The sequence below is a fragment of the Quercus robur genome, chromosome 2 (genome assembly GCF_932294415.1).
Source record: "Quercus robur chromosome 2, dhQueRobu3.1, whole genome shotgun sequence".
NCBI lineage: Eukaryota > Viridiplantae > Streptophyta > Magnoliopsida > Fagales > Fagaceae > Quercus > Quercus robur.
The window spans coordinates 30,536,669-30,669,247 of NC_065535.1; the positions used below are offsets into that span (position 1 = coordinate 30,536,669).

General features: G+C 37.1%; 10 protein-coding genes, 1 long non-coding RNA gene and 1 other non-coding gene across 18 annotated transcripts; 2 read left to right on the forward strand and 10 right to left on the reverse strand.

The window, feature by feature from the left end:
* Positions 1–34,364: 34,364 nt before the first annotated feature.
* Positions 34,365–35,926, reverse strand: LOC126697410 (protein ALP1-like). Its single transcript, XM_050394408.1, has 4 exons — positions 35,575–35,926; positions 35,233–35,378; positions 34,910–35,141; positions 34,365–34,813 (listed from the first exon to the last, which is right to left on the reverse strand). Exons 1-4 carry the CDS (start codon positions 35,924–35,926, stop codon positions 34,365–34,367), a joined length of 1,179 nt encoding a protein of 392 aa, XP_050250365.1.
* A 7,030-nt stretch (positions 35,927–42,956) lies between these two features.
* Positions 42,957–44,084, reverse strand: LOC126697421 (uncharacterized). The gene is made up of 2 exons (XM_050394418.1): positions 44,015–44,084; positions 42,957–43,621 (listed from the first exon to the last, which is right to left on the reverse strand). Exons 1-2 carry the CDS (start codon positions 44,082–44,084, stop codon positions 42,957–42,959), a joined length of 735 nt encoding a protein of 244 aa, XP_050250375.1.
* Positions 44,085–49,947: 5,863 nt separating this feature from the next.
* Positions 49,948–51,795, forward strand: LOC126713288 (uncharacterized). The gene has a single exon (XM_050413007.1). The coding sequence runs from the start codon at positions 50,186–50,188 to the stop codon at positions 51,266–51,268; it is 1,083 nt and encodes a 360-aa protein (XP_050268964.1). The 5' UTR covers positions 49,948–50,185; the 3' UTR covers positions 51,269–51,795.
* Positions 51,796–57,939: 6,144 nt separating this feature from the next.
* Positions 57,940–61,008, reverse strand: LOC126713289 (RNA polymerase II transcriptional coactivator KELP). The gene is made up of 3 exons (XM_050413008.1): positions 60,582–61,008; positions 60,138–60,243; positions 57,940–58,285 (listed from the first exon to the last, which is right to left on the reverse strand). The coding sequence occupies exons 1-3, from the start codon at positions 60,858–60,860 to the stop codon at positions 58,194–58,196; spliced, it is 477 nt and encodes a 158-aa protein (XP_050268965.1). The 5' UTR covers positions 60,861–61,008; the 3' UTR covers positions 57,940–58,193.
* Positions 61,009–78,130: 17,122 nt separating this feature from the next.
* LOC126697429 (uncharacterized) lies at positions 78,131–79,096 on the reverse strand. Its single transcript, XM_050394430.1, has one exon. It carries the CDS (start codon positions 79,094–79,096, stop codon positions 78,131–78,133), a length of 966 nt encoding a protein of 321 aa, XP_050250387.1.
* A 6,148-nt stretch (positions 79,097–85,244) lies between these two features.
* On the reverse strand, positions 85,245–88,217 carry LOC126713290 (uncharacterized). Its single transcript, XM_050413010.1, has 3 exons — positions 87,877–88,217; positions 86,237–86,479; positions 85,245–85,591 (listed from the first exon to the last, which is right to left on the reverse strand). Exons 1-3 carry the CDS (start codon positions 88,128–88,130, stop codon positions 85,555–85,557), a joined length of 534 nt encoding a protein of 177 aa, XP_050268967.1. The 5' UTR covers positions 88,131–88,217; the 3' UTR covers positions 85,245–85,554.
* A 1,510-nt stretch (positions 88,218–89,727) lies between these two features.
* On the reverse strand, positions 89,728–89,799 carry TRNAQ-CUG (transfer RNA glutamine (anticodon CUG)). Its single transcript has one exon. It is a non-coding gene; the product is annotated as a tRNA-Gln (tRNA).
* A 540-nt stretch (positions 89,800–90,339) lies between these two features.
* LOC126713291 (F-box protein SKIP8) lies at positions 90,340–95,178 on the reverse strand. Its single transcript, XM_050413011.1, has 3 exons — positions 94,488–95,178; positions 92,207–92,403; positions 90,340–90,794 (listed from the first exon to the last, which is right to left on the reverse strand). The coding sequence occupies exons 1-3, from the start codon at positions 94,926–94,928 to the stop codon at positions 90,536–90,538; spliced, it is 897 nt and encodes a 298-aa protein (XP_050268968.1). The 5' UTR covers positions 94,929–95,178; the 3' UTR covers positions 90,340–90,535.
* A 9,768-nt stretch (positions 95,179–104,946) lies between these two features.
* LOC126713292 (SUN domain-containing protein 5) lies at positions 104,947–108,506 on the reverse strand. 2 transcript variants are annotated; one of them, XM_050413012.1, is made up of 4 exons: positions 107,991–108,506; positions 105,807–107,158; positions 105,623–105,708; positions 104,947–105,407 (listed from the first exon to the last, which is right to left on the reverse strand). In XM_050413012.1, the coding sequence occupies exons 1-4, from the start codon at positions 108,226–108,228 to the stop codon at positions 105,173–105,175; spliced, it is 1,911 nt and encodes a 636-aa protein (XP_050268969.1). In that variant the 5' UTR covers positions 108,229–108,506; the 3' UTR covers positions 104,947–105,172. The 2 variants fall into 2 exon arrangements, with proteins under 2 accessions (XP_050268969.1, XP_050268970.1); XM_050413013.1 differs by lacking the exon at positions 107,991–108,506 and adding an exon at positions 107,603–107,743.
* Positions 108,507–110,656: 2,150 nt separating this feature from the next.
* Positions 110,657–118,067, reverse strand: LOC126713293 (probable inactive ATP-dependent zinc metalloprotease FTSHI 1, chloroplastic). Of its 5 annotated transcripts, none has more exons than XM_050413014.1 (16): positions 117,104–118,065; positions 116,932–117,016; positions 115,988–116,422; positions 115,812–115,865; positions 115,646–115,711; positions 115,083–115,178; positions 114,874–115,002; positions 114,530–114,582; positions 113,566–113,761; positions 113,078–113,192; positions 112,737–113,006; positions 112,471–112,505; positions 112,282–112,365; positions 112,106–112,202; positions 111,758–112,029; positions 110,657–111,198 (listed from the first exon to the last, which is right to left on the reverse strand). In XM_050413014.1, exons 1-16 carry the CDS (start codon positions 117,817–117,819, stop codon positions 111,013–111,015), a joined length of 2,889 nt encoding a protein of 962 aa, XP_050268971.1. In that variant the 5' UTR covers positions 117,820–118,065; the 3' UTR covers positions 110,657–111,012. The 5 variants fall into 5 exon arrangements, with proteins under 5 accessions (XP_050268971.1, XP_050268972.1, XP_050268973.1 ...); XM_050413015.1 differs by having other exon boundaries at positions 111,758–112,007; positions 112,090–112,202; positions 117,104–118,063; XM_050413016.1 differs by lacking the exon at positions 112,471–112,505 and having other exon boundaries at positions 112,732–113,006; positions 117,104–118,063.
* A 4,527-nt stretch (positions 118,068–122,594) lies between these two features.
* LOC126713295 (E3 ubiquitin-protein ligase SINAT5-like) lies at positions 122,595–125,788 on the forward strand. The gene is made up of 3 exons (XM_050413019.1): positions 122,595–123,031; positions 124,226–124,612; positions 125,249–125,788. The coding sequence occupies exons 1-3, from the start codon at positions 122,846–122,848 to the stop codon at positions 125,609–125,611; spliced, it is 936 nt and encodes a 311-aa protein (XP_050268976.1). The 5' UTR covers positions 122,595–122,845; the 3' UTR covers positions 125,612–125,788.
* Positions 125,789–126,871: 1,083 nt separating this feature from the next.
* Positions 126,872–131,454, reverse strand: LOC126713296 (uncharacterized). Of its 2 annotated transcripts, none has more exons than XR_007651319.1 (3): positions 131,224–131,454; positions 131,055–131,125; positions 126,872–127,569 (listed from the first exon to the last, which is right to left on the reverse strand). It is a non-coding gene; the product is annotated as an uncharacterized LOC126713296 (long non-coding RNA). The 2 variants fall into 2 exon arrangements; XR_007651318.1 differs by having other exon boundaries at positions 126,872–127,586; positions 131,224–131,453.
* Between the last annotated feature and the right edge of the window lie 1,125 nt (positions 131,455–132,579).

A 132,579-nucleotide genomic window follows, 5' to 3' on the forward strand; every position in this document is an offset into this window, starting at 1 on the left:
TGGGCAAGTCGAGGCCGTAAACAAAGTCATAGTGAACGGATTGAAGAAAAGATTGGATGAGTCAAAGGGGAGATGGGTAGAAGAACTACCGCACGTCTTATGGACCTATCGGACAACGCCGCGGCGTTCAACCGGTGAGACCCCTTCTCAATGACTTACGGGGCCGAGGCTGTGCTTCCGATCGAGAACAATTTCCCCACGTTGAGGTCTAGCTCGTTTACCCCAAGTGATAACGATGAGTTGCTAGGAAGAAGTCTGGACCTAGCCGAGGAAAGAAGGGAAAAGGCCACGATTCACATGGCCTATTATCACCAGAAGTTAAGACAAGGGTATGATGCTAACGTCAAATTGCGGCCTCTGGGTCCAAGTGATCTCGTGATGAGGAAGATTCTCGGCAGCGCAAAGAACCCCTCTTGGGGCAAGTTGGGGCCCAATTGGGAGGGACCATACCGTGTCACATCCGTGGCCGGAATAGGCGCCTACTACCTAGAAGATTTGGATGAAAAAGCTGTACCTCGACCATGGAATGTAAATAACCTCAGGAGGTATTATTATTAATAAGAATGGCTTAGCATAAGTTTTCTTTTATGACTATTTGCCGCTTGCCAGTCTACGTTACAATTATTTATAAGTTTTAAACAGAACCCAAGTCCTGCATGGCTCCTCGGGCCACAGACTTGGGGGAAATTAATACTTAAGCCGATTATTTATAAGTTTTAAACAGAACCCAAGTTCTGCATGGCTCCTCGGACCATAGACTTGGGGGAAATTATTATTTAAGCCAACTATTTATAAGTTTTAAACAAAACCAAAGTCCTGCATGGCTCCTCGGACCACAGACTTTTGGGGAAGTTATTACTCATGACAGCTCATAGTTTTAAACAGAACCTAAGTCCTGCATGGCTCCTCGGACCACAGACTTTAGGGGAAATTATTACTCATGACAATTCATAGTTTTAAGCAGAACCTAAGTCCTGCCTAGCTCCTCGGACCACAGACTTTTGGGGAGATTATTACTTGTGATAGATTGGGAGATTATTACTTAAAGGAAATCACTTTTAATACATGCGCACAGTCTAGCACCATCGCGACCCTCAAACGCGTAACCCAAAAACCCATTTTCATTTTGACCGTTTGCCTGTATCTACCTCGTTGCAAATGTTTAAAAAAGAGCGCTATTGACATACATTCATAGTAAGCAAGACGAACGTTTTATATTAATATTCCGAGTACATTAAAAAGAGAGGTCCTTATAAAAGAATGAAAAAACAAGACAACTCTCATTTAAAAAAAAAAAAAAAAAAAAAAAAAAAAAAAAAAAAAAGGGGCTAAGCCTTAGCGGGAGAATCTTCTTTCTGTTCGGGCTGAGGAGGAGGAACCTCAATGGTAGAGTCTGTGGCAGGATCCTTAGCCACATCAGACACAAGTACGGCATCAGGCACCGCCAGGTCTTGCTCCGAAGCGACTTGGGCTTCATCAGGGTTAGCTCGGATCTCCGGAGGATAGAAGATGCTCTCGGGCAGTCTTAGGGCCGAATCCGCAGGAACTCCTGCAGCGTCGAGAGCATGAGCCCATGAAATGTCGCAGTACTCTCTGCACACCTCAGGGATCTCCTCAGACAGCCTGGCCTCCGTCTCTTCGGCCCCGAGCTGGCGAGCAGCATTCTTCTCAGCCTCTGTGGCCTCTCGGATCAGCTGGGCCTCCTCCTTTACTAGCCTCAGCTCATCCTCTACCTTTTGCAGGGCAGTCCTGAGATCCCGCACTACCTGCCTCTCGGTGGTGAGATCGAGCTGCGTCGTGTACAGCTCTTTGCGCTGGTCCTCCGCCTGGGTCTCAGCACTCTTTAAACCAGCCTCTGCACTCTTGCGCCGGTTCTCCGACACCTTAAAGTCGTCCGTGAGTTTAAGGTGCTCGTGCTTGAGAGACCCCAAGGCTTTCTCCATCTCTGCCCGAGCCTGGGTCTCAGCCTCAGCCCTACTTCGGCTATCGCGGCAAAACTCATCAGCCACGAACACCTGTTGGGTAATCTGCGAACGAAACAAGAGTGTTACAGAAATCTAACAAAATAGGAAAATCAATAGAACAGTAAAAGGATTACTTACCAACGCGAGATCCCTTTTTAGGGATAGGAAGAGCTCGGGCTGAGTGCATCGCCTATAGGCCTCCATGTCCCGAGGAAGGAGTAAGGGTTGCTCTAAGGCATCCGCCACGTACCCTGCCTGTCCTCGGTTGTACTCTCGAACCGAAGCATTGTAGGAGATGGCAACCCCATCCAGCTCCAGCTTGGGGTTCCATACACGGGGGGAGGCGCGAACGTCAGCAAGGTTCTCCTCATCCCGGCTCTCCGAGGAGTTGCCCCTTCTGCTCCTCGGCGCCCGCGTAGTCTTTTGCTGTTTAGTCGGCTGGACAGCCATCTCACCCTCCTCAGGGGTGTCAACCGGTCTCTTCTTCTTCAGGTCCGGGTTAACCTTAAGGCCAGGGTCTGAGACGCCCTGGGGGACCAAAGGGGGAAGGGTTTTGACCTTTGATGGACTTGGTCCCTTCGATGGCTGAACCTTTGATGACTAACCTTTCCCCCGAGAGGACATCAGCTCCTTTAGAGACTTTCCCTTTCCTGCCATGGGCTCTACCTCTTCGTCTGAAGTATCGTCCGAGCAGATAACGATTGAGGGAACACCAACTGCGGAATGTTGGTCCTGCTCTACTTCGGGATTAGAAGACTCCACCAAGGGGTTTTGCTGAATTTCCTCCTCGAAGTAAAACTTATCTATCTCCTCTTCAAGGGAAAGACGAGATGATTCAGCCTCTTCTTCAACCAAAACAGCAGCACCAGGCTCGTTTACCGGAGGTAACTGCTCCGCTAAGTAGGGATTTCTGACACCTGGCAACACAACTGGTGGCAAATCGTGGTCAGCTAGGAATCCGTCCCGGGACACGTCAATTCTGGCCAGCCTCGGGCTGCCAGCCCTTATAGCGTGACCGATTGCCTGGAAAGCGCTGCTCAGAGGTTGATAGCCCAAAACCAGATGGGCCGCACGCAACTGTCCGTCCCCGGTAACGTAAATCTCCGACCTGAGAAGATAGTTCAGCGCTGGCACGTTCACAAGTCTTATCCGAGGAGCAACGTGATTTTTGTCTGCAAACAAACCAAGAAAAGTGAGGTCAGATCATGAAATTTTCCAATTACAAAGAAAGCAAGAAAAAATAACCCCTCAACACTAAATCCTTTCCCCAAAAAGGATCAATCCTAAAAGCGCCGCACCTGGGTTTCCTGCCCGAGTTGGACAGTGAATACCGTCGAACCACTCCCCAGAAGCAATGAGGAAGTCATTCTTCACGGTCTTATTGGAAACTGGAAGACAAGAGATCAACCTAACGTCCTTGTTCCGGGATTTAAGATAATACCCATCATCCCCGAGGCGGTGACATTCGTACAAATAAGCCACATCGTGCCAAGTGAGGCCTAGATTCATCCGCTCGTTTAAGACATCTACACAGCGTAGTATCTTGAACATATTTGGGGCACACTGATACGGCGTCAACCTATGGTTGAACAGGTATTCCCTTGTGATCCTGCGCATGGGAAGTGTCATCCCTCCCTCTATGAAAGCAATCATGGGGATAACGACTTCTCCCTCAACTCTATCGGTCAATATTTCTTCAAGAGGACAGTGCCGCAGCCCAACCCTCGGGGGAATGTGGTATTTAGCCCTAAAGGCTTCCATAGCGGCAGGGGTTTTTACTAATTTTTCGAATCTACCCATCTGAACTGAACTGAGGAAATGAAAGTAAAGACTGAAAAGAAAAGTAGAGTCCGAGGAGGGAATTGAAACGGAGAGAAAGGCGAAATGTACTGGTACCTTCACAAAACACTCAAGGGGACGCCTGGGAATCTCTCTTGGACGAAGCGCTTCACAAGAACGGCTACGGCGGCGTAACGGACGCAAGTGTTCGTATATCTCTGGGATTCGATGGAGTTCTCTGGAGTCTTTTGAGGTTTGCGAAATGCAGATGAAAGAAGGAACTGAACCCCTCTGGCGTCTTATTTAGCCGGGAGGAGAGAGAAAAGATCATCCCCGCCTAGAAATACGGGAAGAAACGATGGCCGTTCGATCCACGCCAAGCCGTTGGATGAAGGGAACATAACGCCTCCAGAAGTTAATGGCCACGTCTCGTAAATTGTAGCGCGTCAAAAGTAACGGTCCGCACGCGCGCCCCACGATCTCCTTATTTCCCTCCACTCACAAACATCAAAACCCCGCCTTTCCCCTCGGAGGGAGGTAAAAACCGGAGTTTTGAGGGGCTATTGTGGGGCCCGGCCCAAAAATGATGGGCTATTCCAAGCTCAGGCCCGTCCGAGGAGCGTCCTGTCCAACGAAAAGCCTCATATGAAGCGCTATTCAACCCCAATAGCGTCAAGGAAACCTGTCTGAGGAGTAACTCCTCCTCGGACATCGCGAAGCCCAGACGAGAAACTTGCCCCAGCCATTTCAGCTCGTCTTCCCAACATATAAAACGAATTAAATTCAAAATATCTCACGGAAGGCTACCACCACATTAATTGCGCCCCAACCACCCTCTTGGCCGCATTAATGAGGAAAAGACTCCTGAACAATACCGCCTTGGCCTCTGCAACTCACAAAGGGTCTGATGAGGGCGTCTGATGGGACAGGTGCTCGAGTGGATGCTTGGATGGTTAACAGGTGTAAGGCTGGGATGAAAGAAGAAAAATATATAATGTAGTGGAGTCCCTCAAAGAAGGGGACGAGAGAACTGTATCAGAAACAAAAAAGAAATAAAATCAGACTTGAGAAAGATCCATTCTGGTGTTTTTCTATTTTCCTTTTGCAAACCATACTGCCCATGCATAAGACCGAACAAGTTCACTGAGGCCAAGTTCTTTGACCCATCCTCTACAAATAATTATTGTGGGTTGCGCTTTGGGCCAGGGCCTAATCAACACGAGTTGGGCCAGGAAAATCGTGTAACCACACATATATATATATATATATATTTATATAAATTGTTAACTTATATATATTGGAAGAGGTTTTTCGCAAGAATCCATTACTCTTCCACGTATGAGACCAAAAAGGGAAGACACCTCTACATTTAGCCGCATCCAATAATTACATTGAGGGCATTCAGTTCATTTCAACAAAATTCAAACAACATGCCCTTGTAAAGAGCCTAAAGGGTGACCTTCCTATCCATATATATATCAAGCAAGAAGGGACACATTAAGCTGTTGAAATATTTCTTTAACAGCGATGGCACAATCCATCTAAATTATTGACTAGTTTAGGTCAAAATATATTGCACGTTGTGGCAAAGCATGGGCAAGACATGTTGGTGAAGAACATGTTGTCAAACCCAAGGTTTGAGAAGCTTTTAAATGAAAGGGACAAGAATGGACACACAGCCTTGCATTTGGCCTCTATGAATTTTCATTCAAATGTTGTGTGTACTCTCACGTGGGATAGGAGAGTTAACTTGAATCAGCTAAATAGAAAAGGTTTGACAGCTTCGGATATTGTTAGACAAAATGAACGGACAACGAGACAGGTATGACCTTATCATTGAATATTTATCTTATTTTATTTTAGGAGTTTGTCTCATAATCAAATGCATAACACACCCTTTAATAAATAAATACATGTGATTAAAAGTAGCGTATTAATGTAATTGTCTCTTACATTCTACTATCAATATGTGCTCTTCTAGTTCAATATCAACTTCCTTTAAATTTTAACAATCTTTCAAAAAGCTTAATAAAACATTCCTCGGAAATTTTCCATTTTGAGAAGCCTAAGGATTTTGATCTAGATGAAATACAAAATCAATTTTGAAGTTGGTGTACCAGTAGAGAGAGAGAGACACGTTGTTTTTCCAAAAATGATTTTTTAAGAAGTTCCAAAACTGTTTTTAATTACTTTTCTTAATTATAAAAATTAATACCATAATTGGGACTTTATTAATAGTAATTCTAAGTTTTAATTAAATAAATTTGAAATTTATTAAAAAACTCAGTTGTACAAGGTAGTTAGAGGCATAAAATAAATTGTAGTAAAAAATTTTGAGGTCGTGTTTTACATTTTTGCCATATTAATATTACTATTGCATGTCGGGCCATATTAATATTACTATTGCCATATAGGTGGGTACCGTACACCAAGGATGTCAATACCGTACCGGAGGCCGTACCGGTTTGGCCACCAGTACGATATATTTCGGATACCGGTCAATACCGATGTACCGTTTCGGGTTTACCGCTATTTTTTATATTTATAAATATAAATATATATATATATATATATATATATATGTATATATATATATATATATATATATATATATATGTATATATATATATATATATATGTATATATATATATATATATATGTATGTGTCTGTATATATATATTATAATAAATATAAAAGTTTACCATAAAACATTTCCTTAATTCAGAACTAATTATTCATAGTTTTAGACTTTAGTATCAATTAAAAGGGAAAAAAAATAAAAAAATAAAATAGAAAGCTTAAAAGTTACCATTGCATACTAAGAAAACAAATAATACTAATAAATTAATACAAATAAGTTACCATTCTGTCCTAACAAAAATTCAAAAATTACAAAACTTAAAAAAAAAAAAAAAAAAAAAAAACTATTTTCTTTACCGGCCGGTATTGCCTGAAATTGGCCGGTATGGCCGATACGAGGCCGGTACGGCCGGTATTTTTTCCGGTACGAAACAGGGGGGTCGAGTGTACCGGATTGCTAGCCGGTACGGTATATTCCGGCCGGTACGGTATGGAATTGATAACCTTACCGTACACCCCCCCCCCCCCCAAAAAAGGGGGGTACGGTACCCACCTATATCTGAGCCGTTAATTTCCTATGGTTTTGATCTTGTCCGTTGATATAATTTTAAAGGTTGCCAGTTAAACAGGTTTTAAATATAAACAAAAAATTAAAACATTCATCACGCTTTTCAGCCTTTCTCCTGTTTCACGTTTGCTTCTCTACCTCTCTACTTGGTTTGTTCATTGCTCTGTTTGACTCTCTAAACAAAACCCTCAAATTGTTGATACCACATCTGCGGTGCAACCCACAAAACCCTCAGAGCCTAGCGCACCCATAAACACTCAGAGCCCGGCGCACCCACAACCTCAAATCGGAGGCGCTTCTTCTCATCCAATCCACTTGTTGGCACCGCTCTCTAGCTTATTCTCTTCCAATCCATATTCAAGTCAACGGCGCACTCATATCCAATCCAACTCGGCAGCGCTTCATCTCTTCCCGGACGACTAGGCGGCGCTTCTTCTCTTCCATTCTAAATCAGCGGCGCCACCCACAATCTTCAGGTTCTCTCTTTACATATGATTAACACTGATATGGGTTTATATTATTTCTCTAAACTTTGTGCGTTTATGATATTATTGTTTTGTTTGAGTTTCGGTTCTTATATATTTGACAAAATAATCTTTACACCGAAGGGCTTGTCAGTCCACCATTGATTGCCTGGATCACTACTGCCATGTGAAACGAAATTGTAATAAGGTTGCCGATACTTTGGCAAAGAAATCCCTAGTTGGGCTAGAATTAGAATGTCAGGTTTGGGTTGAAGACTTACCTGGGGACATTATCCCCCTTGCTCTGTTTGATTAGTTTTCTTATGTTTTAATAAAAGCATCGGTCTGTCTCACAGACTAGTTTCTCAAAAAAAAAGAAAAAAAAAATCTTTACACTTTTGAGTTTGGGATGTGAGACGTGGGAACCCTTATCCATAAGTTGGGATAAGATTAGATTTGGTTGGGAGTGTGGGGAGGACACGATACTATGAACCTACGGACTTAGGAGATTTTTTTTTTCAAATAACTTTTTGGTTTTTCTTCAATTAGTGAGTTACATATATTTATATATTGTCTAACTTTCCTTGCAAATATTGACCGATTGGGCTTTAACGACAGCTGGCACACCCATGAGCATTAAGGGATCTAAAATTCTGTCAAGAAAACCAAGAACGCGATCAAGATATCGCATGATTAAGTACTGGTTTGATATTCTTTTAATGATATCAATTTTACCACCGGGCCTTCTGGCCAGGTGGTACCCGGCCTCCTTGTGACCTAACAAGTCAGGGGTTCTATCCCCTTCATAAACACTTACCCAGCAAAAAAAATAAAATAAAAAATAAAAAAGAAAATAAAATGATATCAATTTTACTTTCATGTGCTTTTCGCGATATACTAATTATTTGTCTTATTTAATGTTTTTTTTTTGGTACAGAACGAGGGCGAGATCGATGCAGACAGAGACAGTCAATACTCAACCAAATAAAAACATTATGTATCTAATAGATCATTATATCAATTTGATTTTTTCTTTTCTTTTTTTAGAAACTTATTAAATTATTAGTATTGGACTTAGGACTCTGGACTGGACCAAGTATTTCTTGTAATTTTTAATTTGTGTGGCAATGTAATATTTCTTAATTTCTTGTATTGTTAATCTGTGTCACAATTTAATATTTCCTATGAGTGTTGTACAAAGTCGAGTCCAAATTTAGTAACTACTAGTGTTGGCAGCATGTGCTTGGTTAATTGGAGGATTTTATTCTACTAATATATAAGCAAATCACATAGTTATATATTGTAAAATCTTTTACAGTTTCCTAAACCTATTTAAGATTCACAAAAATGCAATTTTTTTTATAGTTCTTATAAGTGAAACGTTACATGATTCTATCAAAGTAGGTAGTAGATTGATGGCTGTTTATTGCTAGTCGCTATTGTTAAAGTTAAAGAAGTCGTCTGAAAAATTTATATATATTTTTTAAAATAAAATAGTGTTGATGTGAAAAATTGTGGAGCTTCCAAAACTTAGATGACACAATATAATAATTAAGATGAACAACAAGTTAAAGGATTTGATTATATAATATTTATAAATCAGTAAATCAGGCATGATCTATTTTTAAATGTCGCATGCAAGTCATTAGTACTTGGCCAAAAAAAAAAAAAAAAATTGCTAGTCATTTGATTAGTTTTGATATTGGAGGATCTTAGCAGCATGCCTGAAAGCAATTAATGTCTTTATTTTATTATTTTGAAAGTTAGCAACTGTGTTATCCAAAATGGATCTGTAAAATCTAGTGCCTAAGGTAAAGGCCCCCAAACTACATGTCACGTCTCCCACATACGTTATAAAAACCCCAAACCTTTACTACCTGCCTTTCTGTCTCTCTCACCCTAGCTTTCCCAGTGAATTGAACATGAGTTCTAATTATCAAAAGTCGCCTTCAGGTAAAATATTTAGTGTGTTTGTTTAACCTTTTTTTTTTTTGGGAAAAATGCTATGTATATAATATTTTCAAAACAATTTTATAATAAATCTTAAGTGGTAAGTTGTTATTGGTTGTTATGAGTGAGTAAAAAGGTAATTTAAGTTGTGAATTCAATTTAGAACCAATAATAACTCTTTTTGGTAATAGAGATAAAAATAAAAAAAAATAAAAAAATAAAAACTTTATTTTTTGAAAATAAAACTAATAACAACTTACCATTTATAATTTACTATAAAAGTATTAAGAAAATATTGTGTACAAGGTTAGTCGACCGTACAATTGTGACTAAGATTGAAAATTTAAAAAGTTCCTCATTGACCATTATATGTGTATTACATTATTGCAAATGTTTTGAGTTTGTGCAGAGGCAAAGCCACGTCAAACGAAGAAACTGAGCCCTTCAAACAGTTCAAAGAAGGTTACGAAAAACCCTCCTGTGGCTGTAGATCGCGATACCTCTTCTGCTTCATTGATATTTGTTCCTGGTGAAACTAGTTTCTACAAAATATGGCTAAAGAGCCTTAGATCCTAAACAATGTAGTCAAATGTTTATCGAAAAGAGAAAAAAAGAAAAACTATATAGTCATTTCGTCTACTTTTAAACTATTTATTAAAATGCCACTCTTTATGATAAATGAATAAAGTAACACTAATTACAAGTTCAATTGTTTCTAAAAAAATGAAAATAATAAAAAAGAAGTTCTTATTAAATTTCTGTAACAAGCGTACGTTAATAAGATAAGTCCTGCATGTATTAGAAAGCTAGCAAATGTAAATTTTAAATCATTCGTTATCCCATTGCAAATTGTCTTTCATATCCAAGGAATTTCTTTTTCTTTTTTTTTTGGTTTGATGTTGATTTTGTTCTTAGAGTATTGGCATCGGTGTGTGTGTCAACATATTAAGATTTTAGCACTTTGGCACAGTAATAACCAAATACTAAAAAACCACCTACATCACTTGTTCCAAGTGCTAAAAAATTTGGTATTAATCTGCAATTCCGTTCTATTAATTCTCCTATAAAAAAATATAACATTGAGCCAGCTAAAATGTTACTTTTCTTAATTTAAGATATCATCTATACTACTATTTAAAGAGCTTCCTCTATTTGGAATGAATTTTTCGTGATTCAAAAATACCCATACATTCCTATGTTTAAGTAGAGACAATCTAAAAGAAAATCCAATAAAAATACATTTCAAACTTCCATGTAAAACATTACCTACAAAATAGGACTATTTTCCGTTGGTTTTTAAATTCAATCTAAATTTCAAATTTATTTAGTCAACAATTTTAAAATCTTTATTTTTATTTTTATTTTTATTATTTTACAATTTGTTTAGCAGAGGATTCTAATAGTCCACTACCCACTATCCACAACTTCTCCTAAACTCTAATTACGGTTTTTATTTTCTTATTTTATAAAAAAATCCACTTTTTTTATACAATTTGTTTTGTATAGGATTTTAATAGACCACTAACCAAGTTTCAAAACGAAATAATATACCACTAACCACAAGTTCTCCTAAACTCACTATCTCCAATTCTTATATATCTCACACAATTTTTAAAACGAAAAATATATCTCATATACATTTGACACATTTTTTTTTCTAAATATTAGCATGCATTTTACTATTTAAAAATATCTTTCACGTTAGTTTCTACTAGCATTTAAGCATGCACGAAACTCTTTTATTTTTTAAGGGAATTATTGATACCACTAGAAAAATTACTTCTACTAAGGGGAAATAGAATGTAAAAATAATTAATTAGAAGAGAAAAAACTTGTGCTAATTTTATTTCATTTTATTTCTAAGAAGCAAACTTGATAACCAAAAAGGAAATATATTTCAAAATTAAATGAAATATGTGTGAGAAATTAACAATTAATATACAAAAGGGCAACTTAATTATGCAAAAAGAAATACGTAGTATCAAAGAAATTTAAAGCAAAACTTATTGCAAACCAAAACTAATTTTTAAAATTTTCCCACTAAATACAAAACAAAATAAAAATATGAAAAATAGATTAATAAACAAAGGTAAAATGAAACCAGTGGCACCTGCTAGTTGGTAGGAGTAGGACGTGTTTAAGATGATCACTTGCTCGCTTAAATGGACTGCAAAAGTAAGGCAAAATAAAAATTATTCGAGAGTTAAATGTGATGAGTAATAGACGGATAGTAGCAAAAGTAGCAATGGTTGAAGTAATTAATTAAAATTAAAAATAATATGTGTGGGGCCCCATAATTTATGGGTCAGGTCCACTTGCTCGTGGGAAGTCCAAAGGCCTAAGCCAAAGAAGACTACGGCCCAAGCTCAATAACATAAAGCCCAAATGGCCCGGAGATGTTGCCGAGGACAATTCAGTCCTCGGCAGACCCGAAATTCCACCGAGAAGAGGGGCAAAAACGGTATAGGACCAGACTGGAAAGGGGACCTAAAATATCTCGGGAAAGCTGCCCTCATTACCCTTCCCAGATAAGACTCTGCATCCAACAGAACCGTATTCTTCAGCTTTATCAACCATCCCCAATAATTCTGGGATTAGACTGACGGAACAAATATCAGTCTTGTAAAGGTTGACCCTACACGTGGACGAAGGACAGCAAACTCAGGCTAGTATAAAAGAGAAAGTAAGTAATCTGGATAGGGGGCTGGGGGAAAAAAGGAGAAAAGGAACCAGGAGCTCCCATCCCACCTCCAGGAAAAGAAACTCCAGGGAGGAAAACACCTAAACTGTGTATGCCACCACAAAAAAACTCACCGCCGGGTAACCGGGGGAAGACCTTAACGCTCCTCGGAATAAGTCTGAGGAGCCCAATCCTTCAAACTACAAAGCTGTAGGGTTTGGGTGCCCAAGCTTAACCCCCTCCCTTATGTTAGTTCCCCTAAAAGCAGGACCGGATCATTGCCCCGTGATCAATGGCTAGCCTTTTAAGCCCACTCTCTACAAATCATATTGTGAGGGATCTTTCATGTGCGAGCCCAACATCATTATTGGGCCGTTAAGAAATCGTGTCCCTACAATTGGCGCCGTCTGTGGGGAGGTTTGCACGTTGGCACCGGTGGCGTTCGAGATAAACCTCTAGCAAGTAGAGATTCGTGGGTTTTCCCCCATTTCCGGCGACATGCAGTTGTTGTTCCAACATAAACTTGTGCCAGGGCTTACGCCCTGTAGCGCCAACGGCACGGGCAACCCTAGGGGCTTCCGACCTCAAGTCAACTCTCCCTACCCTGGTCAAGGGGCTGACCTGCGAAAAAGAAAATAAGTACTCAAAAAGTTTTGGACAAAACCAAGGCCTTGCATGGTCCTCGGACTCAAGCCTATGGGGAAACCAAGTACTCAAAAAGTTTTGGACAGAACCAAGGCCTTGCATGGTCCTCGGACTCAAGCCTATGGGGAAACCAAGTACTCAAAAAGTTTTGGACAGAACCAAGGCCTTGCATGGTCCTCGGACTCAAGCCTATGGGGAAACCAAGTACTCAAAAGAAAAACTATAAGTTTTGGACAGAACCAAGGCCTTGCATGGTCCTCGGACTCAAGCCTATGGGGAAACCAAGTACTCAAAAATTTTTGGACAGAACCAAGGCCTTGCATGGTCCTCGGACTCAAGCCTATGGGGAAACCAAGTACTTAAAAGGAAAAACTACGTTACGTGGACCTTAGAATCTCCCCGAGGAAAACTCTCCATTAACAATTGGGTTAATTCCTGAACTACATGGATTCTCTAGTTTGCCCTCGGATCCTCAACACCAAAGGGACCAATACGGAATGGAGCAACATGTTTCTAAAAGCATAACCGAAATCATTCAATGCTCGGTCACCCCCTCGGATGAATTATTTAGAATTTATCGTTCCCGGACAGTATTCTCGCACTTATTACAGAACGTCCAACCGTTATCTCGGTTAGTTTCCTAAGTCTAACTTACTATGAATTGTTATTATTATTATGCCTGGTAGGGTCGGTAAATTAGAATTAGTTGGATTGTGTTTCAAGGGTTCTTGCTCTAAATATCGCTGAGGAGAAACACACACATGGAGCACACCCATTCACAAAGTGGTGTTGCCAAAAGAACGGTGTTCAAAACAAGTAAATAAATTTCCATTTTTACTGAAACAAAGAAATAGTACAACGTACAATGAAAAGCTGGAATCAGCTTATGTCAAAGCTCACTACATGATTGAAAAGGAAGATACAAGAGAATAAGATAAAGCCGAGGAAGTGGCACAGAGGAGAGGTTGGCTACTGCTCCAAGACCTTGTTCTTCCTCAATGCTTTTACATGCCCATAACTCAGGCAGCAAAAGAAACCCAACTTGAGCCTCACACCGCTGAAGGAAGGGTGCAGGGAGCCGGACGTTGAGGAGCCTTCACCAAAAATTTGTCTGCGACAGGGCAGAGGCGATGATGGCGGAGAATCTTTCTTCTGACACACCAAACTTCTGGCATGAACAGAACCTGCTTCAGATTTTGACTAAAAGAGGGAGAAACACCTTTTCCCCTCTGTTGAAACGGAATATTCTCTTGGATTTATGCCTCCTCTGCCCGTACCTCACTGATTTGAGTCTCAGAATGACACGGCGCCTCTGTGGCGGTGAGAGTTCTTTCTTTCCAACCCTCGCCTCAAACATGTTATACTAAGGGAGGATAGCACCGGATATGGGAGTTATGATGTGGGAGAAAACAGAAGGATTTGTGCGTAGATAAAGCAACTCTCTTTCCTATTTATTTAAAAAGATAAGGTGGGGGCATTTAATTCACGCAGCGTCCCAAGGAACGCTACAGACAAAATGGCTCCAGCTCAATCTCCAACGCCACCTGCAACCATGAGATTAAAGGAGTCTCGGGAAGGTGCACCTCGAACACTGGGATGCCAAAAAGTACCGCGTGACCAAAGACTACAGAAATATCTCTTAACTTGTGGGCCTAGTGAATTCGCGGCCTAGGCCCGTTCTGCATGGGGGCCCAGGGACTATGGCCCACGCCGAGGAATAGCCGTTACCGAGGACAACCTCCTGCTCGGCACCTCGTGAAATACCTGAGGAAAGGGAGAAACTGAACTCAAAGTTTTGGACAGAACTAAGGTTTTGCATGGTCCTCGGACTCAAGCCTATGGGGAAACCAAGTACTCGAAAGAAAAACTATAAGTTTTGGACAGAACCAAGGCCTTGCATGGTCCTCGGACTCAAGCCTATGGGGAAACCAAGTACTCGAAAGAAAAACTATAAGTTTTGGACAGAACCAAGGCCTTGCATGGTCCTCGGACTCAAGCCTATGGGGAAACCAAGTACTCGAAAGAAAAACTATAAGTTTTGGACAGAACCAAGGCCTTGCATGGTCCTCGGACTCAAGCCTATGGGGAAACCAAGTACTCGAAAGAAAAACTATAAGTTTTGGACAGAACCAAGGCCTTGCATGGTCCCCGGACTCAAGCCTATGGGGAAACCAAGTACTCGAAAGAAAAACTATAAGTTTTGGACAGAACCAAGGCCTTGCATGGTCCTCGGACTCAAGCCTATGGGGAAACCAAGTACTCAAAAGAAAAACTATAAGTTTTGGACAAAACCAAGGCCTTGCATGGTCCTCGGACTCAAGCCTATGGGGAAACCAAGTACTCAAAAGAAAAACTATAAGTTTTGGACAGAGCCAAGGCGTTGCGAGGTCCTTGAACTCAAGCCTATTGGGACACCAACTACTCGGATGAGGAAAGTCCTCGGCTCAAATGCTGTAAAATGTTAAAGCCAATGAAAGTGTTAGGATGATGGCGAGACGCTCCACTATTCAGTAGCCTAAGGGGGCTGTTCATTTTTGCGGGTGATATGTCTTAGGATGATTACTTCCTACACCGCATAGAGCATCCAGTTCTAATCTCGGCATTGTTTTGGGTAAGTATCGTTATTCACAGATAGGCATTGCTGTGTCAAACCATTCTATTAAAGTTATAATGATATCTTTTTGTTAGCAAGTATTTGGGCCTTAGTTATCATTGATTCAAATGCTATACTATTATGCCAAGCAGTGTTTGCAAATTTATAAAAACATAGAGACAGAACATGCGAAGTAAGATAACAACAATTTTTATTAATATGAAAAATTATTACAACGTACAAAGAGAGGCTTAAACAAGCCTATACAAAAGATGAACTGCCGAAGCAGCAACAACATCCGCAATACAAATAAGTAAACAGTCAGGTGTCTTTTAAACTTGTCTTCAAAGTCTCTCCGATCTCTGCCTCAGTATTGCTTATGTTGAGAGAAGAACCTGCTTTAGAAAAAAATGAAGGAGAAGGAAGAAGAATATGAAGGAGAAGGAAGAAGAGGATGGAGGAGATGAATGAGGAAGATGGAGGACATGAGTAAAAGAAGGAGGAGAAGAAGAGGGAAGAGATGAAAAGAAAGAGAAAGGAGCAAAAGAGGGAGAAGGAAAAGCACCAGGATGGACCTGGTGGTGGAAAGAAGAAGAAAGAGAGGCGAAGGGAGGCGCCAATGAACGAAGAGAGGAAGAAGCAGGGGCACTTAGTCCCTGCCCCAGTCGTGACTCCTAACACACTGGTGCCGTGTTAGATATGCTCGTGAGAGAGCGGGTGGTACTGATGATGTGCTTCCTCGGCTCAGTCACGCCGAAAGTGTGACGTGACGAGTCCCTGCTTCGGATTTTGGCTAAAAGGAAGGCAAGACAAATCTTGAGTCTCCGCCATCCTTGCCCTGACCGAGCCATTTCGAACTTCGCTAGAACCTGGTGTTTCTGGGAGGGGAATGATTTTTTCATTGCTTATTACTACGGTGAATGTATTTCAGGTTAAAGTATAACCGGAGAGTAAAAGTAAACTCAGAAAGGAATCTGAGGGTTTCAAATTTTGGTGGGGTTAAAGGGATTCATCTGTGGGAGAAACAACTCTTATTTCTTCTCTTTATATAGGGGACGAAGAGGAGAGTACTTAATGTGTTCAGATCTCCAAGGAAATCTGCAAACGTGAATACGCCCGTTTCATTCCCCCGCGCCATCAAAAACCGTTGAATCTGGGAAGTCTCGTAAAGGGAAGATATTAAAGACGCGCTTCGGATAACCCAACGGCATAAACGCATCGTGCGCAAATTAAGGAGAACGTCTTGTAGATCGGTACATTCCCTGGGCAGGTGAAGAGTCGCCAGCGTCAGTCAAGGGCTGAATTAAATGAGCCATAATAAAGGCTCGGTATTACCAAAACCCCCCTCTCCAACCAGGAAGTCGGACAGCAGGGTTTTGAAGGGCTATTGTGGGGCCCCATAATTTATGGGTCAGGTCCACTTGCTCGTGGGAAGTCCAAAGGCCCAAGCCAAAGAAGACTACGGCCCAAGCTCAATAACATAAAGCCCAAATGGCCCGGAGATGTTGCCGAGGAAAATTCAGTCATCGGCAGACCCGAAATTCCACCGAGAAGAGGGGCAAAAACGGTATAGGACCAGACTGGAAAGGGGACCTAAAATATCTCGGGAAAGCTGCCCTCATTACCCTTCCCAGATAAGACTCTGCATCTAACAGAGCCGTATTCTTCAGCTTTATCAACCATCCCCAATAATTCTGGGATTAGACTGACGGGACAAATATCAGTCTTGTAAAGGTTGACCCTACACGTGGATGAAGGACAGCAAACGCAGGCTAGTATAAAAGAGAAAGTAAGTAATCTGGATAGGGGGCTGGGGGAAAAAAGGAGAAAAGGAACCAGGAGCTCCCATCCCACCTCCAGGAAAAGAAACTCCAGGGAGGAAAACACCTGAACTGTGTACGCCACCACAAAAAACTCACCGCCGGGTAACCGGGGGAAGACCTTAACGCTCCTCGGAATAAGTCCGAGGAGCCCAATCCTTCAAACTACAAAGCTGTAGGGTTTGGGTGCCCAAGCTTAACCCCCTCCCTTATGTTAGTTCCCCTAAAAGCAGGACCGGATCATTGCCCCGTGATCAATGGCTAGCCTTTTAACCCCACTCTCTACAAATCATATTGTGAGGGATCTTTCATGTGCGAGCCCAACATCATTATTGGGCCGTTAAGAAATCGTGTCCCTAAAATATGAAGAGTGGAGATTTTATTTATCATATGAAAAAAAAATACTTGAAAAAATTATTTTATAGCATAGATCTTGTTCTTCAAAATTCCCGGTGGAGAAATTGAGGGAGTAAGAAATGTGATGATATGCATTTGTGCCTTAACCTTAATTTTTTTATTTTTTTTTATTTGAAGTTTGTATTATAAACAAAACAAAATTGAAGAAGAGTGGTGGTTATTTTTTTAAGTGGTAATAGAATGGCTGATTTGGATTAAAAAAAAAAAAAAAAAACACTACTTAGGATAATAATAATAATTTTTTTTAAATAAACTAAAGTCTTAACTCAACCTCAACGTGACAAATTGGGTGTATTTTTTATAGAATTTAAGATTTTCAAATTTAATAAGTTTACTTAGATAAATGAAAAATAGTAGTGGATAATTGGATATTCTTTAAACTATATGGGATAATATTATAAAAATAAATAAATAGGATGATGGGATAAAGATAAAAGTTTTTTTTTACCTAATTAATATCTTTGAAAAATAGTAGTATAGAAAAACTTACGGCAATTTCATTTTGGAAGTTAGGAAAAAATATGAAAAGAAGAAGAGTACATTAGTGGAAAAAAAACAGTTTTATTTTTATTGTAAAAAATGCTATTTTATTTTCCTAAGAAGCAAACCTGATAACCAAAAGGGAAAAATATTTCAAAAATAAAAAGAAATATGTATGACAAATTAAAAATTAATATACAAAATAGAATCCTAATTATGCCAAAAGAAATACATAGTTTCAAAGAAATTTAAAGCAGCCCTTATTGCAAACTAAAGCTAAAATTTAAACTTTTCCCACTGAATAAAAAGCAAATAAAAGTATGAAAACATATGAATAAACAAAGGTAAAATAGCGCCAGTGGTACTTGCAAGTTGGTAGGACGTATTTAAAATGATCACATGCTCACTCAAATGGACTACAAAAGTAAGGCAAAATAAGAATTAATCGAGAGTTCAATGTGATGAGTAATAGATAGATATAGTAACAAAAGTAGTAATGGTTGAAGTAATTAATTAAAAGTAAAAATAATATGAAGAGTGGAGATTTTATTTATGATATGAAAAAAATTCCTGATAATATTATTGTATAGCATAGATCTTCTTTGAAATTCCCCGTGGAGAAATTGAGAGAGGAAGAAATGTGAAGATATGCATTTATGCCCAAATCTTGATTTTTTGAATCTGAAGTTTGTATTAGAAACAAAAGAAAATTTAAGAAGAGTGGTGGTTATTCTTTTAGGTTGTATGAATGGATGATTTGGATTAAAAAAAAAGGGTCAGGATAATAATAATGGTTTTTTTAAATGCTCTTAACTCAACATGACAAATTGGGTTTATTTTTGATAGAATTAAAGGTGCATAAAAAATGTGAGAAAGAGAAATAAAAAATATTTTATAAGTAGCCTAAAATTTAGGATTTTAAAATTTAATAAGTTTACTTAGAGAAGTGAAAAATAGTAGTGGATATCTAGATATTCTTTTACCTACACAAAATAATCTCATATAAATAAATAAATAAAAACTAAATCGGATGGTGGGATAAGGATAAAAGATTTTTTTTTACCTGATTGTTTTTAAAAATAGGAGTATAGAAAAACTTGCGGCAATTTCATTTCAGAAATTAGGGGAAAAAAGAGAGAGAGAGAGTACATTAGTGGAAAAAAAGTAGTTTTATTTTAATTTAAAAAAAAAAAGTTGAATTATACTTGACTACTAACATGAGAGAGAAATGTGGGGGTAGGAGAAATGCGGTTAGAAAAAAATGATTTCTTATTTAGCTAAAATTTAGGAGTTTTTAAATTAGTGATTAGAAGTATTTAACCCTATTATTTAAGCTTTACAAATTGGTAAATTTGAGAGTACTTTGGGCATCAAAATTGAGTATCCACTACAAAAAAAAGGGTCTAAAGCTGCGTTTGAAAAACGCAGCTTAAGACCCCAAAAACGCGGCTATAGGCTTTTAGCCGCGTTTCCTATGGCCGCGTTTGTAAACGCGGCCTAAAGTCCGCGGCTCAAAGCCTATAGCCGCGTTTTTTGAAAACGCGGCTAAAACCGGACCTGGAGCCGCGTTTTCTAACCGCGGCTATAGGATTCGACCTATAGCCGCGTTTACTAAAAACGCGGCTCCAGGACAGCTTCGAGCTGCGTTTCAAACGCGGCTATAGCTATTTCCCAGCAACATTGATCACGCTATAGCCGCGTTTTAAAAAACGCGGCTATAGGTTTTTAAAAAAACAAAAAAAAATTCTGGGTAAATTTTTCCCCAGAAAATTCAAAATTGAAAAATCAAATATAAAAAATTCAAAATTAAACACAAATACAAAAAATTCAAAAACAAATACAAATCCAGAAAATTCAAAATCAAATACAACATACTCACAATACAAACACACCCAGAAAATTTTAAATTAAACACAATATACTCACAATACAAACACATGCACCCAAAAAATTAAAAATCAAACATAAACCCATAAAATTCAAAATCAAACACAAACCCGGAAAATTAAAAGCACACACAACATTCTCACAATACAAACACAACGAAAAAATTCAAAATCAAACAAAACGTGTTCCAAAATATAAAACAAACCCATGAATCTCCTCTCATTCAACAAAACCAACCAAATCTAACACTAATTCCATTCAATAAAACAAAAGCACAAGCTCAGAATCAAAAAAGAACACAAGCCTGTGAAGAAGGAAGAAAGAAAAAGGAACAAAAAAAAAAAAAAAAAAACGCAGTACCCAGATGTGAAGGAAGAAAGAAAAAGGAAAAAAAAAAAGAAAAGAAAAGAGAAAAGAGAAAAGAGTTACCTGGATGTGGAGAAGGAAGGAAAAAAAAAAAAAAAAGAAGAAGAAGACTTACCCAGATGTGAAGAAGGAAGAAAGAAAAAGAAAAAAAAAAAAAAAAAGAAGAAAGAATGAACCATCTGATGAATGAAGAAAGAAAGGGAAAAGGAAGAAAAGAGAGCAAGTGGGGGTAGGTGGGAAAGTGGGGTGCAGGTGTGAAAGGGTTGTGTACGTGGGAAGCTTCAGGAAAATTTTTTAAAATTTTTTTAAGCGCTACCTATAGCCGCGTTTTCAGAAAACGCGGCTATAGGTAACCTGTAGCTGTGTTTTTTCAATGTAAAAACGCGGCTAAAGGTGACCCGTAGCCGCAGTTTTAAATCACAAAACGCGTTTTTTAGAAAAACGCGGCTCAAAAACGCGTTTTTTAGCCGCGTTTTTCCAAAACGCGGCTATAGCTTTTCCTTTGAGCCGCGTTTTTCACGAACGCGGCTCAAAGGAAAGGCTGGAGCCGCGTTTTTCCAGAAACGCGGCTCCAGCCTTCCCTTTGAGCCGCGTCTTTGGAAAAACGCGGCTCCAGCCTTCCCTTTGAGCCGCGTTCATGAAAAACGCGGCTCAAAGGAAAAGCTTTAGCCGCGTTTTTCAAAAACGCGGCTAAAAAACGCGGCTTAAAGTCGCGTTTTTTGTAGTGATCACAAATAAGGAAAGCCCCTTAAATAATAGTAGCAGTAGTAGTAGTATAGATGCATAGTTTTTATATTGTCTCTTCATTGTTCCCACTCTCATTTCTCTCTGTTGCCCAAACCATGTTCTACAAAAGGAATCAAATTCTGTCTTTGATTTTTGTTTTTTTGTTTTTTGGTTTTTTGTAAAATTTACAATAGTGGTTGTCATATTTAATTAAGGGTTTTTTTTTCCTTCCCGTTATTTTAAATTTAATTTTTATGAACATGTTGTGAGTGAGATTGCGTTGCCATTAGAGTCTAATACAGTATACCATCATCAAAATCAAGAAGAAGAAACTCTATTTACAAAAGAAAAAACTTCTTTATCACAACTACTAACAATCTATCTTTTGATGAGGATTTCACAATTCACAATAGGTTTTTGTTGAATATTGGTGCTGTGGACGCCCCCAAAAGCTTTTCTAGTTTTGTCGCACGTTGGGTACGTGACTCATGTGTGCTTGTGTATTTAGAGAGGAGTGTGTGTGTGTGTGTGTGTGTGTGTGTGTGTGTGTGTGTGAGTCCATTTTTCTTATCTTTATTTTAGGAGTTGCCACCAACAATTGGTTTTGTATTAGGTGTGATTGGTCACCTAGATGTCTAATTTTATTTTAAGTTAACCAATTAATTAAACCAAATTTTAAAGGTTAATTAATTAAGACCAAAAGTCTTTGAACCAAAGATCTTGGACTTGGAAGTTTGGTTATGTGTGGGGAATGTGTTAGGAACCCCACAACCCCTATCTGAAGATGGTACCTCATTCTAATTTATTCCAAATGTTAACTTTTTATGAATAAAAAAATAAAAACAAATCCAACACAAAGAAAATAGAGAGTTGGAAGAGTAGCACATTGTTGTCATCCACCATTTCCTTATTTTATTCATGCAAAAAGATGACAAAAAGAAACTCATTAGTGCCAAGAAATGTTAGGGACAATGTGAGCTTATAGGGTGTTTAAAGACTCAAGAGGACGAGCTTTGAACACAAATCCGCAAACTATAATTATTCTAAGAAAATTTTTGGAAATAAAAGTTACAACGTAAACTTTATTATTTAGGAAAATCACATTCTTTCTTAGAAAAGATTTTATTGTGAGGTTTTGAGAAAAACATTTTCTTTTTTACAAGGTAAAAGTGTTTTAAGACAACATTTTATTGTTGAAAACCCTTTTTTTGAAAACATGTATTTTTGAACGAAGCGTTTTTTGAAAACATATTTTTGTATATAGGAAAGCACTTTCGGAAAAATTTTATTTTTGAAAACACTTCCTTAAAAAAAATTTTGAAAAAATTTGTTTTATTATTTTTAGGTTTCAGGTCTCCTCTAAAAACATATTTTGATTTATTGTTTTTTTTTTAAAAAAAAAAAGGTTTTTTGTTTTCAAAAACCGTTTTCGGAAAACAACTTCTAAAAAAACAGAGTTTTGGATTTGAAAACAGATTTTTATAAAAGAAATTTTTTGTAAACAGTTTTTTTCTTTTATTAAAAACAAATTCTGAAAACAGTTTTTATATTATTTTGAAAACAGTTTTGAAAGAATTTTTTTTTTCATTTTGAAAACAGATTTTATATTTTGAAAACAGTTTTTTTTTTTTTTTTTTGGAAAGAAAAAAAAATTTTGGGTTTCCCTTTTTTTAAAACAGATTATTTTTATATTGTGAAATTTTTTTAGCCGAGGGAAAGCATTTAAAAAAAGGTTTTTGCTGTGAAAAACTCTTAGAAAGGAAAAGCTTTTAAGAAAAGATTTTTGTTTTGAAAGCTTTTAATAAGAAACAACGAAAAACACGTCATTTAAAATGACTCTTTTTATTTGAAAAACTTCTTTTTTTTTTTAAGAAAGAAAGAAAGAGGTGGGAAAGAGAAAAAAACATTTTCTTAGAATAGTGTGTAAGGGCAAGGGCGGCTCAACAAATTTGGAGGCCAAAGGCGATATATTTAAATGGTGCCTTTTTGTTATCACTTAAATAATATTTAACTAGTATTTAATATCATAATTTTTTATAACAAAAATCTATCCTTTTATTTTGTAATATGCTTTTTTTTTTTTTTTTGGAAAAATGCTAAAGATATAACAAATTTTACTAAAAAAAGCTTTCAAACGATGTAAAAATGAATGCGATTAGTGATACTTCAAGAAGATAATAAACAAGTATTTAAATGAATGATGTTAGGGATATCATAAATTTTACAACATGAGGCTTGCAAAGATGTATCATTAATCACAAAAAATAATTCAAAGATGCATTTAATAGGTTATTGACGTCCACATATCATTTTAATTGTCACATCAATTTATAAAATTTTCAAGTAAAATTAATAATATTTCTAGCATTTTTCTATCTGAATTATTTCTTGCGATTAGTGACACATATATTTGTAAGGGAAAATGCTAGAGATACAAATTCTTTTACAAAAACTTTTACAAATTGATGATATGAAGAATGATTATAGATAAATAAAAAAGTGATTTTATCGGTGGGTCCAGATGAGAACCAGTAAAAAGTTGGCTATAACAACCGTTTGTAAAAATATTGTAAAATAGTTTGTAAAAATATAGCATTACTCTATTTGTAAGACCCATGTATTTAAAGTTGTATTGTCTCTAACATTCCTCAATATTTTGAGACTTCTTCAGAATAGAGAAAAATGATCAAACTATTTTTTTTTTCCCTATATCTCCATTTTTTTTTTTTAAATATATCAATTTTTGCCCCAAAATTTGGAGCCTTCCTCTAATAGGGGGCCCTAGGCGGTTGCCTAAGTGGCCTAGGCCTAGGGCCGGCCCTGTGTAAGGGAAATTTTTTACCCAAGCATGTTTATTTTATGTCACATTATTAAATAGAAATGTAAAGAGACAACAATAATAAAGTGCAAAAAATAAATTGAAAGGAAAATAAAGAGCTTGAAATTTAAATGACATTGTGGACGAATGAAGTCGCCACCTAGTTTAGGTACAGGAACCATCTTGGTCCCTTTGGGCCAATCACTTATACACATGAATCCATGTACCAGATTATGGGTCCGGAGTTTGAGTATGGCCTGGGAAGATGTTAGGCACCCAAGAACGCTTAGCCTGTGGGCCGACCTCCATTATGTGTTGTTAGACCATATTTAATTAAAGATTTTATTAAGAGAGCCTTAATCCTTAACCTAAATATACGTCATGTACTTAAGGAATCACAACTCAAGAACAAAGTTTATTTGAAAAAGTTTTGAGAAAACAATTTAAAAAATAGTTTCTGCCTTAGAACTAACTAAAGAGAGGCTTTGATTTTGTAAAAAAAAACGTTCTAAGGTGCTGCCCTAGGGTTTTGAAAATAGAAAAAAGGGTTTTACAGAGATGGAGGCCAAAATATAACTCTCTCTAGTTAGAGTTTTGATTGGAGGAATAAGATGACTATTTGTAAGTTAAAATTAGGGATTTTGGGGTTTTTTATTTGTCTTTGGACGTTCCAAGGATCTATGGGCCCGCCCACATCAAAGCATTATGTTTTGGGCCTTCAAAATGTAGTTTGAAAACCCAGAAAATCGAACTGTCCAGTTGGTCTAGCTTTAAACAGTCATAACTCACTTAATATGTGTCCCAATTAGGCAAAATTTGTATTCGAACTGAAGCCCAGGATATCTACTTTCCAATGAAACAAATCTCATTAAAACATTCTTTGTGGATCAAAATTTATGGTCAAAACAGTGAGCAAATAGAAAAATAAATAGAAAAATTGAAGAGAGAGACGGTGAGGAAGAGAGATAAAAAGAGTGAAATAAATAATAAAAAATTGAAAATAATGTTGAGTGTGACGTGAAAAATAATAAATAAGATGTTAAGTGAGTGATAAAATAATGTTTTAAAGTAGATAAAGTAACTTTTTAGGTGTTAAAATTTTTTTATTTTTTTATTTTTTTTACAAATCTAGCTATGAATGCTCTAAGATTTCTTTGTCTGTTTTTATCTTCTATTTTTTGGCTAAGTAGTAGGTTTACTAATTGTCTTTGATTTCAAGAAAATGTCACCTATATATTATAAAGTACATCATTTGATAAATATATGAAATAGGTACATGAACTCAAAAACTACAAAAATTTCCCTCTAAAAATGGCAACAATGGCTCAAATAAGAATCGGTTCTTTCTTTTTCTTTGAATTTATCCCAAGGCATTGCCTTACCAAAGAAAAAATGTTAAACTAAGTTATAACTTAAGTGATTGTATGACTAAATAGCAAAAGCATACGTTTGTGACATTCAAACATGGTTTACGTCTAGTGCTCCAGCCCCTGGTGTACTGGACTTGATTAGATGTGAAAACGTGGTCAAAATTTGTTATTTGTATTTATTATGTCAGTTCTAGTATGTTAGAGTACTAGGCCCAAGCTTTGTCAATGATAATTAACTCTCTATCCTAAAGATATATATTTTTAAATCAATAACATCCAATCTTAATATCTATCATATTCCACACTTCCCTTATTACGTAATTCAATTGATTTGTTGATTTTGTATTTCTTTGGATAATTTGGGCTCGATTTTATAAAAATTTTCGAGTTTTAAATTTTTTTTTTCATCTTAGGGATTAAGAGTTTAAGACACAAAAACAACTAAGAGATAAACAGAAGGCTAAGAAATTTGATTTGTTGTTAAATAGTGCATATCATCTATATATATATATATAACCGAAACCTCTGAAACTCTCACAATTTAGTTTTTAGACCCCTTAAAACACAATTGCTATCAGCCTAGGTAATTAGTCAAGTTGTTACTTAGTCAAATTAACAAATTTAGGTTAACACAAATATATCATATCAATGTATAGCAACGGAAAATAAAAAACACAACGATATGATAACCCAGGAAAACCAAACCGGTAAAAAACCTGGGGAGGATTTAACCTAGCTATCCTCAAGGTAAAAAGCAAATCCACTAGAAAGAATCAAAGTTCAAACAATAAGACTTACAAGCCCCCACGCTCGACTTCTTATTGCTACCCACCAGTAGAACTTACTGACACGACCACGTGCAAGCTCCGAATCCACGGACTCCTTCTTTCTTTGGCCTTTGCAAAACACAAACACCTCCGTTTGTGACTTTGAGATTCCACTCAAAGGTTTAGCAACACAAACTCTCCTGTTTGTGACTCCAAGACCACCCTTGAATGTTTAGATCATCAACACCTTTGATGACAAGAGAAGGCAGCAACTTCTACAGTACCGGATCTTGAGATTCTTCAAGGAATAGCACCGGTAGAAGACATAAGAGAGCTTTTTAGGAATAAAACCCTAAATACAAAAGAGGCACACTCTTTTCTCTCTGAAAAGCCACATAAAAACGTGCTTAGGGTTTCCTTTATATACTGGGAGAAGTAGATTAGAAACCTTAATCCTTAATGGGCTTGAACTACTGTTTGGGCTTAATTAAAATTCTGCAAATATGACTTTCGATCAATCGAGTCTGTCTTTCGATCAATCGAACCAGACAGATTATGAAATCTTCTTCCAGCAGCTTGTATATTCTTGAATCTTAACTTGAATCACCTTGAGCATTGTCTAATAATACCTATAGACTCTAAGATCTATATCTAGACAAGTTTGTGTTCACGATTTGCCAATTGTTCTAAACATTTAGAACCTAACATAACCGAAACCTCTGAAACTCTCACAATTTTCCACATCAACACAATATTAAAAAAATAAAACGTAATTGAACTTTTCTAAAACCCGACTTTGCCTTTAGTCAGCCCAAGTCCCCCCAAAACAAAACCCCGAATCAAAAACTCTCTTTCTAACACATTCCATTTCCTTCTTCTTCCTCAACTATCTCATTGAAAGCAACTCCATCTCCTTTTCTCATCTCTCCATCCGATCAGCATCGAAACTCCTCCTTTGTTTTGTGTGCTCCTCCGTCTTCTATTTCTTTGTTTCTTCTCTACCTCAAGTTTGTTTCTCTCTCTATGACTGCTTCTCTTTATCTTTTTTTTTTTTCTTCTTCTTCTTCTTCTTCTTCTTCTTCTTCTTTTCGCGAAAATCAGACCACTCTGTTTCTTTTGTGTGTACAGTGTAGTGTGTTTCTTTTGTTTTAACTTTGTTTGGTGTGTCTTTTTGTTAAGTATGATGTGTGCGTATAGCTATTTGACATGCCCAATTGATTTGATGGCATAGTTGAGCTTTAATTAAAATTTTGTAGAGTACCACTGTGAGAATATGCCAAACATGAAAATAAGTGCTTTTGTTATTATTGTTATTATTATTATTATTATTATTTTACTAACAAAAACATGTGGAGTTTAAAAGAAGGAAAATAAATAAAAATAAAAAACTCCAAAAGGTGGAGAGAATAAGTGGGTGAGAATAAAATAAGGTAACCCTTAATACCCGTTTGGATATGGCTTAAAATCCCAGTGTTTGGCGTTTTGGTGTTTATTTTTTATTTTTTAAAGTCAGTTTTCACGTGATTATGCACTATTCAGTGGCTCTCGTGTAATGTTCACGAGATCTATAAACCTCTTTTTTCAACAAAACTTTCATTAAAAATGAGTCCCAAGCACTATTCACACATTTAAAAATTATTTTACTATAGTGTTTTCAGTTTCAGTTTTCAGCAAAATAAGCGGTATCCAAACAAACCCTTAGTAGGATATTTATTTAGAGTAAAAAAATAAAAATGATCCTGATACAACAAATTTCACTATTTAACCTCAAGAAATTAATGTCGTCAGTCATAATTTTTTTTCTTTAAATTTGTTTATTATTTATTATGTTATTGCTATTTACCAATCACAATTATTATCGCATTAATTTATAGAATGTTATGTTATAAAATTTGAAGTATCTTTAGCATTTTGTAGAATATTTAGAATATATATATATATATATATATATGTATAATGATAATTTCAAAATGTTACACTGGTATTGATCAATAACAAAATATATCGTTTCCTTAACGAAACCGAAATGGTCTCTGATACAAAATTGACTCCTTGCAATGTACAAAATGCATGTGTCCGACAAAATGTCTTACTTATGCATTAGTTTAAGTCAAATTTGTTCCTCAGGGTTTAGTTTCCACATTTTTTTTTCATATGCATATAGGCATATTGGGCCATTAACATAATTGGTATTTTTAGTATATTAGAAGTTTCATCATTAAACCCCAAATTTCAACATTAGAATAGTATTCTTATTTTCCCAAAAAAGGAATAGTAGTTGTGCGTGCCCAATTTGTATGGTTAATGGGCTTGACCTCTACGTGGGCTCACAATCTATTTGTTTCGTGGGCTTTTGTGTTTCCTACTGTGGGTGGTCCTATGCTCGGCAAGCCCAAATACAATTCTATTTCCTAAAGCCTTTCTCCTTCCCTCATAGGATCCCTCCTTTGCTCCCTCTGAGTGTCTACTCTCTTCTCTTAATACTCTTCCCAAAATCGCCAACCTCCTTTTTCTCTTTCTCATCTCTTATTTATTTAGTGGAAGGGTTATGATTATCCAGGTTATTAATGGGATTGGGGGTCCAATTCCATTGTTTCAAAGTGGGTGTTTAGGTGGGAGTGGGAGTAGTGGCATTGGAACTGCTACCCACCTCAGAAGATCTGCTCGACAGCAATACTCTCCAAGGCAATGCCGGGATGCCGAGATGCGGTATCCCTAAGCAGTTGCCCTCTTGTCCAAGATATAGTTAATTGGGCCAGGCCCAGGTGACGAAGCAAGATGCGTTCGGACACAGATTATTCATCCAATGGGCTCTACGCAAGCATGAAGCCTGGGCCCATGGCCTTGGTAGGCCTAGGGCCCGGCCTCAGACAAAGGGGTTGGGGTCATAGGCCGTACCATTGGGCCGAGGATCAGGGCCCAAGTAACCCTGGGGACCCTTATGCTGTACATTAGCCCCTCCTTGATTTGTGCTTGGTACCCAAGAACGAATCAAGGACACTAAAGGACAGAAACTATCCGGGAAGTCTAACGGGTGGATACTGGACAACTTAAAAGACTCATTAATGTGCCCTTAAAAGGCGCATTGCAACTAATTATTGGCTCAGCCATCATCATTGTCTGACAGTTCGTGAACCGAGGGGGTGCGCGTGTGGCAGTTTGGGTGGGGATTCGTAGGGTTTCCCGCTTCCCATTTATTAAATGTCATTTATTCCCCCTTTTGGCTCCTATAAATAGTTCCTTCTGGAACTCTACTTCACTTTTTCTTTTTTCATTCTCCAAACTTCCGCTCTGCCGTGCATATCTCTCTGTGCGTTCATCCTTCAGTCTAGAACACCCTACTCTCCTAGAGCCCAAAGTAAGTTCCCTCTGTCTTTCCTCTTATTCTTTCTATTTCATTTAGTTCTCTCTCAACCATAGTTTAGGAATCTAGTTTTGAAAATGGGCTATTCTTATCTTTTATCTTCAGAAGCCTCCTTGGCTAGTTTTAGGGCTGCCTACAACGTCCCTGAGGATGTCGATATTGCCTATTGTCATGAGGGTGATATCGACATCCAAAGGCGTCGTGGTGTAAACACAGTATTCTTTCCCTTGATGGCCATTCTTGAAGGTGGGGTTAGGTTCCCCGCTGACCCTCTCATCATAAGCACCCTTAGATTTTTTCAGTCTATGTCCTGACCAACTCCCCCCTAATTTTTATCGAGTAGTGAGTTGCGTTAGTAGGTTGAACCAGTTGTTCAAGTTGCAACAGAATCACCATGACATCAATTTCAAGTACAGTTTGTGTGGTAAAATTACGTCCGATTATTATTTAAAAACCAAAGACATGCGGGTACGGCTTATATCATGCCTACCTGACTCAAATAGGAACACAACCGGCGAGTTTGTACAGGTGAGTGGCAACTGGTTTGCTGACGAGCTCCCCCGCCCGTTCTCGCCACGTGATGTAGGTTAATACCGAGTATATTTGTTTGTTAATCTACGTTTTCTTAATTGTACTTGTGAATATTTTGATCGACAAGTTACTAACCAATTTTTGTGTTGTTTCCTTGCAGAGAGCAAAAGGTTCAAGCCAAACATCAGAGTAGTACACGTTCGGGACCTAAATTTTGTACTTAGGTTGGAGATTTTTGTTCACTAGGACAGACAACTCCGAGCATCTCACTTGATCCTCGGTGTTAACCCTGTATATTCCACCTGGCAGGTGTTTAGTTAGGCTTTATTAGTAGATAGTCCATTTCTCTCTTACATTGATGTTCGGCATGCGAATTTCCTTCCTCCAAAACTAACTGTAGGCGAAGCACGTGATCTCGGCCCTCGGTATATCTGCTCAGGCGAACTCGCGCCAGTGAGGGACGAGTCAACTGAACGTGTGTCCCAAAACCGTCGAAAACATGTACTTTTTGAGCCTGAAGCCCCTATTGAGACCCAGGCCTTCGTTCACGTAGCCGAGGAAGCAACAGTCGAGTCAGTTAGTTCTTTGAGGACTGATTAGAATCAAGGTCACGATATGGTGACGAGAAAGACTATGACGATTGCCCATTTCGTGCCCAACGCCCGACCAACCCCACAGCAACAGGAGTCCCAAGGCAGATATCCAACACCCCCCCTCCTCCTTCAAGCTGTTCCCGGAAGAGACAGTGTACTGCTGAGCAGACCCACGCTAGCTCGGGTGACGCACCCATGACAACTCCTCCCCAACCATCAGGGGGTATCGTCATCTGGCAGTCAACGGCCCAAACAGGGATGAACGTGGCGTCCACCTCCCGAGCTGTGGCAAAATGGTAACCTACCTTCCAGCTCGACGGTAAACCTCTTCCCGCATCTGCCAGCGTAAGAGTATGGGATAAGGGCGAAGGGGGTCGCGTTGCCCAAAGTTTGGTGCACGCCCTCCTTTTGCCCGAAGACATACATGTTTTTAAGGACGGGACGAACGAGTCATTAGGGAGGCAATTGCAATGGCACACCATAGCGGTAATCTCTTATCCCTTGGTTTTCTATTCGCTTTCACATGCACAATCTTTTCATTTTCACACCCGTCATTATTGTTTTATCAGGCCACGCAACTGACTCACATCCTTGATGAGCGGTTAAAGGAGGTTTCTGAGGATGCTTAGTAGGAGAAGGCTCTGAAGGAGGTTGTCGCGGTGACAGCGGAGGAGAAAACGAAAGCTACCGAGACTGCTGAAAAGAAAGCTGCTACGTTTGAGAAGGCTAGGGAGTTGGCGGAGAAAAGGTCCATGGAGCTGGAGGGGAAGCTGGGTGAGACCGAGCTTAAACTGGCGAAAGCTGTGAGTCTGAATACCGCTTAAGCTGAGGAGTTGGCCAACCTGAAAGTGGCTTTGGAGGCTTGCGAAAATAAATGGTACAACGAAGGCTTTGCTGATGCGAAGAACTCCGTAGAGCCGATCATTCAAGAAGCTCGAAAGCTCACATTTTAGGAGGGTTGGTTGGCTGCCTTGCAAGCTCTAGGGTTCCCCGAGGACTCTCCTTTAAGAGATCCCAACCAAATCCCTTTCCCGGGCCCTTCTCTTACTGTACAAAATCCTCTTGGAGCTACTAACGAGGAAGAGTTACCAAGTATGAGGGAGTTGGTGGAGGCAATTGATTCCCACGTGGAGTTAGTTAACCTAGAAGTCACCAGCAACCTCCGTGATGGTGACCGGCCCGGTGAGGATGTTCAGCTTCAGCCACCTTTAGCAACCCAACAGCCACCCGGGGACGCCGCCCACTTCTAGCCTGCAGACTCTTCAACCTGATTGCCGAAATAATTTCTACTTTTTACTTTTCTTTTACTTAAGTAATTTCTCTATTTTCATTAGGTTTGCCCATGTCACCGGGTTGTGGTGACAGAACAATTATTTTTCCGGGTTTAACTTTCCCTTAGTCACTGGGTTATGGTGACAAAACATTGGTTTAATTTTTATACGTTAGCTTTATTTGATTATGGTATAATTGCTGAACACTTGCCTTAAGCATGTCTATGGATGTTTGATTCTAAGTTGTTCCTTTTATCATGTTCTTTCATTTTTTGCATATTATATGTGCTCTTAGTGACTGGGTAGTTTGATCATGGTGACCAGGATTGCTCTAGAAGGGATCTTCTTTATTTAGAAAGAATTGGATCCTCGGCAATAATAATTGAATTTGACATATGTTGACCCCTTAGGAGAACGTAGAGTAATTACCTTCCTCATAATGCGGGTTGTGCCCGGTAAATGGGGTTTCGTCCCTTGAATAATTCGGCGTTATCTCCGCGTGTTCGGTGATTAGATTAGAGTTGGGAAGCTTGCTTCAATTCTTGGAGTAACTCAGTGTGAAGTCCCTCCTCATCCAGTGATAAGGATCTAACCGGGAAGTAGATTACTGTTAGATAAAGCTTAAAATTGGGCTTCCACAAGCCCGGTGTTAAAAATTGAACCAAGGATAGGCTTCCATCCTTAGGATGGTTTAGTGCAATGCTTCCACCTGCTTGGTGATGAAAATTGAACCGAGGCAAGGCTTTTGTCCTTAGAAAGATTTAGCGTAAGGTTTCCACCTACTCGGTGATGAATATCGAGCCAAGAACAGGTTTTTGTCCTTAGAAAAATTTAGCGTAAGATTTCCACCCGCTCAGTGATGAAAATTGAATCGAGGCAAGACTTTTGTCCTTAGAAAGATTTAGTGTAAGGTTTCCACCTGCTTGGCGATGAAAATCGAGCTGGGAATAGGTTTCTATTAGAAAAATTTAGCGTAAGGTTTCCACTTGCTCGGCGATGAAAATTGAGTCGGGAATAAGTTTTTGTCCTTGGAAAAATTTAGCGTAAGGTTTCCACCTGCTCGGCGATGAAAATTGAACCGAGGCAAGGCTTTTGCACTTAGAAAGATTTAGTGTAAAGTTTCCACCTACTCGACGATGAAAATCGAGCTAGGAATAGGTTTCTGTCAGAAAAATTTAGCGTAAGGTTTTCACCTACTCGGCGATGAAAATCGAGCCGGGAATAGGTTTCTGTCCTTGGAAAAATGTAGCGTAAGTTTCCACATGCTCAACAATGAAAATCAAGCCGGGAACAGGTTTCTGTCCTTAGAAAAATTCAGCGTAAGGTTTCCACTTGCTCGGCGATAAAAATCAAGCCGGGAACAGGTTTTTGTCCTTGGAAAAATTTAGTGTAAGGTTTCTACCTGCTCGGCGATGAAAATCGAGCCGAGGCAAGGCTTTTGTCCTTAAAAAGATTTAGCGTAAGGTTTCCACCTGCTCGGAGATGAAAATCGATTCGGGAACAGGTTTCTGTCCTTGGAAAAATTTAGCTTAAGGTTTCCACCTACTCGGTGATGAAAATCAAGCCAGGAATAGGTTTTTGTCCTTGGAAAAATTTAGCGTAAGGTTTCCACTTGCTCGGTGATAAAAATCAAGTCGGGAACAAGTTTCTGTCCTTGGAAAATTTTAGCGTAAGGTTTCCACCTACTCGAAGATGAAAATCGAGCCGAGGCAAGGCTTTTGTCCTTAAAAAGATTTAGCATAAGGTTTCCACCTGCTCGACAATGAAAATCGAGCCGAGGCAAGGTTTTTGTCCTTAGAAAGATTTAGCGTAAGGTTTCCACCTGCTTGGCAATGAAAATCGAGCCGAGAACAGGTTTCTGTCCTTGGAAAAATTTAGCATAAGGTTTCTACCTGCTCGATGATGAAAATCGAGTTGAGAACAGGTTTCTGTCCTTAGAAAAATTTAGTGTAAGGTTTCAATCTGCTCGGCAATGAAAATCGAGCCAGGAACAGGTTTCTATCCTTGGAAAAATTTAGCGTAAGGTTTCCACCTGCTCAGCAATGAAAATCAAGCCGAGGCAAGGCTTTTGTCCTTAGAAAGATTTAGGGTGAGTTTGGTTCAGTTTTTTGTAAAAGTGCATAATGAAAAAGTGGAGTTTCAAAAAACTGAGTGTTTGGTAAAAGCTGTTAAAAAATACTTTTTGAAAAAACTGAGTGTTTGGCTAGCACTTATAAAAGTGGCAGTTTGAGGGATAAATTACCAAAAAGGATAATGTATATATAAGGGAGTTTATTTCATACTCTTTTTTTTTTTTTTTTTTTTTATGTGAGTTTATTTCATACTTATTAAATCATCTATTTCATATACTTACTAAAAAATAATAATAATAATAAATATATATTATTGGTATTATTTTAATATTGTTTGGGAAATTTTTCTTTTTTAGTGTCATAATTATTTGTTATTACCATTAAGGACTTCTTATTAATATTAATTAAATCTAAATAATTTTCATCATCATGAAGCACAAAATAAAAATGTAAAAAGATGATAAAATATACACCAATAATCCAAGTTTAAATTGTACTACATAAAAATGTAAAAAGATATAAAATACATATCAATAACCCAAGTTTAAATTATACAACAAAAAAATATAAAAAAGATGATAAAATACATACCAATAACCCAAGTTTAAATTGTACTACATGATATTATAAAAAAAAAAACAAAAAAAAAAAAGACAACTACTCATTATTATCCCCCCAAATGGAAATAGCAACGGAATCACGAAGAACCACCATCACAGGGTCTGTTAAAGATCCTGAGTTCTGCTCATAACTACTACCTGCTTCACTATTATGTTCTCTTCTAGAAATTGAATCTCGATTGGCGTTTATGAAGCCCCTATCATCCCTATCATTTAGTCTAACAAAATTATGAAGAGCCATAGTAGCAGATACAATAAGTAATTGGATATGGAATGGAAAAGATGGCATGTTTCTGATAATTCTCCATTTATTCTTCCACACACCAAAAGTGTGCTCAATCGTACATCGAAGAGATGAGTAAGCATGGTTAAATTTTTCATGTCTAGTTCTAGGGCTTCCACCTCTCCTTCGAAAGTCTTGAAGATGGTATGATATCCCCTTGTATGGTGCCAAATAGCCTTTCATCATTGGGTATCCAGAATCAACTACATAATATTTCCTTAGAAAAAAAAAATTCAATTGTATTAACACACTCATAAAATATGTCATTATAATGAACAATTGATTAACCAATTACAAACCTGGTGGTGGGTGCGGAAAGTTGTTACTTTGTTTACGAATAGTATCAAGAAAAATGTGAGTGTCGTGTGTTGCACCTTCCCATCCAAGCAAAACAAATGTGAATAACATATCAAAGTCACATGCAGCCATCACATTTTGGGTTGGATATCCCTTTCTTCCAAAGTATGGAATGGACTTCTCAATAGGTACAACTGCTATCAGATGTGTGCCATCAATCACACCGATGCAATCCTAATAAAAACATTAATAGTTTTCAGTTCCACATGCATTGTATTATCTTATATACAATAACACTTATTCAAATATACAATAGTACACATACTTTAAAATGTGGCCAATAAATTGGATGGTCTTGTATTTTGGTTGGAACTTCACTAAAAGTTGGATCCGAAGGCTTTACATATGCAGCTGCAAAGCGAGCACACAACAGAGTGATCATCTTCTCAAAATATCTACTTATGGTTTCACCTGAATGCTGAAATATTTCTTAAACCATTTAGTTACATGTTCCATGACCAAGTATCAGTAAACAGATTGCCACTGACTCTTTTAACCTTATATTCCTTGAATGTTGAAGTCCATAGTCACGTTGTAAAACTTGACACAAATTAAAAAAACACCTCCTTTTTCATTCTAAACATGTTGTAACACAATTTCTCATTACCTTCCATACAACGTCTCACCCAAGCCCACCCTGTTTGTTCAGAATCATAACAAGGAGTCTTATTAATGTACTTATTGAAATATGTCACAACTGCTTCACAGGTAACTGCCACAAGCTGGTAAAACTCCTCATCAGAATCGTCGTTACTATCATCATCATCAAAATCACTGTCACTGTCATCATCACTGTCACTACTCTCACCATCATCATCATCATAGTTATCACTATCATTATTATTGTCAACATTGTTATAATCACCACCATCATGATAATCACAGTAATTTCTGTAATCCCCATCCATTAATAGTTTCATAAAATTGCCACTCTCATGAGTACCATTATAATCATCCATATTGGTTTAGGCTACACAACAAAGTAACAAATAATCAACCATTGCTAATACTTAATATAAATCAACATAATAATCAACAAAGTAACAAAAGGTGTAACAGTTGACTAGAAACACGTTGCATACCAACACAATTCAGAACATCAAGTACATAACACTGTAACAGTTGCTTCAAATGTGTTTACATTACACATACATTAGTCCAAAGCTAATACTAAATATCACATAACTTAGTTTAAAGTTAATACAACATAGCTAATACAACATAAAGCTAATATTAGTCGTAAGTTAATACAACATAGAGTTAATATTAGTCCTAAGCTAATACAGAGTACCACATAAGGTTGGTCACTTCTTTTGGTTCCAACAAATCATTCCTTGTAGCCACTCCAGCTGTGACTCTGGCTCCTTGAAAGTTAGGAACATCTCCCTATGTGACCTTTTTAGTAAGATATAGGAAGCTTGAACCACAAACTTACTATCCACTCCAGGAAGTGCTCTCACAATCAGCATGACATTATCAATTGAACTTGGTGACTCTCGAGAAGTACCTTCAGACTTATTCTGACATACAGTTATTAATTGACTAATACGATTGTCCAACATTACAGCTCCTCCTATCTTCTTCTTTTTCTTCTGTGAGGGTATTGATTCACTAGTTCACTTTTGCCCTGAACTACATGATTGACTAGTATATCCTTGCTGCAAACTATCAATGTCTAAACTCATGTCACATTGATCATCCTTAAATTTGGAGCTACCATCTGAATCACCAGCACCCTCTTGTGGCATTGTTGGAGGGAGTGTATTTGAAGAAGGGGTCCATGCAGCTACTCCAGTTGCTGCAACATCCCTAAACATTATATCAAATTGTTCTATATTCTGTGGACCTTTCTCTCGAAATTTTTTAGCTTTGGGTAATTCCTACAAAATGTAATTGTAATTTCACTCATATAACAATAATATAAAAAAACTATCTCCAACTAACTACATATTAATAAAATACTCAACTCACCTTCAACTTCCGGATCCACCAATCATCAGTAGCACGAATCGTTCCCTTCACTGCATCCCAACCTAAACCTGTGTCAAGATTCCTCAATTGTTCCCACACTCTCCAATCACCTTTTAATACATCCCACCTACTTTTTAATTGGTCCTTATCATAGTTTTAACCGGTCTCATCACAAAATTTGGTCACTAGATTGGTCCAACCTTCGGTACTAAAGGCAACACCTTTTGATCTATTCCCGAGTTGAATCTGTTCCACACAAAGGTTACAAAAAGTAGTTGTCCAGCTTGGATTATTATCCCATAATGCTCTAGCCCTTTTTGCCTCGGGGTTGGAAGTGGTGTTTTTACCTATCTATAAAGTTAACCAGTGAGGTTGAAGCATATTAGCAAAACCATAAAAACAAGCCAATGAGCCTTATCATAAAAAACCTTGATCTCATTCATGAATCCTCTAGTATAAAGCAAAGTGTGCTTGACAAGTGCAAATAGTTAAAAAAAAAAAAAAAAAAAAAAAAAAAAAAAAAAAAAAAGAAGACTGAAATGGTTGGTAGTTACAATAGAAAAAGGCTTTTCTAGCAAAACTTAACTAGAACTCCATTGAGCTCATTGTGAATGCCCTAATATTTAAAATATGAATTTGCAACATTCACAAATATTCATGTATTTGATTAATTTTATTGTAAGACAAGATTATCATTCAGATTACTAAATAACAATATGAAACTCAACTCCTAGCCACAGCAATAATTGTTCATTCTCCAATACAATCAATTTCAGCCAACTAGGATCCATATATCAAGTTCCAGCTCAAGTTCCAAACAAATACGAATCTGAAAAGTGCCATAGGACACAGCAACAATGCAAACTTTATGCACTCAATGTTCCTTCATGAACTACACAATCTACTTAAGCATAAAAGGAATAGCATACTTCAAGGAAAACCAAGTATGGTGACTACTAAGACCCTCACAATGTAGTTTGCAGAAAGGATAGCATACTTCATCCATGAAAATTACAGATGGTTGTCTGGATTTAGCAACCATGAATAGAGCCCGTACAAGCTTTTCAGCAACAGAGCCTGTACAAGTGCAATTCATGAATCACCATGTTATTACATCAACAGAGACCCCCACATCAATACTTAGCTTTGCCATCAACAATAATCCTCATATTTAAATTTATATGGTAAATCAAACACTACATTCCTCATTACCTTTCAATCGTCAGTTCCAAAAAAAAATCTCAACATTTTTAATTCAATCAAATCACTATTAATAAAAACCCCATGATCACCCTGACAACAACTACATATTTTCTTTTTTCTCCTCTGATTTTCAAACCCCAAACCCAAACTTTTATCTTTTTTCTATTAGAATTATAAGCTACAAGTCTACAAACCATTCATAGCAAGATTCAAACCACTGTAAATTCCAATCAACAAAAACAAATAACTAAACAAGTAAAGGAACAATACCCATTAATCTATTTCTGGGTTGCCGAGAAAACAAATCAAACACTCGATAAAAAAAGCATGTACCCACAAATTTTTTCAGTACCCGACAAGAGAACAAATAGATCATTAGCAAGAACAAAGCATGCAAGATTTGAAAAAAAATTTCCCACAATCGGTAAAAAAAAAAAAAAAAAAAAAAAAAAAAAAAAAAAAAAAAAAAAAAATTCAGATCAATGTTGGTACTTGGTGGTTTTTGGTAGCAGATCAGTGTTGCTTGGTGTTTTGTTGATCAAATCTCTACCTTCAAAATGTATTTCTCAGATCAGATTAGACAGAAATAAAATTTAAAAAAAAAATACAGATCAGTGCGCGTTGAAGAAGACGAAAGAAAGAAGAAGAAGAGGAAGAAGATTCAACAGATGACAGAGCAAAGAGACTTACCACAGAGAGGGCAGAGTAGAGAAAAGAGATGAGAGGCGTGAGAGTGAGCTCCAGGGCAAAGGGAGAACAAAGAGATGAGATGAGAGGCGTGAGAGTGAGCTTCAGGCGTGAGAACTGATGAGGACTTTTTATCAGGGTAATTTGGTAATTGATTAACCAGCCCAACGAATAGTTCCAACGTGCATGCGCTTTTTGGTTTATGGACCTCCTGGGCTCCATAAGATTTGCGCGTTCTCAGCGCATTTTTAGCCTTGGCCCAAAACGCAACTTTTTCCAAAAAGTTGCGTTTTGGGTTGAGCCAAGCACACAAAACTCTCCAGCTTTTATAGAAACACGCGTTTCAACTCCTAAAAGCTGAAACAAACGCACACTTAGCATAAGGTTTCCACCTACTCGGCGATGAAAATTGAGCCGGGAACAGGTTTCTGTCCTTAGAAAAATTTAGCGTAAGGTTTTCACTTGCTCGACGATGAAAATTGAGCCGAGGTAAGGTTTTTGTCCATAGAAAGATTTAGCGTAAGGTTTCCACCTGCTTAGCGATGAAAATCGAGCCGAGAATAGGTTTTTGTACTTAGAAAAATTTGATACGAAATTTCCCGTGTGTGTTGACCGGAACTTAATGAGTTAACAACGGTAAAATCATAAGGACTGATACACCTGCATGGACAAACATTGCTTTTGCATTAATTAACGTGCACATATAATATTACATTCAACATGTACCCCCGTATACAGATACTCAATGGTAGAATTTTTTCAGATTGTGGGCATTCCATGGTCGGGGAAGTGGTCTTTCGTCAAATCCTCCAAGTAATATGCTTCTGCCCCTGCAATGGCGGTGACTCTATATATTCCCTCCCAAGTTGGTGCTAACTTTCCTGTGTTAATGTCTCATGTATTCCCCATTACCTTCCGAAGTACTAGATCTCCCACTCCAAACTCCCTTTTCCTTACGTCCTTATTGTATCTCCGGGCAAGTCTTTGTTGATATTCTGCCAGCCGTATAGTGGTTGATTCCCAACGTTCTTCCAGCATGCTCAACTGTTTCATCAAAAACTCTGAATTCTTGGCGGGGCTAAATCCTGAAACTCGAGCACTGCACAAGTCTACTTCTGCGAGTATGACTGCTTCTACTCCATATGTTAGGGAAAATGGGGTTTCCCCCGTAAACCTTCTCGGGGTAGTTCGGTACGCCCACAGAACACTAGGTAATTCATCTACCCACCCGCCTTTGGCACCTTCTAACCTCCTCTTCAGCCAATTCACAATGGCCTTGTTGGTGGCCTCAGCTTGGCCGTTGCTCTGTGGGTATGTCGGGGTCAAATATCGATTTGTGATGCCGAGGCTGCCACAATACTCATGAAAAGCTTTGCTATCAAATTGCAACCCGTTTTCTGACACTAGGGATTCCAGTACCACAAATCTCATCACTATATTCCTCCATACAAACTTCTTTACATCCGCGTCCCGAATGTTCGCCAAGGCCTCTACTTCCGTCCATTTGATGAAGTAATCCACAGCCACTAGGATGAACCTCCGATTTCCTGTCGCTCGGGGGAATGGACCAATGATGTCTAGCCCCCACTGTGCAAAGGGCCAGGGGCTACTAATGGGATTCAAGTTCCTTGCCGGTTGGTGGATCATAGGGGCGTGCCTTTGACATTGCTCGCATTTCCACGCATACTCGTTAGCATCCTTCTGCATTTATGACCACCAAAATCCTTGGGTCATTGCTCGATGAGCTAACGAACGCCCCCCTACGTGACTACCGCACACCCCATCATGTAGCTCAGCCAGTAGTTCCTCAACCTTGCTAGGATGCAAGCACTGTAGGTAAGGCCCACCAAAAGATCTTCGATATAGCTTATGATCGGTCAACAACCAATACCAAGCAGTTGTTCGGCGTACTTTTTCTGCTTCATTCTCGTCATCCACCAAATGATCCTCAGCTAAGAACTTGATGATTGGATCCATCCAACGTGGCCCGACCATTGCCACTTGTGAGACACCTACTCCTGCACTGAAACTTGGTTCTGCTACCAGCTCTACTTTTATTAACCGAGGAATTCCCTCAGTTGATGAGGACACTAATGTGGCCAAAAAGTCGGCATGCTGGTTCTGTCCCCTTGCCACCTTGATCTTTTTGACGCTTGGAAAGCGGTCCATGGTTTGCTTCACCAGCCGTAAGTACCTCATCATCTAAGGGTCCTTAGCCTCAAACCTTCCTTGTACCTGATTGACCACCAACCGGGAATCTGAATAGACTTCTACCTCCTTAGCACCCAGGTCTGATATAACTCTTAACCCGGCCAACAAAGCCTCATACTCGACTTCATTGTTAGAGGCCTTAAAGCCTAACCTAAAGGAATGTTTCAACTTTATTCCATCCGAGGTGATGACTACGATCCCGACCCCAGTCCTAATGTACTGGATGCACCGTCCGAATACTCTCCAAGGGATCATCTCTATATTGCAAATCATCTCCTTTCCCTCCCTCAGGGAAAACTCTGCAACAAAATCAATTAGGACCTAGCCCTTCACCGAGCTCCTTGACCTGTACCTAATATCAAAAGAAACTAGTCGAGTTCCCCACTTAGCTATCCTTCCCGTGAAATCCGACCTCCTCAATAGTGACTACAGAGGATACTCGATCAATACATAAACAGTGTGAGCTTGAAAGTAATGGGGTAGCTACCGCGTGGCATGCACCAGTGCTAACACCAACTTCTCCAAGGGCAAGTACCTCGTCTTAGCATAAACTAGATTTTTATTGATTTAATACACTAGCTATTGCACTCCTTGGTCCCTCAGAAGCATGGCACTCATGACATGCTCTAATATTGAGAGATACATGAATAAATCCTCCCTGAGTTCTGGTGCTGTCAGCATTGGTGCCCGCACCAAATATTCTTTCAATTCTTGAAAAGCCTTTTCACACTCCTCACTCCACTAGAACCTCCTCCACTTTTTCAAAAGCTGGTAAAATGGTCGGTAGCAGTCAGCGAACTTTGAAATAAACCGATTAAGAGCAGCTAACATGCCGGTTAGCACTTGGATTTCCTTAGGATTGCTTGGCAGTTTAAGGCGTTTCACCGCTTCAATCTGGTCGGGATTGACTTCTATTCCCCGGTTAGTGATCAAATACCCTAGGAACTTGCCAGCCCCCACTCTGAAAGCACACTTTTCGGCATTAAGGCGCAACCTGTACTGCCGAAGTACTTCAAGCACTCTTTTGAGATCCTCGATGTGTTGTGCTTCCCATTTTCTTTTCACCACCATTTCATCAATGTACACCTCAATTGTACACCCTATCTTGTCCCGAAACATTCTCGTCATCATTCCTTGATACGTGGCCCCGACGTTCTTCAATCCAAATGGCATCACAATATAGTGGTAGTTAGCATCAGGGGTTATAAATGCTGTCTTCTCCTGGTCCTCGACAGCTAGGAAAATCTGGTGATAACCTTGAAAAGCATCCAGAAAGCTCATCCTTGGATGCTCGTATGTGGCATCCACTAACTGATCAATCTTCGACATAAAGAATGGGTCCTTTGGACATGCTCGGTTGAGGTCAGTGAAGTCAACACAAACCCTCCACTTTACCATTTTTCTTTCTTACCACCACGGTATTCACAAGCCATTCTAGAAAAAATATCTCCTTTATTGGCCCAGCCTCCTTTAGTCTATTAACCTCCTGCCTGACAGCATCGGCGTGCTCCTTAGCCGACCTCCTCGGCTTTTGCTTCTTGGAAGGATGCAAGGGATCTACGTTGAGCTTGTGAACTATAAACTCGGGGTCCACCCTGGGCACCTCATACAAGCTCCAAGCGAACACGTCTATGTTCTACATAAGAAATAGCAGCATCTCTACCCTCTCTTCATCCTTCACACTTGCTCCAATCAGAAAGCTCCTGTCAACATCTGGCAATATCTTTACTCTTACCAAGTCCTCGGCACAGCTGGCTCCTGCTTCCCCTTGGGGTCCCTGTAATTGCTATAAAGGAGTTTCCTCGGTTGACTCCTTTTGCTTGATTCCCCGATCAACTACGGCCACCAAACACTATCTGGCCATTTGCTGATTGCCCCTTACTATGGCGATTCCCTGCTTGGTGCGGAACTTGACCTTTACATGCAAGGTGGACAATACAGCCCCCATTGCATGAATCCACGACCTTTGATCACAGTGTACGGAGAGAAAGAAGTGACCATTATGAATGTCATCATTACCTCCTTACCTTCCATATTCACGGGAAGCATAATTTGCTCTTCCAAGATCACCATATGGCCGTCAAATCCCAATAGGGGTGCATCATACCTGAAGAGATCTTCACTCTTTAGGTCGAGCCCTTTAAATAGATCGGGATACATCACCTCGGTGCCACTCCCCTGATCAATCAACATTCTCTTTACTATGAAACCATTTATTCGGGTTGCAACTACCAAGACATCATCATGTGGTTGAATCATGCCTTCCAGGTTATCATCATTGAAGGCAATGGGCTCCCGAGTGTACTTCAATTTCTTCTCAGGGGGTTGTTCACCCGCGTAGCTTTCTGTCGATGCCATAGCCAGTACCTCCCTTTTACCGAATATCTGAGTACCTCTTGGTGCCGCGTGGATAACTTCTATTACTCTTAGTAGGGGAGGGAGAGGATTTCCACGGGGCCGAGCACCCTGCTCCGTTTCCTGATTCCTAGGATCCACTACGAACTCTTTCAGGTATCTCGTTTTTACCAACTGCTCTAGATGATCTTTTAACACCCTGTATTGTTCGGTGGTATGCCTCTTATCTTTATGATAAGTACAATACAAGTTCTAATTCCTCCTAGACGGGTCTCCCCCCATCTTGTTTGGCCACTGAAAGCATGGCTCATTCTTAATTCGATCAATGATTCTATGCACCGGTTCTTTGAAGGCTACATTCACTTCTCCCATCTGTGGCTTTAGTTCTTGAATCCTCAAATCCTTTCGGGGCCTGAACGGTAAGCCAATATGCTAAGGATGATTTATGACCGGTGCCTTGCCCTTATTCTGCAGCCGATCATCTTCCAAGCATTTGTATTCTTCAATACACCTCATCAACTGCCTCATGTTCTCGAGAGGCCTCCTCGTTAATGATTCATGTAGGCCAGAATCATCGGGCAACCCCATCCTAAAAGTACTTGCCACGATTTTTTCATTACCTTCGCCAATCTCATTGTACAGCTCCCAATACTGGTTAGCGTAGCTGCGGAGTGTTTCCCCTGCCCCCATTTTCATTGACAATAATGCGTCCACGGGCTAAGGGACTCAACTGCAGGTCATGAACCGTACACCGAACTCTTGAATCAATTTAGAAAAACTGTGAATTGAGCCTTTCCTTAACCCATTAAACCATCTCAAAGCAGTGGGGCCGAGGCTCGAAGGGAACACTTTACACATCAGTGCATCGTTTTGAGTGTGCAAAGACATCATTTGAATATAATGGCTTACATGTTCTACTGGGTCCATCTTTCCATCATAGGAATTGAATAGAGGCCTCATAAATCTGCTCGACAGAGGCACCCTTTCAATGTCCCTCGAGAACAATGACCGGGCAGCTCAATGTAATGTGCGGCTCATAGCGTCTATGGCCACATTCCGAGGTCGTCTTTCTTCGGGGGAAATCGAATCCCGGTCTGCATATTCCCGTGAACAGTCCTAGTGCCGATAAGACCTAGATTGATGGGATCCTGCTCCATGATGATCCCCTACGCTAGCCGACCTTTCCCTTCGCTCCCCGTGGTCCCTTCTCTGATACCTACCTCTTGCTTGCAACTCTAAATCTCTCACCAACCTACAAAGGCGTTCGAGCTCCTCATCCCTTTGGTCAAACTCTTCATCCCTTATGTCAAAATGATTGCACCCCGAAGCGCCCGACATTGTCTGGTATATTTGAAACGACCCTTCTCCAAGGTTAGACTACCCTTCCTCCTCATGCCCCTTATCTTCGCGTCTTTTCTGCCTTCTATCCCTCCAAGTGGATTCCCTTAAAGACCTCCTAGAACCATTTTAAGCATAACTCCCAGACGGATCTCCAGACATTTTCCTGTGCACACCTTGACAGAACCACAGCTTTGCAAGAGATTTCCACAGATGACGCCAATTATGCGTGCCCAATTTGTATGGTTAATGGGCTTAACCTCTACGTGAGCTCATAATCTATTTGTTTCGTGGGCTTTTGTGTTTCCTACTGTGGGTGGTCCTATGCTCGGCAAGCCCAAATACAATTCTATTTCCTTTAGCCTTTCTCCTTCCCTCACAGGATCGCTCCTTTGCTCCCTCTGAGTGTCTGCCCTCTTCTCTTAATACTCTTCCTAGAATTGCCAACCTCCTTTTTCTCATTCTCATCTCTTATTTATAGCTCAAGATTAGTGGAAGGGTTATGATTATCCAAGTTATTAGTGGGATTGGGTTCCATTGTTTCAAAGTGGGTGTTTAGGTGGGAGTGGGAGAAGTGGCACTGGGTCTCATGGTACTATTTCAACTACTTTTTAACTTCATTTACAATACTTTCAATAATAAAAAATTTCAATTTCAACTAAATAAATTGTTCTCAAATAGATAATAAATTTCAAACACCTATACGTTTATTATTATTATTTTTGGGATTGAAGGATAGAACAGTACGTTTGAATTTTTAATGCAACTTCTTGCATCTCTGTCATATTACCTTTGCTGAAATTTTTGTTTTAAATTTTAATGATATAATAATTAGGAGGTGTGTTTTGAATCTTGAATGCCTCCATTAAAAATATTTTAACATACCAATTCAATTATACGGCTTTTGGCCTTGTCATATATTTTTTTTGAAGAGAAAGTTTAGAAACACAAATAATTTGATAAAAAATTTGACATACGTTCTAGATAAAATAGTAATATCAGTAATGGGCTCAGATGAACTGGTCAAAGTTTGCTAACTTAATAGGTGTGAAAAAAATTGTTAAATTTTTTGTTCATGTAGCGTCACTTTTACTTGATGAACGATGAAGTTCTCGAGGGGCATATGATAGTGGGGGCATTTAGGATGACTCATATGATATAAAGTTTTTGAGGTCAGATTGAAAGGATAGTGGAGGCATTTAGGATGACTCATTCTATACGTTCAAATTGCAGGCAACTTTAGGGTGTTGGTGGGGATGCCAACGAAATGATCTTTTTCAAACTTTTGTACGTTTAACGAGTTAAACCTCAGTAATTTGTCTCAGTTGCAGTCAAAATTTCCAAATTCATTGTGTGCCATTCACTTGAGAAAACGTACGGATATCTTTCATTTGTAAATGTAGGTTTCACTTTTGTCTAATAAATATTTGACAATCCCATTGTTGTAAAAATACTTAAATAATAATTAAATAATACAATAGCATCTATTACAACGTATAAATTTTTTTTTTTTTTTTTTTTTTTTTTGGTTTTGCTAATTCTAAGCTTACAGATACCACTAATCAAAATTCACTATCAAGGAATTAAAACCACACCTAAACTTTCACAAAAACTCTTAACATGAAAGCAAAACATAAATAATGCATGCTAGAACAAGAAATACAAAAAGAAGATAAAGAGGAAAGGGAAAATATCTCTAACTAATCTGATCAATATTACCAAAAATTATCTCAGCTACTTATAAATGAAGGGAAAAGTTAACAAATGCCTTGGTTTAGGAAACATTTTAAGAACTTTTTTATGGAAAAAGGAAAAAGTAATTGATTTTTTGACAACTTTTTTATATTTCTCATAAGAGAAATGTTAACCAATGCCCCTAGGGCATTGGTTTAGGAGCTATTTTAAGAAATATTTTATTGGGAGAATGATAAAATAATAAATGTTGTTAACAGCTTTTTATATTTCCCATGAAAGTGGTGTCAAAATATTCCTATTATGCTTTATTAACAATTACCCTAAAGGTATCCATTAGCATAACCCTTCTCATATAAGTGATATTAAAACTTTCTTAAAATAATCCATTAACAAATATTTTAAAAGCATCCATTAAACGAACCTATATATATATATATATATATATATATATATATATATATATGTGTGTGTGTGTGTGTGTGTGTGTGTGTGTGTGTTTTGGAGAAACTACCAAGAAAATTATATTTTGATTACAATAAAAATAAAAAATATAAATGAACAATGTTGGACCAAGGCACAATAATCTCACTCCCCCACCGAGTGAATTTAAGGTCACTACTCCCAAGAATCCACTAATCAATAATCAAGCAGTTACAAGTATAAGGAATCTTAATTACCACTATCCTAGTCTATCTCGAAATACCAATCTACAGTTAAACCCTTAATCTAATACCCAATTGAACTTGATCTTGTAGTAGCCTTCTTTCCTTTGTTGCACAAATCTCCAATCTATGACTAACCTTTTTGCACGAATCTCAGTATGTGACTAACTCCACAGTAACCCTTTGATTATTGTAGTTAATTTGCAATAGCTTCACATAGAAACGCCAATAAGATCTTCAATGTTGGTGCTAAAGAATTTGCTTGGTTATAGAACTCAAAGGCGTACAAGAAACGTAGCAATAACTCTTTTTTCTGTAGGAGAAGATTAGGGTTTCAAAAAGAAAACCTTATGAAACTTTCTAGAGTTAGGGTTTTTTTTTTTTTTCTCCACCTCCTTATTTAAATAGGAGCTTAATGGACCTTTTAAATAGACTCTCCCATTCCAATTAAGTTTACACAAACCTTGGGTTTTTCTAGTCCTATAAGGATTATGCAAACTCATAAACAAATAGCTTTTAGGAATCAAAATGTTGTAGGCTATATGAAAAATATCATAAGCTCGATAAATCGAGAGGTATCGAGACAGGTATCAAGGTTTAATAAATATCGATAGATCAACAGGAATCGAGGAGGTATCAGGACCTATAGATTTAGCTTTTCTTGAGTAGTTCTTGAGTAATCTTCATGTCTTCAATGTAAACACTTATAATAATCATCTTGAACCTACTTGAATTTACCCAAATACAAGTAAAGTGCATTTTGTCATAGGATGTGCCAATTACATAAAATATGAACCTAACAATGACTTAAGTAAACAATCACGCTTGGTGACAAAACAAGTAAGCTTTCATTGAAATATACGAAGGGAAAGCCCTGAACCTCCCACCACCTTTATTTCTACCAAGCTTATTTCTATAAAAATTTGGATGGTTACATTACCTGATTCTGATTCAAATGAAACGTCAACACCTTATAAGAGAGAAAAGGATGACTAATTCTAATCTAATACTTCATATGATACCATGGACCTGTTATGTCCAAAGGCCAAATGGCAAATAATTCTGAAGTGGTTGAAAATTTTTGAATTTGAATAGATTTCTAATAAAATTATGCAGTAAATTTGGATGAGGATTAGGATTTAATTTCAATTTATATTTAAATTTAAATAGGAGTTGGATCCTATGTTTTAGGACTTGGTTGTGATGGAGCTTATCTCCATACTACTATTTATGTACGTAGGAATTATGGATGAAGTAAGCAGAAAATTAACCAAAAAATGTCTATTTCCTCTCTCAAGTTTAGGAGATTAGTCATCTCGAATTAACTATACTATCTTTCAATTATCTCAATTCACAACATTTGTTATTTAGAGCCAACCACCACCATCTTCCTCAGCCACCCACCAAAAAAAAAAAAAAAAAGGCAAAACAACAACAGATCTACAAGCCCCAAACAACCCGTTCCATCAAGAGTCCAACCTATCAACCAGTAATCATACCACCTCCAACTTGCTTTTTATTAGCCCATGCCCCCCAAATAACTCCTAACCTAGTCAAATCGAAAACCGCACACACTAGTCCCCACAACCCACACCCAAAAAAAAAAAATGAAAATTTAGATTTTGCATCAAGCTCAAGGTAAATCATGTCTAGCCTATATCAAATCTTCAATCCCGAAGAACAATGAACAATGTCAAAGCATGTTAACTATATGTTAGAGATTGTCAAGGACATGTCCAAAAGCATAGCAAGGATGCAAGATTTTTTGGATCAAATGATAGAGGTCTTCGATAAACAATCCAATATACTTTTAGAACTCAAAGAACAATCAAAAGATCAAGGATCCCATGAAATTTCGGAGAATCAAAGTGATGTGCTCCAAGCATCACCAACAATTCAAGAAAGTAATACGTTGGAGGGTGCACTTTCTATAAAAATTGAGTTTGAAGATCAAAGGTTCATTGAAGTGGAAAACATTGATCAAAGGGATCTTTTCACGAATTCAAATAAGCCGATCTCAATCCCACACACTGAATTCGTCATTTCTGATGAGTTCAAGGGTATGAAAAGCAAGATATTTTTGTTTCTAGTGCTCACAAAAATGGTTAAAGAATTGGTGCAAGTCTCCATGGTCATAATTTTCCTTCAACACTTCAAAATTCGAGGCCAAGTATTCTCCAACCAATGTGAACAAGGGTTAATTTCTATGTTGCAGAATCTTGAGGACAAGATTCATCCAAAGGGGAAGGGAATGTTGTGTCCCAAGGCCAAATGGCAAATAATTTTGAAGTAATTGAAAAAGTTTGAATTTGAATAGAATTCTAATAAAATTATGATGTAGATTAGGATGAGGATTAGGATTTAATTTCAATTTGTATTTAAATTTAAATAGGAGTTGGATCCTATGTTTTAGGACTTGGTTGTAATGAAACTTATCTCCTCACTAGTACTTATGTACGTAGGAATTATGAATGAAGTAAGCAAAAAATTAACCAAAAAATGTATATTTCCTCTCTCAAGTTCAGAAGATTAGTCATCTCAAATTGACTATACTATCTTTCAATTATCTCAATTCACAATATTACCATCCACAAATGTCCTTAACAAATTAATTGAACACAAATTTAAACACTCAAAAGCCAAACCAACGTCAAAATCCCATTTGCACAAAATCAACAAGACTTTGGTAGCTTTTTTGTATACATGTGTTTAATAACGTACATGCCGCAATCATACAAGACTTTGGTAGATTTAAATCAAAGTAAGTAACACGAAAACTATTGGTATTTGGATCATCCTAAACTTTAAAACTTAAAACCAGCCACAAAAACTTTCAAATATGCAAACGTGTCTAAAATTGAACTTATTCCACGTGGCTATTATCTAAAGGTACAAAATCCAACCATCTCGTACACCACACATCATCCCAAGGCTTACAACAAAAGACCCAAATTTCCAAACTAGATAAAATCCTTCATCACATCCACACAACACAAATTTCCCTCCTTAAAAACCTTAACCACCCCCCATTGCATAACTAGAAAATTCATTTGCATATCACCCCCAAAAAAAGCAAAATTCATCCAACGGCCCAAAATGGGTTGCACCACTTCCAAGCCCAATCAAATCAAGGCAACCGTCGATGTGTACCGACCAGCTCCCACGAGCTTTGCAGTCTTCGACATCAACGCCATCCAAGAGCCCTGGCTCATGATCGACCATAAGCCTCAGGAGCACCAAGAAAAAGAAGATAAGCCCTCGCACGTGCCAGTCCCTATTCTCGAAAAGCTTCACACGCTCGAAAAATCCGACTCCCCTCTCTCCTGGGACGAAGTCAGCAAATCCGTATTGTCGGACCTCAAGCCCAAACCCGAGCCCAACACTAAACCCGTTTTCACGTCAGTAAAAGCTGAACCGGCTCCACCCAATAAGAACGCGCCACGTAAGAGCATGTCTTTTCACACGGTGGAAGAACTCGACGCCAAGGCGAAGAAGAAGCTAACAACTCCTAATAATAAACCGGTCGAGTTGAGAAAGACCGAGTCGATGCGGGCTGAGTCGACCCGGACGGAGTGGACTCAGTCCGAGTCGGTGAGTTTGAGGTCTGTGAAGGAGAATATATTCGTGGTGAGGGATAGGATGGAGAGAGAAAGAGAAGGGAAAGTGGCGAGTTTCAATAAGTGGGACCCACTGAGCGAGTTCCCAGAGAAGTGTCCCAAAAACGGTGGGGCCGACTCGGTGGTTCTCTACACGACGTCGTTGCGAGGAGTTCGTCGCACGTACGAGGAGTGTAACCGTGCGAGGACGATTTTCGAAACTCACCGAGTCGTGTTTGACGAGCGAGACGTGTCGTTACACTCCGAGTTTAGGACCGAGTTGAAGGAGTTGCTGGGCGAGTCTGACTCGGTGAGTGTGCCGAGGGTGTTTGTGAAGGGAAGGTATATTGGGGGAGTGGAGGAACTGGTTGAGTTAAACGAGTCGGGTCGACTCGGGAAGATACTGAGTTACGCACGTGTGGAGAGAGGGGTGGGGAGGCAAGCGTGTGAGGGGTGTGGGGGTATGAGGTTTGTGCCGTGTTTGGAGTGTAGTGGGAGTTGTAAGGTTTTGAAGAATGGGGATAGGGAGAGGTGTGAGAAATGTAATGAGAATGGGTTAGTGCAATGTCCAGCTTGTAATTAGGAGAGAGTTGGTGGGTTGATTGTAATGGGCCGTGACGTAAAGACGAATGTCTTAAATTATATCTCTCACATTTTATATATATATATATATATATATATATATGGAGTTTTTGGAATATCACATGAGTAAGGAGTAGGATAGTTTAGCCAAGGGTTGAAACACTGTCTTTATATCCAAAATATTTACATAGGGTTTGATTTTAGTTTTTGAAAAAAAAAATATGAAAAATCAAAACCGTAAAAAATTTGAGAAATTGGGGTTTTGGTGGGTATTGTAGGTTGTAACTATTGTTACTAACGTATAAGGAATGGGTTATGGCTAGAAAATTGTTGATGTTTGCAGTGTAATTTAACGATGACCAGCTCGAATTTATGAATGGGCTTGGCAAAGATATTAGGGTACTCTAGGAAGTTAAAAGCTGAAGTTTCTTCCCTGTTGGCTATGTATTTTCACGCATTTGTGGGTTATTTAACTTTGATGTGTGTCAGTTTAGAACTTCTAATAAAATGTATACTTGTTGATGTCTCTATTTTCTTTGTAAGTTACTCAACTAATATCTTATCTTATCTTCTTTGTTGATGTCTTTATTTTCTTTGTAAGTTACTCAACTAATATCTTATCTTATCTTCTTCATTGAAAATATCAAGTGGTCTTTATTGAGCTAGAAAATTCTTAGCTACTGGAGGAAATATAATACCTTAAAACTCATCATTTAGAGAAAAAGAAGATGACAACAATTCAAGAAACATATTTACATTATGTGGTGAATCATGCTTGTGCAATGCATGGCTTAATTAAAAATTATAGGTAAATTAATTGAAATTATATTAGTAATTAGTAAGCAAGTTGAAATTTTAATAAAGTTTTACCGAAAATAAATTAAAAATTTTAATGAGTCAATGACAAAAAGAAAAAGAAAAAGGATGTACTATATGCATGTATCAAATCACTTGGCACACGCACATTACGTGGAGTGTAAATTTTACCATTTTAAAACATAAAATTATGAAATATAACTGAATTAACTAAAATTAATATTAATTTTTTATTTAAATTATTTAAAACTTTTCGTAATAAAATTCTAAGGTCCTGTTTGATTGTGTGGTTCAAACACATATTTTCACATTTTAAACAACTTTACACATATTTCAACACATTTTTTTACCCACACATATATTAAAAAACACTCAAAAAAACATTACTCAAACTCCTCCACTAAACAGGCCCTAAATTTCTTAAAACTAAGGTTATAGAGTTTTATGTAGACTAAATTACTAGTACTTTTGATAACAAAATTTTAGTTCAATAGAATTTTATATTTTTTGAAACTTTTAGGTAATAGAGCTTTTTATTGTGGGCCTTTTTATGTTGAAGTGGCCTAGGCTGCCTCCTATGGTATTGGGCCCGAGTATTTTGAGTATGGGAGTTGAGACCGGTCCAATTGCAACTCAACTTGGTCCGGCTTGTGCGCAAACTATGCCTCGTCTGCTAGGAGTACACTTACGGTGGGTAGAACTATTTCAGATGGGTTACGGCAGACAGATATGATAATAACAATAAAATAAAATACTTTGAGATTTTTATTAAGGTAAACAAATAATCCCTACTTAAGAAAATGATAATCACAGTTTAACAACAATTATTTTATAAGAAAAGTAAGGAGAACAAGTGGGTAGTATATGAGTTGATTAAGAGAGGAAATAAATCAGATCAAGTCTAATCCGCAGGACCAAAACCAGAGAGGGAAGAACGCCTCTTCTCAAAGTGAATAATCTCTCAAGGAGATCCTGTCGTGAAAATTAATCACTTTGAGGGAAGCAGACCTGAATGGTTACACAAGAACACCCTTTGTTTCCAACAGAGAGCAAGATTTTGAGAGGGAGAGAGGGAATCAACCTATTAGTGCATACCTGCCGTTCTAACTCTCTATCCTTTTTCTTTCCTTCTTTTCTAATATTCCCCTTTTCTTATCTTTTTTTTCTTTCTTAATCCTTGTTTTCTATTTCCTGGTTTTCAAGTTTCCAATACTGTGGTGCTTGTTCTCCCCTTGTTCCTGTACACGGCAAGGGCCTCTTTATAGTGCCTGCCGTGACCGGATTTTACTATTTTAGCCCTTAACCACTTTTGTCTAGTTTGGCCAGTCTGGGTGTACCTACCAACCACCACTAGTTCGTCTGTATGCCACTCCCCATCACCAAATAAAAGAAAACTATTTTGTTTGTTTGTCTGCCGTGGCACCCTTTCCTGCTATGGTATGGGTGTCTTCTTTCTCCTTATCTCTCATGGCATGCATCTAGTGGTTCCAACTCAGTTTTGCCCCTTTGAGTGGTATGTCATCCCAGCAGGACACTTCCCCAAAAGAGCCCTAGCAGGAACCTCAAAATAGGTTTTCCCCTCTCCCCACTGCCAAAACATGCCCTCTTACCTTTGACCCATGACCTCACCGTGTCTTGTATTGGCTGGGTACATGCTGGTGAAGTCTGGGCCTTGCGCGTGCCTCTCTTCCACGTATGTCCAAAATCTGCCTGCTGCTCATGCGTCTGTCCTGGTTAGCCTGCACAGTTTGCCGTCCATTTTTAACCATTTTTTGGTTTCCCTTTCCTTTATGGCTTGCCCTATTTAGGACTGGGCCTTGCTTGATGGTGGGCTTTACTTTTTCTTCAGTCTACCCTTTTTCCCGCTACCATCTCCTGTCATACCATTCTATCATTCCTGTTGCGAAGTTGCTTTGCCTCAATCTAGCTGGGTCTCCTTGGGCCTATCGTTTATTCTTCTCCTAATGGCCCAGCAAGGCCATTGGTTCTATTGTTACATCACTAGCAGGCTCCTGTGTCTCATTTGTTTTCCCTTGGGTGTCCCGGGCCCGTTTGCCTCGCTTGGACTTCCTCAGCCCTTTTCTTAACTTTGCATCACCATGGGCTTTTACTGAATTCTTTGGGCTTCCCCGGCCCAATTACATAATTCCTCATCCTTGGGGTTCATGGGCTTGCTATTAACCCCTTACTTTCTTTGCTTTTATTACTTTGAGCCTACTGTGACCCATTCTCACTTTTCCACATCATATACTGCCCATGGTTTGCTTTTTCTCTCTTTCCGGGCTCCTTTAAGCCCATCTACCTCCTCAAGGCCCATTTATTTATCTCATAGGCCTATGATCCATTATTCCTGCTGCTTGGGCTTAATGGGTTTTTTTATCCGTTTGCCAACTCTTTTCTGTCCATGTTGCTGGGCTTCTCCCTTCCACTTGGGCTTCTGAAATGGCCATCAACACTTTTTATAAAAAATAAGGCCAAAATGCAAAACTAAAAGTTTCACCTTTTGTCATTTCAGTCTTCTAAGTTTCAGTTTTTTCATTTCAGTCGTCTAAGTTTCAAATATAGTTAGTTCAATTCTCTATTAGTTTTATGTTAAGTGCTACCGTCTATTATCCAAAACGATGTCGTTTTGGATTTTTTTTAATAAATTTCTTAAATTAAAAAAAACTAAAAAACGTTAATTAAAAAAATAATAATAATAACTAAGGGGATCGACATTGTTCCCCTATCCACTGAAAAACCAAATAAATCCCCACCCCCACCCACCGATACGATACGCTAGCTTCAAATGAAACCGATATCTGAGAAAAAAAATGTTAAACCAATTTATTAGTTCATTTATTGATTCTAAGTATATGGTTTATAATCACACTCGTTGTTAGATTTAGAGTATAATCACACTAAGTTGGATGTTGTTAGGGCAAAATGAATTGATCCCTTGCAATTAATTAATTAATTATCCAAGTTAATTAATTAGATCAAATTTCATGCAATAGCGTGAGAGTACAAACAAATCACTAAATTATCTAAACACAGCGAAAAATAAATTTGACACAGGTGATTTGTTTACGAATGAGGAAAACCACCAAGGCAAAACCCCATCGGGTGATTTTAAGGTCACCACTCCCAAGAATCCACTATTATCAATTACAAACGATTACAAGTATAAGGAATCTTACTAAACCCTTTGGCCTATCCTAAAATACCAACCTACAGTTGAACCCTTACCCCAATACCCAATTGGACTTGTATTGTAGCGGCAATCTTTCTGTTTATTGCACAAATCCTAGTACATGACTAACCAATGATGCATGGATCCCAATACGTGACTAACTTCAGCAACTTGAAAAGATTGTTGGCTGCAAAGTCCTTCAGTTCATCAACAATGAAGATCAGGAAGCTCCTTGGTCATAAAACTCTTGGCATAAAGACGCAGTAGCTTCTTTAGAGAGAATAATGAACTCGGGCACTTTCTGCATATGTTCTCTATGTATGACGACCTTTGAAATAATTCTTATATATGTCTAGAATTGTGAGAAAAGAAACCTTATACAAATATACAATCATGGGCCGAAAATCAGATCTAGAATTTCTAATTTCGTAAGTCTCGACAGAAACAGCTTGTGTCAAGCTTCTGTCGAGCTTTAGTGAGTAGCTCTTTCTTCACTTGTTCCTTAATCAGATCTTCATGACTTTAACACTTGACTTTAACAACATGTTTCTTGAAGTCTTAAACTCATTCTAGATTTACCCAATTACAAGTAAAGTGCATTTTGTCAAAGGATTAGCCAATTACATTAAATATGTCCCTAACAGATGCATAGGTGACAATAGAGGTTGGAGCTGTCGCTGTTATAAGGTATATGAAGGATGGCATCAAAGTTGCTAGGTTAGTAATGGAGCATACAAAACACACTTTGATTGTTGGAGAGCAGGCCTCAGCGTTTGCCATTTCAATGGGTCTTCCAGGACCCACAAACCTTAGTCCATCTGAGTCTATGGCAAAGTGGAGTAAATGGAAGGAAAATAGCTGCCAACCAAATTTTTGGAAAAATGTTGTACTTGTCAATGGTTGTGGCCCATATCATCAAGGTTTCTCTTTACCCAATTTCAGTTACCTTAGCCCCTCAAATTTTTCAGATATCGGTTTCATCTAAGCTAGGGTATCATATCGATGGCGGGGTGGGGATTCCTTAGTTTTTTTAAAAAAAACTAACGTTTTTTTTAATTAAAAAAAAAAAATCCAAAATGACGTCATTTTGGTTAGTAGGCGGCAGCACTTAATAGAAGCTTAACGGGGGATTGAATTGACTATATTTAAAACTTAAAGAACTGAAATTTAGAGGACTGAAATGATAAAATGTTACTTAAAGGGTCAATTTTGCATTTTGGCAACAAAATAATTAGGTAATGGTGCTTTTGATAGAATAAACTATTGGTAATAGAGTTTAATTGTAGAAAACCTATCTTAATAATTAATGTGAGAATAGAAATTTGTCATATAGAGAAGATAGTCACTTGATGCAACTACAACTTCTAGAACCCAACTTTTATTTTCATTAAAAAAAATTATTATATAGTATATGATATGATTATATAATTTTAGTATCACTTGAGGGAATATCACTAAATTATATCACTTGAGGGAATAGTATCACTTGATATAATTAAATTATATCATATATGATTATATAGTATATTATATCATATACTATATACTATATTCTTCTAGAAATTTAACTTAAATTATTTATTTTGTTGGTAAATAGAAGTCAACCTAAGAGGCCAAGACCCTCAACATAATTAAGGTTAAATTATAAATTATAACATTTAAGTTTGACCTATTTTCAATTTAATTTATGAAATTTTTATTTTTATCCATTCCGTCCTTCAACTTTTATTTGTTTCTAATGTAGTTTTTTCATCCAATTCACACCATTAAGTCCACCAAAACGAAGTTGTTTTAGAAGTAGAAAATATTAAAACTAATAGTGAGATTGAATGGAACTAGAAAAAATAAATAAATTGAAAATATATTAAATTAAAGGACTAAAAAAAATTTAAATTTTAAGACTAAATTGTATATAGGTTAAAGTTTTTTTTTTTTTTTGGGGGAGAGTTAAATTTGTAATTTAACCAATAGTTAATGTAAAATTTCGCTATATTCTTTATCATTTAGGACAAAACAAGTAATAGTTTATGATGGTGTCAGCATGCTTTATTGAATTCTCTTAATGGTTTTGATTAATTGCTTATCATTTCTTTACATGCAGATTGTTTAAGTTTGATGTAAAACCCGGGAACATGTTTATACTGTTATACAGTCTATTTGATAATATGTTTGAGGAGCACATTAGGGATGTTGCAAAAATGTGTGCTGCTGAGCGATACAGAGATCCACAACAAGTGGCTTGGGCAGTAGCTGAGCATGCTTATTATATATCCTTGTACAGGAAGGCATGCACACCATTTATGCAAACTTCTTTGAATTCTGAAAGAAAATTTTCCAGTAGTAAAGTTGATGATAAACCCTGCTTACATTATTGATGCTTAGGTCCTGCTTCATATGCCTTCACAGTTTTCAATCATGGTAGATAAAAGCAATGAAAATCTTGTAACTACATTAGATCAAACAGTGAATTAAAGGTGTGTTTTTTTTTTTTTTTTAATTAAAATAAAAAAGAAGAATAAGTTATGGATGCTACTCTTGACACTGCCTGCCAATGTCAGCAATGGACAAGGAGTTTCACATTTTACACTAAGGAACCTCGCCTCAGATTGAATTTGCTCTACTACAATCAACACAGCATATGCTACAATTTTGAACTCAGCATAAGTTAAGGGAAAGAGAAGGAATAAGAGAAGACAAGAAAGATAGTTGATTCATTTAGAACTTTAATACGTGCTGTGCAATTTAGAAGGGCTACATTGATCTCAAAAGAGCTATGGCACTCCAGCAATTTAAAACATTACAGCATCTCAAGTTCTAAACAAAATGTTCTACCATCAGGAAACCAATATTATGCCCCATAAGCAAAGCCAAATCATTTGATTAGTTTGAAGATCACATTTCAAAATGGATGCAAAATATCTGTCTCCAGAAAACATTCTCACATCTGTGACTCCATCTTTTTAATGGCTTTCTCTATGGCAGGAACATTCTTCTTGAAGGTTGACCACTGCTCCTCTGTCAAGCTTATTCCTGAGGATACAAAAGAAGGGATAATTTTGTACAACCTTAAACTATCAAAATCTTGAAAATTTAAACATAAATGGAAGAGCAAAAACAATCTAGCTCTGTGATTTCACATTAACATTCCGCATCACCAAGAGGAAAATAAGAAAAGATGATAGGTGAAGAAACACAAACCGTCATGAAAAACATACCAATGAAGAATAATAAAAGATGATATGGGAAAAACCACAAACAACTGTCAATTTTCAGACCAATAAAGGAAAAACGAAAAGAAATTAAAAATATAAAATGTAGCATATTTTTTTAATTATAAGCAAAAAGGACTGTATTCTAGTTAAATTCGATACTATAGAATGGACACATGCACGACTTTTTTTTGGATGATGTGAAACCTCATCAGGTCCCTTTGAACCCACCCATGGGGAGTAGACCACAAATACACAACAGAATACTAGAGTTTCTAAAATGAACCAAACTTATACACGTTTCCATGGAACTTTCAATTATACCATAGGGATGTCACTATCCATCAAACAATATCAAAGAGACACTATCCAAGGGAAGTGTTGTTACTGTCACTGGAGAAAGAAAAGTGTTAAATTGATGCCTAGAAATAGAAGAATGGAAGTTTATAATTCTACACACATAACATGAGTCCAGTGAACATGTAAAACCAGTTTGCCATTCTAGGTTTGTAGTAAACTCCAGTCACCGTGTTTGTCACTTTTGAGTTTAATAACTTAACTGAGCTTGGTTCACTAATGTTCCTTGTCAATAAGAATTTGTTCACTTCAAGAGAACAACATAGGTCAATATAGCTGGTGCTTTTCTTCATTCACCTTTCTTAATCTATGATCAATATATAGCAGGAGCCTTAACATAATATACACTCACATATCATCAGAAGCTTGTGGTTGAACCAAAAGAAAATACTTAAAAAGCACTAATACAGATTAATATGAAAATAAAATTCTCCATCTTTTCATTGTGACCGCCAACACCTATCAGCTCTTAAATATGGTTCGCTGTTCTTTGATAATCTGTTTCAATTTTTCTTTCACCATTAGACAATAAGAAAAGCAGTACCATCAAAGAGCATCTTCTGTCATCGCTACCTTCATAATAATGGTGGCTAAAACTGGTTCTTGAAAATAAATAATAGAATGCAACTGAAACTGATACACCATGGTAGGGAGGTGCCATAATTAATTCATGCTCCAAACATACAGCGTATGAATAAGGCATTACACAATCATAGGATATTACCCAATGAACTAAAAAGTGAAACACTCTACAAGTTTATGCAAATTAAGTTAAAAAATCCTATTTGTCCTAACATCGTCATTGTCCACGATGACCATCTACTTCTTTTTTAATTCAGCATATCTCAATTGCATGTGCCAAAACAAACCACAACCTTTTTATTCCTTAAATTAAAACATTTGTTAAATTACTCATTTTGCTTGTGCAGATCATTAACAACAACAACAACCAAACCTTACTCCAAAAACTTTGGAGTCGACTATGGATCCCCAACAAACTAATTAGGCTAGGTTACATATATTCTTTTTCATCATTCAATACTATCCAAAAGTACTCTGAAATATAAATATGAGAAAAGACAGAACAAAAATACCAAATCATATATGCAGTAACTACCAAATCACTTATGAGGACAATCAGAAGACACTACCAATGAACTAAAAAGTGAAACATCTCTACAAGTTAATGTAAATTTAAACAAGTTAAAAAAAATTTCTTTGTCATAACATCCTAAATTGTTCATGATGACCGCCAACTTCTTTGTTGATTCAAAAAAGACAGAACAAAAATACCAAATCATATAAGTAGAAGCTACCTTTAGAAGTAGGAAGCTCTTTCCCTTCTTTGCTATAGTATTCCCTTATTGACACCAAAGTTTTCCCTCTGAAATCTTGAATCGTCACCCTTCGCTTACTCGAAAGCTAAACCAAAACCAACCAAATATATTGATTAAAAAAAAAAAAAAAAAACCCAAAAAAGAACAACAGCCATTTTTTTTTCTTCTTAAATTTCTCACTCTAATTTCCGACTAAATATGACAACTAAAAATAATTTCATCCACTTCAAATATATACTCAATTATTTGAATTAAATTTCAACTATAATTCTCTCTAAACTATGGTAGCAATTTCAACATACAAGTTACAATTCAAACCTTTTGTCATCAAAACCCTAATTCAAGATTAAATCATAAACTAAAAATATAATTAATTTTCTCAGCAGCCAAACAGTAATAAGAGGAGTGGTATTAAAATCTGACCCTGCAAATGATGAGATCGCCGTCATCATCGTACTCCTTACGACGACCACCTTGTTCTTCTTGTTCCTCTTCCTCTTCTTGTTCCTCTTCTTGTTGTTGTTCGAGGAAGGACTGGACGACCTGTCGTACAAAGGCCTTGTACGGCGGGTCGGAGAGGTCGAGGTCGAGTTCGTCGGAGGCTTGTTTTCGGATCTTGTGCTCAGTCATCTTTTCCATGTCCGATTCTTCTAGAATCTTCCGCACCGTCTTTTCGATTCTCTCCTGGATTTCCGGTTCCATTGGGTTTTCTTTTGGGTTTGGAATTGAAAGTGTCTGAATTGTAAGTAACGGGTGTGTGTGTGGGAAAAGATAATTTTCTTTCCTGATTGGGGAAAGTTAACAAACTACAGTAATAGTAGCAGTAGATATAAAGTACTGATTTTCTGTCAAAAAAGGAAAAAGGAAAGCAGTAGATTTAAGAGAGTAAAAAGGAAAAGAGGGTTATTTGTGTGCCCTCAAAGGGTATGATGTGATAGGAAGAGGTGTGTTTGTTTTACCTAACTCTCGTGAGACGAGGTGGTGCGATGGGAAGAATAATTTTCACACATTTTCACAAGAAAAATGCACACTTCACTTTTATAATAAATTTTTATTGGTGGATTGCTACATGTTATTACTAGTAGGTAAGAAAACAATTTTCGTAGTAGATTCAAATTAAAAATTCGTAAAAATTTGTCATTTATGATTTATTGTGAAAGTGCAGTCAAAATATTGTAGATGTAATAGTTCTCTTTTTACAATTATCTGATGGGTTGATTGTGAGTGAGTTGTGAAAAAAAGTAACAGGTAAATGTGGAAGAAATGAACACTTATGACTAAAACCACAAAATCATGCATAATATCATACTAAATTATAAAAAAGTGATGACTATTGATGCTCATTTTGTGGCCCAATAGCAAGAAGAAACCCAACAATATGGACAGAGAAGAGTTAGTGGATGGTTAGAAGAACCATTAAGCCTGGATGGCAGGAGCAGTGGTTCATAGGCCCATAAAGTACATAAATGGGCTTTGAGGAAAGCAAATGGGCCTAAAGAAGCCAGAAAAAGAAGTAGAAAACTCATGGGCATTATGTGAGGTAGCAAAGTAAGAATGGGCCAAGACAGTCCCAAAGTAACGAAGTAAGAAAGTAAGGGATTGATAGGAAGCCCATGAGCCCCAAGGATGAGAAATAAGGTAATTGGGTCAGGAAAGCCCAAGGAAGTTAGTAAAAACCCATGGGTACACAGAATTAGAAAACGGGCTAAGGATGCCCAAGGAAAGCAAATGGGCCAAGGATGCTCAAAAAGAAAGAAATGGGACAAAAGAGCCCACAAGCAATGAAATGGGTTAGGAAAAACCCAAAGTAGCATGAATATAAAACCAATGACCATATTGAGTCATTGGGAGAAGAATAGGCAGCAGGCCCGAAGAGGCCCAGCAGGCACGAGTCAAATAACACCACGGCAGGAACAACAAAGTGGTATGGCAGAAAATGGCAGTAGGATTACGGAAGGAGCAGAGAATAGGCTAAAGGAAGCAAAGTCCACAATCAAGCAAGTCCCAGCCCTTGAAAGAAGCAAACTGTAAGGAATGAGAATAAGAAAGCAGTTCACGCCATAAAGGGTCAAGGGTGAGTAGCAAAATGCACAGATGAGCCTTTAGATCACGGCAAACGCATGAGCAGCGGACAAGTTTTAGACATACACAGAAGTGGAGCACGCGCAAGGCCCAAACATCACTAACTTGTATCCAGCTAATACAGGGAGTGGTGGGTCATAGGTCAGAGGTAAGAGAGGGCCTGGTCTGGCGATGGGGAAAGGGGAAAGCCTATTATGGGGTTTCCGTTTGGGGGAAATGTCCTGCTGGGATGATATACCACCCAAAAGAAGTAAGGATGAGCTGGAACCACTAGGTGCATGTCATGAGGGATAGGAAAAGAGAACACCCTCACCGTGGCGGATAAGAATGCCACGGTGAACAAGTAAAAAAAATAATCTTCTTTGTCTGGTGATGGGGAGTGGCACAGTCAGCACAGGTAAATGATGGTGGCTAGACAACTGACAAACCAGTGGTGGTTGGCAAGGACACCCAGACCAAACAAAGGTGGTTAAAGGCTAAAATGGTAAAAGCCAGTCACGAAAAGCAGTATATAAAGGACCCCTACTGTGTATAGTAGGGGGATCATCATCACGGTAACAGCAACCACTAGGAAGAGAAAACGGAGAGTGTAGAATGGCAGGCGTGCACCAATAGGCTAATCCCTTCTCTCCCTCTAAAAGCCTACCCTCTGTTAGGAAAAATGACTCATTTGGGCACAAGCCATTTAGGCCCATTCCCTCAGAGTGGGCAATTTCCATGGCAGGATCGTCCTGTGAAGTTACCCACGTTGAGGAAGTGGTTTCCTCTTTGGCCTTAGCCCGATAGCATAATCAAATGTGGTAGACTGATCTTTCATTCTTCGATTTTCTCACTTATTGTTATTACTTCTCATCTTGTCTTTCTTACCTCACTCAGAATGTGAGTTTTCTTTCCCTGTTTTGACTAAATATTTCTCGCTTGTCTTGCCTTAACAGCAACTTATTTCCTTCATCATTGTTTTATCATATTTGTCTACCGTGACTTTTCTTTAGCAATTGCGTCTGCTGTGGGCACGTGATTAAAGTTTCAGCAAACGAGGCATAGTTTACGCACAAGCCAGTTCAAGGTGGGTTACAATTGGACCGGTCCCGACTCTCCTATCCAAAATACTTGGGCCACAGTACAGCAAGAGATAGTCCAACCCAAAAATCACAAAAGACCCACCATAATGACCTATATGAAATTGTGAAAGTGACTAGCAGTCAGTCATAATTTACCACATAAAATAATTATAAAAAGAAGTGTGAAATTAGTTTTAGGTCCTAGTATAACTCATGTTACTAATGAACACCCATGACCTAAACCACAAAATCATGTATCATATTAGACTAAATTATAAATTATATATTCTTGTGAGTACACAACTCGCACCAATCGGTTTTTGTCCGCTTTGGGGAGCCAGTCCCTCACGGTTTTGTCCTCGGCCCCGAGTGTGGTCTTTTGGGATTTTCACCTTCTTTGAGGCTTGACACCCTTAGTCCCACATCGGTTGGAGAACCCTCCCACTCATGGTTTATAAGCTTCTGGAGCAACCATGAGTGTACCACTACTACACATGTGTAGTAGTGGTACACTCATGGTTGCTCCAGAAGCTTATAAACCATGAGTGGGAGGGTTCTCCAACCGATGTGGGACTAAGGGTGTCAAGCCTCAAAGAAGGTGAAAATCCCAAAAGACCACACTCGGGGCCGAGGACAAAACCGTGAGGGACTGGCTCCCCAAAGCGGACAAAAACCGATTGGTGTGAGTTGTGTACTCACAATTCTTATTTGGCTTAAAATTTAATTTAGTTCTTTTAAGGGTTTGTTTGGAATTTGCTTATTTTGATGAAATTGAAAACTTTTTTCTAAAAGTAGTGTAAATAAAGGTAAAAGTTAGCTAAAAGCACCAAAAAGTGCAGTGAGACCATGAATAGTAACAAAAATAAGTTGAATAATAGAATAAGCTGGCTTTTTATCATTTATAATTTTATATGAAAGAAGGGTTAAGTACACCATATGCAATGAATAATTTCACGTGCCCTAAAGTTTTAAATCATTTATAGAAAAAATAAATCTAGAGAAACAACTTTGTTCCACAACTTGCTAAAGTGGCAAGTATGAGTGGTGAATAATAAAAATGGTGTTAGTGGTAAATCTATGTAAAAGTGATTGTTCACCATTCACAATTTACTATTTCAAGAAGTAGTGTAATAAGTTGTCCATAGCAGAATTGAAACAGAAATGGCAAATGACTCTAGCAAGCAAAGAAAATCCAAATCCTTTCAATGCATAATTTCAGCAAAGAAAATCCAATATCCTTTCAATGCATAATTTCCCACATTTAGTGATGCAAGCAAACAAAGTTTGGCTCCAAACATGTTTGTAGTCTTAAGATTCAACCCCCCCTCAATAAGAAAATGACATGTGTCATTATCGTGTGTAATGCACATAACTTACTTAATCACACTTTACCCAACTAAGTAAGTGAGTTGTGTGCAATACAAGGACATATGTCATTGTTAGACCGTGTGCCTTACCGATCCATCCAACGACCAATTGGTGAAAGATAAGGGGGAACAAATCTTTTATAACATTCGATCACAGACCAAGCCCATTGGTATTAGAGCAAATTGTGAAATCCCTTACAATCCCTCCCTCACAATGCGGCTCCAACAACTCGAACCTATGACCGGGCTCTAATACCACTTGTACGTTTTTAGACCCCTTAAAACACAACCAGATTAACCCAATTAATTAGCCAAGTAATTACTTAGTCAAATTATCAAATCTAGGTTAACACACATATATCATATTATTGTAAAGTGCGGAAAATAAAGAACACAACAATATGATAACCCAAGAAAACCAAACCGGTAAAAAACCTAGGGAGGATTTAACCTAGCTATCCTCAAGATAAAACAAATCCACTATGAAAAAATTGAAGTTTACACAATAGCGACTTAGACCACTAACATCCTATTGCTAACTCAAGTAGGAAACTTACTACCATGACCACGTGACATCTCTGAGTCCACAGACTACTTCTTTCTTGGATTCACAGCAAGTACAAGCACTCCCACTTGTGTATCTTTAAACTCTTGAATCTACAACTGAATTGATCACCAAACTCTTGACATCAATCTTAAGATTGGAAACCCTAAGTGTATGTGAAGGAAAACACCTCTAGATCTCACAAAAGATTCACACACATAGCATAAAAAGCAACCTAAAAACGCGGCTAGGGTTTTCTCTTTTATACCTAAGGCAAAACATAAAATCCTACACGTCAAACCAGGCTTGGGCTGAGTTGGAAATTCTGCAGAAAAACAATCTGCACGAACTTTGATCGATCGAGTCTAATTCATGATCAATTGAGCCAAGCAGATTTACACAGTATACCCTGCAGAACACTCGATTCCAACTTTACACTTAAACACACTTTGAGCAAGACTAAACGTTTTAATCATGGTTTGCTAACATTACCAATTGAAATTCTAATACATTTAAACCTAAATTCTTAGAACCCAACAAACTCCCCCTTTGGCAATCCGTGACAAAACACAAGCTAAACAAAGTGCTCAAAGTTTACAAAAAATAGCCCAATATAAAACTTTGCCCAACAAAACAAATTCAACCTAACCACTATCTATTATTTGCAAGTGTAGACAGCAGCATGACTGAATCAACCTGTATATTCTTGTAACACTTAACAAACACATAAACGCATGTGTGAAAAATACAAGTAAAACAAGATAAAATCTTGATTTCACATAAGCATAAACTACAAGACATATATCATGAATAAACTCATAAATATAAATCAATAATCAATGTAGCACAATGTGAAACAAGAAACAGATATAAACACATCACAATATCTCACCCTATCATAGACAACTCAAATAAAACAAAATACATTATGAGCCAAAAAATATAAATACAGAATGAAGCACCCAGATACAATCTAAAAGCTCCAATGCTCCAACACAACAAAATCTCCCCCTAACAACAAAAACTCCCCTACATATGTACTCCCCCTTTTTGTGACGAATTGCCAAAGGGCAATCAAAACTCATCATCAAAAGGAGGTGGCGAAGGCGATCGTCTAAGACTCTCTAAATCTGCGCACAAAGATTGAAGCTCATCAAGCATGTCCACCAAAAGCTGACCATGAGCCGCCTAAACGGTCATGACAGTCTCCAACATACAATGAATGTCTGAATCATCCAAAGTAGAAGGTGGGGGAACAGCAGCAGCAGGATCGACAGATGCCTCAGCAGAAGTATCACCTGTAGAAGAGGGAGGAGGAAGTGTGACACCAGAAGAGTCAACCCCAGGACGTTTAGAGCTTGCTCTCATCTGAGTAGCCCTCTGCCTAAGAAAGGTGGCACCTATGGGAGCTATGATATGAACGGGCTCAGACGTAGGAAACTCCTCTAAATCCAAATGCAAAAGAATCCGATGAATAAAAACTAAAAAGAAAAGAGCATGAGGAATAGAACTACTCCTATGAACCTCAATCAAAGAACAAATGAAAAGATGAGGAAAGCTCACAGGAGCATCAGTGACAAGTGCATACAAAAATGCACATCTCTCTATAGGAATGGTATACAAATGAGAGATGAGCCAGATGGAATGGCAAGAAATCCGAAAAAATAGATAATGAGTGTCGATCAACTCGTGAGAGGTGATTCGAGGATCAAAACCCTACTAGATAGAAGTACCAGTAATAAATGACATAATGTCATCTAGGGGTGGAGACTCATCGTACGGATAAATAGGATGCTAGACCAGTGGCACCCCTAGAGCATCAGCCATTACCGAAGGAGTAATGGTGTACTCATCACCCCGTATCCAACTTCTCACAAGAGTGTTGGAATCATAGGAGTGGACAGAGAGGTTCAAGTAGAACTCTCTGATCAAGGTAGCCGGAGGAGGATGATCAACATCCAACAAAGGCAACCAGCCCCTACGGTCAAAGTTTCTTCTAATCTCACCATCTAACTCATCTAAAATGACTTTACGCTCAGCCCAAACATTCCTACGAAAGTTCAGCTTCTCATACGCTTCCTGGTTTTTCTCACTCATAAACCTATCACTATCAAAAGTGGGGATAGAAGAAGAAGAGGATTTCCTATTAGCTCTAGTCTTCCTAGACATGATGCTAAAGAGTAGAAGGACAGACACAGAAGAGGTAGAAAAAAAAAACAGAAAAACCAAGGGCAAACTGCAAGTTAGCACAGAAATATATAGAAATAACAATTCTATATGATGCATGAACAATATCAACACATGATGCATGCTCTAATATAGTGAAAATAAGTCCAATTTTACTTTAAAATCACAAAATTGGCTTAAGCAAAGAGTTTATATCAAAAACCCCAAATTTTGAAAACTCATTTTCACAAATCTCAACAAATTGATCAATTGATCATTACACAAGTTAGGTAACAGATTAGAATGACCAAATCAATCAATCAAACAAGCCAATTTCATCAATTAAAGCTCAATTTAGCAAAAGCCCCAAATCGGGTACTTTCAAGCCCTAGAAAATTAAAATATTCCCAAATCATCAAAATGATCAAATTAAACCACAAGGATCATGTTTATAGCATCCCACAACAAAAACCCATTGATCAATTTTAAAAGAAAAGGCTTAAATCAACAAAAACCCCAAATTTTCATAAGTTCGAAATTCTCCCAATATGCATGACAAAAATGCATGAAACAAGAAAATAAATGAAAAAGGAAGGGTATAAAGGTCTTACTAGCCTTAGAGGACAAAAACCTTGAAAAAAATCGAAGGAAAATGACAAAAATTTGCTTTGACTCCTTGACTGATCGAAGAGAGAAAGAATAGAGTTTGAAAAGTTTTGAAAAAGTGATGAACACGTGAAAACTCAAAGTTTTTTTAAAAAACTCTCTATGCGATTTTCGATTGATCGAAAATTAGATTCGATCGATCGAAAATGCCTTCAATTGATCCAACAGCGATCGAGCACCGATCGAAACAGACAGAACCAAACCAAATTTTTAATCGCAATTTCAATCAGTCGAGAAACAAGTTCGATCGATCGAAATTCTAGAAAAATCATTTTTTTTTTTTGAAAAACAAAGCAATTTTATGCAAAAAAAATCCTCAAAGCATAGTATTTTATGAATAAAATGCATGAGTATGAGATGAAATGCTTTTCAAAAACACTTGTTTTGAACCCAGTTTTCCCAAAAATAAGATTTTCAATCAATTCTCCTTAAATTCTCAAACTTCAAACACATTTTGCATAAATATCAAGGAATTCTTCAACCTTGGTTGGCCAAACCAAAATCATACACAATAACATGTACAAAGTTTAGCAAAGAGAAACTTGTGTAGTGTGTGCAACTAGCAAAAGTTTGAGATACATGTGAGGTGATATGTGAATAGTAATTAAGCACAATTTCTACAAAATTCATCACATAAACTTGAAAGAGACTATTACCTAAAGAGTTACATCATCTAACTTCCACATCTCCTAGAAAACAAGTTTGCAATCATGTAAGTTTCTTGATTTGCCTCATAATGTACACACTAATTTTATTTGCTCAGAAACTTATTAAAATAGTCAAGATAATGTACACACCAATTTTAATTGATTGAATTTATTATAGTCCAATAATGTACACACCAATTTTAGCATTTAAACCGAGGCTACACCTTATATTCTTTTTGTGCATGTGCTACACTTTCTCGTGTACGAAATCTAATGATATGCACTAAGGTGTTCATGATTGGCTAGTAAACAGTGGTGAGATAGTTATTTATGCCTTTCTCAAAAAGTTCAAGTCCGACAATCAAAGGCATGTGATTTCAAGATCAAGATCATGTGATAAAAACTATAAACTTCTTCCCACACAACATGCACTACAAAGATCAAACTAGTAAAGTGTAATAAATAAGCTCATCCAAGCTAAACAAGGCACATAGACATGTTATGCAAAGACAAATTGGCCAACCTTGAATTCAAATCCAAGACAAATAATGCAAAACACATTTTGCTTCCCTTTTCTTATTCTTTTTTTCTTTTCTTTTTTAATTTTTGAAAAGAAATAACAAAAACAAACCTATAATGAAATGCATGAATGTTGTGCAATGCAAATCCTAGAAAAGCAAAGAAACAAAAAAAAAAAATGGTCACAAAGAGTAGAGCGATGAAGCACAAAGACCATGTCAGAAAGACTCAATTAGATTTAGCCTTTTGCATCCAAAAAAACTCTAGCAGTGGAGTTATTCTTCAAATTAGAATTCTGAGCAACTCCAGGATTGGAATAAAGGTTTAAAGCCTTTACCAACTCACCAACTCCAGGTACTTTTGGCTTATTTGCTCGCTTAGCAGCTTCCAACTTGAAACAGTTTGGACAAATGTACCCAGACTTTCCACAAAAATGACAAACCCATGCAGGCCTATCATGCAACTTGCCCTTAGAAGGGTTAGGAGTCGTAGGTTTAGATTCTTGAAGATCAACCCTAATTTTCCTAAAAAGTGTAACTTCAGCTTGTTTGACAATCTCACTCACAGGGAGCTCAAAAGAAGGATCAAAGTTTGTGGAATGAGTTTCAGGCACAGAGATGCTTTCTACAAAACCTAAACCTATTTTGTTAGAGGGAGACTCTTGAACACTCAGCATGTGATCAAGTTTAGAGCTTGCAGACCTATTAGTTTATTATCTTGCAGACCTATTAGTTTGTTCTCTAGCAACAGATAATTCAAGTTCCAAATTCTTAACTTTATCGAGCAAAAGCATGTTCTCAGTCTTCACATTATTCAACAATTTATTAGCATCAAACAGTTTCACAAGCAAGTTTTTCTTATCAAGTTCAAGAGATGCAATTTTCTTTAAGCCTAAATCAACACTCATAGCATCCTTTGCAGCAACTTTGCAAAGTTTGTTATAGGCTTCTTGCAAATTTGCATCCTCAGAGAGTTCCCCATCAAAAGAGTTCTCTTCAACAACAACACTTTCATCAACTATAGCAGTAGTAGTGAAAGCAATGAAGTTTCCATCCTCATCACTACCAGACTCATTGTCAAAAACTTCATCATCACTACGGGTTATAGCCATAGCCTTACCCTTAGACCTCAAGAATGTTGGACATTCAGATTTCACATAACCATGCCCTTAACACCCAAAACATTGTTGACCCATAGAATTATTAGAAGATTGACCTACTTTCTCTTTAGGTTTTTCAGTGTTATTAACTTTAGTGGGATCATTCCTCCTAGAATTTCTAGGTTCAGCATTGTTCTTGCCTCTTGCCCTTCTATTATTGTTCCTAAGAAAGTTTCTAAAATTCTTGGCAAGATAGGCAATCTCTATAGCAGAGAGCTCATCATCAAATCCATTCACATCAACATCATCAACAGACTTAAGAGCCATTGATTTGGATTTACTTGTCTTAGGTAAGTCCAACTCATAGGACTGAAGAGATCCTACAAGTTCATCAACAGGGATGGAGTCCACATCCTTGCTTTCAGTGATGGCAGGCACTTTGGGCCTAAAATCCTCAGTCAAAGATCTAAGAATTTTCCTAACAATTTTAGGTTGATCATAGATTTCACCCAAATTATAAACAGAATTAACAATATCATTAAGCTTAGCATAGAATTCATCAAAAGTTTCATCATCAAACATCCTAATACTTTCAAATCTCGTTGTTAATTGCTGCAACTTATTGATTTTAACTGTCTTTGTGCCTTCATGCACAGTTTGGAGGATATTCCAAGTAGTATGAGTAATCTCAACATTAGAGATTCTCTTAAATTCCTCCATAGAAACAGCATTAAAGATAGCATTCATAGCTTTGCTATTAAAAGCGGCTGCTTCTTTCTGAGAAGTTTGCCACTCACTAACAGGAGTAGTGGGCTTCTCCCATCCGTATTCAACAGAGTTCTAAACTCTCTCATCAATGGATTTCAAGAATGCTTTTATCCTTACTTTCCAATAAGCATAATTATTCCCATCAAAGTGAGGTGGGATAACAAGAGAGTGACCGTGTTCCATGACAATAGAGGTCAAGGATCAGCTCCAAAATCAAAATATCTAAAACAAAAGAGCTACCCGCTCTGATACCACTTGTCGGACTATGTGCCTTACCGATCCATCCAACGACCAATTGGTGAAGGATGAGGGGGCACAAATCTTTTATAGCATTCGATCGCAGACCAAGCCCATTGGTATTAAAGCGAATTGTGAAATCCCTCACAATCCCTCCCTCACAATGCGACTCCAATGACTCGAACCTATGACCGGGCTTTGATACCACTTATACGTTTTTAGACCCCTTAAAACACAACCAGATTAACCTAGTTAATTAGCCAAGTGATTACTTAGTCAAATTATCAAATCTAGGTTAACACACATATATCATATTATTGTAAAGTGCGGAAAATAAAGAACACAATAATATGATAACCCAGGAAAACCAAACCGGTAAAAAACCTAAGGAGGATTTAACCTAGCTATCCTCAAGGTAAAACAAATCCACTATAAAAGAATTGGAGTTTACACAATAGCGACTTAGACCACTAACATTCTATTGCTACCTCAAGTAGGAAACTTATTACCACAACCACATGACAGCTCCGAGTCCACGGACTACTTCTTTCTTGGATTCATAGCAAGTACAAGCACTCCCGCTTGTGTATCTTTAAACTCTTGAATCTGCAACTGAATTGATCACCAAATTTTTGACATTAATCTTGAGATTAGAAACCCTAAGTGTATGTGAAGGCAAACACCTCTAGATCTCACAAAAGATTCACACACACAGCATAAAGAGCAACCTAAAAACGTGGCTAGGGTTTTCCCTTTTATACTTAAGGCAAAACATAAAACCCTATACGTCAAATCGGGCTTGAGCTGAGTTGGAAAATTCTGTAGAAAAACAATCTACACGAACTTCGATCAATCGAGTCTAATTCTCGATCGATCGAGCCAGACAGATTTACACAATAAACCTTGCAGAACACTCGATTCCAACTTTACACTTAAACACACTTTGAGCAAGTTTAAAACAAGACTAAACGTTTTGATCATGATTTGCTAACATTACAAATTGAAGTTCTAATACATTTAAACCTAAATTCTTAAAACCCAACAATCATCTTCCTATTAGGGTTTGAAGCCTAAGACTTAAACATGTTTCGAAGTTTTTCTAATACAATATGATAAATTTATCTTAAGAAATCTTTCAAGCTCAAAAGTTTGAAGAGATAACATGTACAAGAGTGTTGGGGGTTATAAATTGACCCTAGTTAAATTAACTAATTATCAAGTTAGTTAACTAATCAAATAACATGCAAGGTCTAGTTAATGACACAATCACATCACCAATCTAGAGCTAAGTGCAACAGAAAGTTAATTTGACACAAGCAATATGGTCAAAATGGGGAAAACCCTCGCAAGAAAAACCCCGACAAGTAATTATTTAAGTCACTACTCCTGAAAAATCCTCTAAAAAAGATTGAGGTTACAAGTAAAATGAATCTTACCTATCCTGAAGTACCTACGTTAGTAGAACCTACAGATATATCTAAGCTCAACTCAAAACCAATTGGACTACTCATCTTAGCAAATTTCTTCTATGCATGAATCTCCAATTTGTGACTAACTCCTATAACAAACCTTGATTATTGCAACTAGTTGGTGCAAAACTGTTCACAACAACAAGCTCCAATATGAACAAGTAGCAGCTTGGTACAAAACCCTAAAAAGTCTGTTTGGTTGGAGGAGTGGAAAAGTGGGAGGATAGAAAATGGTAGGAGGATAGAAAAGATTTTAATTTCCCTCCTTTTTGTTTGGTTAGAAGTGAAAAAGTGGAGGGATAGAAAAAATGAGTTTATATAAATTTACTCATATACCCTTGTTAAAAATGATGCTCAATTAAAATAAAAGTGACAAATAACCAAAAAACCAAACACAAAAGAATATGAGCAACGTACACTTAAATCAAAATCAAAAAAAAAAAAAAAAAAAAAAAAAAAAGGCAACGGCAAAGAGGAAGAAAAAAAAAATGAAGAAGAGCAATGTACTGACAAAGCCCATGTGCAAGTGCATAAGAGCATTTTTGTCCATTAAGCAGCCTCATTTTCTCCCTTCAATTTTCTCTCTATTTTTGGGAGAAAACTTTTTGGTGGGCTTGGGGAGAAAACACCTGAGTCTCACCATTTATTTTCCTTCCTCCTCACCTAGCCAAACACACTCCAAAAAAGTTTTCCATCCCATTATCTCTCCAAAGTTTTCCATTCACCCTATTTCACCTCCAAACAAAGTATACAAAATTGCGGCAACTTCTTAGTATGTGTGTCTCCTCTCTATGTATGATGACAGCTGAAAATTACTGTTTTATACCTTTGGGAACCTTGGTGCACGAATCCTAAGACGGGCCAAGTCATCATGGGTCGGAATAGACATTGTTTTGAAATATCGTAACTTAGTTGGTAAAGAGGTGCCGAGCCAAGAATGAGCTTCATTAAGTCTAGATAGATTGACATGTATCGAGAGTTATCGAGGAACCTACTTCAGTAACTTTCTTGAGCAATTTTCTTGTGTCTTCAACACAGATCTTCAATATAATACTGGTCACTAAACACTTAAAGCTCAAAATACATATAAAGTTCATTTAGGAACAAATTTACCAAAATCTAAAAATATGACCCTAATAAGTAGTTTTCTTCAAAGATATTTATAGGACAAATACCGTGTTGCTTCGATGTAAGCTAGTAATTGTGCGTGTGGAGAAATATGTAAGAAAACAGAGTGTAACAAACACAGTGAAGCTAGAGAGAGAAAGAATGAAGAATCAAAGCTCTGTGAAATTTCTGAATCAATACATCAAAGAAACAATTACAGAAAGATTATATAGCCTAAAGAACAAAGAGAATAATCTAACCACTCCTTAACCAATTCCAAATTTCACGTATCAACTTCCCACCATCTGATCATTACAACATACAACTGATCATCACCTTACACGTGTCAACACAAATAAACTAACTACACTACAACAGAAAGCTACATGTGAACTGATTACACTATTACAGAAAGCTACAGGTCGTATGCTTTGTAGCTGAGGCAATTGTTGTTTAATGACTTTGGCAAACTTCATCAACACAACGTGTACTCTGCCCCAATACTCTACCTCTCTGCCTAATCTGAAACCTCATCCTGAAATACTCTCACTTACCTTCAAACTTTGACATTCCCCCTCAAGATGAGAATCCAATCTGTTGCTTGCATCTGTATCTGTTTTCTTTGCAATTGATCTATCACCATCTAAGACTGTACATTCCCCCTGAGGAAGAGAAGCTGAAACATGAATGTTCATAACATTCATTTTACTTAACAAATGTCTCAACTGTGAACTGTTAAGGGCCATAGTGAGCAAATCTGCCAGCTGAGTGTGTGTGGGAGTGAAAAACAGCCTAACCACATTGTCTTGTACCTTATCCCTAACAACATGACAATCAACCTCTATGTGTTTGGTTCTCTCATGAAACACAGGGTTTTCTCCAATATAAATGGCTGCTTGATTGTCACAAAATAGAAGAGCAGGTTGAGGATGCCAAATCTCCAAATCCTTTAACAATGATAGCAGCCAAGTTAGCTCACACACAGTGACAGCCATAGCTCTGTATTCTGCCTCAGCAGAAAATCTAGACACTATAGATTGTTTCTTAGACTTCCAAGAGATTAAGGAATCACCTAAAAATATGCAATAGCCTGTGGTTGATCTTCTGGTGTCTATACAAGATACCCAATCAGCATCTATATAAGCCTTCAAATGAAAATCTGAAGATGTAGACAAGAAAATTCCTTGACCTGGGCACCCCTTTATGTACTACAAAATCTTGTAAGCTGCATCTAAGTGAGGCTTTCTTGGTTTGGACATGAATTGACTCAACTTGTGAACCGGGTAGGCTATGTCTGGTCTGGTGATGGTTAGGTATATCAATCTACCAACCAACCTTTTGTAGACTCCAGGATCAGGTAACAAAGTACCTTGTAGCTTGCTCAACTTTAAATTCTACTCCATTGGTACTTTACTAGGCTTGCAAGCTAACATACCAGCATCCTTTAGAATCTCCAAAGCATATTTTCTTTGGCATAAGCTTATCCCTTTGGCTGATCTGGCTATTTCAAGACCAAGAAAGTACTTCACACCTCCAAGGTCTTTTAAGCTTGAAGTGTTGATCTAAGGAGACTTTGAGTGCTTCAACCTCTTGAACATTGTTGCTGGCTATGAGAATGTCATCAACATAGACCACCAATGCTATGAAAGAACCACTAAGCCTCCTTGTAAACAATGAGTAATCAGCCTTGGATTGCTTAAAACCAACTTGTTTGACAACATAACAAAATTTAGCATTCCATTGCCTTGAGGCCTGTTTGAGTCCATATAAAGACTTATTTAACTTGCAAACAACATTCCCCCCTTTGCTGTGAAAGCCTTGAGGGAGTTACATATACACCTCCTCATGTAAATCCCCATTCAAGAATGCATTGTTAACATCTAACTGTACCAAGTGCCACCCTTTCACAGCAGAGATAGCAAGAAGAGTTTTAACAGTAGTTAACTTGGCAACAGGTGAAAAAGTGTCAGTAAAATCTAATCCCTCTTGCTAAGTAAATCCCTTTGCAACTAGTCTTGCTTTATACCTCTCCACAAATCCATTTGCCCTGTATTTAACCTTATAGACCCACTTGCATCCAATTGCCCTTTTGTTGGAAGGCAAAGGAATAAGTGTCCAAGTATTGTTAGAAACCAAAGCTGCAATCTTAGCATTCATGGCATCTTTCCACTTAGGATTCTTAATAGCCTCATGATAGAATCTTGGTTCAGGGATGGAGGTAATAAGGAAGCAAAAATGGGCATAGGAAGGAGAGAGTTGGGAAGAATCAATGTAATTAGAGAGAGGATATTTAGTACCTGATGGGTGAATAGAACCTGACTTGTTGCTGCTGAGATGAGTGGATTGTGTAAGCTCATTTGAAGTAATGGTGCTACATTTGTAATCCTTCAAGTATGTAGGAGCCTTAGAAGGTCTAGAAGATCTTCTTATGGCAGGAATAGATGCAGGTGGATCATTTGTAGGATTTTGAGCAACTAAAGGAATAGTAACAGATTCTGCAGAAGTGGAATGACTAGAATCTAATATGACAAATTCGGGTACAATAGAATCAGGGATGACAGTATTGATAGGATCTACTGCTTGATGTGAAACTTGAGTAGGATTACAAGGGGAAGGAGAAGTGTGTGAAGATGGAAGGACAGGATCAAGAAATATGGCATCAACTGAGGTTGCCACATTAGGACGAATATGAGGCAAAGAGATAAAAGCTTGTGGTGAAGTGATAGAAGAGATGAATGGAAAAACATGTTCATGAAAAGATACATCCCTTGAAATGAAAAGTTGTTTGGTTATCAAATTCAACAATTTGTAACCCTTGACACCAAAAGGGTATCCAAGAAAGACACAAGGAATAGATCTAGGAGCAAATTTTGATCTATTGTGAGCTAAGGTAGATGCAAAACATAAACATCCAAACACTTTCAAGTGATTATAAGAAGGAGTTTTGCAATAAAGTTTCTCAAATGGAGTTTTATGATTCAAAACAGTACTAGGCAGCCTGTTAATAATGTGACCAGTTGTCAAAACACAATCCCCCCAATAGCAAAGTGGTATATTTGACTGAAATTTCAATGCTCTAGCAATGTTTAAAATGTGTTGATGCTTTCTCTCCACAACTGAATTTTGTTGTGGAGTAGAAACACAGGAGTGTTGATGTATAATCCCATGTTGAGCATAAAAATCTTTGAGAAAAAATTCTTGAGCATTGTTAGTCCTAATTACTTTAATATGAGATTGAAATTGAGTAAAGATCATGTTATAAAAAGAGATTAACAAAGGCCTAGTTTCTGTTTTGGATTTCATTAGATAAACCCAAGTGGATCTTGTAGCATCATCCACAATTGTAAGAAAGTATCTAAAACCATCATGAGTTGCTTTAGCAAAAGGTCCCCATACATCACAATGTATTAAATCAAAAGCATGCTCAGATATATGATTAGAATGAGGAAAGGGTAATCTTTTAAATTTGGCAATTGGACAAACAACACATTCTTTATTGGAATGAAAAGAAGATACATCTGATACACAATAAGGAAGTTTGTCATCAGACACATGTCCTAATCTAAGATGCCATAAGTATGACTTATTGACAGTAGAATCATTAGAAACAAAATGAACAAAAGATTTGAAAACTGACTCTAGGACAGTAGTTGCTTCTGAAGCAGTCTTGCAATTTTCTGAGGTTTGCAGCAGATAAAGATTGTTGTAAAGCTTACCCAATCCAATCACTCTCCAACAAGTAAGGTCCTGTATAAAACAGTAGTTTGAAAGAAAAACCAAACAGCATGATAATGATTTGGTTTAATAACAGATTAAATGAAAAAGCTGGGACACAAATCACATTTTCAAGAATCAATGTTGGGGTAAGTTGGACTGTGCCTATGTGTGTGACAAGAACCCTTTCACCATTAGGCAAATGTACAAAGGATGACAAGGAACTAGTTATGCTGGTGAAAAGGGATGTAGAATGAATGATGTGATCAGTGGCTCCTATGTCTAGAACCCAAGTTTCAGCATTATGAGCTATTTTATTTGAAGGATTTTTAGAAAAAATCGAATTCTTCAAATTAAGGCAAACAGAATCCTGGAAAGAGGCACAAGAAATACCTAAGAGAGTAGAATTGGCTGCATGAACAACATCTTGACTGGTAGAGGAAGAAGCATGAGAGCTCAACATTGACAGTAGTAATTGCTGGCATTGCTCAGCTGTGAATGGAAAGGAGCTTGAAGTAGCCTCGGATTAACCATTTTCACCATCAAAAATCACTTGATTTGCCACAGAAATTTTGCCTTTTTGATTGTATCCTGGTGGAAATCCTACTAGTTTGTAGCATTTTTCCATGAAATGGCCAAGTTTTCCACAATGACTGCAGATAGGTCTGCCTTTGCCTTTGTTCTTTCCTCCTTGATTGAACCCTTGAGTCTTGACTGCCAGAGCTGTTGAATCAACTGACACACCACCTCCATTGAAACCTAAAGCCCTCTGCCTCTCTTCTTGTATCACCAAAGAGAAGGCTTTGTCAATTGAAGGACTTGGCTCCATCATCAGAATCTGAGTTCTAACTTGTGAGAAAGCTTCATTCAAGCCATTGAGGAATTGCATCAATGCATCTTGATGATTGAAGAGTGTGATTTTATCATTCACTCCACAAATGCATCGACCACATGAACAAGATGGTGAAGGCCTGAGATTGAGTAACTGATCCCATGATGCTTGAAGATTAGTGAAGTAGGTAGTCACGGTTGCATCTCCTTGCATAATTGTTGAGATCATCTTCTGAAGCTGTGAAATCCGTGGACCATTAGCTTGAGAAAAACGATTTCTGAGTGAATTCCAAACCTCCATTGCAGTGTTTCTGTAGATCACACTTGCAGTGATGTAAGGTGAAACGGAATTCAAAATCCATGAGGAAATCATGGAGTTGTTCTTCGACCAAGCAATTTTCTCCAGGGGTGTGACAGCCATAGAAATCGTGACAGAGCTATCAACAAAACACAGCTTGCTCTTCGCATCTAGTGCCATAAGCATAGCCCTAGCCCAATTGGGGTAATTGTCCTCAGTCAAGAGCTGAGTAACGAGAATCGCACCTGGTGACTCTCCATGGTGCAAAAAGAAAGGGCTTCTCGGATCCTCCATTGGAGAAAGCTCACGATGAGCATTAGATTGAGAAGCAGTGGAAGAAGAAACTTGATCTTGATTCGCCATTAATGAAAGCAAAAATGCTCTGATACCATGTAAGAAAACATAGTGTAACAAACACAGTGAAGCTAGAGAGAGAGAGAAAAAAAAAATGAAGAATCAAAGCTCTGTGAAATTTCTGAATCAATACATCAAAGAAACAGTTACAGAAAGATTATATAGCCTAAAGAACAAAGAGAATAATCTAACCACTCCCTAACCAATTCCAAATTTCACGGATCAACTTCCCACCATCTGATCATTACAACATACAACTGATCATCACCTTACACGTGTCAATACAAATAAACTAACTACACTACAACAGAAAGCTACATGTAAACTGATTACACTATTACAGAAAGCTACAGGTCGTATGCTTTGTAGCTGAGGCAATTGTCGTTTAATGACTTTGGCAAACTTCATCAACACAACGTGTACTCTGCCCCAATACTCTGCCTCTCTGCCTAATCTGAAACCTCATCTTGAAATACTCTCATGTACCTTCAAACTTTGACATTCCCCCTCAAGATGAGAATCCAATCTATTGCTTGCATCTGCATCTGTTTTCTTTGCAACTGATTTATCACCATCTAAGACTGTACATTCCCCCTGAGGAAGAGAAGCTGAAACATGAATGTTCATAACAAAATAGTCTAGCAATATACCCAGCCAACATTTTATTTTCTTGGAAAATTAAATTTCAAAAGAATTACTTGGAAAATGACTCAAAGTACAAACAAATCTCAAGAAAAGAGGTTTTTCTGTTATCATGCTACTTGCTAGCTATAGAAACAAACATGCGTAGCATAGGGTTTTAAATTCCGAAGTAAGAACAAAATGAAGATAAAAATGGATCACAGAAAATTTACAGTAGGGATTCCAAAGGTATTATGGTCTTGTAAGCAGCTGATGACAGCTTCAACTCCATAAAACACCAAAAAAGAAGAAGAAGCTATGCAAAGAAGCATACAAGAGTGATATTGGTTCGGCTCATCTCGGAGCTTTGGGTGTGAAGGTAGAAGACGAGCCGTACCAATATCACACCTTGTCTACTTCCTTAAGACTGAGTTTTCAGAACTTTCTCCTCCATACTAGGAAAGTTAGAGAGAGCCTCATTCCTATATATAGGAGGGCTGAAAATTAAGGGTTTGTGTTGGTGGGTCCTAATGGTTTATGATATGCATGCATATATGGATTGTAGAGCATCTACCATGATCTAGATATAGGAATCCCACTAGCGATCGCGATCGCGATCCTGTTTTATTTTTAAAATCTTTATAATGGAGGATTAATTCGATCTTTAGTTAGGGCATGAAATCTAGGATGAAGATATAGCAAGCCACATCACCAATTTCACAAAAATGCATGCAATAGATATATGGCTATTGAATCTTCATCTTAACAAGCCAACGTCAAGATTCTTTTAGTTTTACTATGGTTGATAAATCAGTGGGCAGAAATTCTCGAACTAGTTAGTTCATGGCTTCATGATCTGTACGTAAAAATGTTACAACTTAATTACAATTTATGAAAAGGGGTCGAGAATTGGGTTATTCCAATCTTTTTCTAGTAATTATTGACCTAATTTTCTAGTAGAAGGGTGTGGATTTCAATCCATAACGAATGTAGATTTATGGGGTTTAGGTTCAATTATTTTGTCAAAATGAAATATACTTTCTTTTGAAACTAATTCATTTATTATTTATGTCTTTGAAATTGTCAGTAGCCTTACAATATCTTAACCTTTATAAACATAATAGGAGTTTAAATGCTATTTTTTAAAACATACTAATTAATAATTTTTCTTTTTTTTATACAAGATAGAATTTCTACTTTAGCCTAATCTAAGTGTATATGTGTGTGAAACTCTCTTCTAAAGACTTGAACCTCGGCCCTTTCCCCTTACACCTCATAAGCACTTATACTTGCGAAATAACTATCACACTAAGATCCTAAGATCCTAAGATCTTCTAAGATCCTAAGATCTTCTAAGGATGCACGGTGGTAATTAATAATTTTTTAATTGCTTGTGAGATCTTGAAAAAAAAAAAAGCATCCATATATTTTGGAATCTAACTGGTCGACCAAATCTAAATGAGATTGTAAGGTGAACGAGAGAATTCGTTGTATGGGACATATTCTTATTACTTAAAAACTTAATTGGCCGTAGATGTGCTTAGATACAAAAGCCAGCCACTTGACATTATTTAAAATTCTATCAAATCAAGTTTCAAAGTTTGGATGAATCATAAAAAAATTTTAAAAAAATTAATTAATTCACATAAGAATTTTAGACAGAATTTTTTTTTGAGAGAGAATTTTAGACAGAATTTAAGAGTTATACATCGGACCTACTTACAAATCCTAGAAATGTAAACGTTATTTCCGAAATTCAATCTCTCTTTCTCTCTCATGATGAAATTATAAAAAATTAAAAATTAAAAAAAAAATTAACCACATCTATACTATACCTCAAAATTATTAGTGTAGTCGCACATAAGATTCTTTGTGTAATTGTTTATAAAAGCCCAAATCAATCCAATATATACTTGTTGTGAGACTTAGTGCGCACATGCACAATACACACACGATTAATTTAATATCTGTGGGGGTAACAGACCGAGGAGCCCACACCAATATACACGTTGGGCCAAGGGCCCAGTCCAAGGGAGAACCCCTCCTCAACCATGGGAAGAACCCCTCATTGGCCAAGTGTGGCCGAGGACAAAGGGAACGGCTTATCACTAAGAGTGGCACTCCGGGTCATTCCATGGAATAGGAAAAGTACTAAGACAGAAAAGGACAACGGAAAGAATAGAAATATCTAGGGGAAAGCTGCCATTATTGCATTCAATACTTTGTACCTGACAGAACCATGCTTTTCTGCCTTTACAACCACTCCCAACAACTTTGGGGAGGGGCTTATGGGACAAGTATTAGCACTATGAATCTAAATCGGGAGGAAGGAAACTAATATAAAAGAGGGTGAAGGGAGGCAATAAGGGGGGGGGGGGGGGGGGGGGGGGGGGCTAGAACCCCTATCACTCAACATATACTAGAAAAAGCTCCTCGGATTGTGCTGAGGACCAACCTTCCTTGATAAACTCAGTTCATATTTGCTTGACTGTCATGAACACCATATTAACTGTTATCCATGCACTAAGGCCTAGCTCTTCGACCCACTCTCTACAAATTTATTGTACCGGGCTCACAGGTCCAAGATCTCATACATCTTGGGTTTGGGCCGCAAAACATGACCCTACAATATCAATTTAGGACATCACAATTTCTCTCACTTAAATCCTTGATACCCTCATCAGGGCCCACATTGAGAGATAATGTCTCCTAACCCACATGGGGTTACTAAGTTGGCTTTGATACCATTTGTAATAACTTGAGAAATGCACTAGTCATATCTATGCTATACTTAAAAACAAAACTAGTCAAATTACAATTGGAAATCCTCATAATCACTTATAAACTCAAGATCTATCTAGTAATTACCTCAATATGAGACTCAACACACATTTGCATAAAACACATTCAAATAATCCACTCTTATAAATCCGCACATATTTTGATACCCCAAATTGTTGTAGATTAAATTGGATTGAATTGTTTGAATTTATGTTGTGCGAGTGTGTGCTGAGAGTTCTACATTGGAGAAAAAATAAGTTAATCAATCAAAGGTTTATAAACAACCACAAAGAGTCTCAATTGTGACTAGACTAGTCATTTTGGGATATAACGCAAATTTAGTTAACCTTTTAGTCATTACAAATACTAGTAGAGCAAACCTGATAATGTCATTACAAAATGGTATTAGAACAAATTTGATTAGACCTTTTCCTTAAGTCATTACAAATGGTATTAGAGCAAACTTAATAATGTCATGTGGCTTAGGAGCACAACGTGGGTGGTCTTAACGAGTGGATTTAATCGGATTTTTTTGAGTGTTTATTGTGCACGCGTGTACTATGTCTCACATCAGTTAATTTTTTTTATTAAAAAAAAAAAAATGTGTACTTTAAATTTTTTTAGTTTGATTTATTTTAAATTTTGAAACTTAATTTAAATTTATTAGTTTAATTTATTTTGGAATTTTGAGACTTAGTTTTGAATGAAATTAGAATATTATGCCCAATTGTGTAAATTACAACAATTTATTGAATAATAAGTTTAAATAGTTGAATAAAACTCAAGTTTTTAGACCTAATTGAATGACTCTAACCCGACAACCCAATCCGAATGGGAGATTTCTCAACCCAAAGTAAGGTTGGGTTGATATATACCACAAACCCAACCTAACCCAACCCAAAATATAAACATATTAAGTTAGTCCTTTTGTAAACTTGTCGTTAATAGAACACCACGTGACTTTGTAAAATTTGGCCTCGTAAGTAAGAATATAATAATAATAAGGATATAGAAGGACTCACTTGGTACATTTACAATTTTGTTCAGACTAAAGTCTAAAATAGAACCTGAGCCAAATTTTATGAACTAAAATAAATTTTTATTCAAATTTTTATGGATATATAATACATATTTTTACCTTTTTAAATATAATGTTAATAAGAAGGATAAATTACATTTGATCTTTTTTTTCTTTTTTAATTGTGTAGACCTCAAAATAGTATATGAAATAAATAAAAAAAATATTGACCTAAACCAAATGGATAACCAAAGTAGAGTAAATTCTAGAAACTCGTCAGAGTTTATTTATCAAAGTGAAGTAAAAACAAAGTAGGATTATCGCGACGCTAAAATAGACAAAGTCGCCTTTATGAACAAATCCAAATCTTCTGTTCCACTTTTCCTACTCTACTCTATACTCCACCAATAAAAATTTGCCACGTGTTAACATAATTAATTAAATACTATCATTATTGACTTATTAATATTATCATTATTGATTAATGGTAGTATTTAATTAATTATGTGAATACGTGGCAAGTTTTTATTGGTAGAGTATAGAGTGGAGCAGGAAAAGTGAGATAGAAGATTTGGACATATTTCAGACAATACGAATTCCAGATGCACTTCCGAAGGGAAGGGCTATTGCGTTACTGAATGCCGTTAATTATAACAGATGGCCACTAGAACTGATTAAAATTATTCTAAAACCTATTATTCTAAAACCTTATTTTAGGATCTTTTGCCATTAAGCTAAAATACTTGACACAACATGATTTGCACAACATGTTTTACAAATTGCTTTAACAAATTGCTAATGTGATGAGTAGTTATTAGTAAGTGATTTTAGGATCTTTTGTCATTAAGCTAAAATACTCAACAAAACATGATTTTCACAACATTTTTTACAAATTGCTGTTGTGGTGAGTAGTTATTAGTAAGCAAAAATGTGATGTTAATGATGAGCTTAGATGAGAAACAATAAGAATTGACCACATCAATAGTTTGTAAAAATGTTGTAAAATAGTTTGTGATTATAACATTACTTTTTTTCTCACAAGGCTTACTTGTTAGCTTTAGAGCTTAGAACTTTTGTCAATTTAACAATCTAACCCATAGTTCACTAGTTGTTACCCTAGTTAGTAGTTGTTACATAACCTATTGAATAAAAAATGAGAATAGGAAACGGAAACGAAGCGTAAAGTGTGATTTTCTACTATTTGGTTGAAGTGAAAAGAGAAAGGAAGGAAAACAGGGTGGATATAACTTTCCACTTGACCCCATAATTTTTTTTTCCTTCCAAATTGGGAAGAAAATGGGAAGGTAATGACGTTAAGAAAATTACAAAATTACCCCTCTATTTTTTATGATCTTCCACTGTTAATAATGATGGCTTACTAGTAATTTCCTCTCTACTAAACACACATGGTAGAACATACAAACATTTTCTATCCTCCCACTTTTCTAAACTCCCAATATTTTCCATCACCCTACCAAAGAGAGTAAGAAAGGAGATAGATAAAATTATAATTTTCTCAACATAATTAAAAAAGAAGGGGGGGGTGGGGGGGGGGTGGGGGAGGGGGGACATATTCATTGCCTTAGTGGTTGTTCATTTTCATTGGTTTATTTGACTTAAAAAGATAAGTGGGCAAAAATATAATTTTACTTAAACAAAAAATTAGAAGTCAAGTTTTAAAAAGTCAATACATATACAAATAAGTTGAACAGATTGACAAAAGGAATCAGCTCCAACTGAGCAGAGAAGTAACAGACCTTTCATACTATTAAGTATTTAAGTGTCCATATTGGTATTTGAGAATTCAAAAACAGTGAAATGTCCACATTTCAAAAACCATTACAGAATATTGAATTGTCGGCTTTGAAGAACTAACCCACCGAATCTCATTCCAATTATCTTGATATGTTGCGAGGAAAGTAAACATTTCTCCATCCGATCTTTCGCATCTTCCTTCAGTGCTTCAACTATAGCTGCAAATGTATCTCCCTCCCACATATTTAGGTGGCCCTGCCTTTGTCTTAATCAAAATCCTTTACCACACAAGTTATCTCTTAAATTTACTTGGACCTTGACTTTTCTTGCTGCATGAATATGTGTAATAAGGAGTCAAGGATCAAGGGATTCAATGCTTAGATTAGAAAGTCATCAATACTTTTCCAAAACAAAGGCATAAGACACAGGAATATAAGATTCTTATTTCTCTTTTTAACGAATAAGAATCTTATTTCATCAAAACTGAATGATGCACAGCCAATGCAGTTACTGTGATCACCAATAACCAAACACCTACTTTAAGCTGGAAAGAATATATACAAAGATTCTTCCTTTATCCAAGAAATGTGCATGAACTTTCTCTCTTTGTGTGGACTGTACTTAAACCATTATTCTCAATGACACTTAACAAAAGTAATATATCCACCATTCGGATTGGCAATGCAAGTGTATGGATTTTGATTTGAATTCTATATAAAATATTCTTTCCTCCTGGTCAATATTCTAATTGAAGAGGAAAATGAAGTGACACATGTAGAGTGTCCTAACTTTAACCCAAAATTCTCACTTACAAAAATGTAATCAACCTCTACTAGCAACACAATCCAAATTTCAAATATCTCTTATGCGTTTAGATGTACCATAGTCGTCTGTAATGACAGTGACAGCATCCAGAGACGTTAAGACCAATTCATAGGAGAGTAAGAAATGTAACAAAAACAAAGGAGTCTTACCTTGACTGAACCTCACCGCTAGTCCCCACAGCAGCTCCTCTCCCCCCCCTTCCAAAGGCAACCTCATCCATGCTTTGCCCACGTCGTGTATACCTACCGCCAGATGCCACAAATCCAGGGCAAGGCCTGTAAGCCTTTATTGGCCACCAGCCAAAGCCTGGAAATGTTGCTATCCCACCTTGAATTCTACCCTCACCATTGCATCCATTCTCTATTTCTTCCCTCCCACAGGCCTTACAACCCCTGCAGGAAAGTAAGTTTGTTTACAGCACTAGAATGGAACATTGTTCCTATTTATATCACCAATCACGAGAAATCAAAGTTAGAAGTTAAATTTGGACAAAAAGAAACCTCAATAGTGTCCCAATGCTACAATGGTCAAGCCAAAAGGCTTTTCTGCGTATCAAAATTTAAATTTATCAACAATTCATTGATTCATTAACTAGCACAAGAAAAGAAATTATGTTACCCAAATTACTCTTTAAATGAAGATTGACCTGCATCAGACCAGTTTCTTCCAAAGATCAAGTAACCATTTAAAAGGATTTTTTATGCAAGAAAAACCATATAGACCAACTAGAGTTTCCTCTGTAAGAAAAGCTTTCAAAAGCATCAATCAGTAACCTGTTTTGATCATATTATTGCACAAACATGCCTAGTCCAAAACCATCAATTATTATTAGCAAGTATATCTAAACCCAACTGCTATCAAAATTTCACACAACTCTAACACTCAGAACCTTCATCCCTTGGTACATAAGTTGCTAAACAACAACAATGACAATCAGGCCTTATTCCCAAAATCTTGGGGTTGCCCACGTGTATTCTTCATAAGTCACTAACGATCTATGAATAAGAGTCTATGAAATGTGACATTGACAAGCTTCCACATTTGACAATTATAAAATATAAACGTGCTTTTAGTCACAGCCCCCTTTTAACTCGTATTACTTCCTCATACCTAGTGCAACAATTTGCCTCATCCGTATTTAATCAACTCCATTTATTTTACCCATTGATTTGACCTCCGAATTGAACAATCATACTAATAATTAAAACTGAATTTCCAATTTGCATTTGATAATAAGGGAAGTGTTTGTAAATTTGTCGAGTATAATTCATATCAAAATACAAGTTTAACTTGGTGTAACTTACTCTAATCAAATATATGGATAAAATGTGTTTTAAAACCAACCCAGCAAAGACCCAAATATCACTCAAAATGAGCCTCATGCAACAATTTGGCTTGTAAAGTATAATTCACCTCAACATATGAGTTTTTCTCAATCAAAAAAAAAAAACCCTCAACATTTGAGCTTAACTTTTTGTAAATGTTGTAAACTATTCTAATCTAATGTGTGTACAAAATTGTTCTTAACCCAACCCAACCCAACAAATACACTAAAATGAGCCTCTTGCAACAATTTGGCTTAGATGAGATGAGTATAATTCTTAGGACGAAACCATAACACTAAATAAAAACCCAAAACTTTGGCCTTTTTTTTCACTTTCCTATGGCTTTCTTAGAGACTCAAAGAAACAAGCTTTATGAAGATAATTGGTAATGATTTTCCAAGTTAAAGAATTTATCAATATCCAAACTGGGTTGGCTGGAATTCAAAATAAGAAAGTTGTAGTACCTCAGAGGGAGCTTGTCAGTGTCATCGGTGGCAGATTCTGACTGTACAGGAAGTGAATCAGGTGGTGGAGGAGGAGGAGGAAGGCCTTCTTCTACAACAGAAGTTGAAGAAGAGCAGTGAGGGATGGTGAGCTTAGATGGGTATCTAATGGAAGTAGTTGCTGAGCCATGCAACCATGTGTTGCTGCTAATGTTTGGACGTTGAGAGAGTAAGCTCTGATGAGGTGCTGGAACTGAGACTAGAGCAATTCCCATTCTCTGTCTCTCTCTGTCTGTCTGAGTGAACAGGGAGAGGATTGGATAACAACTACTAAAGCTTTGTTTTGTTTCAAACGTAAGGCCCAGAGAGTATGGAGTCAGTAAGGAAACTAAGATCACATATTTATTACTTACCATTATTGTAATGTATTTCTAAAACGATTTTGTTAATGGATTGTTATTGAACTATTTTTGTAAAAATTTTACAGGAAAGAAAAAAAAATTACAGTTTTTTTTATAAAAATAATATTTTAATTTTATTAAAATTGTCCATTAACAAATACCGTAAACTAAAGGCAAGTTAATCAGATACTATCTCTAATATCCACTAACAAAATTTTCTTGGCATCTTCACCCATAGATCAGTTATCGTAAATATTATGATTGATATATGATAAAAATAGAGTTTATAATTATTTATATAAAAAAAATTGTTGGTGTTTGTGGTGAATTCTTATGAAAGTAATATAAATGTTGTTTAATTCTATTTCAATAGCCATTTTGGTTTGTCCATTAAAACAGAATATTTTGATATTGGTTTGTCCATTAAAACAGAATATTTGTGGTGAATTCTTATGAAAGTAATATAAATGTTATTTAATTCTATTTCGATAGTCATTTTGGTTTGTCCATTAAAACAAAATATTTTGATATTTCATACTATCGTTTTGGCCCTTTTGGGGTTACTCTATACATACAAAATAATTATATCTAATTCTTCATCAGATAGTGTTCTACCATATCATGTATTTATTCACAATCATAATATAATACACATTCTTAATAACATCATTATAAAAATAAATTAAGGAAATACGTTATTAATGAAAAATAAAAGAAAAAGGAAACAAGTCATACTTGAGTTAAGTAATGAAAAAAAAATAGTTAAAAAAAATGAAATAAAGCTTTGTTCAAATTCCAACTGAAATGATGGTACTGATAAGAATTTAGCATAATGGGACCAAATTAAATGGTATAAGGAGTGATGCCTTTTGGTTAACTAATTAAAATGAAAATTTTCAGTCGAAATAAAATGAATTTGATAGCAATGAGTGATATTGCTCCCATTATATTCTGCCACCATAATAAATTGCAAGAAAGATTGCGCAAATAATTTTTCTCCTAGCATTACTCTCTCTAAGAATATCTCCACATTCATTCTTCTCAACAACAAAATATATATATATATATCTCCACATTCATGATAGGTAAAATTGAGAACTTACGTAGAATTGGTAGACGTGTCTCTTAGATTAAAGGTCTATGAAGGAATTGAGAATTGTAAGATCTTGTTTTTCATTAAAAAAATAAAGTGATGAATCTTCTTAAAAGAAAATAAGAATGATAATCCACAATAAATCAAATATATTTTATATAGAGATAAAAGTATATGTCATAAAATAACATCTTTGAAAACATGAATTTAATAAAATAAAAAATTTAATTTAATTAATCATTAAATTGTGTGTGTGTGTATAAAAAGGATATTTGAAAGTATGAGGGCCTTATTTTAGGTATTCAATCAAAATTGGGGCTGTGAAACCGACAAGTTTTTGAATAAAAATGAATAACAAAGTCAAAAAATGCAAAAGAGAGGTTCCACCGAGATTTGAACTCGGGTTACTGGATTCAGAGTCCAATGTCCTGACCACTAGACCATGGAACCTTGTTGCTCTCTTTCGTAATTTAAAATTATATATCTTGTTCCATGGAGCCCATGCATCAGAAACTTTTTAGTCGATTACTCTACCGTTGATGGGCAGCATTGATATTTGAAACTTTGTTGTCTTCTTTCTCACTCTAGAAAGAAAGAGGATTGATTGATCAACCAGATCACTTGTCATCCAAGTTTGTATTAGTAAACTAAAGACTACGTGAAGATATTGCAACAAAGCCATTCAAGCATCTCTAGTCTATACTTTCTTACAAAACCAATCCCTATTATGTACAAATCATGTAGTTTCCGAAAGCAGAGTTGCACAATTCCTTTTGGTTATTTCCACCACATATGGTTCATTTCCAGTTCTACTTCTACATATTATCCCTGAATCCACTTTCTTTCCTCCTAATTTAGTTTGAAAATTTGTTATTTGGAACTTCCAGTAATTTAATCCATGTGAAACTCTTTAACACTCATTCCCATCCCACTCGAATTTTTTAATGTAAATAGCTCTAGCAAATGGTAAAACCAAAAATAAACTAAAGATTAAGAGGGAAAAAAAAAGGACCTCTTTACCACGAAACAACCAAAACTGAGGTTGGCAAAACTAATAAGGATAATCCAAAGAAATCATAATGAAATTTCATGCAAGTTGCTCCAGCTAGCAAATATCACCACTATTTTTTTTTTTTTTTTTTTTTGGTGACTAGTATTTAATATCTCATTGGTATCATCTCTTTTGTTATGCATGCACAAGCTGTTGCTCCACGTCTCCATCAATGGTCATCACGGAGCTGTGATGATGCACCATATACCACCGTCCGTTATGGAACTCAAAGGTATTAGTTACATTGAATGGCCCGGAATCCATGTCAACGAAGGTTTTCATGGAAACCCAAGCCATTTCTGACATAACCCGAGCCCGTACATCTCGAACTTGAAAGTTGACACCTTGCTCCCAAGTAAATGCAAGCTGCCAACTCTGTATTACAGCATTATACCTGAAGGAGGAAACAAAAATGACTCAGCTCCTGTTTAATTCCAATCAAATGTAGAAAAGCAAACTCAACAGTAGAGATCAGATAAAAAGTTGAAATCCCAGCAAGCCCTACAGCTTTTGCAAGTATGAAAACTTAAGAGCATATAACTATGCATTTCTTTGTTGAAAGCCAGTGCCTGGGTCAGGTAGATAACATGCTATGATGTTCTTACTTGTGCAAGAAATAATTATAAAATATCCAATGCTAGAACTCCACCTTACCCTTCTCTCAGTTATTTAGAAGTTTAGAACAGAAAGGACTGTCTCAAGATCCCATCTAATTAACATTCTATATCCAGTGCTCAAATATTTCTGATGTTTCCACCATTAAAAGAAAGCATTCTGCTTTTAAAGAACTCTCTTATATACTTGACTTCAATAAATAGGTCAAGAATCTCTAACTATAAAATTATTAGAAACGTTAAAAAATTTAAATGTCCATCAGATTCAGTTAACTTAGGGAAGCAGAGCCAGAAAACATGGAATTTCAAACCAAGCAAACATATAGCAGCTTAATGAGAACTGCCATAATGCTACAAATTGACCTTTTCCCTTTCACAACTATGGATCAGCCTGTTGCTTCACCAACAAACTAAATGCTGCACATGCTAGAAGTCTATGAGATGCAACTCTGAAGATGAACAAATTATAGCAAGTGGCAGAAATAATCCCAATCAGAATCACATAAGCAAACAAACACACACACACGCACATATATATATATATATATATATAAAACCATATACGTGTATGAATTTGCATGCATATGCACATGGAATGCATCTAAGCATACATTCTACATAACAAACACACGAAAGTAGTTCAGTATGATATATATACATGGGCAACCTTTCCTCAAGTGTAATCTTTGACACACATGTGAAGGGTATTTTTGTGGCTCATCCACTTCTACTAGGCCAAATCCTACATGAACACCATGTCAGATCTCAGCTAGTGAAAGCATCAGTCAATTAGAACCAGGCATTTCTGGACTCAACCAAGTAGAATCATGCTAACTTACTCACTACATAGCTATAGCATGGTTGCAGCAACCCAGGTACAAGAGGTACACGGTGCATACTTCCCAACAATACCCCCCCCCCCCCCACCCCGCAGCCCCCCTCTCTCCCTTTTCATCCCAGCAACATAATACATACACACATACATATTGGTAAGAGAGAGTGAGTTATGCAAAATTACAGTAAAAAAAATTATCATGATTGAAACAATGTCACAATTTTACTGCAAGCAACTTATAGGCTAGGCTACTTGGAAAAACATATTTGAAATTTTATATTTCTGCAATCAAAGTATAATGCAACATAAGCTTTAGATAAACCATATTTTTGTAAGAAAATCTAAAAAACATCATACCCTGAAAAGAGTTCTCCTGATGCATGAACACACTTCACAAAATCTGCATTTAGCCAAAAACGACTCATTGCTGGAAGAGACCTTTCTCTAATGATGTTGAAGAATTCAGTATTAATATTCACAATGGCTCTTGTAGCAGCATAGTACGCCTTCCACCCATTGGCTGGTGTCACACTATCCTGTTCCCATGTGAAGTCCTAAAAGAGAATTTGAGAAACAAGAAGTTCATTGATACATCCAAAACACAGATAGTGATCAGTAGATAAAACAGCAGGTCTGCTGGTGACACATACATGACATCCAAAATAAAATAAAATAAATAAACCTAGCAAACATGAGGAACATGCCCCCCTGAAAAGATGTATCTAACACAGCCAACCACTGTTGTCAGATACAAAGACAATGCTCTGAATTCCTAAAATTCCAAAAATAGTAATCAGAATACACGGTCTTGCATACAAGCATAATACAGAAACGTAGAGACAAAAATAAACTAAAACAGACATCAATATCAAATCCAGATGGCATGATCCGGACACATTCCCCTCCACATGCAGATTTCAAAACCCCAAAATTTCAAATGCCATTTCCTTAATTTTCTTCTTAGGACACCGAGATAATTTGAGCTAAAACTGACAGATAAGACCTGTAGGTGAGACAAAGAAGAAAACACTAAAAAGGAAACCCACTATAATTACAAGTTAAACAGCTTTCTTGACAATAATAGGATATACTTTTTAACAATTTGTCCTTCCAAAGTTCTTATTTATAGGTTGGAATAACACCCCCACCCTACCCCCCAAAAGCTTTCAACACTACGTTTCCCCAAGTCAACAAACCCACAATGTGGCTGCAAAACCAAGAAAAAACTGGAAGGAAAGAAACTTTGGTTTCTTATAAATTTTATAACTTAGTGGAAACTCCAATTAAACAAAAAAAAGTACTAACCCCAATTTTATCTCTATTTGATCTCGCCAGTAGCAGGTGATCCCAAAATAGCCTAATCTAATCATATAACACCTCAAACAACACCACATACCCAATCCTAACCCCAATTTTATCTCTAGGTGATCTGACCAGTAGCAGGTGATCTCAAAACAGCCTAAACTCATCATACAATACCTCAAACAACACCCCAAACCCAATCCTAACCCCAATTTTATCTCTATTTGATCTCACCAGTAGCAGATGATCTCAAAATAGCTTAAACTCCTCATACAACACCTCAAACGACACCACAAACTTAATCCACATTCCAACTCTACAAAACACAACAATATATGCTAGTGGGTTCCAATAATTTTTTTTTTTTTTTACTTCTAACTTATAAGTTTCACATGCATTGAATAGGTTTTGAAGCCCAATCTAACCAAAGATATTAGTGGTTCGGTTAAAATCTTCTAGAGCTCTTATAGTAACTCCATCATGAATGTCCTAAAATCCTATCCATCCATTTTAAAATAAGTGGATTGAATTTTACCACATCATCAAAATTTAAATAAAGGTTAAAAATCACCAATTTGGTATCTATTTAAATTTTTGATAAGTTGAAAAATCCAATCCATTCATTTCAAATTGAATGCATAGGATTTTAGAAACTCTAAGATAGAGTTACCCTCAGAACTCTTGAGGATCTTAACCCAATGTTCTCAACTCAATTGTGCAAAAAAAAAAAATTACTCCTCAACACACCCAACTATCCTTAATCAACGGTGCAATACTCATTACAGTTGCAATTACTGCCAATTCCATGCATTCTCATCATTCAACAAGATTAGTAATTCCTAATTCCCATTTCCCAAACAACGCAACACTCCACATAATGACAATTACTTCTTACCATGCAATATCACCATTCAAGTTCAAACACATTAGTAGTAATAGCCATATGAGTAAATTCCCAACAAAGCTATGTTCCATACAATCACATTTACAATTACAATTACCGCTTTCCACAATGATTTATCATTGTTTCAACAAAATTACTAATTGCTAAATTCCCAACAATGTAATGCTCCATAGCATGTAAAAATTTACCGAATTTCCTAAAATGAGTAAAATCCCAACAATACTTTGCTCCTTAAAATCACAATTACCACTTTTTCCATGCATTACTGTCGTTTTAAATTACTAGTTGCTAAATTCCCAACAATGCAATACTCAATTATCAGTATTCAACAATAATGCTAGATACCCAAATGAGTAATTTGAATTTCCAACAATGCCATGCTCCTTAATCTCAATTACAATCACAATTACACTCAAAAATTTAGAAATTTACCTTGTGATAAAGTGCTTTCCAAGCGTTGTCGTCGTTGGCAGCTTTTCGCATAAGCGAATTCGTCATCGAGAGGCGGCAGAGGCTGGGATAGTCCAAGTAACTGAGCGCGTGAGTGGTAATCTCCGGCACGAGTTGCTCCATCATCGACGCGCCGGTCTGTCTCTCCGCCGCAATAACCGCCGCGGAATTCACCTTCTCCACCATCTCCGGCGAAGTGCACTTGCAAACGCAATCACAACCCCCACCACCTCCGCCGCCCTTCTTGTTCGCCGACGCGGCGAAATCGCAGCCGTCCACGACCGATTTAGAAGCTTTGGAAGAAATCGATCGGACGGTGGTGAAGGCGAAGAGAGTGAGTAGCAAACAGAGAGCAGTGACTATTGTGGGCACAAAGAACGGTTGAGACGAGAGGACCGTAGTGAAACTAGAGGCAATCTCCATTCATGCGACATCAAAGCTTCTTCGGAGAAAAACATGAAAAACAAACCACCACCAAACCCTAAAGTTCCGTACGTTCGATTTTTTGAATAATTTAGTATTTATCGAGGATTCTAAATTTTTTTTTTTTTTTTTTTTTGCTGTTTGAGATGAAACACAAAAATCGATTTGCAGACTAGGATTTTGGGGGGAGAAGAAGAAGACAACAAGGACGGTGGTTTTTTTTTTTTTTTTTTTGTTTGGGTGAGAAATCAAAAAAACCTTGAAGGTGGACCTATAGGAGTAAGTAATTCCGGTTTTTCTTGTTTTTAGGATGCTTTTGTATTTTTGATTTCTTCACATGTTGACTAACTTCCATTAAACGACTGGTCGTTTACAGCACATCTTTGAAATATTATTGGAAAATATACCTTAGAAAAATAATTAAAATATTTATTTATTATGTTATTAAAATGACAACAACTTTATTAAAAAAAAAAAATTCATCAACAATAATCATTGTCACGTTAATTGGTAACTTTTTTGCACTAAAATTTATAGTAATTAGAGCATTACCATTTGGGTGTTTAAATCACCTAAATTGCTATTTTAGAACACCAATTTAAAAAATAAAAGAAGATAATCAAAAGAAACCCTGCTACCTGCCACATCCAATCTCTCATATTTAAAATTTTTTTGCAACATGCTATAGTGAACTCTACTCACCTCTCTCTCTCTCTCTCTCTCTCTCTCTCTCTCTTAAGTGGTGTTGTGATGGTGGTGTGGGTCGTAGTAGTGTGGAATTTGGGTTTTGGGTTTGATAGTTGTGGCGGCGATGGGTTGTGGCTATTGTGCTATGATGAAGAGATAGAGATGAAGAGGAAGAGAGAGACATCGCCATGGTGAAGAGAGTGACAATGAGGAAGAGAGAGAAAGAGAGTGAAATAAATAAATAGCGTTAGGTGTAATGTGAAAATAAAGAAATAGGGATGTAAGGTGAGTTTAAAAGTAGATTGTTAAAATAGACAAAGTAGTTTTTTAGAGTATAAAATGAGTATTTTTTAAGAAATTTGGATGCTAATGCTTTAACTATTATATATTCCTTCAAGAGCCCAAAACTCATCTTAGGGCAATATCACTTGTAAAGTAAATAAAGTAATTCTAATCTTACTTGTAGTCTATATATATATATATATATATATATATATATATATATAAAAGGAATAAGTTAATGAATGCCTTAAGAACATTGATTTAGAAACTATTTTTAGAAACTTTTTATGAGAAAAAGAAAAAAAAAAAGGCTAACTTTTTCTTACAATTTTTTATATTTCCCACGAAAGTAGTATTAGAACTTTCCTAAAATAGTTCATTAACAAATGTTCTAAGGGCACCCCATTAATAAGACCCTATATAAAATTAAAAATCTAAAAAATAACGCACAAAATGTGTTTTTAACATGATTTAACAAATGCTATTTTCTTACATATAACAAAGTGTATTTATAACATTGTTAAAAATTAAAATATTTTTAGAGAAATGTTATGTCCATAACATATTCACAACAAATCCTAATTGGTTGTTATGAGTGAGCAAAAAAGTAATTTAAGTTTGTAGATTCAAATTATAATCAATAACAATTTACCACATATGATTTGTTGTAAAAATATTGTGAAATTGTTATGGACATAACACTTTTCATATTTTTGACTCCTAACCATGAAATAAACATTCATTATTTCTTCTAAAAGGAAAAAAATAACGTCCATATCTCTAATTTTCTAAATGGAAAATTAAAATTAAAAAAAATAATAATAATAATAATAATTGTGGGGACACGAATCTCTGGCGGCCCAACAACGACGATGGGCTCGCGCGTGAAAGATCCCCCACAATAATATTTGTAGAGAGTGGGCTTGAAAGGCCAGCGTTGGGTCACAGGGCGTTGGTATAGGCCGAACTTTAGGTGAACCAAGACAAGAAAAGGCTTTAATCTGGATACTCAGGCCTTACCCCTTTATGACTTGAGGGATTTGGCTCCTCGGATCATGTCCGAGGAGCACTAATGTTTTCTCCGGTTACCCGTCGATGGGTTCTCCATGGTGGAGTGCGTATACTATCCGGGCATTCTCATTCCTGGAGTTTTTCCCAGGAAGTGAGATGGGGGTCCTCCCCCTTTGCTTCGTTACCTAACGTTTTCTTTTATACTAGCCTACGTTCGTTGTCCCTCGTCCACGTGTCGGGTCGATCTTTCCAGGACAGATATCTGTCCCATCAATCTAATCCTGAAATTGTGGGAGATGATCAATAAAGCCTAAGAATCCGACTTTGTTAGGTGCAGTGTCATATCAGTGAGGGGTATTAAGGACAACTTCCCCCAAGATATTTTCTGATCTTTTAAGTTTGCTTGTATTCTACTTTCGTCAATGGGATTTTGGGTCTTCCGAGGACTGAACGGTCCTCGGACGTATCTTCGGGCCACTTTGAGCTCACTATTTTTGGGCTTGGGCCCTGGTCTCCTTCAGTTTGGGGTTTGTAAACTTCCCATAAGCGAGCGGGCCGAACCCACAAACTATTGGACCCCACATTAGCCCCTCAAAACCCTGCTGTCCAACGTCTTGGTTGGAAAGGTGGGTTTTGGTAATACCGAGCCTTTATTGCGGCTCATTTAATTCGGCCCTTGATCAACGTTGGCGACTCTTCACCTCCCCGAGGAATGCGCCGATCTACAAGATGTTTCCCTCGATTTACGCGTGATGCGCTTATTCCGTTTGGTTATCCGTAGCGTGCCTTTAATATCTTCCTTTTACGAGACCTCCCCAATCTAACGGTTACTGATAGCGTGGGGGAACGAAACGGATGCACATTTATTCGCAGATTTCCTTGGGAACCAGAACATGTTACGTACCCTTGTCTTCCTCCCCTATATAAAGAGAGAAGACAAAAGGTGATTCTCTCATATCTGAACTCCTCAGGCTCTTCTCAGAGTTCACTTCTTCCATCTGGTTATTCCTTATACAATAATACATCCACCATAGTAATCCGCCATGAATAAATCCTTCCTTTCCCAGAAACGCCATGCCCTAACAAAGCTTGAGATGGCTCGGTCGGGGCAGGGATGGCGGAGACTCAAGATTTGCCTCCCTCCTCTTTTAGCCAAAATCCGAAGCAGGGACTCGTCACATCCCACTTTCGGTGTGACTGAGTCGAAAATCTCCCTTGTCATCTCCATCCGCTCTCTCATGAGCATACCTAATATGGCTCCCCTTTTCCCTCTTTTGCTCCTTTTACTTTCTTTTCATTGCTTCCCTCTTCTTCTCCTCCTTCCTGCTCATGTCTTCCATCTTCTTTTTCCTTTGCACTCCTCAGCGACAAGAGCTTGCTGAAGTGTTTCCATGTGTTCCAATTCTTCTTCCTTCTCCTTCATCTTTTCTATACAAAGTTCTTCTGATATGAACAGTACTGAGGCAGAGATTTTAGAGAGACTTTGAAGGCGAGTTTAAAGGACACCTGGCGGTTTACTTATCTGTATTACGGATGTGATTACTGCTTCGGCAGTTCATTTTTTGTATAGGCTTGCTTAAGCCCTTCTTTGTACGTTGTAATAATTTCTTTATATTAATAAAAGTTACTGTTATTCTATTTCGCATGTTCTGTTTATATGTTTTAATAAATTTGCAAGTTCTGCTCGGCACAGTAGTATAGCATTTGAACCAATGACAACTAAGGCCAAAATACTTGCTAATAAAAAGATGTCATAATAACTTTAACAAAATTATTATTCGACATAACAATCCGACCAGTGAGGAACGAGATTTACCTTAAAATTAGTCGAGATGGGGACTAAGTGTTCGATAAGGTGTAAGAAGTAGTCATCCGAGGACATGTCTCCTTCCCAATGAACAATTTCCTTAGGCTAACGATCATCAGTTCGTTTCGCCATCTTCTTAACACACTGGCCTTAACTTTTTTCCGTATTTGAGCCGAGAAACTTCTCCATCCGAGCAGTTGATTTTCCAAAAGACCTGAGTCCGAGGACTTAGCAAAGCCTGGGTTTTGTTTAGGACTTATACTTTTTCTTTGAGGTGCTTGGTTTCCCCATAGGCTTGAGTCCGAGGACCATGCAAGTCCTAGGTTCTGTCCAAGACTTATAAGATATATCTTTTTTATGTTCCTGGCTTCCCTCTGGGCTTGAGTCCGAGGACCATGCAAGTCCTAGGTTCTGTCCAAGACTTATAAGATATCTCTTTTTTTTTTGTACTTGGTTTTCCCATAGGCTTGGGTCCGAGGACCATGCAAGTCCTAGGTTCTGTCCAAGACTTATAAGATATCTTTTTTTTTGTACTTGGTTTTACCATAGGCTTGGGTCCGAGGATCATGCAAGTCCTTGGTTCTGTCCAGGACTCTTTGAGTTCAGATTCTCCCTTCCGTCAGGCATTTCATAAGGTGCCGAGCAGGGGTTGTCCTCGGCAACGGCTATTGCTCGGCGTGGGCCACAGCACCTGGGCCTTCACGCAAAGCGGGCCTGGGCCGCGAATCCACTTAGCCCATGAATTAAGAGATATTTCTGCAACCTCTGGCCACGTGGTAGTCTCTGTCGTCACAATGATCGAGGCGCGCCTTTACGAGGCTTCTTTAATCTTAGGGCTGCAGTTGACGTTGGAAGTTGAGCCAGAACCCTTTTGTCTGTAGCGTTCCTTGGGACGCCGCGTGAGTTGACTGCCATCACCTTGTCTTTTCAAATAAATGGGAGGGAGAAAGAGTTGCTTTATATATGCGCACAAATCCTTCAGTTTTCTCCCACATCACAGCTTCCATATCCGGAGCTCTCCTCCCTTAGCATAACATGTTTAAGGCAAGGGTTGGGAAGAAAGAACTTTCTCCGACGCTGATACGCCGTGCCTTCATGAGACTCAGAATAGTACGGTACGGGCACAGGAAGCATAAGTTCAGGAGAGTACTCCATTTCGTCCCGGGGGGAAAGGGGTCTCTCCCTCTTTCAGTCAAAATCCGAAGCAGGTTCTGTTCATGCCAGAATTTTGGTATGTCAGAAGAAAGGTTTTCCGCCATCAGCGCCTCTGCTTTGCGGCAAGCGTATATTTAGAGAAAGCCCCTCAGCCTCCAACTCCCTGCACCTTTCCTTCAACGGTGTCAGGCTCAAGTTGGGTCTCTTTTGCTGTTTGAGTTGTGGGCATGTGAAAGCATTGAGGAAGAACAAGGTCTTGGGGCTGTAGCCAACCTCTCCTCTGACCTACTTCCTCAGCTTCATTTTATTCTCTTGTATCTTCCTTTCTTTTCGGTTATGTAATGAGCTTTGACGCAAACTGATTCCAGCTTTTCATTGTACGCTGTACTATTTCTTTGTTTTAGTGATAATGGAAATTTCTTCACTTGTTTTGGATGCTGTTCCTTTGACTACACTACTCTGTGAGTGAGTGTGCCCCATGCGTGTGTTTCTTTCAGAATATTTAGAGCAAAATAGCTTGAAACATATTTTAACTAACTCCACTTTAACAATACTACCAGGCATTATATCGATAATTCATAGTAAATCAGACTTAGGAAACTAACCGGGATAACAGTCGAATATTCTGTGATAAGCATGTGAATACCGTCTAAGGCTGATAATCTCTAAATAATCCATCCGAGCAATCGACTGGGAAGTAGGGGACTCCGACGGTGCTTTTGTGTACTTGGTTTCCCCATAGGCTTGAGTCCGAGGATCATACAAGGCCTAGGTTCCGTCCAAAACTTACGGTTTTTATTTTGTGTACTTGGTTTCCCCATAGGCTTGGGTCCGAGGACCATGCAAGGCCTTGGTTCTGTCCAAAACTTGTAAGATCTCTTTTTTGTACTTGGTTTCCCCATAGGCTTGGGTCCTAGGACCATGCAAGGCTTTGGTTCTGTCCAAAACTTGTAAGATCTCTTTTTTGTACTTGGTTTCCCCATAGGCTTGGGTCCGAGGACCATGCAAGGCCTTGGTTCTGTCCAAAACTTTTAAGATTTCCTGTTTGTACTTGGTTTCCCCATAGGCTTGGGTCCGAGGACCATGCAAGGCCTTGGTTCTGTCCAAAACTTGTAAGATCTCTTTTTTGTACTTGGTTTCCCCATAGGCTTGGGTCCGAGGACCATGCAAGGCTTTGGTTCTGTCCAAAACTTGTAAGATCTCTTTTTTGTACTTGGTTTCCCTATAGGCTTGGGTCCGAGGACCATGCAAGGCCTTGGTTCTGTCCAAAACTTTTAAGATTTCCTGTTTGTACTTGGTTTCCCCATAGGCTTGGGTTCGAGGACCATGCAAGGCCTTGGTTCTGTCCAAAACTTGTAAGATTTCTGGTTTGTACTTGGTTTCCCCATAGGCTTGGGTCCGAGGACCATGCAAGGCCTTGGTTCTGTCCAAAACTTGTAGGATTTCTGGTTTGTACTTGGTTTCCCCATAGGCTTGGGTCCGGGGACCATGCAAGGCCTTGGTTCTGTCCAAAACTTTTAAGATTTCCTGTTTGTACTTGGTTTCCCCATAGGCTTGGGTCCGAGGACCATGCAAGGCCTTGGTTCTGTCCAAAACTTGTAAGATCTCTTTTTTGTACTTGGTTTCCCCATAGGCTTGGGTCCGAGGACCATGCAAGGCCTTGGTTCTGTCCAAAACTTTTAAGATTTCCTGTTTGTACTTGGTTTCCCCATAGGCTTGGGTCCGAGGACCATGCAAGGCCTTGGTTCTGTCCAAAACTTGTAAGATCTCTTTTTTGTACTTGGTTTCCCCATAGGCTTGGGTCCGAGGACCATGCAAGGCCTTGGTTCTGTCCAAAACTTTTAAGATTTCCTGTTTGTACTTGGTTTCCCCATAGGCTTGGGTCCGAGGACCATGCAAGGTCTTGGTTCTGTCCAAAACTTGTAAGATCTCTTTTTTGTACTTGGTTTCCCCATAGGCTTGGGTCCGAGGACCATGCAAGGCCTTGGTTCTGTCCAAAACTTTTAAGATCTCTTTTTTGTACTTGGTTTCCCCATAGGCTTAGATCCGAGGACCATGCAAGGCCTTGGTTCTGTCCAAAACTTTTAAGATTTCCTTTTTTTTTCTAGTAGTCTTTTCTCTATACTTATTTATTTTTCACAGGTTAGCCCCCAGGCCAGGGAGGGGAGAGCTGGTTTGAGTCCGGAAGCCCCTAGAGCTGCCCGCGCCGTTAGCAGTGTAAGGCGTAGCCCCTAGCAGAAGCTTATGGCGGAGCAACAGCTGCACGTCGCCGGAGGTGGGAAAAACTCGTGAATCTCTGCTTGCGAGAGAGCTGACTCATGCGCCACCCGTGCCAACGCGCAAGCCTTCCCACAGACGGCGCCAATTGTGGGGACACGAATCTCTGGCGGCCCAACAACGACGATGGGCTCGCGCGTGAAAGATCCCCCACAATAATATTTGTAGAGAGTGGGCTTGAAAGGCCAGCGTTGGGTCACAGGGCGTTGGTATAGGCCGGACTTTAGGTGAACCAAGACAAGAAAAGGCTTTAATCTGGATACTCAGGCCTTACCCCTTTATGACTTGAGGGATTTGGCTCCTCGGATCATGTCCGAGGAGCACTAATGTTTTCTCCGGTTACCCGTCGATGGGTTCTCCATGGTGGAGTGCGTATACTATCCGGGCATTCTCATTCCTGGAGTTTTTCCCAGGAAGTGAGATGGGGGTCCTCTCCCTTTGCTTCGTTACCTAACGTTTTCTTTTATACTAGCCTACGTTCGTTGTCCCTCGTCCACGTGTAGGGTCGATCTTTCCAGGACAGATATCTGTCCCATCAATCTAATCCCGAAATTGTGGGAGATGATCAATAAAGCCTAAGAATCCGGCTTTGTTAGGTGCAGTGTCATATCAGTGAGGGGTATTAAGGACAACTTCCCCCAAGATATTTTCTGATCTTTTAAGTTTGCTTGTATTCTACTTTCGTCAATGGGATTTTGGGTCTTCCGAGGACTGAGCGGTCCTCGGACGTATCTTCGGGCCACTTTGAGCTCACTATTTTTGGGCTTGGGCCCTGGTCTCCTTCAGTTTGGGGTTTGTAAACTTCCCATAAGCGAGCGGGCCGAACCCACAAACTATTGGACCCCACAATAATAATAATAAATATTTTTATTAAAAATATTTTTTTATACAAAATAGAAATTCTACCCTTGCCCAAAAATATTTACTTATATATTTCTATGATTTGCCATTATGGTATAAGGGTAATTAAAGGAAAGAAACAATGCATTCATAATATATAAATGTTTCTATTTTTATAAAGTTCATTAAATATACTTAGAATTAATGAGTTATTTATGGTATAAAAGTAATTAGATTAGGCTCCACAGGTATAAGTGTTTGTGGAGTGTTGGGGGTAAGAGCCGGGGTTCAAGTCTCCAGGAGGGAGCTTCACACACATATACACTTAGATTAGGTTAGAGTAGAATTCTATCTTGTATAAAAAAAAAAAATTTTGATGCATAAGTCATCTAAATAAACGTGTTACATGTTTTTAGTAAAAAATTGAGGGGAGCTATTATTTAAATTTAAGTCTAAAGTTGCATTTTTTTTTTACCAAAAATATAAGAGAGGGAAGGAATTTTTGAAAAGTCAAACAAGGCAATCCCCTCCGTCCATTTAAATAGTAAATACTAAGGTTGGTCAATTAATAAAACTTAAAAAAAAAAAAAATATATATATATATATATATATATATATATATCGCTATGGACATAACTTCTACCACCACTTTTTTGTTCCCAATCCGAATAACAATTCTAATTTTAATATGATATCATGACTATGATTAACAATTTTTAAAATATTTATTTAATAAATACTTACTTTTCAAAGTCAAGTCAACTATGGAAACCATATTTTTCAATAATTTTAACAATAGTTGTAGGATAATTTTAACAATAGTTAGATTTCAAAGTTAACCACACAAATGTTTCTCAAAAAAAAAAAAAAAAAAAAAAACAAAACAAAAAAACAAAACCCCAGAAACTATACATTGTGAATGGATTGTTAAGGGGAAAAATCTTGTGTTTTTTTTTTAGGAAAGAAAGTATGAGGCAACCAAAGGTAGTTTTCTTACATGGGCAACTTATAAGTATAGTTTAATACTCATGTGTGTGTGTGTGTATATATAGAGAGAGAGAGAGAGAGAGAGTTCGGGATAAGCACTTGTATCTTAAATGTCTCCATTGAAGAATTTGATGGATGATTCATTGAATGCAAGATCTTCATGAGAGTAAAGGCACCCATTTTCTATATTACGCCCCGTTTGTTTCAATGGAAAATATTGTGTAAAGATAGTTTTTCGTGTTTTCTAGTGTTTGGTAGCATTAGAAAAAATGAGTCAAAATAAAACTACCTTTAGTTAACATAAAGAGTATGGCTTATTTTTAGAGATTGTTTTCTACTAATTTTTTTTGGAAAACAACAGTAAACTAAATACGGAAAGTTAAAAGATTTTTTTTTTCAACTTATTTAAGGTTACTACCAAACATAGGAAAATGAAATAGTTTTATAGAAAACATTTTTTGAAAAATGACTCATTTTCTAGAAAACATTATTGCCGAAACGAACAAAGCATTATTGTCGGACTTTGTTATGTGTTAGCTAGCCCCTATAGACAAAATTGGAAAAAAAAAATATTAGACTATTTACGTGAGTAATGTGGTTAGTTAAGTAGTAAAGTCACATTAAATAATAATAATAATAATGAGTGAACAGTTAATATAACATCACTAAGTCCAAACTCACAAAGCATAAGCTTTTGAGTCAAGTGATTTCCTTATATGTTATATTATCTCCCAAAAAAGAAAATATCATAGTATTTTGCTAACCATTGTAGCCTGTAATACTTTGTATCCCCAAAGGAACAAAAAGAATGACATGATACACACCAGCCTGTTACGTTGGACGGTGTACCCCTAAGCCATAAAGATGGGGGAAGTTTGGAGACTCCCGTTGGAGTAGCAGACCCCAAAGTGGGGAGGGGCTAGGGGTAGATTTAGGTAGATTTCTAACCAAAGATAAAAAAAGAAGAAAGAATTACATGATAAACATCATCCAAATATATAGTTGCTTCAATATAGACACCCTGTACAAGACTTACCTGAATATATATATTCAGGTAAGATTAGTAGTGTCAGCGTTTAGTCATGCATAAAGCAACATGAAACGTTTATACAAGACCATCCTCTATATAGAATCAGTAATTACAAAGAGGCCCAAGATGCAAACAGTTTTATTTACTAGAGCTACAAAAAATGAGGGACTAGTTATAGACCAAGGTAATCAATATGGTCATACTACTGCTAATAAGTATCAAAACCCAACCTCTACTTGTCTCGCAAACTTGATCAGACTGACAAGCTCCAAAAAAGTTGAAAATTTGTGCTGATGCTAGCTTGAGAATTGCAAAGCACACAAATAATAGACTCACAGCCAGCACAGCAAGCTCTCTACTTTCCAAACTTGTTTGATTTTTTACAACATTTTCAACATCTAACCTGTGGCAATAATGGAACAAGAAACATAAAACATGTCAGACACAGTAAGTAGAAAAACAGGAAAATATGGAAAGCAAATAAGGAAAAAAAAAAGTCCATATATTATACATAATAAAGAGTGAAGAAATCAGTTATTGCAGCCTTTAGATAAGATAATTAAGAAATGAATGAAGAGGGTACAAAGGAATTCAGATGATAAGATACACATTCCCAACCTTAAAATGTTATTTTCTCTGACCAATGCATTCACTTGAGATGAGACAAGAGCTTTCCATGACTGAAGGTCAGTAATTCCTTTTTCCTGCAGAAGGGAATGATGCCAAACAATTAGTTGGATGCATAAAGCTACTTATCCCCAGAGAGAGGAGAGAGAGAGAGAGGAATGTGGTCAGACAGTACCATGTTCTCCTTCCACCTTAAGAGATCTTTAATCTCTCTTTTGGTTTTTTCCATAAGAGATAATATTCTCAATAGATCCTTGTCAATCTCTGGCAGAATATCTCCTTGTCTTCGACTCGATTCTTTGACATACTCCTCCAGCACAGATAAATTCAATTCAAGCGACCTCACCTTCTGCATCAAAATCTTCAGAACAGTGTCGCCAGGTATCCTCCCATTTGGCTGTGGTCTAACCTCCATTACAGGATCAGGAATACCATTCAAAATCACCGAAGGATTTGTTGCAACAACATTGAGTTTTTGTGCATCATTGCTACTCTCTGTCCCTGCACCAGCAGTCTCAGTTTCATTTTGAACTTCACTATCTCTTTTGCTGTCAACTGGACCAACATCTGGTTTTATAGAAGGCAATTCAGTTGAATTAGGCACTGGCAATTCGCTGGGAATAGGTTCCGCAGAAGTCACAATGAGATCTTCAAGCATCCGCTCAAGTGCATCAACACCATACACCTCTAGACAACTTAGTGTGCAGTAAAACTCTGAACCATAATGACTAAGTAAATTTAATTTCAAGTACCGCACCCATTTAGGTTCAGGAAGCTTAAAGCATTGTGCATGCTTCACATTAGCAGCAACAAAAGTTCCCAAAGGAGACCATGTTTCAGTCGGATAGCTTAAACTGCCAGACAAACCAAACTCCTTGAAATTAGAAGAATAGTGTTCAAAGTTTGCAATTTTGACAGAATCAACCAGAGTCTCTTCTGAAAGCTCAATTACCACAAACTTCTCTGCCACTGAACAAGGATTCCTCAGGTACTTGTCATGATCCTTCCCCAAAATGTTACTAGCTCCTTTTGCTTCCTTGTTTTGAGTCACCACCTTTGCACCCTTAAATGCAGAGGCATAGTTGTACTCAGTTCCATCAGGTTCAAGCCGGTGGGTGATGTTAACAAGCTGACTAGGCATGGCTTTACCTTTTCCTTGCTTTGTTATGTTTCGGAACTCATCAAAATTGAGATAGCTAGAATTATGAGTTCTCCCACTTGAAAGTTGTTCTACTTGAATTATTTCTCCTTCTTTTTGTGCTTGTACTTTACACACTGATGCGGCATAACCTAAAACTTTCAAAAGTACTTCTTCCAGTCTTATTGTCTCTGGGAGTGAACAGTTGGAATTTTCAAATCTTTGAAGAACATTGGAATTGTTACCATGAGTTGACATATTAAATTGTAACAACATTCCATTTGTGCGAGTGTTGCTTCCATTTGTGATATATGAGTATGCATGGTCACCAAGCCTATCATTGCTAACAATAGGACAGAGTGTGCTCCTGTTATCAGGAGGTGAATTCCCTGAAGTACAATCAATATAACATCATGTAAGGTATAATTAAGTGATAAAGCCCCAACATTCAAATAACAAAAGCCAAAGATCATGCAGTTGTTAACTCCAAATGTTTTAATTTACTAAAAGCAAATCACCAAATTTTATAATAACAACTATGACATTAAGGCAGCAGTAGAAGAGACTTTACTCGACTCCACACTTCAGCCAAAGGACAATGAACATGGAACATAGAAGATCAAGTACAGCAACAGAAAACAAGAGACCACAAAGGGAGGAGACAGAAAAGTCCTTGGAACATTCACTCTCTAGTCTATAAAGATGAACATCACAAAACCAAAAATAAAAAATAGCATTCAAGAATTAGAGAATAAGTAACCACAATCACTTTATACCCTGCTTTAATTACCACAAATTTGCAGGAAGAAAGAAAATAAATCAAAAAATCTTACATATAGCACTGCAATCACACCCCAGAATTCCATGTTTCAATTTTTTTTCCAACTGTCTACTCAGCTACAAAGATGGAAGGAAAAGAAAAGAAAGGCAAAAATTGAAACTTCATTTTTTTTTTTTTTTAAATGAAAAGCTTCACCCAAAAATAAAAAATGCCAAAATATGTACTGAACAAACAGAAAAGTAAGTAAATTAAGGGAAAGCAAAATAGAGACAAAGACAGAATAATAATTTAACCCAACAACCAAAAAAAACCCCCAAAAGGCCAAAACCCAATAGTCTAAAAAAATTGAAAATTAACCCAAAGTGAAAAAAAGTAGGAGGTGAGAGAGAAATGGTGCAGAACCCATATATAAAAAGGAACAAAAAGGGAAGAAGAATTACCTCCATTGCCATTGCCATGGCCAAGGCCAAGTTTAAAGTAGAACAAGAAGACAAGGCACCAAAGAGAGAACACCAAAGAAGACAAGGAAAGCTCACAGAACCTCCTTTTAGTCTTGCTGTTGTTGCTGCTGTTTCTGCTACACTTGCTTCTGTTTTCGTTGTTTTCATTGTTGTCATCATTATTGATGTTTTGGTGGCATTTGGCATTTATGAAGGACCCATCCTGAGGTTTCTTCATAGTTTCTCAATCAATTCTCATCCGCACAGACACACAGGGTTGTGAAGTCGGCAGTTTTATTTTGTGCGTCTCGCTTGTTTTAACAAGGAGAGAGAGAGAGAGAGAGAGAGAGAGTTTTCCTGAGAAATCAGAGCACGTAAAGGAATTTTTTGTGTGTGGTATTTGTGGCTATATTAAGTTCTTAACTCCCAGTTTAGCGTAAACTACTTTGTGCCATCTAAATTGCGCTATTAGCTCGGAAAGTTTATCAAAACCCAATTTTCAACAAAAAAAAAAAGTTGTTCAAAACCCAAAAAGATTCTTTCATTATAAACCTCTTTTTTCAGTGGCCGTTTGAGTTTGACAACAGTTTTGAATTGAACTCTTTCTATAAACAGCTTTTTTCAATAATTTTATTTTTTTAGAAGCTAAAAAATATGCTACTCGTATGTTACAGTCCTTGAAATACACTTATAGAGGATATTCTTTTTTTGATAATTCGATAGTTACAATAAGGGAGGACACTTTCAACCAGTGGAGAAAGGTTTGAAATCTAGATAATTTTTTTACAAATATTACGAAGTGTCAAAAAAAATCTTGACCCTTTCAATAATATTTTAGAATATTTTTTAAAAAATGGTCTTGGGTGCCAATTATTGGTGGACCAATTTTGTGTTGCAATGATTATCTTATGTAGAAAAAAAAATTGTGTGTTGATGCGTGAACCAAATTAGGTATGCCCATCTTCTCAAAATAAAAATTAAAAAAAAAAAAAAAAAGGTGTTCACAATTTGAGCTACATTGGGTAAGTGAATCAATTTAGTTTGAATAGTAATTTATATGTACCAATCATAAATAATCACCCATTTATATAGTGGTTCAACCCACACTCATGTGAGAAGGAGATCACATAGGACTAATATACCATGCACCATCTTGATGGACAACTATGTGCTCCAATGCTTATTTTATGAAAAAATATCAGTGTAGGGTGTTTTAACTAAATTCTGTGTGAACAATTTGAGCTACATTAGGTAATTGAAGCAATATAGTTTGAATACTATATAAGCTTAGCTTGTGTTAGGAGCTTTACTTGTTGCTGATAATGACATGAGGAATGATGGTGTTTAGGCAGCATTAGGCCAGTCATATGGTTTTATGTTTTCTCAACACATTGATAGTTCCTCATGCCAGATTAGTAATCCTCCTAAGGGCTTTTTAAGGGGACATGCCTAGCCTCCCTATTCGAGTTGGATCAGTGAGCAGCGTGAGGGAGCAGCATGTGGAGGCACCTTACTCCATATGATGCTCAAAGGCCATGGTAGAGTAGGGCCATGGTGGGCAAAGTTGGTTTTAAGATGAGTGGTAGCAGGTGGTGTCAACCCTTAAGTGATGTACATGGCATTGGTGGCTTGATGGCTAGTTGCTTGTGTGTGGGCTTGGTGGCTTGTGTGCAAGGTAGGGTTAGGCTGCCATGATGATGTGTATCAGATGCTATGTGCAAGGCATAGGCTAGTAGGTGTTGGCCTAGTGCATGGACAGATGTTAGTGGGCTGATGGCTGCTACCTTGTGTGTGTGCTGCTTGTGGGCTGTGTTGGTTGATGGAGGATAGCTTAGGCATAGGCCAAGCATCCCAAAACGTCTATTCAGATTTTGTGTGGGCAATTGAGTGGTGGGCAAAAGCCCTATGATCTGCTGAGACATGGACTGTGCATATGCTGATGTGCAGGAGCAGTTACCAGGCAGTTTCTGGTTTTCCTGATATTCAGACCTGCTGTGTAGGGGCTGAAAACATGGAGAAGCAACCAAGACAACAGCAGTTCAAGGTGTCCTAAATCATACCACAAGTGTCAGATTGTCCAAGACCCAAGCAGTTATTAGGTAGTAACTACCATAGCAGTTATTTATGTGTATACGACCCTAATGCTATTGGGGTGTCAACAACGAAGTGTATTTTACCTTAAGGAGAATTTTGTGTATTTTCTCCAAGTTTGTAAGTTTATACTTGAGATTAAGTAATAAAGGTTGGGGGTGAGTTCCTTGTAAACATGGTGTGTGTTGTGTAAGTGTCCCTAATAATCTGTTCTAAGTGTTTCTTACAGTACGTGTGTAGTGTTGACTGAGACTAAGTCAAAGACTAAGGGCCATCACAGGAAAATCGAGTAAAAAATTTGACCCTATGACAGCTTTTTACCTTAGTCATCCAAAGTCCAAGTTCCCCATGGTACTCGTAGCATTGTGATTTTATCCTAACATAAAGCTTGGTGCAATTAGAGTACAAGAAAATGTCTGCGGTGCACGTGATCCAGATTATGGAACACAAATGATGAGAGGCATAAATGAGTAAGTACATCAGTAATCAGCTCATGTCCTTATTCTAAATTTCATGATTGAACACTCGACTGTTTCTGCCAAAGCAGCCAAACTCCAATAAAAAGAGTGCAAAGATTGACAATAAAGCCATTAACTTAAATTGGACTTTAATATAATTACCTACAGAAAGTAAGCTAATTTTGAATCACATCAAATAATTAACACCTTTTGGGAGTGAAATATGTAACAGTAGATATCAATCTAAACAGTTATATTGATAAATGCACCAAAATTGGAGGATGGCCTCTCTCTCTCTCTCTCTCTCTCTCTCTCTCTCTCTCTCTCCCCCTTCTTGGGTGTATGCCATGTCAAATTCATGCTCTCCAACCCAATAAGCTGCCAGTTTAGGTGTAGCCTTTGTTGCATGCTCCAGCTGAAGTAGGTAGGCCAAGTTGATGTCTAATATGAAACTGCACCTTGCATCAAATTCACTAGGTTTCTCCTTTGGATGGACTTAGTAGGGCATACTCCAATTCTTGCTCTTCTTCTTGTTTATTGAATGGAAGACTTCCAGGATTTTCCTCCTCTAAAAGGAGACTTATAGGGGTTTGTGAAGGGTACTTGTTCAGGATGAAATCAATTTCTTTCCCACTTATTTCCTTCTGATCAACAAGAACCTGAATGCAAGTCCATAGTGAGATCACAAGTCAGTTTAGTTACAGAACCACTGTACCAACTAATACAAGGGTGATGGAAGATTAATACATTTCTTTTCATGGGAATTTTATTTTACTTTCCCTCACACACACACACAGAGATGGGAGTAATAATACAATTTAATTAGCCTATATCATTATGATATGCAACAACATGAAAAGCACAACTGATTATATTCCTTTTGAATCAAGATTACGTGGTATTTTCAAAACTTGGTCTATGCTTAATGGAAAAGGATCCTTTCCATTTGAAATTGATCCATTTCATACTACAAATTAAATTTACAAATCAAAAGGGGTGCATACTGCCACATTATTTAAAATTTTAAATGATGTGACAATCTTAACCCTGAAATGGACGAAATGAAAAGGACTTCAAATATAGAGAATTGTGTTCTAACTTCTATGCTCAACAGCTTTGAAAACCCAACCAAAAAAAAAAAAAAAACTTAAAATATTTAATAATGAATGCATAAGAACGTAATGCAACCAAAAGTCTACACAAACCACATCAAACTACCTTCACAGCTTTGAGCAAAGCTGCATGGTGCCTCCTAAGCAAATCAACTGTCCTTCCGTACATGTCCCTGATCAGCCCTTCGGTCCTCTCTGCAACTTGATCATCTAAATTGAAGTTGACTGGAGGTTCAATCAGACCATAGTCATCATAAAGAGATCCTTCAAAGTCCAGCCTTGGGCCTACAAATTTAACGTTCTTCCTCCAAGGTGGTGGTTCTCCGTGTATGACCATTGGATTCTCCAAGTTCCATCTGTTGAAAAGGAAGAAAGGACCTGGCATTAGAAGCATCAAATCAACCAGAAACTTAAAGAATACTGAAGTAAGGGACCAACATGGTTAAAATTTTACGGGCAAGCCAGGATGCATCTGCAAGGTAGCCAACTGATGCCATAGACGTGTCCCGTCCATAAATGACCTCTTCAGCAGCCCTCCCTCCAAGTAATACCTGTACATAGGAAGGAAATCAATTTAAATGATGATGCAATCCAATACAGAACTACCAGCTCAAAACATGAGGTGCACACCTGAAGGCGATGCAGCAATTGAGGCTGGCGTTCAAACATGTATGATTCGTCATCAAGTCGATTAAATACAAGTTGAGACAATGTCTGCACACATCATTTCAAACATGTACACCATGAATACCAGGTGACAGAAAGATATCTAAGTCAAATACAACTATAAGAAAGTTTCAAGAAAGCCACACATCACACCTCTGGATAACTTTCATCTCTGTGAATAACCAGTGCTGTAATACTGAACACAGGTATCATCAGAGCTATTCTATATGCCAAATGTCAATAGCTATTGTCTAGTTGTAGCCCTCAAATTAGTGGGCACAATTTCGATTTTTGGCTTAGTTCTGGATGGAACTTGGACAATGTCCAAAACATATAAAAGTTGCATTCATTATTTATAAGAATTTTTTCTGATGAAAGAAGAGGAAAATATAGGTAGGGAAACAGAAAGAGGACCTGACCACGAGGCACAATTGAAATGCGATCACAGCATTCAACTTTTGCATTCTCATATCGCCGGAGCAGATGGGAAGTCATTGCGACTCCCACTTCAGTAGTAGCCCTACGACATTGTCCCTGATGACCCAATTCTATTCCAACACGTTTAGGTCCCACTGTAAGTCTGTCTACTGCATCATCCATGTCCGACTGAAGAATTGACCGATGCCCTTTCCTAACTGCCACAAGAGCAGCCTCTTGGACCAGCTGAGCCAACTTTGCTCCCGTCCATCCTGATAATTAGATACATGGTTTAAGATATGGAAATGACAACCCTGGCAAAACACTGGAGAGAAACACATACCAGGTAGGTTCTGAGCATAGACGGATAAATCAACAGTCTCTGACATTTTCACTTTGCTTGCATGAATCTTCAGAATCTCCGTCCTCCCTTTTGCACTAGGAGGGCGAATTCTTATCTAGAAGAGAAGAATCCAAATGATAATGAAGCACTAACCACCCTTTGTTAGAGCTAACATAGAACTTGAGAAAAATCTAGCATGAAACTGATCTACTTGAATACACGACATCATATTCATAAATAATTTTGTAAATAACTTTCATGCATGATAAATCCAGCCAACGGTTGGTCAAGTACATCACTAGAAAAGCGACACACAAAGGCGCCATTATAGACATGATAGCAAGCATAAAAAGAATAGTTACATCTCTGATCAAATAACGATATCTCAACTTTTTGTTTTTTGGTGTTTTTTTCCCCTTTTCCGCTTCTTTTATTGAAGCAACATAGATTAGCTAATAACAGCACCCCACTCGGTAACGAAAACAAACCTTGCGATCAAAACGACCAGGTCGAAGAAGTGCAGGATCTAACAAATCCCTACGATTTGTAGCTGCTAAAAATATCACTCCTTTTCCAGTATCGAACCCATCAAGCTCTATCAAGAGCTGGTTCAATGTTGTTTCCCTCTCTTGAGTGGCTGCATTATACAGGTGGTCGGTAGATTCCTTGAAAATTCCTTGACGCCTGATCATAGAAAAACAAACACATGATCATTCATTTCATTCATGTGCATTTTGTAGTTCATCATTTTATAATCATTTATCTTGATGTGTCGCCTTCAACCATACAGCTTGGTTAGTTTTGCAGCCATTTGTAAATCATCTGTAAATTTGTTTTAAGTATTGATGAAGAAACATTGTGAGAATGCTTCCCTATCTAGACTGCTCTAATGTATGCAGAGCATCACTTTCACTCTCATTAAATGAAATTGGAACCCAGGTATGTCTTGTAACTCAATTGGTTGGCACTTCCTAGCGTGTCCATGACATTCATGGTTCAACTCCCCCCTCCCCAATTGTAACTATTAAATTATCAAAAAATATAGTCTTGTTTAGGGACGCAAAATCGTAGCTGAGCATATCCTAAAATAGTGTTTAACACCCACCCTAGCATTATGAATTTGACGAACAACATAAACCATGGAACCTAAATCTACATGGTTCTGACCCATTCATGTATGATTACATGCAAGAAAAGACAATGGCTTGGTGCTAACTACCAAAAGCAAACCTACTCATGAGTTCCAACACACCATTTCTCCACTATCCATTGTACTAGGTCCAAACTTTAGCAACATTTTTTCAGATGTGTAATTGTGTGGTTCACATATAACTTCAGCTTGAAAGCTTTGGAGTTCAAGCAACCAGAGTTAGAATTGGGCATGAGATTCCTTCATGAAATTATTATCATTATCACAAAAATACCCACAAACACACCCACACACATCCATACCTAGTTGCCAATGCGTCAATTTCATCAATGAATATAACTGATGGTTTGTTCACCTGCACAGGGGAAACTCTGATATTCTCAAAAAAAAACTTCCAAAGTAAGCAAATATACCAAGCACTAATTTATGAAAGGAACTCTGCAATTGACATCTAGAAATCAATACAGCTTATTCAGAAAATCATGAGACTCAGTACTATGTTATTGACATACAAGGATGATTCTGATGGCCCCAAAACTTATTCTAGACCACGATTGAAAAAAAAATGTGGACCAAGAGGATGCAATCACAATGATGAGAAACAAGTCACAATAAAATCACATCCAAAATGGGTAGTATATATCACCTTGGCTCTTTTAAATAGATCCCTGATACGAGCAGAACCAACACCAACTAAAACTTCAACAAATTCAGATCCAGCCATTTGGTAAAATGGAACACCAGCTTCGCCAGCTATGGCCTTTGCAACCAGGGTCTGGAAAAGCATGAGTACATGTCAGAATCTGACTGGCAATTTTCACACACAATTTTCAAAACTATAGGATTATAGCTAACCTTGCCACATCCAGGAGGGCCTTCCAAAAGAACTCCATGTGGAGGTTTTATCCCCATTTTATCAAACAGATCTGGGTTCTTCAAGTACCTCACCAACTAGTCATCAGACATTACCGATGTCAATAAGCTTTTCATTTTAATTACAATCAGGCATTACATTTAAAATGAAACAAAACATAAAACATATTTCCCATACAAAAAGAATGAAACAAATAGCATAAATTTACCAGAAATTTCAAGAAACATAAAATAGAGAATCAAGATGAAGGAAAATTTGTCATGAACAATTGAAGAAAAGAAGATAACCATCAAACTTTTCAACCAAAAAAAAAAAAATTCAGACCTTTAAGCGTTTTGAAATAACGTAATTGAAACAATATGGAAACACTGCCCAGTAGTTTGTTTAGAACTAACAACCATTAAGAGTATTATCATAACATTTTTCAATTAAAACTTCATCAAACAGTAAAAGGAAAAGAGATAAATCACTTCTCTCTCAAAGAAAGGAAAGCAAGCATGCACAATTATTTATGATGTCTCTACAAGAATGGCATATTCAAAACCTCTTGGAGTTCCTCTACCGCTTCATCTATCCCAGCCACATCACCAAACTTTACTCCTGTAGAACCCTGAAAGAAAGTCATTCCAAAAATAGAAAATTAAGAATACAATCTAGAATTTTTAACAAATTTGGAACAATGAGCAAAGGAATATTCTTAAGAAACTAACGTCAACGCGAGCTTCTGCTTTAGATCGTGAAAAATCAATCCCTTGCCACAGATCCTGAATGTTGAAGAGAGCATATTAAGTAAGACCCTTGCTGATGAAATCCATGGTCCAAATCAATCATATAATTAGCAAATGAAAGATAAAATTAGGAACTAAAAAAATTAAGCAACATTTACCCACTTCCTGAAGTTCTTAGGTCTTCTCGAAAGTGTGAAACGAACAAGAAGAACCATAGTCAAAAGGACAAGCAGAATTGGTTTTGCCATCTCAAGGCTGGCAGACACACCACCAAAAGTGTAAAATTCACTGATCTTGGAGAAAATTCCTCCATCACTGAATAGATCAACAAGATTATCCCAAACTCTCTCCAAAACTCCAAATATGAGACCAAGAAAAAGCTTTAGAAAGGGTTTGACTACAGGCCACACAACATATGCAGTCACCACAAAGATGAAACTGGTAACAGCAAACACAGCCGATGCCAGGAAACCTCCTACGACAATTCCTGCAGCTGCCATCACAGCTGTCACAACTCCAAGCTCTACCATCATTCTGCTAGATATGGAAGATGCCACTGGATGAGGGTACTCTGGTACTTTTCCCACCCAAGACTGCAGCAGAAGATTCAAGAAGGAAAATATATATAGTCAAAAGAAGGATCTCCCAACTTCTTAACTTATGTTTTATGTCTAATTGTCCATGCCAACTCACAATGTATTGTATGATGCAAATATTGTGTCAATGGAATATTGAGGTGCAGAAATGGCTGCAACACTGAATCTAAGAGAACATAAACCAACTCTAAGTCAATGCTAGATGCTGAAATAAAGATCACCACGCCCCCCCCCCCCCCCCCCCAACCAAAAAAAAAAAGAATAAGAAGAAGGTGTTTATATGCAAGAATTTGAATTGATTTGTTTATTGAAATAAAACATTCATTCAATCTTCCATGTATTCTTTAAAGATTTTCCATTTGAACCTCAGTTTCAAATTTCAAACTTCTTTGCCTCTGTTTAGTCACTCACTCGCCACTTCATACAACGACTGATTATTTGATCCACAAGTAATGATTGGCGAATCGATTTCAATAGAGTTAAAAAAAAATAAAAAGATTTATCACCATAGTATGTCTCTCAATTTCATATCGTGGACCTGTGTACTCCTCCAAAAGAGCTTGAGCTTCATTCTCATTCAGTCTCATGGCCCTACAAAGACACAAATATTATCAACAAACTGTATACAAAAAACCACAAAAACATTAACTTTTAAGTTGATTGATGGGGAATCTTTACCATTTTGTTCTATGCAACCTCTTGTCACCCGGTATCTCTTTCAACTCCACAATAAATTCCCTATACCCATTAATATACAATACGCTGTTATCCTCCTTCAAAGTCAATAACTTAATTTTATCATTCTTCATTGCTTTCTGAAACTCCTCAAAGCTCATTCTCGGCAACTCCTCCAAATTCTTATCGAATTCCTCTTCTTCTGATAACTGGGTCCCGAAAATTTGCTCAGGCACATAGAGCTTCCCTCTATACTCCCTCAAAATATCCTTCAAATACACAGCTTCATCCACCACTGCACTCTCATTCCCACCCTCTATGCCCTCTTTCTTCGCTTTCGACCTCAAATTCAACCTTTTTGCCACGAATTCAATAACACCCTCATTGGAACTCTTGCCCAAATCCTCTTTTTCTTTCAAAGTGTACAATTTGTTGCCTCTTAGGTACTTGGGCTCAACCTGGCTTGGGTTCTCCTTCAAAACCCTGGTCACAAAATCATCTTTTGTGGTTTCACTAGTTTCACCAGGCTGTGAGGAGGACTCTGAGTTGGACTTACAAAAGACTGTGAATGAACTAAGAAACAAAGGTGAATGAACTCGATTTCTTCTAGTGAAACTCAAACCATTGGAGTGAATGAGAATTGTGTGTGGCCTTTTAAGGTGGGTGTTGGGTTTGGAATGGTGTAGCTTAGGAATGGATAGAATACCAATGGAGGTCATTGTTTCAGCTGAATTGGGCACTAGGGTTTATCAAATTATGGGTTTTTTATTTTGAAGACTTACACTGAGAATGTGACACTTTGTGCTCATTTTTTGAGTGAAATGGGCAAAAGGGTTTTATGAAATCGGGGTTTTTGATGGTTGAATTGAGAGTGTGAACAGGCAATCACAGAACATTGTGTCTATAAGCAAGACTGTTGGAAAGTCGAAACATTGAGAGGTTTTTTCTGTTTTATCCGAATCCGAGGTTTCTAAGCGGTTATGTGGCTTTATGGGTCGGGCTGTAATGGGTAATTGGGTATTCTATATTTCTATGTGCTGGTAACTTTGTATAAAGTTGCGATTTTCAATTATGTTTTGTAGGTTTTAATTTCGTGTCAAATTTGATTGTATTTTTTCAATCATTTCCCTGTATATTTGCGGGAGTCAATGTAATGGATTCAATGTGTGAAATTGGTGAAGAACTATGAAGATAGAACATTTCGCAACTGACTCACGAGTAGAGTAACTCGCGAAAGGTTATGTGAGGAGCACATATTGGAAGTGAAGGGTTCAAATGTGATGGCATCTCGCTAGTGGCTATCGACTTGGCCAACTCGTGACCTGATTCGCTAGATGCACTATCATCCTGTTTGTGTGTCTTTCCTTATTTCTTTACCCACACTATATAAACCCACATTACCCACGAAATTGTAAGGAAAATTCCAAAGAGAAAATCCCAAAAATCCATTTGAGAGTTAGAGATTACATACCTACAATCCTCTACACATTTTTCTTAGTTTTCCTTTACTTCTACCTCTCTAATTTCATATCCTTTAAGAGATTCTTAGCCGAAACACACACCTCACACATTTTGAGTGTTGTGGGTTGTTTTGGAGCTTTTGGGAAGGGATTTTTTTTTTTCCAAAATAACATTGAATCTCAAACAATTTTGTTAGTCAACACGTTTTCAAAACAATTTAGCAAACTAATATCTTGAGTATAAGGGAGTCGATTTTGTTATGGTAAATCAAGTGTGACAAACTTGAGTTTCTTGGAACTCGAGTCTTCAAGGCTCGTTTTCCCTGAGATGTCCAACAAAACATCATCAAACCCCTTTCCAGAGAAGAAAATGAATGACCTAGAGAAGAAAATGAAGGAATTAGAGGAAAAAGGACCTTCGTTGTCGCCACTGGAACCTTCGCCGTTGCTGCCTGGGTTCAGTCTGAGTTGAACGATTTAGGTTAGGGAGATCTGAGTTTGTTGTTTCTTCGTGTTTCTTGTTTGGTTTCTTCGGATCTTCGCGTTTCTTGTTTGTTTTTCTTCTTCGTTGGTCTGGGTTTCTGGGTTCTTCCTTCTGGTTCTTATTCGTGTAGTTTGGGTTTCCTCATTGTGGCTTCGTTTGATCTCTTTATGGAACTCGAGTCTGTAATGCTCGATTTCCATGCATAAAACTCAAGTCTATAATGCTCGATTTAGCGCTACAAAATCGAGTTCCTTACACTCGAGATGTTAGTTTGCTAAATAGTTTTGAAAACGTGCTAACTAACAAAATTGTTTGAGTTTTAGTGTTATTTTGAAAAAAAAAAAATCCTTTTGGGAAGGATTGGGTCATGCCATTCTATGGTGCATGCAATTGGTGATAATTGTGAAATCCGAGAAGCCAATGAAGACAAAGCTCGGTGAAATCCGTTGGTAGCTGGGATTCAGAGGGTCTAAGTACAGAAAGTAGTCTAGGTTTGGAGGGTCTATATTGTAATCCTTGTACTCCAACTTATTCACTAATGGATTGATTTGGCTTGAAGGGTCACGGAGAAGTTTTTACGCCAAGCACTTCGATTCTCCTTTTCGATAATACATCACCGTATTATCTTGTGTTTGTATCTCTCTTCCCTTACTCCTTGTGTTTTATACTTAATTGTTAATTTTGTAATCCCATGCACTAGGTAGTAGTCCTCATTAATTGTGCATTGTTTACTCTTATTCCACACTTAATTAAGTAAATTAAAAACAATTAAGCCGTAATTAAACAAGCTTTAGTAGTTTTATTATCGAGCTTTCACTTTGGTTTGTCTAAGGATTTTTAGCAAACAACATGTGAGACATAAAATGCTTGGAAATTTGGAATACTGTCAAAACATTACCTATGCTTCTTGGTGTTTCAACTTTCAAATATAAATTCAAATCTCCCAACTCTAATTGTAACTGTAGGGTCACGATTTTCAGGCCAAGCTCAAGATGCATGGGACCTTAGACCAGCGAACTCGGTACAATAAATTTGTAGAAAGTGGGCCAAAGAGCTAGACTTTAGTGTATGGACAACGGTTATCACGGTTAAGTTGGGACGGACTGAGTTTTCCAGAAAAGATTGGTCCTCAGCATGGTCCGGGAAGCTTTTTCTGGTGCCTCTGGTGTGTTGGGGGGATGGTTCCCCGCCCCTTCTGTTTCCCTCCATTCCCTTTTATAGTAGTTTCCTTCCTCATGGATGGGGTTCCTGGGGTAGATACTTGTCCCATCAGCCCTTCCCTCCAGTTGTTGGGAGTGGTTGTAAAGGCAGAAAAGCATGGCCATGTCAGGCACAAGGCACTAAACGTAATGATGGCAGTATTTCCCTCAAACATTTCCCTTTTCTCTATTGTCCTTTCAGCTTTTAGTACTTGTCTTGTTCCGTGGAATATTCAGGAGTGTCATTGCCAATAGCAGGTTGCCTTCTTTATCCTCAGCTACATCCATGCCAAGAAGGATTCTCCCCGTGGCCGAGGAGGGGTTTTTCTTTGGGCTGGGCCCTTGGCCCAATGTAGGCATTGACATGGGCCCCCGGGTCTTTTACCCCCCACAGTAACTATCAAATTATCTAAAAGAAATGTTGTTTGTTCATTTAACTTGAGCTTATAAGCTCAGTTTTTAATTTTTAGCTTTTTATATACAACTTTTTAAAACCTAGTTTTTTTTTTTTTTTTTTTTCAAAATACGAGTATACTTTACCACACTTTTAACAAAAAAATTTCAACAAAAAACTAAATAAGTTGTTCCCAAATAGACACCGATGTGTGATACAAAAATATATATATATATAGACATATGGTTACCAAACAACTTTAATACAATATAATTCTGAACACAACAATTTTCATGATTTTTCTTATAATTGCTAACATAATATATTGTGATTAATGCTAATAAAATTGATATCAATATATAGACTCATGTGGCCAAGAACCTTTGTAGCTTAAGTTGGCACCTCTGTGAGTTAAGAACATTTAGAGTTAAAATTTTTCATTTCGGTTGTAAGTAGTTGTAACTATAAAATTATCAAAATATAATAGACTTATGTGAAATAATTATTATTCAAAGCATAATTTATCATGTTAATGTTTAATAAGACGAGTATAATAGTCAATCAAGATTTTTTTTTTTTTTTTTTGAGAAACAGTCAATCAAGATTTAAGATCACATAACATTTAGCAAACATTCCATGAGGTAATAGATAAGTATGTGCAAAGAGTCCTAGAGTAATATGACATAAACACCACGTTAGTCCCTATAGTTATAGTGTCTTTGAAGTGTTTTTGGAGTGGTTTTGCTTTTTGAAGATGTGTCCTACTTTTGAACAAGATATTGTTAAGAAAATCAAAATCTCATTGTAAATCAATGGTGGAGTTGAAAAATGCTAGTATCAATTATACACTAGTTAAAATCGTGAATTTTCATTTTAATTGGATCGTATTATTATAAGCCTTATTGCATACAAATGTCATGTATAACCTGAATAGATAGAATCTATATATTATATGGACTAACTACTAAAAAAAATAGTTGTAACTGTCACATTCAGGTGATTATCATTATGACTAACACTTGCAAAAATTGTGGCATAATTTTCTAAAAATTTAAATTTGCTTGGCTAGAAAACAAACCTATCCATATGAACTATAAAGTGCGAATAAAGCAATGAATATTGAAATATTCTAAAAGCAAAACCTATTATGATGGGACACATATATTAATAAAACATATTGTGGTCATAATGATTTGACAAATCTTGTTCTATAAATTTGCATAAATAGCTATAATTCTCTATAATAAGTCATAACGTAGCACGAGAGGGATTGGGTTATCATTATTTATTTTATTTTATTTTTATAATTGGGGTTATCAGGATCAAGTCAAGAACCCTTCCTTTCTCAAAAAAAAAAAAAAAAAAAAAAAAAAGAGTCAAGAACCCTTCTGTCTGTGACAATATCCATTCATATTCCACACCTGCCGCCCTCAAAATACTATTTAAAAGATTATTTTTGTTCCTAAAATATGGGTTATTTCCTATTTTCAGAATTAAAATTTAATTTTCATCCCTAAAAGTTTAAAAAATCTATATTTCATCTTTCCATTCAATCCTATTAAGTTTTAGGGAAAAAATTGAACATAAATTATTTTTCAAAGATAAAAATAAAATCTAAACTATATTTTTTCCACTAAAATAAAATATAATTTTGGATTTCATGAAAATATGTTAGATACACTAAACAAAAAAATAATAATAATAATAACATGAAAAGATAAAGTAAGTGACAATTTACATTTTCAAGAAAAAAATTTTAAAAAAAAATTAAAGATAAAAATAGAACATGTACCATGTTTCAAGGACTAAACTAATAGTACTATTTTTGACATCATTTTTGGAACAAGAAAATTTTAATAATAATGCAGTTTGGCCTTTTGTTCCCGGCAACAACTACTTTTTCAAAAAGTAATATATTTTTGGCTAGTTAGATGGTGACTCTTTCTGTCTTGTTTAACAAAACCTCCCAAGAAAAGCATATCTAAAGTGTTAGTTCCCTCATCTCTCTCTCTTCCCTTTCTTTCTATGACTGCTAATCAGTTTTCAGTTATAGACAACATAGAGGCCTAGAAAGAAAGAAAGGAACATATAGTTTAAGAAATACCCATTAAACTATAAGTGAATGCTTCTTTCTTTCCAGTTTTGCATAGTTTCTTTGTGCATGATTCATTGGTTTGGTAGTATTTATTAGATTGGTATTTATTTTTCATGGAAAGGGAATGTGTGTCATCTTTGGATGGCATCTATGAGGAAGAGATACATCAGCACCTTCAATTCTCGTCCTTAGTGAAGTCACAGAACAATGTGGTCGTGCAGGAAAACTCTCCAACCAGCGTCCATGAACTTCTCGAATGTCCTGTCTGTACCAATTCTATGTACCCTCCAATCCACCAGGTGTGTCGCTTTCTTCAATTATATTAATGGGTTGCTTTCAAATTTTGATCTTTATTGTTATTTTAGTACTTTTTGCTGGTTCCATTTGTGTGATTTTGATGTGGGAGATCATCTAATTGGTTTGGGTGAGTGGAAATGTAAAATTTGTGGGATTTGGGGATTTTAATGATGCAAGTTTGTTTAGAGAGAGAGAGAATCGTGGCATGTATTTATCAGTGTTCTATTTCATGAGAAACTTTTTCAGTGGTTTGGGATTGGAGTAATTTCATGTGTTTGGGGATTTGGCGAACTGGGTATGGGATTTTCTGCATTTGAAGAATATGGTATAATTGTAGAATGGGTCTTTTATAGTAATGGAACACGGGCTTTCTAATTTTCTTTTTCTTGCTTGAAGGATGTTGAGAGTGATTTATGTTATGTCTTGCTTTGAATGTATGCAGTGCAACTATGATATTAAAGATAGATTATTTGTTTGATGGTAATGTTGATTCTGGGGGGAAGTTTTTATATCTTCTTTATTTTGTTTGGCAGCCGGTTCTACATCACATTCTGGGGGATGCACCTAAAGGGAATAATCTATTGTAGGAAATTTTTTTAGTTTGGATTTAGGGTCAGGAACATATAAACGCATAGCCTTATTGTAACATTTTAATCTAGCCATTTTCATTGCATGTTTTGTGTATTTATTTTCCTTCGTCTCTTCTGTGATGCATATACTTAGATACTTGCTAGATTTTAAGCATACCCCTATCTTTAAATTACCATTTGAGATTTTCACTTGGAAATTATCTTCATGATATGACTAAAATATATATATGATCAAGCATATTTGAGCTTTCTGTTGAAACATTGATTAACTTGTATAAGCCTAACATTTTAAACAAATTTCGGAAGCTTTTTCAAAGATGCAATGCTTCACTCTCATATAATCATCCTTCCTTTGTTTGGTCCAAGCCACTATCATTTCTTAGAAAACTATTGAAAGTATAGAAGCTATATAAGATCGCATTTGGTAGTGCTGAAAAGTTGTCTAACTTCGCTAATCTTGTATTTAAGAGCGTCTCTGGCTGCTGTATATTCTGATCATAGCATTCAATCTTAAAAATTCAAGGTTTTCTTAATATGATGTAACTTATGTTCTTCTTAGTTCTGCTTTGTTGGAAATAGCTGACTGCTGACTATATATTTTTGCAGTGCCACAATGGACATACACTGTGTTCTACCTGTAAAACAAGGGTACAAAACCGGTGCCCCACTTGTAGACAAGAGCTTGGAGATATTAGGTGTCTGGCATTGGAGAAGGTGGCAGAGTCACTTGAACTGCCCTGCAAGTATGACTTCTTGGGATGCATAGAGATTTTCCCCTACTACAGCAAACTTAAGCATGAGGCTCAGTGTAACTTTAGACCATACAATTGCCCATATGCTGGATCTGAGTGTCCTGCTGTTGGAGATATCCCTTTTCTGATAACCCATCTGCGGGACGATCACAAGGTAGACATGCACTCTGGCTGCACATTCAATCACCGCTATGTCAAGTCTAATCCCCGTGAAGTAGAGAATGCAACCTGGATGCTTACGGTAAGTGGAGATTGTTTTTGAAGTTTCCATTTGGTGATTCAAAATTTTTTTTTTCAACTTTCAATATGCCAGATTTTTCTTCTGCATCTTAGAATATTTGCAGGCCCTCCAGGCTCCAACCGCTTTGTTATAATTTGGTGACATTTAAGGATTTAGGAATCAGAGGCACCAGGATCAAATATGGAAAATGGTGTGATAAAAGAGACAATTAAGCATTTTTTTTTCTCAAATTATTCAAGAAAACAAATAAAATATGAGTTTAAGAAAAGAATTAATTTTGCAAATAAGAAGATTATGATTGCTATCCATTCTTTGTTGCTGTTAAGGCCATGTTTAAGATAGGCAAGAAAAAAAGGAATAATGCATTGGTGGCTTTAGACAATGGCTACCAATGTCATATACACATGCCTGGAAGAAGTAAGAACTGACAGCAGCTTTTACCTGTATCTTGTATAAAATTTTTCTTTCAATTAATGCAAAACTTGACATAACCTTGAAGCACTCCAATCTGCAAAATAAGTTTTAATGAAGATTATTGATTATTTTTGGCACTAATGGAACTTGGTATGATGTTTTTGCATTCCTAAGTTCCGACCTTCCTCTTTTTTTTTTTTTTTTTTCTTCTTTTTTGGTCAGGTTTTTAATTGTTTTGGTCAATACTTCTGCCTGCACTTTGAGGCCTTCCTGCTTGGTGCAGCCCCAGTTTACATGGCATTCCTTCGTTTCATGGGTGATGAGACTGAGTCCCGGAACTACAGCTACAGTTTAGAGGTAGGGGCAAATGGCAGGAAACTGATATGGGAAGGCACCCCTCGAAGCATTCGGGATAGCCATAGGAAGGTTAGGGACAGTCATGATGGCCTAATAATCCAGCGTAACATGGCACTTTTTTTCTCTGGTGGAGAGCGAAAGGAGCTAAAGCTTCGGGTTACAGGACGTATATGTAAGGAACAACAGAATCCAGATGGAGGGGTGTGCATACCCAATGTTTGCAGTTGAGGTATCTCAAAATCATGTGTTCTTCAGCCTTCCTGTATTAGTATATAGTCCTGCATGCGTTGATGCTTGCTGCATCTTGTTGTGTCAAATGTACACTAAACCCATGTTGTTGCTGTAACTGATTAGATACTGAAGGATTCAGTTTTTGTATAATTAAAAAAGCTGTTTTTTTCTTTCTTTTCTTTTTCTTTTTTCTTTTTGTATTTTGTAGTTGTATTGACACTTAAGACGGTTTACATAAGATGTAATTTCTCTCTCTCCCATCACAAACACACAAGATTTCCAGGTGGTTGATATAATGGAATACCTGCAAAGATGCTTTCGAGAAACATTACAAGCCAAGTGCAAACAGTTACTTGCAGTGATAATTTTTTTAGCTGTCCATTAGGATCATAGACAATATCTGTGCACGTACAGTTTGTAAACAAATGTATATCATCATATACATGAGAGCTTTTTTCTCCCAACATCTCATTAAGTGAGTGATGCACTGAAAATGGCATTTGGACAAAGTATGGTTGGAACTTGGCCACCAATATTTTAGTTAGAATGTCCAGTTTTTAGAACATTGTTTTTTTAAGGACTAGTACCTTGAAAGTGGTTCAACAAATTCAGTTACAAAAGCAACTCTACATGCAAAAACCATGGCACGTCATAAATAGTCATTATCCTATTTTCATAAGCTTGGAAATGCAATTTTGAGCAATAAGAGGGTAATTTATTTCAGAGATTTCAATCTACTCTTTACAATTTACAAACTATCCTAGCCCTGTCTATTACTTCACCCCTTCATTGTTACTCTGCTATTATTCTATTACCACTTGGGACTTCAGTGAGTTAGGACTGGGGTTCCTTTAATTACATATTACTGCAACCACAAAACCTATGTAGCGGTAACAAAACTGGAGGCAGGAGGTATATCATACTGCACAGCAGGTCTCAAAATTTACAAGGCGTCCGGACTCCATTTGAAATCTCGTACTTGCCTTTAAGCTGTTTCTTCCCCTCTACAGATTATATATTTCAGTCTCTTTCTCTGTCTCTCTCTGATGGTTACCATCAAACTCATTCCCTACAAATGATTTTTTTTTTTTTTAGTTTCTTTGCCCTCTAGTTCTTGAAAGTTGAAACATTACATGCTTTTACAGTAACTATACAAGAAATTTGACGCATGTTTTGGTAAAAAGTAAAAACTACATTGCAGAGCTCTTTTTAAGTTAAAACCTACAGGACTTTTGAGTTAAATCTACATTGCAGATCTCATCCAATAGATTGCATTAAAAATTCAAAAATAATTTACAGTTTCATAAAATTCTGTTTTTGTAGCAAACACCTCAGCATGAAGCAATGGAGCTATGACTACTTGGCACTACCATACAAATTTACATTTACGCCAAGTAGTACCATACAATTTACATTTAGGTAACGCCCACCTAATTATGGCTCAAAGTTCTTATGATTCTCATTATATACAAATACTAATGCTGTAGAAATTGCAAGGGATGAAAACAGCTGCCATTATAAAGATTCACCTTTTCCTTCTGTTGGGCTGCCTCAAGATACTGCTCTGCCAGTTTCTTCACCTTCAACCCTTCCTTGATGAGAAAATTAGCAATCTTGGCTTTTCTGTGGTACTTCATAAGGCACCTTAGCATTCGTGATAGCCATAAGATTATAAGGTTAAGGACAGCCACAATGGCCTAATAAAAATAATCCAGTGTAACATGGCATTTTTTTCCTTTGGTGGAGACCAAAAGGAGCTAAAGCTTCGAATTACAAGACATATGGAAGGAACAACAGAATATAGATGGAGGGGTGTGCATACATGCTGTTTGCAGTTGCAGTATCTCAAAATCATGTTGTCCTCTTGTATCTTTGATGCCTGCTGCTTCTCTCTAATGCGTTTGTATTATGTTTAATGAAGCTGGCTCTCTCTTTCCTTTTTGTATGTTGTTGGGCTGTAGTTGTTTTGACACTTAGACAGTGCACATAAGATGTAATTTCCCTCTTATCAGTTATCACACACTTGTAATGGAATAGTTGCATAGATGCGTTTGAGAAGCATTACAAGTCAAGTGCAAACAGTTACTTGCAGTGATAATTTTTAGCTGCCCACTAGGAATATTTGTGCACATACAGGTTAATAAGGAGTGGTTCTAGGACCACAACTTTGAGGTCGTAGATTTTCTCTTGTAACAAGTGTTGTGGACATTTGACTCTTTACCATTGGATATTTGACTCTCCTGAATCTCCCTGCTTAATCTCAAGGTGGTTTGCCACCACCCTTTTTCCCCCTAAGTTCTTCTATGGACAAACACTCTTGCACACACTTTGACATAACTTGCACATTTGTCAATGTGTGATTGGATGACATCAGTTACACATTAAGACAACCACTGATACTTGTGAAAATTAATACAATCACCAATTGACATATGTACTAGTTGTGGCAAAGTCTGTGCAAGAGTGTGTGTCTCTAGAAAAAAATTGCCCTCTCCCTTCCTCTCTACCCAAATCTAAGCATTTTTTTACCGTCGTCGATATCCACGGTTGAGAATGAATGGATTTGGTTAGAGAGAGGGAAAAGAAACCTGTGTGAGATTTAGCGGTAAGAATTAGCCGAAGTTGTAGCAAAGAATAATTCTAGTACCACACACTTTCACACACCTTTTGGTCATGGACCCACTATTTTTTCTCCACCACTCACAGTCAAGCACGTATGACAGTTGTGGCAAAAAGATTGTGAGAGTGTGTGGCCCTAGAATTATTCTATAGCAAATTGGGTTTTTGATGTTTCGGGATTTTCTAAGTTTTTAAAATTCTAGTGAAACAAGTCCTATGTCATTTTGCAGTTCTGCAAGCCCAATACAGTAAGTATCTCAAAGTTGAAAAGAGAATTTGATTTCAACAGTATGTTTTTTATTTCAGGTACTATGATTAATGTAATATGAAAACTTTGATTGTATTGGATCAAAAAATCCCAGGGGCATAGGAAAAAGTTTTTTCTATGCCCACTGGGCGTTTTGACCCAATATTAGTACCCCAAATAAAACCTTCAACAGCAGTAGGTTTTTTATTTGGGGGTACTAAGATCAATGTAGAATGAAACTTCAACAACTTGTATTCAATGGTATACATTTAAAGGGTCTTACTAATGTATATGCTCTTAGGGCATACATTAACAATCCATTTTAGGAAACTTTTTATGAGAAATTCAATTTCTCATAAAAAGTTTCCTAAAATGGATTATTAATTAATGCCCTAAGGGCATACATTATTGGACCCTACATTTAATTCAAGTTTTGTTGAGTTTTAAAAAGCACAATAACCGAACATTCTCAAATTGTTGAAGATTGATTTAAAATTTTTTTGAGAATCTTTAATTACTGCATTCATTATAACTCAGAAAAACTCAACTTAATATATACAATTGAGCAATGTTAGGGACACAAAAAATTTCACAACTTTTGCCACAACTTGTCATTGGACCCTACATTTAATTCAAGTTTTGTTGAGTTTTAAAAAGCACAATAACCGAACATTCTCAAATTGGTGAAGATTGATTTAAAATTTTTTTGAGAATCTTTAATTACTGCATTCATTATAACTCAGAAAAACTCAACTTAATATATACAACTGAACAATACTAGGGACACAAAAAATTTCACAACTTTTGCCACAACTTGTCATGTGGCGAGTTATGAGTGGTGGAGATGTGGATCCACCATTTGACCTTTACCATTCACAACTTGCCATGTGACAAGTTGTGGCAATAGTTGTGGGATTTTTTGTGTCCCTAACATTTTCCTATACTATTTGGTATCAAATTGTTGAATCTTTTTATTGTACATTGATACTACCTGATGAAAAGCTTGTATTTTTCACTCTTGAGACTTTGATACCTGAATATGTACTCCACCATTTGACCTTTACCATTCACAACTTGCCATGTGACAAGTTGTGGCAATAGTTGTGGGATTTTTTGTGTCCCTAACATTTTCCTATACTATTTGGTATCAAATTGTTGAATCTTTTTATTGTACATTGATACTACCTGATGAAAAGCTTGTATTTTTCACTCTTGAGACTTTGATACTTGAATATGTACTACACTTATAGAATTACTAAAAGAAACTTATTAATTTAAGATATCTTGGCCTGAAATTTTATTCAAACCTGAATTCATTGCAAAACTTAACTCACTTGCTGAATCTTCGAACTTTGGATGATCTTATTGTATATATAAAACGTTTCTAAAGGACACTTCATTGGAAAAGGAAAAAATATGACTCACTGGGCATTTCATGGTTAGAGAACATTTCTAGTGAGATAGGTCTCATTGAAAAATAAAAAATGTTTCTCATGAGACTGATCTCGTGATATGTCAAGAAGTTGCATGTAAGATACAAACAAGAATAAGCACAAATCTTATGGAGATACAAACAAATATTTATCTATGATGGTATAAGCTTTAGACATGACTAGTACCAAAAAGATCACTTTTAAGTGATCCAAAGAGTCAAAATTGGGGAGGTAACTTCAGATTTTGCACAAAATCAAATTGGAGACAAAAGTAGATAAGGTGAACAGATTGAGGTTTTCCTCAAACCCCAAAATCTGCACAATTTAAAAATGGAACCTTAGAAGTTAGCGAAAAAGAATTTGGGAAAACAAAAAATATATACAAGAGAGGATTCTCTGGATATGTTGCTGAAACTTGAAAGTCTATCCAGAATACAAAAACTCAATTCAAATGTTTCTCATTTTCAGCACAACACTCACACAAACTATCAAAAGTTTCATCATATACAACTATAGATCAACAAAAAAGGACCAAGACTAAAAAAAAAATTGAGATCTGCAGCCATTTCAGTGGTTTATAATCAGCACAACACCCACATGAAATATCAAAGTTTCATCATATACAACTATATATCATAGCAAAAAGACCATTACTTAAAAAAAAAATTTGAGATCTACAGCCATTTCAGTGGTTTACAAAATCTCAATGGAAGAAAAAAAATTTAATTAAACAAATCTACCAGTATAAGTGAGGAAATTCAATGGCATCTATCACAGTGAAAACTCAAATAACCCATCTAACATGATGAGATCCCATTCAAAAATAAGAATTGAACCATCAAAATTTCATGACACAATCTAACAAAATCCCCCAAGCAGCTTAAGCCCAAATCATACCACACAAAACCTAGCTAAACACCACAAATATCTTGGAATCTAGAGCTTCTTTTCCACTTATAAGTTCTATAAGTTAATAAAGAATTTTTTTTTTAATTTTTAAAGAAACTTTTTTTAAGCTTCAATTATGCAAATATACAATCTTGAATTAACAAATGCTGGAACTTTATACAATTCATTCAAAGCTAAACCCAAAAATATAAATAAAAAATAAAGAATTGGTTCTGGGTTTTGAGAAACGTACAAATTAGCAGTCTTTTATTGCAGCAAGTCCTGGTGCAAAGAGAAAGAACCCCATGTCGATTTCTCTTCTATCTGGGATAAGGAAAAAAAAAAAAAAAAATGGGATCAGGGTTTTACAAAGCTTCAAAAGTTGAATATAAATAAAAGGAAGCAAATGCGAGAAGAAGTACACGCCATTTCATTTTTCGCCGAGAGATTTCTGTGTGTGTTCTTGAACCTGTCTCGCTCCTGCTTTTTGTTCTTGAAATTATGAAGCTAAACTGGATTGAGATCCGGCGCAGCATCAATAGAAAATTGAAAGGTTGAGATTAAAAGTTACTTTTAAATCCGGACCGTTTCATTTCGTCCTAGAAAGAAATATCTCCGCTGCGCACCTTTTCAAAGTGTTTCGGCCTAAAATAAATAAATAAATATATTCTTATAAAAGATAAAATTATCAATTCAAAGAAGTAAATAACTCAGGCATGTTTGTGTTCAAGCTCATATTTTCACATTTTAAATAATATTATATATTTTTTTATTTACATATATTTCAAAAAACTATAAAAATCATATTTTAAACTACTCTACCAAACAGGCTTAAATATTATATAATACAAATAATTTAGTATTCTTAACATTAAAAAAAAAAAATGTATTACATATTTATTTTTTTAATTGAATAATAATACAAGTTAATGAAATAAATATTAAAAAAAAAATCTTAATTAACTAATCAGAATCATCATATTAGTTTTTTTATTTTTTATTTTAATATCAAGATAAAGCTAAACAACTAAGGCTGCGTTTGTTTCAATGTAAAATGTTTTCCAAGTGTAAAATATTTTCAGGTGAAAATATTTTCGGGAAAGGAAAATATTTTTCAAGTGTTTGGCTGTATTATAAAAATTATTTTAGAAAATATTTTCAAGTTTTTGGTTGCATTCTGAAAATGCTATTTTTCTACTAGTTTCTTACATTTTCTCAACCATTTTCTCAGCTTCCAAACAAATTTCATAATAGAAAATTTCAATATATAAACTTAAAACAAAAAAAAAAAAAATCAAAACAAAACCAAACAAAAATCAGAACAAAACATTAGTTAAATTCAAAAACTCGGTCAAACAAAGAGAAGGAGGAAGAGAGAGTGATCAACAAGTGAGGGAAAGGGAGAGGTAGATCAAGAAAGAGAGAGATCGAGCATGGGTCGGTCATGGGTGCAATCTCGCCGATGCTAGGGTGCGATTTCGATAGTGTTTCAGGTGGCGCGAGATCGGGCGGGTGTGGGTTTGCCGAAATGGGGATTGGGTTATGTTTCTCTGGGTAGCTTGGATGTGGATCGGAGCTCATGGTGGTGTGCAATCTCACCGGTGTTGGTGTGCAATCTCGGTGGTGCTTCAGGTGGTGCGAGCTCGTCGATGCTAGTGTGCGATTTCTCTTCCTTACTGTTTCTCTCTCTCTTCTGTTTTCCTGGGGTGGAATTGATTTGAAGGTAAAATACAAATGGAAATGGTTTTACAGGGTCAGAGGGCATATTTTACAGTCAA

What these genes read in the sequence shown, in the direction of transcription:
- LOC126713291 (XM_050413011.1), bottom strand. Translation starts at nt 94,928, where the DNA reads ATGGAGATTGCCTCTAGTTTCACTACGGTCCTCTCGTCTCAACCGTTC. An exon ending in GGAAAGCACTTTATCACAAG is followed by an intron (nt 92,404 to 94,487) that starts GTAAATTTCTAA and finishes ATTCTCTTTTAG; the next exon opens with GACTTCACATGGGAACAGGA. An exon ending in TCAGGAGAACTCTTTTCAGG is followed by an intron (nt 90,795 to 92,206) that starts GTATGATGTTTT and finishes TTCCTCCTTCAG; the next exon opens with GTATAATGCTGTAATACAGA.
- LOC126697421 (XM_050394418.1), bottom strand. Translation starts at nt 44,084, where the DNA reads ATGGGGGCAGGGGAAACACTCCGCAGCTACGCTAACCAGTATTGGGAG. An exon ending in GTACAATGAGATTGGCGAAG is followed by an intron (nt 43,622 to 44,014) that starts GTAATGAAAAAA and finishes CTTATCATAAAG; the next exon opens with ATAAGAGGCATACCACCGAA.
- LOC126697429 (XM_050394430.1), bottom strand. Translation starts at nt 79,096, where the DNA reads ATGGCGAATCAAGATCAAGTTTCTTCTTCCACTGCTTCTCAATCTAAT.
- LOC126713290 (XM_050413010.1), bottom strand. Translation starts at nt 88,130, where the DNA reads ATGGGAATTGCTCTAGTCTCAGTTCCAGCACCTCATCAGAGCTTACTC. An exon ending in ACTGACAAGCTCCCTCTGAG is followed by an intron (nt 86,480 to 87,876) that starts GTACTACAACTT and finishes ACTTTCCTGCAG; the next exon opens with GGGTTGTAAGGCCTGTGGGA. An exon ending in AGCGGTGAGGTTCAGTCAAG is followed by an intron (nt 85,592 to 86,236) that starts GTAAGACTCCTT and finishes ATATTCATGCAG; the next exon opens with CAAGAAAAGTCAAGGTCCAA.
- LOC126713289 (XM_050413008.1), bottom strand. Translation starts at nt 60,860, where the DNA reads ATGGAACCGGAAATCCAGGAGAGAATCGAAAAGACGGTGCGGAAGATT. An exon ending in GCGATCTCATCATTTGCAGG is followed by an intron (nt 60,244 to 60,581) that starts GTCAGATTTTAA and finishes GTTTTGGTTTAG; the next exon opens with CTTTCGAGTAAGCGAAGGGT. An exon ending in AGAGCTTCCTACTTCTAAAG is followed by an intron (nt 58,286 to 60,137) that starts GTAGCTTCTACT and finishes TTGTATCCTCAG; the next exon opens with GAATAAGCTTGACAGAGGAG.
- LOC126713293 (XM_050413014.1), bottom strand. Translation starts at nt 117,819, where the DNA reads ATGACCTCCATTGGTATTCTATCCATTCCTAAGCTACACCATTCCAAA. An exon ending in AATTGCTGCATCGCCTTCAG is followed by an intron (nt 112,203 to 112,281) that starts GTGTGCACCTCA and finishes TCCTATGTACAG; the next exon opens with GTATTACTTGGAGGGAGGGC. An exon ending in AGATGCATCCTGGCTTGCCC is followed by an intron (nt 112,030 to 112,105) that starts GTAAAATTTTAA and finishes TTCTAATGCCAG; the next exon opens with GTCCTTTCTTCCTTTTCAAC.
- LOC126713295 (XM_050413019.1), top strand. Translation starts at nt 122,846, where the DNA reads ATGGAAAGGGAATGTGTGTCATCTTTGGATGGCATCTATGAGGAAGAG. An exon ending in TGTACCCTCCAATCCACCAG is followed by an intron (nt 123,032 to 124,225) that starts GTGTGTCGCTTT and finishes ATATTTTTGCAG; the next exon opens with TGCCACAATGGACATACACT. An exon ending in ATGCAACCTGGATGCTTACG is followed by an intron (nt 124,613 to 125,248) that starts GTAAGTGGAGAT and finishes TTTTTTGGTCAG; the next exon opens with GTTTTTAATTGTTTTGGTCA.
- LOC126713292 (XM_050413012.1), bottom strand. Translation starts at nt 108,228, where the DNA reads ATGAAGAAACCTCAGGATGGGTCCTTCATAAATGCCAAATGCCACCAA. An exon ending in CCATGGCAATGGCAATGGAG is followed by an intron (nt 107,159 to 107,990) that starts GTAATTCTTCTT and finishes ATTGTACTTCAG; the next exon opens with GGAATTCACCTCCTGATAAC. An exon ending in AGAGAAAATAACATTTTAAG is followed by an intron (nt 105,408 to 105,622) that starts GTTGGGAATGTG and finishes TTATTGCCACAG; the next exon opens with GTTAGATGTTGAAAATGTTG.
- LOC126713288 (XM_050413007.1), top strand. Translation starts at nt 50,186, where the DNA reads ATGGGTTGCACCACTTCCAAGCCCAATCAAATCAAGGCAACCGTCGAT.
- LOC126697410 (XM_050394408.1), bottom strand. Translation starts at nt 35,926, where the DNA reads ATGGATGATTATAATGGTACTCATGAGAGTGGCAATTTTATGAAACTA. An exon ending in GGTGAGACGTTGTATGGAAG is followed by an intron (nt 35,379 to 35,574) that starts GTAATGAGAAAT and finishes TTCAGCATTCAG; the next exon opens with GTGAAACCATAAGTAGATAT. An exon ending in TTTATTGGCCACATTTTAAA is followed by an intron (nt 35,142 to 35,232) that starts GTATGTGTACTA and finishes TGTTTTTATTAG; the next exon opens with GATTGCATCGGTGTGATTGA.